This window comes from Trifolium pratense, linkage group LG1 (genome assembly GCF_020283565.1).
Source record: "Trifolium pratense cultivar HEN17-A07 linkage group LG1, ARS_RC_1.1, whole genome shotgun sequence".
Taxonomy (NCBI): Eukaryota; Viridiplantae; Streptophyta; class Magnoliopsida; order Fabales; family Fabaceae; genus Trifolium; species Trifolium pratense.
Window position 1 is genome coordinate 34,644,580 of NC_060059.1, and position 140,590 is coordinate 34,785,169.

The 140,590-nt window shown below is 33.2% G+C and overlaps 11 protein-coding genes, 1 long non-coding RNA gene, 1 other non-coding gene and 1 pseudogene across 16 annotated transcripts; 7 read left to right on the forward strand and 7 right to left on the reverse strand.

Moving 5' to 3' along the window:
- Positions 1-3,789: 3,789 nt before the first annotated feature.
- On the reverse strand, positions 3,790-4,996 carry LOC123896911 (MLP-like protein 28). Its single transcript, XM_045947335.1, has 2 exons — positions 4,726-4,996; positions 3,790-4,282 (listed from the first exon to the last, which is right to left on the reverse strand). Exons 1-2 carry the CDS (start codon positions 4,907-4,909, stop codon positions 4,002-4,004), a joined length of 465 nt encoding a protein of 154 aa, XP_045803291.1. The 5' UTR covers positions 4,910-4,996; the 3' UTR covers positions 3,790-4,001.
- A 2,761-nt stretch (positions 4,997-7,757) lies between these two features.
- LOC123898937 lies at positions 7,758-9,145 on the forward strand. The gene has a single exon (XM_045949984.1). The coding sequence runs from the start codon at positions 7,874-7,876 to the stop codon at positions 8,975-8,977; it is 1,104 nt and encodes a 367-aa protein (XP_045805940.1). The 5' UTR covers positions 7,758-7,873; the 3' UTR covers positions 8,978-9,145.
- A 6,478-nt stretch (positions 9,146-15,623) lies between these two features.
- Positions 15,624-25,458, forward strand: LOC123906411 (nicotinate-nucleotide pyrophosphorylase [carboxylating], chloroplastic). Of its 2 annotated transcripts, none has more exons than XM_045956312.1 (11): positions 15,624-15,998; positions 16,130-16,165; positions 17,445-17,587; positions 17,787-17,920; positions 18,005-18,068; positions 18,176-18,258; positions 19,492-19,575; positions 19,687-19,839; positions 20,576-20,752; positions 20,936-21,003; positions 25,030-25,458. In XM_045956312.1, exons 1-11 carry the CDS (start codon positions 15,913-15,915, stop codon positions 25,124-25,126), a joined length of 1,125 nt encoding a protein of 374 aa, XP_045812268.1. In that variant the 5' UTR covers positions 15,624-15,912; the 3' UTR covers positions 25,127-25,458. The 2 variants fall into 2 exon arrangements, with proteins under 2 accessions (XP_045812268.1, XP_045812275.1); XM_045956319.1 differs by having other exon boundaries at positions 15,629-15,998; positions 17,448-17,587.
- A 506-nt stretch (positions 25,459-25,964) lies between these two features.
- LOC123906422 (uncharacterized protein At1g66480-like) lies at positions 25,965-29,013 on the reverse strand. The gene is made up of 2 exons (XM_045956323.1): positions 28,178-29,013; positions 25,965-26,409 (listed from the first exon to the last, which is right to left on the reverse strand). The coding sequence occupies exons 1-2, from the start codon at positions 28,748-28,750 to the stop codon at positions 26,347-26,349; spliced, it is 636 nt and encodes a 211-aa protein (XP_045812279.1). The 5' UTR covers positions 28,751-29,013; the 3' UTR covers positions 25,965-26,346.
- Positions 27,452-27,536, forward strand: TRNAM-CAU. Its single transcript is given in 2 exon segments — positions 27,452-27,489; positions 27,501-27,536. It is a non-coding gene; the product is annotated as a tRNA-Met (tRNA).
- Positions 29,014-41,017: 12,004 nt separating the features above from the next.
- On the reverse strand, positions 41,018-44,279 carry LOC123887491 (cationic amino acid transporter 1-like). 2 transcript variants are annotated; one of them, XM_045936821.1, is made up of 3 exons: positions 43,966-44,279; positions 42,862-43,262; positions 41,018-42,543 (listed from the first exon to the last, which is right to left on the reverse strand). In XM_045936821.1, the coding sequence occupies exons 2-3, from the start codon at positions 43,259-43,261 to the stop codon at positions 41,135-41,137; spliced, it is 1,809 nt and encodes a 602-aa protein (XP_045792777.1). In that variant the 5' UTR covers position 43,262; positions 43,966-44,279; the 3' UTR covers positions 41,018-41,134. The 2 variants fall into 2 exon arrangements, with proteins under 2 accessions (XP_045792777.1, XP_045792784.1); XM_045936828.1 differs by having other exon boundaries at positions 42,862-43,281; positions 43,966-44,222.
- A 1,893-nt stretch (positions 44,280-46,172) lies between these two features.
- On the reverse strand, positions 46,173-55,036 carry LOC123896491 (T-complex protein 1 subunit theta-like). The gene is made up of 13 exons (XM_045946893.1): positions 54,665-55,036; positions 53,510-53,772; positions 52,586-52,732; positions 52,331-52,492; positions 51,472-51,549; positions 50,889-51,022; positions 50,670-50,742; positions 50,511-50,588; positions 50,246-50,368; positions 49,955-50,049; positions 48,306-48,515; positions 47,995-48,052; positions 46,173-46,626 (listed from the first exon to the last, which is right to left on the reverse strand). The coding sequence occupies exons 1-13, from the start codon at positions 54,813-54,815 to the stop codon at positions 46,558-46,560; spliced, it is 1,641 nt and encodes a 546-aa protein (XP_045802849.1). The 5' UTR covers positions 54,816-55,036; the 3' UTR covers positions 46,173-46,557.
- Positions 55,037-55,911: 875 nt separating this feature from the next.
- LOC123902942 (uncharacterized lipoprotein syc1174_c-like) lies at positions 55,912-60,345 on the reverse strand. Its single transcript, XM_045952784.1, has 9 exons — positions 59,950-60,345; positions 59,731-59,865; positions 59,117-59,233; positions 58,911-59,039; positions 58,042-58,218; positions 57,582-57,722; positions 56,766-56,951; positions 56,577-56,648; positions 55,912-56,422 (listed from the first exon to the last, which is right to left on the reverse strand). The coding sequence occupies exons 1-9, from the start codon at positions 60,061-60,063 to the stop codon at positions 56,273-56,275; spliced, it is 1,221 nt and encodes a 406-aa protein (XP_045808740.1). The 5' UTR covers positions 60,064-60,345; the 3' UTR covers positions 55,912-56,272.
- A 966-nt stretch (positions 60,346-61,311) lies between these two features.
- LOC123893023 lies at positions 61,312-63,848 on the forward strand (annotated as a pseudogene).
- Positions 63,849-76,607: 12,759 nt separating this feature from the next.
- Positions 76,608-78,737, forward strand: LOC123896751. 2 transcript variants are annotated; one of them, XR_006804561.1, is made up of 4 exons: positions 76,608-76,641; positions 76,921-77,630; positions 78,172-78,238; positions 78,377-78,737. It is a non-coding gene; the product is annotated as an uncharacterized LOC123896751 (long non-coding RNA). The 2 variants fall into 2 exon arrangements; XR_006804560.1 differs by lacking the exon at positions 76,608-76,641 and having other exon boundaries at positions 76,652-77,630.
- A 6,940-nt stretch (positions 78,738-85,677) lies between these two features.
- LOC123903007 (heavy metal-associated isoprenylated plant protein 22-like) lies at positions 85,678-88,827 on the reverse strand. The gene is made up of 3 exons (XM_045952855.1): positions 88,635-88,827; positions 88,405-88,480; positions 85,678-86,407 (listed from the first exon to the last, which is right to left on the reverse strand). The coding sequence occupies exons 1-3, from the start codon at positions 88,707-88,709 to the stop codon at positions 86,115-86,117; spliced, it is 444 nt and encodes a 147-aa protein (XP_045808811.1). The 5' UTR covers positions 88,710-88,827; the 3' UTR covers positions 85,678-86,114.
- A 13,044-nt stretch (positions 88,828-101,871) lies between these two features.
- LOC123893033 lies at positions 101,872-106,117 on the reverse strand. The gene is made up of 2 exons (XM_045942953.1): positions 106,113-106,117; positions 101,872-102,904 (listed from the first exon to the last, which is right to left on the reverse strand). The coding sequence occupies exons 1-2, from the start codon at positions 106,115-106,117 to the stop codon at positions 101,872-101,874; spliced, it is 1,038 nt and encodes a 345-aa protein (XP_045798909.1).
- A 5,506-nt stretch (positions 106,118-111,623) lies between these two features.
- Positions 111,624-115,131, forward strand: LOC123902677 (WAT1-related protein At4g08290-like). The gene is made up of 7 exons (XM_045952460.1): positions 111,624-111,941; positions 112,545-112,607; positions 112,711-112,827; positions 113,365-113,611; positions 113,887-114,048; positions 114,195-114,346; positions 114,726-115,131. Exons 1-7 carry the CDS (start codon positions 111,730-111,732, stop codon positions 114,934-114,936), a joined length of 1,164 nt encoding a protein of 387 aa, XP_045808416.1. The 5' UTR covers positions 111,624-111,729; the 3' UTR covers positions 114,937-115,131.
- Positions 115,132-128,199: 13,068 nt separating this feature from the next.
- On the forward strand, positions 128,200-132,025 carry LOC123893041 (WAT1-related protein At4g08290-like). Its single transcript, XM_045942964.1, has 7 exons — positions 128,200-128,422; positions 129,533-129,595; positions 129,699-129,815; positions 129,911-130,157; positions 130,501-130,662; positions 131,301-131,452; positions 131,815-132,025. Exons 1-7 carry the CDS (start codon positions 128,211-128,213, stop codon positions 132,023-132,025), a joined length of 1,164 nt encoding a protein of 387 aa, XP_045798920.1. The 5' UTR covers positions 128,200-128,210.
- The last annotated feature ends 8,565 nt before the right edge of the window (positions 132,026-140,590 follow it).

Consider the following 140,590-nt stretch of genomic DNA (forward strand, 5'->3'; position numbering starts at 1 on the left):
GTGCAGACATTCTATTTGCAATAGCTAGGGTTCTTGAAAAATAATCTTCCACAGATTCTCCCTCCTTCATTTCAAGAACCTCAAACTCTCTCTTCAGAGCTTGCAGCTGAGCTCTCTTAACCTTTGTAGAACCTTGATACTTTCTTCTCATCGCATCCCAAATACTTTTGGAGGAACTACGATCAAGAATTGTATCAAGAATGGAACGATCGATCGATTGAAACAAGTAATTCTTCACCTTCAAATCCTTTAACTTGCTAGCATTAGCAGCTTGAATTTCTTCAGCTGTGGCGTTTGCAGGTGCCACCGTGACTCCTTCTTCAATGGAGGACCAAAGTTCTTTGGAACGAATGAGATTCTCCATGAGCATTGACCAATGGTCATAATGTCCATCAAACTTTGGTACACGAGACTGAGAGTGCTTGGATTCATCCATTAATGGATCAAGAACGAAGCTTGAAGAAGAAGCTTGAAGATGAAGAAGAAGCTAGCGCAAAAAAAAACGGTTATAACGGTTTTGTTCTTGAGAAAACTGCAGTTTTCTCTTTCCTCAAGTTTAGATCTTTGGGCTCTAGATACCACTTGTTAATTGCAAAGTGGAATCTCTGATTTATTCATCATAGGCAATGCCTTATATAGGCTTAGTTACAATACAATGAGTTTAGACTAGTTACAAGGCCAAGCCAAGCCAAGCCCAACAGCAGGCCAGGCCAGCCAACGCGCGCGCCTGCATATGCTGCTTGCTGCACAAGCCAAGCCACACACTACTAAGCCTAAGCAAACATAAGCCTATTCCTAACATTCACAATCAACCGCAAGTTACTTATAAAATTAAGAGTGTGTCTATTAATTTTTTTTTAGTACTAAAATATTTTTAGTAGTAATAAAGTCATTATTTTTTTTTACATATATAAATTTTTTAATAGACCGATATAAACAATTTGAGGCCCCTAAATGTTTGAGACCATGTGCGGTGGCTCACCTTGCACACCTACAGGGCCGGCCTGGGTATATTCCCAGTGTTTGACAGAACCAACATTTTCCCAATCACCTTCATGCACTCTAGCTCCATGTATGTGTGTTGATACATTAGGAAAATGTTCAAGTTGCTTTCTATAAAAATTATAGAACTTAGCAGCTGGTGTTTGAATCTCTACTTCAGTACTCTCCACTTTTCCACTTAAAGCCATGTCTTTGCTCTCTAATATTGTTTGTTTCTACTCATAAGATGGAAATGCAATCCCTTGTATAGAAGATTTATTGTGACTATAAAATTAATAGTTAAATCTGTTGGGGATTATGAATTGAATTTTGTATGAACCAGAGAGAATAGAGTAAGGAAGAAAGTAAAATTTTTATTGATATGAACAAATGAGTATTTACAATGTATATATTTATATGATTACTTGGATATCAAGCCACCATGATTAACCATAACTAACTTTTGGTTAACCCTTAGTAACTAACTAACCCAGTTGAATAACAAACTAGCAAACTCTATCTTAATCAAACAAACTAAACAAACTTATCATTTGAATTACTAGTTCAACAAAATCCACAAGCAAATTTTCAGATTACGATACTTTTGAAGAAATCAAACAAATAATTGATTAAATATATTCAAATTTAGTAGGTTGTTGTAATTATAATATGAAAATAATGATTTACCAAATATTTGCTTGCATAATATTGATTGGAATGTTTTGTCGTGATTCACGAGATATATAGTTGCTATTAGCACGTATGTTTGTCTAATATACCCCCGTAATAAATTTGATGCCCCGTATTTACTTGATCAATTTACATAATTTTATTACGGCATGCATCAAATCTGGACTTATTAAAATTATTCAGCTCGACAGTATGCCGGTACATATCTCACTAAAATGTGTACCGAAATGTTTATGTAATCAATTTGAAACTTATTTCATTTCACACTTACAAAACAACAAATTTAGAAAAGACGACAATAAACCAAAATTGATGGACCCATAATGGACAACCAATTAACATTGTTTTAGGCAATGTTTTAAAAACTGTATTGGCCCGATCTAACAAAAAACCAGACCCTTGATTAGGGTTGGAAATAGGCTAGGCTGGCCTCTTGGGGCCTGCGGCCTGACCTCTTTAAGTCTGATCAGTTTATTAAAAAGGCATGGCCAATGCTTTAAAAAGAGCCTATTTGTGTAAATAGGCCAGGCCTAGGCTTTAAGAAAAGCCTACTAAACCTAATAGGACGGTATGGCCTGTTTATATATATTTAATAATAATTATTTATATTTATTTATATAATTATTATTTATATCTTGTCAAAAAAAATTATTATTTATAAAAATACAAAATATTTTCATCACAATTCACAAATAGAAAGAAACCCTAATACCATCTCTCTCGCGCAGCAGGGAGCTCTCTGCCTCCATATCTCCGCCATCTATCACTCTCTCTGCCTCCATCTCTCCCTCGAATCTATCTCTCTCGCACAGCTCTCCATCTCTCATTTTACTTTTTATTTCGGATTGAAGGTTGAAAAGGAGGAGACACAAGTCACATTGAAGATTTGATGTTAGCCATTGTTTCGTGGGGTAATTTGGATGTGTTTTGCTGTTTCAACAATTGAAGAATTTGGATATTGAAGATCTAACATGTTTTCACGCTTTGCTAACTTAAAGTGTATATTTTGGTTGTTGCGGACTACATCGATTAATAGTGCTTACCAAACAATTTGACAATAAATTAATTAGTAGCCTAGCATACTTGATGGATTTGCATCGTCCTAATCGTATTGACTACAAGGTCAGACCAGACTTTTAAAAAGGCTCAGGCTAAGCTAAAAAAGAGATAACTTGACAGGCCGCAGGCCAGGCCTAGGCTTGAAAAAAAATCTAACGTCGGGCTAAGGCTTTTCAAAGCCTAACCTGACCTATTCTCAACCCTACCCTTGATAAAGGTTCAGTCATAGCTTTGAATATGTTACCTTAAACCGGTATAAACCAGTGCAATCCAGTTGCACGAAAATGACCCACACCAATTCTTTTTATTTAGAAGGATGCGAAAAAAAAATACTCTTAAAACAAATAGGAATTTTAGCATGTTGCCATGTTGGTATGGAACCCAGTCCAATTATATTGTCCTTACTCTAACACTACGCTAGTAGTTGCTCCCTGGTTAGTTTTGCTTGGGAAAAAAAAAACATTACTCTCTCCGTTCCTAACTTAATATTTTTTTCCCAAATTTTAGTTTTCTTTAAGAAATCAAAGTACAATTAATGATGTTATTTTCATCATTTGTACCTTTATAAAAACTAAAAACATTTATTAAATGAAATTTTCTCTTTCTTAATAAATTAATAGCAAAAATTACTTGTTTGTACAGTCAAAATTTGTCAACTTTCTTTCTTTTTTTTTTCTTCGTCAATTGGTCTGTGGTTAAAAATTTCACCTTAAGATGATAAATGTGATGACTGGGATTCGAACTCCAACTAGAGCTGTAAAAAGGGCCTTAGGGTCGGCCCTTTAAGGGGCGGACCCACTTATTCCTGATTATTAATTTTATTTAAATTTTAAACAATTTTTCTAGTGTCGTGAACTTATTCTCTTTTTCTTCAATCAGCACTGTCCACGATCGGCACCCTAAAAAAACTGTGTTTAAAATTTAAATAAAATTAATAATCAGGAATAAGTGGGTCCGCCCCTTAAAGGGCCGGCCCCTTAAGGCCCTTTTTACAGCTCTAACTCCAACCTTCTACATATATAATGCAATGCAATGTCTCTACCAACTTTTTATAGTATAAACCAAAAATCATTATAAACAACGCATTAATATTTTTATTTAAATCAAACATTTTACAAGCATTCATTAGCCATTTACTTATACACACGAAACATTTCATTCGGTTGCATTTATCTATTACAACAAAGCGTTTATTAGAAAGCAAAAAAAAAAACGTTTATTTTATAGACAATATATAGCACTCGTCAATCACACTATCTTCATCTTTGTTGCTATTCCTTGACAAGATGAGCATCAATTTCTTTTGCTACCTTTACAGCAAGGTCCAAGTATGATTCTGGAGATACACCTGTAATGTCCTCCTTTAGCTTCTCATACTCAAAAGCCCATTTTACAATCCCACCACCACCATGTTCTTTATCAATCACTTGTATTATTCCCTTTAAACTCTTGTAATCCCCAGTCACTTCCTTATCAATTATGCTATATGTGATTACCTTATTGTCATCATCAATACTCTCAATTATTATGGTAGCACTTATTTTTTTTCCATCTGCAGAGATTAACAAGTTTTTAAAGGATTTGTATATATATAATGCAATTTACTTTTTTATTGCATCAAGAAAATAATTTTAATTCTTTAATTCTTTTAACCAATTGTAATTAGGGTTTTTGTGCAATCGTAGGCGTTTCAAAGAATCCCCACAGTTATAAGACCCTTTTTAGTTTACTATGACTTTATGAGACTAATAATCATTGAATTAACAGCGAGACATCTAGTTTTTTACATGGTAACGAACGTTGCCAGGAATCAAACTCAAATTTTATTTTATGTACAAAGTCATGTTATCAACTTTCCCGAGACAATATCAATAATAATTAGCTAGATTTTGAATTGACTATTTTTATGTACACTAAGTTCTAAGTTATAATGTTTTTTTGTCCACTACTTTGGGCAATAAATAAAATAAAACTATGAAACATATATATAATTACCTATTGTATATTCATAGTGTTTGACAGAACCAACAGTTTCCCAGTCACCTTCATGCACTCTAGCACCATGTATGTGTGTGGATATATTAGGAAGATGTTCAAGTTGCTTTCTATAAAAATTATAGAACTTAGAAGCAGGTGCTTGAATCTCTACTTCAGTCTCCACTTTCCCAATTAAAGCCATGTCTATGGTCTCTAATATTGTTTCTACTCATAATTAAGGTGGTAATACATTCCCTTAAATAGAAGATTAATTTGTGACTATAAAATTAATAGTTCAATTCACAAGCAAGGTTCAGATTATGATACTTGTTAAAGAAACCAAACAAATTAAATAATAGATTGTCAACTAGCAAACAAATTAATAATTGGTTAAATATATTTATTAGATGGCACTTGTAGATTTTCTTTTGGTTACAAGATGGCACTTGTAGATTGTTATGAAAATAATGCTCCACCAAATATTTGCTTGCATAATATTGATTGGACAATGTTTGTCGTGATTAACGAGATAGAGTTTATATTAGCACGTATTTATTAATTTTCTAATATACACCCCTATGCCACTAGGAACTAGAGTTTTCTTATAAAGCTAAAAATTTATTTATGAAAAGGAGAATAAACAATTGAGGGACATAAATCTTAACTTTAGAAAGAAAATTAAAACATTTTTGTAATATAATGAAAATCATAAAATCCCACAATTTTGCGTGGAATCGCCCCTATTAGTCTATGCATAAAAAAAAATTGACCAAAAAAAATTTGCTAAACAAAATGTATAAAATAATTTTTAAACATTGCATACAAATTAACTAAAAACAAAAAAATTAGGTTCTTTAATACCTAACAAAATTTTGCACAAAAATACCTAACAAAACTCTCCCCTAAACTAAACATCATACAAATGATCAATTTATCACAAACAAGTAACATATACCAAGTCTTTCTCTTAGCTTCAAAATGACTCAATCTTATTAGAGGCTTTGTCATGATATCATTTGATCTTGAGAGATACAATGATTCAGTTTAATAACTCGGACTTTAATAAGATCTTAAAGAAAATAGTATTACATATGAATATGCTTACAGCTACTATGTATAATAGGATTTTTAAAGAGTTTAATATATGTGAGTTATTGTCACAAGAAATGACAATACTTTTCACTTGACTTTGTCCAAGTTGATGCTAAATTCTTCTAAGCCATATTTGTCTTGTGACAATCACATCACATGTTGCAGCTACAAAATCTGTTTCTATTGTGGATAGGGTTACAATAGGATTTTTATTGGATGCCATGAAATTGCGGTCGAGTTAAGAATGAAAACATAATTTGAGGTACTTTTCATGTCATAAAAGTCACCGGCATAATTAGAATATGACCAACCTTGCATGTTATCAACTACTGATCCTTTTTTGTACATTAGGTCAAGGCTCATGGTACGTTCTAGATATCAAGCGAACTAAAAATGATAGGTCAAGTTTTGTAGATGTCATATACGTGAGGCACCCCCACTATTTGTTTGTAAATAGTTGCATCGATAGATCTTCCATTTTCATCTTTAGTTAGCTTAATTGCATACTGGAACAAAGAAACAACATGCACTTTGTCGTTCGATCCCTCTATCGTCACATCATCAATCTCAGATTTGGGATGTGGTGAGTTCAAGGTTGTATGGTTATGCCTTCAACAAATCTTTACCAAAAAACGCCACCATTTTAGGTCTAGCAATCAATTCATGCAACAATTGTGTCGGCGTTGCAATCCACACTGTGAGTTCAAGGTTGTATGGTTATGCCTTCCATCCTCTTCCCTCTATCACAAGTCACCACTTCAACGAGCGCAACTCATCCGACAATCTCCTCTGAGGATCTGTCATGTTGGTAATCCATCTCCATGTTTCGAAGAAGATAAAGTAAGGCTTAAAAATGGGTTTCAAAAATTGATTTGGGCCTTTTGTAACCAATTTTTAAAATTTTAATTATGATTTTTTTTTTGAACAGCAATCTTAATTATGTTTTAATTTAAATATTTGGATTAAGGCAAAAGATTTAAATTTTTTGGCAACAATCACCAAAAAGAAAAACGCAAATAAACTCATTTTAATTTTTATTTATTCTCAAAATAGTTTTTGACTAAAATTCAAAATAAAAAATAGAGTTTTTGTTTTTAGTTGTTGATTTCTATTTTTACCTTATCACATCTTCCTTCACCACTCCTTCATCTCCCTTTTCCTTAGCAACACTATCCATGTTCTAACGACCGCCGTCGCCACCGTTCCGAAGACTACATTGCCACTATAGTGTTCTGACGACCATACCATCGTTCTGTTGCTGACGTCTCTAAAACTCATTCGTGTAATTTTTCAATATTCTACTCTTTTATTTCCTTTATGAGACAAATATTTTATTTTCCTTTTTCAATGCTCAATTCAGCCTCACGCATTACATATTCAAATTGGCCATCCATATATATTATTTCATTTTATGATGGAATTAGGTTATTACATAAATTATCAAACGCTGCCATTGTTCCAACGTCCAATACATCCACCTTTTTCATTGCTGTCAATATTCCAACGACGGTTTTACATTCACCAGAATAAACACAAATTTTTCATGTATCGTGCTTTAGAACTCGAACAAATTGATTTTGGCTTTTAAAATTTCAAAACTTAAAATTAAAATTGGTTTTGAGTTTTGAAAATCTACCTCTAAGAAAACATTGATCAAACATGTTTGAGGTTTAAAATTGACAACACCCAAGTATTAAATTTCAATATTTATGAAGTTAGAAAAGCAATAATCCATAAAGGAAATGATGAATTAGAAGTCATTAGGATTGATTCAAATTTCAAATCCTTTAACGTACATCTCTATTTCAAATTTTTCATTATGTTACAAATGAATAAGATAAATAATCAACTTAAAAAAATTCATAAAAATATTATTTTTTTTTTTTTTACAGAAGTTAAAAAGATAAAGATTGAATCTGTTATAAATAAACAAGATATAAAATTATTGTTATAAAATTTTGACGTCTCTGACTGCACATAAACATGCTCTCTACATAGTCTTTGTAACCTCAGTCCCAATATTGAACAAAGTTTCAAATCCAAAAACAAAAACCCAGTTAATCGAAACTTAACCATGTCAATTCACTCATCCAAACACTCCCTTATCATCTTCTTCATCCTAATCCAAATTTCATCCCCAATTATCAAAGTCCTCGCCAGAAACTCCCACGTCATCAATTTCCGATCACCAAATCTCTATCCAGAAAGCCTCGCATGGGACTCCAAAAAACAACACTTCCTCGTCGGATCCCTTCATCACCGCACAATCTCATCAATCTCAGATGCAGGAATCGTCGAAACCCTAATCACTGACACATCCTTACCAGAAAATGTCACCGTTTTAGGTCTAACCGTCGATTCACGCAACAACCGTATCCTCGCTGTAATTCACGCTCTTCAGCCTCTTCCTCCTTTCAACGCACTCGCCGCTTATGATCTCAACTCCGGCAACCGTCTCTTCCTCTCGATTCTTCCATCCGATGAACCCGCTCTTGCTAACGACGTTGCTGTTGATTCCAACGGCAACGCTTATGTAACAAACTCAATCGGAAACTTCATCTGGAAAATCAATGATAAAGGAGAAGCATCGATTTTCTCCAAATCGCGGAGGTTCACGGAACATCCAGTGGACCGCGATACACCGTATAGTTTGTTTGGACTTAACGGAATTGCTTACGTCAGCAGCGGTGGTTATCTTTTAGTGGCGCAATCCAATACGGGCAAGATTTTTAAGGTTGATGTGGATGATGGTACTGTTAGGCACGTGCTTCTTAACAAAGATCTCACGTGTCCTGATGGTGTCGTTTTGAGAAGTGATGGTGTCGTTTTGGTTGTTTCACCAGAAATAAATAAGTTGTGGCTTTTAAAGAGTAATAATGGATGGGGGGAAGGTGTGGTTTATGACGAAATTGACCTTGGTGATGATGAAGGGTGTCCTACTTCTGTTGTTGCTAGGGAGAGGGATAAGATGTATGTTTTGTTTGGGTATATGAGAGAGGGTATTTTGGGAAAAGTAGAAAGGGAGAATTTTAGAATTGAGGAGATTAAGTCACCTAAGGAAAGTGAAGATGAGAATATTTGGATTTATGTTATGATTGGATTTGGGTTGGTTTATTTCTTGTATTGGAGGTTTCAAATGGGTCAGCTTGCGAAGAATATGAATAAGAAGATCAATTGAGTGTTTATATGTTTGAGGTAGTTTGTATTTTTAATCCCAACATGTTTGGTATAGGTGTAGCTTAATTATGTTTGTATTTATGTTAGGTTTCTTAGGAGTGAAAATTGTATCATTTTGATGATTTGTACCATACTCTTAATAAGAGTTTAAGGTGGTTCTTAATTCTAATGCTTTGTTCCATATGAAAAACAAATGAATGATCATTTGTAATGTGGTTTTATAATTTTGGTTTAATTGTAATTTTGACCTTTAAGTTTTACAAACTTATAATTTTGGCCCATAATAAATAACAGTTCTAGCCCTCTATTTAGTGTGACTTCGCCAAACTACCTATTGACAAGATCATATTCATTTAATTATTGCTATTTTCGCACCCCTGTTTAGTTCGGTTTTTTGAGAAAGAAAGTCGAGACATTCAGAAAGATAAGCAATAGGTAAGCAAAGCGTGAGCGGGCACGGAGAAGGATACGCCAAAGACTTCGGCTTAACCCTAACGAGAATGAGCAACAACGAAATGACAAGATGGGGTGCTCCGAGCACCACCATTTAGAAAGAAGGGTCGAAGGGCCTGTAGCTTTCCACGTCCCCCCTTCGTCGGGTGGTGCTTGTGTGGGGGGGGGGGGGCGTGTGCCACCTGAACCTAAAATCTGGCTTGAAGTTCTCGCCTTACCAACGAGTCGGCAACTGATGGTTGTTGGTCGACTACCACCAAAAAGCTCCAATTAAGATGAATATTTCACATTTTGGAGTGTGCATATGTATGTATGTATGTTGGGTGTTCTTTGCAAAAAGTTAATTTTGACCAAGTCAACTCTGGTGTAACAAATCACTTAAATGACTCAGCTGTCAAATTGATTTGGTCAAAATTGGTCTTTTACAAATGAGGTAAAGATAGGAGGCTAAAAGTGTTATTTTAAAAATTATGAGGCCAAAATTGCAAGTTTGTCAAACTTAAGGTGCCAAAAGTGCAATTAAATCTACATTTTTCTATATATAACTGTTAGTTTTAAGATTTTTTTATGTTAATACTTTGTCTCTTCTTTTTGGTTGTGTTTTAAAATTATCTACACGTACTAAATAAATAAAGGAAAATGTTAAACAAAAAAAAATGTTACTTTTGATGAATTTTTTCTTTCTTTTTAATTATTTAAGAGTATTATTGACAAACTAATATTTATTGTTGGATTGAACTTTGGAAATAACAAATAATTTAAAACAAATTTTTCTACCAAAACCGACATAGACGAAAGCTCCTTCAACAATCTAAATGAATATTACTGTACTTGAGATATCATGTGCAACATCAAAGGCAACTCCCTTCTTGGTTTTTAATGGTTTTTATTGGAATTATTTCTAATTTACAAGCCATGTTTCATGCCATTTACAATTGTTTTTGTTTGGCAAATACTCATGTGTTTACTAATATTGTCATTGAATCAAACTCCACAACCACAATTGGTTTGGTGGCAGCTGGCTAATGATTCTCTTCTCCTCAAGAAGATTAGGCAATTTGACGATTTAGAATGGATGAATGTTTTTTCATCATACTCTTAAATAAGACAAGGATATTCTTATTTAATTATAGAGATTTATTTCAATGCACCAACAACATTATTTTTACATTTGCTTCCAATTACATTACACAAAATAGATATTGGTAGACATATGTTATAAATTAGCCTAAAAAGAAATAGTATTATGGTATAGTTTGATGATTTCAAGCGTAAAAAATTACAATGTCAATAATATATAAATTAAATCATATATTATAAGCATAGATATAGCATGAAAAGATGTATCCTATAAAAAAAGCATGAAAAAGGACTAAACTAAAAAAAATGCAGGAAAAAATCAAATAAAAAGTCAAGCAAAAATATTGAACAACAAAAGGTCAATGAACAAAGAAGGTATACGGGCATGAAATATTGACAAGGGAGTCACCAATTTTTTTTTGTTGCATTAATGTAACGAAAACATGATGATATACTAATACAAATATGTTTGTAAATTGGGTCCACTAACAGGCATAACCAATTAGCCATGAGAATTACTTTTGCCCATCCTATTGGTTAATCGTGCGCCCTACAATTTTTCAATTTTACCCTTCCGCTACTTAAATAGCGGACGTTATAAAGATATGATGTTTTGAGGGGTGTCCGCTACCTAAGTAGCGGACAAAAATATTTTGGTAATTTCATAGAGTGCGCCCCAGAATCAGTAGGATGACAAAAGAAAATCTCAATCGTTTAAAGTTCTCAAAATCAAAAGTGTGTACAATATTGAGGACATATTCCTTTCACACCCCCATTATCTTACTCCTAAAATTCAAGCACACATTGCTTCCACCTTTGCAAATACTATTTTGTCTTTTTTTTTTTTTTCTTCTTTTTTTTTCTCTTCAGTTTTTAGAAGATATGGATAATTTAAAATTGGAAAATGTTAACATGTACACCAAAGACACGTGTTAAGGAAGCAAAAGTAGAAATAATATATTGAAATTTGTGCATTTAACTTTTTAAACATTAAATTTTTTTTTTAACATTAAATGCAATTTTCTATATTTAGAATCTTAACATGTGCCCTTGGTGCACATGTTAACATGACCCTTTAAAATTTGATTGAAAAATAAATAAAACTTCATCAAAAATTGTTTCAGTCTGAATTCAAACTCAAGACTTTCCGAATGATTCATCGTTAACTAGTACCTCTCAAGTATCATTAAATACCAAACTTTTTGCACATATTTCAAAGTTCAGGTTTTATTTAATCAATACATATTGCATGATAAACATGAGTTCCATTATTGCTTTGCCAATTATTGTTGCTTCTAAGTTCTAATTGAAATGTTGTACAGTACCATTTAGCAACAATACATTTGCACAATCTTGATCTCACCATTCTTTTCATTTCAATGAGTAGTAATTAATATTCAAATCAATGCTATTACTTTTTCTTAATGTTAAATATTTACTCCTTCATAATAGTTGTACTTTGTTTTGTTTTCTCTTGCAACATATAATTTTTTTTTTTTTATTTACATCACTACATGACTCTCCAAGGCTAGTTGTTTGTTTGTTATTAACACCATAAAAGAAAACATATGATTTCTAATGTTATATGGACACTATTTACTTGTCTTGAATGTTTTAAAACAAGAAATTATAAGAAAAGGTTTAAGCTGAAAAATTAACAAACCAATTATAGTTTGATGATCAATATTGATCATGTATATATATAATCACTAAACAAAGAAAATAAATTATTGAAACTCAAACTAACATTGCTTAAGCTGATTTTGTCCTCATACAATTGTAGGATTCAAGGGCACAAAAAAAAATGACAAAACTACACAAGAGTGCTCGTATGAAATAATACACGTCTCTTTTGGCAACCAGATGTCACCAGTTCAAATTCGACTCTGAAAATAGAAAAGCATTAAAACTCTTGAGAGAGTGTCTATCTGTCCATTGTGGTCATGCTCAAATCGAAGAATTGGTCTTGCCAATTACATGCTGATGATGATACCCGATTTACCAAAAAAAAAAAAAACTACATCCCTACACATGTTGCTCACATCTTCATTATGGACACCTAATATAATAATCATCTGGAAATGAAACTTTGTTATCTTTGAAAGGGTTAAGCTTATTGTGGCATTCAGAAGGTGCAGATGGTGGAACTGGCCCTTTTGGTAATTGATTTTCAAATAAGCTTTTGAAGTCTCTAATACACTCAACTCTTGAAACAATAAGCAATGCTACAACAAAAATAACCAAACCTGAATTTAAACAAAATCTTTGATGATTCAACATGGCTAGCTTTATTTCACTTCTCCTAAATGAGACAAATTACAAACTCTATCAATGCTTTATGATGTAGCTAGCTAGAATATATAATGTAATCTAATTATATATATACACAAGAGTATTAAATATAAATGTTGGATGTTGAAATTTTGTTCCATCATCATGGAGCACGAAAAATGTTATAATATTAATCTCTTTGCAGGTTTTCAACGCCGTATGAATGAAAATTTATAAAACATCATGAAGCTGCTTTTACTAGTGAAAAATTACTAGTTTTTTGGAACAAAGAATGTGTGAAAACAATTATTTAAGTTGAATATAAGAACAGCAGCAGACTTTTTAGAAAACATGACAAAATGGGACTTTTGAAATTCATGTCCACCAATATGTCAGAACTTGAAATACATGTTTGTATATCGAAATAGATTAATTAGGTGCAGTCGATTTTTCTGTGCCGTCGTTTTATAGCCGTCTGATCACGATTTGAACAGTTTAAACAACTGCAGTTGAAAAATACATTTTTTAAATCAAGAGAGAAAGAAGACAATCTAATTTCATTTCATTACTAACATTTTTGAGTACAAAGTAAAAGTTGCAAGGTGCGTGAAATTAAGAAACAAAAAATTAAAAATATAATTATTGATTGCTACCGTGAGAACTCACGGAAATAGATATCCTGCAGTTCATTTTGACACAGTTTCCACGCAGTTTTGCATTACAGCCATCCGATGAAAAACCTGTGGTAGAGATTGTTTCATGTGATTTTTCAACTGTGTTGATCTGAACCGTCTGATCTATCATCAACGGTCCAGATTTAAAACTGTGTGAAAACTTTGTGAAAATCTACTGCAGGAAATCTGCATCCAGAACTCACCACATATGGCGTTTGTCTACTTTCTATGGATCGAAAGTCATTCTATGACAATAGCCCATCATGCATATAGCAATGTACATTTTGGCTACATTTATTACAGGACAATCATTAACAGATTTACATGTGAAAGATGTTGTAATAATTTTTGGAGTAATGGCAGCTTCTTTTGTAGTAAGAAACGGGAATAGAAATAAAAGTATTGTGAAAATTAACTTGAGAGTTTTCACCATTTTTTCTCTCTTCGTATGTAACAAATATCATACGGCTTGATCAATTTATAATGTATATAGCTCATGCAATTTAAAAAACAATTAAATATTTCTAGGTTTTAAGGTGATCAATGGGTTGTATTTGTCCATTTAGAACACTTAAATAGTAAATATCTCTTCGGTAGATCAATGATTTAAGTTTGTCCCTTAAACACACTTAGTGAAGGGGTTACATAAAAAACTTTCTAATAATTTTAATCTACACATATGTATCTTTTAAAAATTTATCAAAGCGAGTTTATAGGTGTTGTGAATTCGATTAATATCACACTAATAGTACTTGATGTGTGGAGCAAATTAATCAAACAACCATAATAAGCGGAATAGAGATATAGTAATAATAATCCAAACAAATATAACCAAGTGAAGGAGAAAGAGAACAAGAAAAACACATAATATTTGTTTACTCGATTCGGTAAAAAATGACCGAATCTAATAGAGTACCTTTACAAAGAGTTTCCCAAGGGGGTTACAAGAATCAGTCTTCAAACCTAACTCTACCCTTATCCCGAATCTCTTCCCATGGCCAAGAGACTCAATTTGATATAGTGCTTTCCGAGATGAATTCAATAACCTTTTGTCAAACCCTAGAATTATACCAAGAGACAACCCCTCTTATTTCTCTCTAAAACCCTAACATTTGTGTTGGTGGCATACTGTATGCCATAATCAAAATAGATTTTCTTCAAATCATGTGTGCATGCACCGGTGCATTCTGGTCATGCACCGATTCAAGTTACTCCCAGATCTCCAGCTTTCGTGTTTTGCATCGGTTCAAACCAATCTTGTATAGGTACAAGATTCTCTCGGATTTTTCACGTTCGGTCCATGCACCGATGCATTCTGGACATGCATTGTTTCACTCTTTTCTGGACTGCTTCCACCGGTTCAACTACAACATGCACCGGTTCATTAGACTTGTTCTTCCTGATTTTAAGTTTGATGAAGAGGATAAAATATGGTGTTGACAATTTATTATAGTCTATGGTAGACCTTTGTGATCAAAAGGTGGAAATTTGTTTCCCACCATGGGAGACCTACATGCCTTTCCCATGCTTAGATTTGGCCATGCTAAGGTATAGAAATAAAAGTACAGCCTTCAATGGATGATGCAAGATAAACACCTTCCACAACACTACAAGAATAATATGTGCATTCCCACGGTTGACAGAGGCTAGAGAGATAAAACCATGCTCATTCAATTAATATACCCATATCAGGTAACACTGTCCGGTGATTAAAACTATCACGTTCCATAAGTGCTAGCTCAACTGATAAAAAATACAAACATCGTGATCCGGGTTCGAATGCGAGAATCTCACAATTATGTGAATTTAATTTTTATTTTTTATTTTTTATTTACAATGAGCTAGGAATCGAACCCAGAACCTCTAGCATACTACCCAAATCTCTCACCACTAGACCAAACCTAGTGACTTTACTTGGAATTTAATTTTAGTGGATTACTACTTCTTCTAAAAAACTCCGTCACATCACCCATAGTTAGTTTGTCTAGTGGTGATTATCGCTTGGACTTAGTGGGGAGAATCACAATTCGACCACCACAATTGTGATTTGGAGGGGACTCAAACCAGCCAAAACTGATCCTAAACCAAATTAAGCGGTTCCATAAACCGAGTACTAGTGGTAAAAAAAATAACTATATCACATCAAAATTGAGATATTTTTTTTGGATTAATTTTAAACATGACTAACAACTAATTTTTATCTAAAATTTGTGGAGGATAGAGTCTCCCATTCCAACCAAATTTTCTTATATGCAAAAAGGGATGAGATTATTTTTGTTTGTTATATGCAAAAAGGAATGGGTAGAGTAGCTGGATCACACAAATTAACGAAGCTTTTGAGTTCAAAAGCAGAATCAGAATCTAGTTCCAACCAATTTTCCAAATTGCTTGCGCATTGCATATTATCATATCATTCATCCCTTAGATAACAGATTTGAAAATTGGTGTTTGATTGATCATGGTTCTTACCTACAAACAAGGTTACTTACCACAACCATTTCACATCAAACACATAACCACTAAGTTTTCATCACTTCCACTCAGGTTTGTTTTTTCACTTTCATATACCTCTTTTAATATATATATATATATATTTTTTTTTTTTTGTGGTCTTTATTTATTCTTATTTCTTATCCTTACTATACTAATTAATTAATAATTTATTAATTTTACAGATTCTCACTTAAACTTCAAGGTCAACCAAAACTCAGGTATAATTCTTCAACTGCTTCTAAATTCTTTAATTTCTAACTTCCATTTCAAAATTAAGGTTAAATATTTTTTTCTGTCGCTCAAAATTTGCTAAATTTCTATTTTAGTGAGTTGCTTTGAGGTTAGAGGTTTGTTTTTTATTTGACAATACAATATTATTTTTTGTGTGCCACTTGTAATTTTTTAGGTTTCATGAATTTAGTGAGAATTGCATGTATAAGGATTTTTTTTTGGTTTTACAACGAGCTGAGGATCGAACCCAAACCTATAGCGTACTACCCAAACCCCTCACCACTAGACCAAACCTAGTGGCTTATAAGGATTTTTTTTTTGTTATTAAGTATTAACCCTCTGGTTCCAAGGGGAAGGGAGCCCTAGTAATCTAGAGTTTGACGGTGAGGTTAAGTCTGACCAAAAATTGTTCCCACCAGGAATCAAACTCAGGTTCTCCCGAATGGTTCGTTCTAGGCGGAACTCATTAACCACTTGAGCCCAATATCTTAGAATTTTAAATATTAAAAGAGGGTTTTGTAACATTTAAATATTGTTTTCTCATTTGAGAGTGTAAAAGTAGAAGAGTAAATATGAGATCTTGAAGAGAGACATGATGTTTGAGAGTTAATCACATTTGAAGTGTTAGCTTAGTGGTAAGAGGTTAACCTTGTTAATCTCAAGATGCCGAGTTCGAATCCCGTCAGAGACCGTTGTAAAATTAGTATCATAAAATTTAGTCAGCATCTATGGTTTTATGGTAAAGTGGGTTCCTTTAATTTTATCACCAGAGATGCTCTTAAATCCTCCTTTGAAAAGGGACTTGTTTTTGTCCTCCTGCTTTTTATGGTAAAGTTGTTATGTTAGTATTTTTCTCCTTCACTCAGATTTAACTCCTTCAACCTTTAGCTCAAAACAACTGAGTTGTTCTCTTGATTTTGAAATACGTCATTCATAGTCCTTCAAATTCAATTATAGTCCCTTTTGATATCCACGTCAAGGACCACGAACGTCGTATTTCCATAGGTACATGGCCACAAACGCATTTCAAAATTAGAGAAACAAAAACACATCACTTGGTAATATTTAACTTTTCAAATTGTTATCATTGTTGTAATGGTCAACTTGTTATTATTGGTAATATGTATAATTGATTAAATTCAATGCATAGAAACTCATTTAACATTCTATATTGTTTATAGATGGCAATATTTCCATATATGTCACTGCACTGGTGTTGTGTGTTTAATTATAGATTAATTTGTTCTAAATTGTGTGAGACTGCAGAAGGGTTGTTAAAATGTCAGCAACTGAAGTCACGAATTCGACGATCTCATACGAGTCCTTTGCAATAAAGCCTCCTTTGCACCCTACTTATGATTTGAAGGGTATTATCAAGTTGGCCCTTGCAGAAGATGCTGGCGATCGAGGTTTGTGTCCAAACTTTCTTCTAATTTCATGCTATAGCTGTCGTGTTTTTCCATGAGTTTTATTTTTATTATTTCCATCTATTTTCTTTATTTTAGAAAATGTAACCTTTTTCTCTTCTGTTAAATACGGATTATTCCCTGTTATTTGACAGTTATATTGTATGCATGAAATTGAATTTACGAAATGTTTTGACTGTAGGTGATATAACATGCTTGGCCACCATTCCATTTGACATGGAAGCGGAAGCTTATTTCTTGGCGAAGGAGGATGGCATTGTTGCTGGAATTGCACTTGCAGAAATGATATTTAATGAGGTCGATCCATCTTTAAAGGTATGAAGCAATGAGCATATACCCTATCATTATATTTGTGGTCAGTTCTTGGCTGAATCATTGAGGAATGCATTCAAATATCAGGTGGAATGGTCTAAAAAGGATGGAGATTTGGTCCATAAAGGGATACAGTTTGGGAAAGTTTACGGTAAGATAATTATCATGAAAACATAATTACAAACCAAATGGAATAAAGTTCATTGTTAGTTTGGTTTTATGAAAGGCTTCTATAAATCTTCAGCTATTCACATGTAGGACGAGCACATAACATTGTTGTAGCTGAAAGGGTAGTTCTAAACTTTATGCAGAGGATGAGTGGCATTGCAACTTTAACCAAGGTATATTTGTTTTCTTCAATATTTTTCTCTAGTATTCTTACAGTTACCTAACTGATTGCCCTACAATCTTATTGAGCTTAGTCCCGTTACAAATCCCTCTTACCTATTTCCCTTTATTTATGCATACCTTCCTTCCGGTCGACCTACTTAACTAACCATAGCCTTATTCCTTCTATAATATACCTTTAACAGTTAACACTCCTGCACCCCTTGTGATCTCTAACAGAAACAAAATTTAGAACAAAACCATTTAGAGCAAGGTTGTTGTAATTGTTTTTCTTCCCACATGACTAGAACATTTTGTTATTTTTATTAAGAGTCCCACATTGGTTGCGAGAGGGCCTGAATATATGTTTATAAGTAGAGACAATTCTCAGCCTACAAGCCGGTTTTGTAGGATTGAGTTAGGCCCAACTCCCAATTCTAAGATGGCATCAGAGCCTCCTCTACGATTAGTTGGACTACCTGCTATTAGGTTTCTGACTGGGCCACCCGCCATTTATATCCGCTCACCAAGTCCAATAGTGTTGTGCGCGAGGGGGTGTGTTAAGAGTTCCACATCTGTTGCGAGACGGCCTGAATATATGTTTATAAGTAGAGGCAATCCTCACCTTAAAATCGGATTTTTAATGCCCATTAGTTAAGAAAGTGTATGTTAGACAAAATAAAAAGACTTAAGGGGAATAAATAATTGTACAGCTGTTAGTAAGGAAGCAACAGAAGTTAGTTAGTAGAAAGGAAGTTAGTTACAGTAGGAGAGGATAATTAGGAGCCGATTAGTAGGGGGAAAAAACAATACTTTTGTAAGTCATAAAGTGTGGGAGAGAAGATGCCTCTCGAATGCCTTAGAGAGTTTGTTCTCATTTTCAGCTTCTTCATCATTTTGTACTATGGCGTAGTTCTTGCCCCATTGGCAGAACTCAGCCATTTGTTGTGAATAATACAAGTAATTCAACTCAGTGAATTACCAGTTCTAACAGTTGTCTAGGGATGTTATCATACGAGACCTAACAATTTGGCAGATTGGTGAAGATAATATGGCTTCATCCATGTTTTCTATAAATGCAATGAACAAATTATGGTTACAAATATGAAAAACAAGTTGATTTATGCAACGAATTCAGATTTGATAAAAGATGGTTGTGTTGCATTCCATCGTGCCTAATGATTTGTGAAATTACCATTGTTATCTTATATTTATCATTTGTTTTCTTGTATCATGTTTTTCCACAGGCAATGGCAAAGGCAGCATCCCCTGCATATATATTGGAGACTAGAAAAACTGCTCCGTGTTTACGTTTATTGGATAAGTGGGCGGTCTGTACTCTGAACCATTCCGTTGCTTTTATTTATGACCATTTATTTGTATTTTTTTTTTTTTTTTGTATAAAATTTACTCAATTAACTATGGTAGATCTCCTTGTATAGGTAATAATTGGCGGAGGTCGAAATCATAGGATGGGTTTGTTTGACATGGTTATGATAAAAGATAATCATATATCAACAGCTGGAGGTGTTACAAATGCTCTCAAAGCTGTCGACCTGTATCTAGAGAAAAATAGCCTCCAATTAGAGGTTGAGGTAGTACTTTTTTTCATTGTTTCACATGTTCTCTTCTGTTTCGATTTTTTTTTTGTCTGATTGGTCTTTTCTTCATTTATGACTTCGTGAAAATTGTGATGCCTTTCATGTTCCAACTGATGAGTTCTTGTCTGTTTGGCAACTTGATGACGATTTGTTTATCAAATGATTTGTTGATGCAGCATTAATATGATAGGAACCAATTTTGTTGATAACTAATAATGTTGTATAATAGCTCTATCTCCTTAAAAATGGGGAAAACCTATCTTGGTTACACTGACAAACAGAAAACAAAGATGGAAATATCTGCAGATTTTTTAGGGTCTGCTTCGTTGCTTCTCTAAGGCTCTAATCCTCAAAGAATAATTGTCTTAATCCCTCTCTCTTCATTGCATCATTTTTTTTCATTTCCTTTAATAGATTTCACAACCACTCCCCTTCGTTCTTCACTCCTACGTGCTATATGTGCAGGGTAGTTACAGCTTAAACTCCCATCTAAACCTTAACTCATCTTTGTTTCCTTAGCTTCCTAGCAATGATCTGTAAAATCGTGATATTCATTTACGTACCTATGCATCCATTGCTGTTAATTGTGGATAATGACATAGTTATAGCTTTCTATCTCGAATTGATTGGTATGAAGTCGAATGTATGTGTAGATTTGTGTTCATTGTATGGCTGTCAACGAATTAGTTCTGGCTGCAGCTATAATATTATAAGGTTGCGTTTTTCCTAGGTTGAGACAAGGACTCTTGAGGAAGTGGAAGAAGTATTACATTATGCATCTCAAACAAAAACTTCTTTAACTCGAATAATGTTGGATAATATGGTTGTACCTTTACCAAATGGAGATGTGGACATATCGATGCTTAAAGAAGCTGTGCAGTTGGTCAATGGGAGATTTGAAACTGAGGTATTCATGATTGAATTTTCTTCATTTAACCTGTATCCGTATTATTGGTGTCATTTGTTGACTAAATGCTTCAGATTATTATGATATTTTTTTCGTGTCAAATTAATCATTTATGTTTAAAAACATAAATTATTTCCTCTTCATGTTCTTACCTAATTTCTATTGTCATATTTTTATTGCCAGGCTTCAGGCAATGTTACCATAGATACAGTACATCAAATCGGGCAAAGTGGAGTAACCTACATTTCTAGGTAAACATTTTCTTTCACCACACTTCATAATATCTAGTATCATAAAAAATAACAATTTTCCTTCAACTTCTACCTGTAATGTTGAATTTATCGCATGGACATTATTTTCATGTGAAAGTAAAACGAGTCTGATTAATCTAAGATATAAATTACCTCATTTAGAGAGATGTTGTTTTTTGGAGTTTTTGTCTTAAGTAGTGGTGTCTGAGATCAAAACATTAACAACTTTTGCGAGGGGACACTTGCAATTCGCTGTTTTTAAGTAACAAAACGGTATAAAACTTAAAACTATGTCTACATGTGCACCACCTAAAAATCTGGTGCACCATGAGTCTCACTCAGTTTTTGTAACTAGAATATGTATAATTGTGATCCCTCTTCTTTACATGCTAACGAACTTTTCAATTTATTTTTGATCAATTGAATTATATTTGAGTTTATGAATCATCAGAAGACATTTTCTTTTTTGCAAAAAACACTGTATATTTTTGTAAATATGAATATACACGTAGTGTGTTCCTTGTTTTACACTTTTTCTTTTAGTGAAATATTCTTTTGAAGATTTGAGTTTTTATGCTTATTTCAAACTTTACAATACTGGATGGGAAAAAAAGGAAAAGAAAACTTCACTAATCTTTACTATCATATACTATTTCTATTTCTTTTCATTTTTTGTTTACAATGGAGTTGAGATCGAACCCAAGACCTCTAGCATACTATCCAAATTCCTCACCACTAAACCAAACCCAGGACCTCTATTTCTGTACAAAGATGTTTAGCCGGTGACAATAAATGAGATGGCAACATGCTCATTTTGATATATTACTGACTAGTCAAATGTTCCCAGGTAGAAGTGTCTAGAGTTTTTCAACTTTTTCAAAAACAAAGCTCAGTCTTCACCAAGTCGACACTCCAAGCAAAAGTTTAGCAACTTCATTCCTCTTTTACCTCTGCAAATCCATTTTTTCTGCCAAAGCATACAATAATCCAAACTCAATTTTATCAATAAAAACGGAACCAAAAATCAGAACAAGAAAGGGAGGGGAACTAAAAACAGAGAGGCAGAAACGAAAAACCATCTCCATCACTCATCATCCCTCACCTTCATCTTTCACTCATGATCCCTTTCAAAATCTCAGCATCTCCATCACCCATTTCAAAAACATAAACAAGAAACAAAACTAAGGTGAGGATGAAGAGATAAAACACAACCACCACCTTCAACTTCTACCAATCTAAATCCATTCCAACACCACCACTTTCACTCATAATCACCACCATATTAATCACCATCACCACCATTTTTAACTACAAACCCACAACCACCTCCATCTTCTATCAACCACTCCTAACCAAAAAGAAAAACAACAAAACAGAAACAAAGAACAGAGGAACAGAATGAGGGAGAAGAAGAAAGGGTTCGCCGCCGTTTCCGCCGGCCTCCGCACACCATTCTCCGGTCAGCTCCGACCGCCACTCTCTCCTCCGCCACTGCAGCCACCACCGTCGACCCATCCCTCTCTCTCGCATCCAACTCCTCTAGCCGCCGATTTCCTTCTCTCTCGCCGCTGCCGTTTGTCTTTCTCTCACTCTCTTGCTATTTCACTTTCACGTTTTACGCTTTTTTTATTGTTACGTTGTTTTTAGTTTTTCTTTGTTCATGCAGATTCCTTTTCTTCACATTTGAAATGACTAGGATAGGATTAGGTGTGCTTATAAAAAAAATAAAAAAAAAAAGATAGGATTAGGTGTTTTTATTTATTTATTGTATTTTTTAATTAATTAATTGGGCTGTTATTTTGTTTTGCTATATGGGTTCTAGGCCCACATCTTATTCACACCCCTTAGTTTGCTTCTAATAACAACTAGGATAATATTTCAATATCCGTATAGAAGGATGATATTTCAATATCCCTTAGTTATCAAACTTAAGCAAAATAGTTTTGTTATGGAATGTTACAAGTGTTTACAACTTGTGCGTACAAGAAACAAGTTTAAATTTCTTGGGACAGAGATATCACATGTAAGGCTTAATCCTCTTTGATTCTAGAAAAACTTTTTGTTTGATTGAAATCTTTCTTGATATTTGATTGAAAAACTGAATTTGTAATTGTATAAGTTGTGTAGTGACGCCAGTTTTGGTTGCACTTGTAATTCAGATAGGTAATATAACATTTAAACAATTTTATAAAACAAAAGAATATGTACATCTGTCTAATGAATTTTATAATTTTATTGTTTAAAATTTGATAATGGGATTTTGGATGTGAAATTCGCACGTGGAGGTAAATTCAATTTAAGGTATCAAGGAGCAGTCTCTAGAGTCTCCACCGATTAACCTTACAAAGGTAAAATAAAGTTAGTCCCCTGGAATGAAGCATCAAATAGGATGCTTCATTCTAGAGGCTAGTTTTATTCCAGCTTTATAAGGTTAATCTGTGGAGAATCTTCAAACTGCTCATTGACCTCAAATGTGAATTTACCTCAAAGTGTGAATTTCACATACAGAATCCCATTATCAAAATGAAGAACTTTGATAATTTCGTGTCAGTGATCAAAACGTTAACAACTTTTGTGGGGGACACATGCAATACGCTGTTTTCAAGTCACACATCGGTATAAAACATAAAACCATGTCTACATGTGCTGCACCTAAAAATCTGGTGCACCATAAGTCTCAATTTTTGTAACTAGATTATATATAACTGTGATCCTCTTCTTTACATGCTAAATGAACTTTTCAATTTATTTTTGATCAATTGAATTATATTTGGGTTTATGAATCATCAGAAGGAGTAATGCTAGGGTCACACCCTCTAACACACTCCTTTAGACACACTCACATTTATTGGACCACATCATCATATATTTTTAATGATGCACCGGTTACCTGTTGTAATTTTCTTTCTTTTTTTTAATTTATTTTTTATCTGAATATTAACCTTTCATCTTCTATCTCACTCACCATCTCAACCAAAACTGTTCCAGATCTATGTTTTCTTGGTCGACCACTGCACTTGTTTTTTCTTGAAAAGGGTTCGCTGCTTTCATCCAATTTACCCACAATGTTTTCTAATATGTTTCTGTTATAACATTTTTATTTTCACATTTGAGTTTTATATCTGTTGTAGTTACCAAATCTCACATTCATTCTTGTTGGTAAGTTTTAGATTTGTCTCCATCAATTATTCACACCTCTACCATATGAATCCCACTACCAACTTCACCGTGATTCATTCTCCCTCTGGTTTTTGTTACAGAACCCAATTTCCCTTTTAAAAGATTCATTACTCCAAAAAAATAAAGCAAATCAAAAAATGAAAAATAAAAAATAAAAAAACTAAATCAACGATTGAAAAGCCAACCGCCGCCGCATTAAGCATCAATGTCGGCCGCACCTCATAACCCATCCACTGTCGGTCGCATCTCGTAGCCCCTTCACCGCCAATTTTCCATTCTTCTTCTCTTTCAACCAAACCAAGTTGCTGAAACATTCGGATAAAGGGTTTATCAAAAATTGAAAACCCTGTGGTTATCCCACTTGTCCCCTGCGAGTCTGTGTTGGCTATGGTTGAGAAATTGATGGGTTACTGGGTATAGACAGTGATTTATTTTTTTACTAATGGAGGAGACAGTGATGAATAATCAATTACTATAAAAAAAAAATTGAAAAAATATAAGAAATCTAGTAACCTGTTTAACCGGTTAACAGGTGATGCATTGAAAAAAATAGATGATGTGGACCAATGAATGTGAGTGTGTCAAAGAGAGTGTGTTTGAGAGTGTGTCCCTAGCATAACTCCAGAAGAAAACATTTTTTTTTAGCAAAAAACACTGTATAAAACTATAAATCATAAATGGTGTGCCAAAAAGAGAGTACTCCCATAATTCCTTAAACAGAAATGCATTGTTGAACAATGTTAGCATACTCATCAATAAATCACTTTTTTTGGGACTAAATCTCTTGTTCTCATAATATTCTACACCAAGCTTCCTTACCATTGCACTGACATGGCTTTTCTGCAGTGGTTCCTTGACTCATTCAGTGAAAGCACTTGATATCTCCCTCAAAATTGATACTGAATTGGCGCTTAAAGTTGGAAGGCGCACCGGAAGAGCTTGATTATGATATATTCATGTATTCTTCCTCACTGTTCTTCACTATGCTGCATGTATATTAATAGCCTTATTTTAGAATCTGATATCTTTAATAACCAAGTGCGGTTCCACCAGTTAGCATGATAGAATAATAAGCAATGCTCTCAGAATTGGAACAGGTCATTGTAAAAATTGAACTTGGAGAGCTGAATAAGAGTAAGATGTAAGTCAAGTTAGATTTTATCCTAACTTATGTAATAAGATGTTGTTTGTTCTAATGTTGTATGCATCTAATAATTCGACGAAGAATATGTCATGTTATCGTGTTTGTAATGGACAACAAAGTTACCCTTTTTATTTGGTGTGTTAATGGTGATCGATAGAGGTAGGTGTCTCATTGTGGTAAGGGATATAGATGGTGTTCGGCGATGGTAACAGTGGAGGAGGGTATTTGATTGTGGTGCAGTTTGTTGGATCATGGCGGTTATGAATAGTTTAGACGGTGGTGGCAGTAGAGGTTGAGGTGAATACAATGATGATAATATATGATATGTATAAGGAGCGGCAACGCGCGACCCTGTGCGTCACACACGGGTGTCATGTTAGTTATCCTTATAGCAAGAAGGAGCATACCTAGGATTGAGATTTTCCAACAAACTAAGTCAACATAAACCTAATTTTGAAAGCTTCTTAGTTGTACATTAAGACCTCAAATTGTCTACTACTTGCAAGTGCATGATAGAGCTTTAGAATGGAATTAATTAAACTTATGATTAAGAACATGTCTCTTGATTAGTTGAAAAGATTAACAACACTATTTTTTTACCAATACACAAATTCAACTTGTACTTTGGAACTCAATAGGAAACAATGCATCAAGTCATTGTTTTGTCAAATATTTTAGTATATTATTTAAAGAGTAATGTTAAATCAGGTATACTAGCATACAACTATAATGGCGTTGTATTAATAATGCACTAAGATTACAAACACCATGTTTTAATTATTGAAATAACCACAGTACATGTGATTCGTCATTCATATGCTCCCTCTGTGACAAAATATAAACAAAATAATTTTTGCTTATATTTTGTTACGGAGAGAGTATTACATAAGTACAAGACTCTTACATTAAACTAAGCATTAAAAAGAAAAGCTTTAGAAATTTCATTCATTTTGCAAGATAGCTAGAAGTCTAGCCTATCACTAGGAGCAAAAGTGAGGGTTCCAAGTTTATCTTCAAGGTTAGGAAACCACTGCTATGGAACTACTACTTCCTTCATTGATTGGCATAAAACTCACCCTTTTCTGCAAAAACAAACAATTTAGTTGGTGCAAACTATATATTCTAATCATGTTGATTTGATTTATTACCTACAAGAGGAGTGCTAGCAACACACTCTTTAATAAACACACTTTAACACACTCTCTTCTATTGGTTAAAATTTATATGGGTCCCATAAAAGATATATGGGTCCACATTTTTTTATGGGACCCATGTGAATTTCAACCAATAAAAGAGAGTGTGTTGGAGTGTGTTTGTTAAAGAGTGTGTTGCTAGCATTATTCTTACCTACAATTGTATATATAATGCATGCATGATTGTGCATGGAATAGTAATACTTTAATTCTGCACCCACTTTTTCAAAAATAATAGCAATCAAGTCTAATAATACCAACAAATTGAAAAGGAAATTGTTTTGTCAAAAATAATTTATAATTGAAAAGGACATTTTTCATAAATTAAATTTTTTTGGTTTGGACATGCAGGGTGATGAAAATGCAGGGTCATCCATTATTTGACAAAAATAAGGAAAACACCCTCATAGTACTCTGTACTTCCATCCACTATTTTGCTTGTCGTTAGTTTATGAAATATAAATAGATAATGGATGATTTTATGATGCTTCAAATATATGTTACTACTAGTATATAAGAAACCTATACAATGCAGACGTAAATATTCTTTTTAAAAATTAAATTATGTCAAATTTTTGTATGATGTCAAATTAAATTAAATTATGATACTATGCTTCAAATATTTATTTATTTTTGACAAATTATATTTATATGTTATGTCACTAGTTAGTTGGCACAATTTTTTTTATGAAATGTGAATGGATATATTTTAATATGCTTCACATAAAGTTAGTTGGCACAATTTTTCATGGATATAGTATCGTTTTAACATCACAGACACATTCTCTCTCTCTCTAAATGATGGTAAAAAATGTAAGATCCTTCGTAGAATAACTATTTCTCGACCATTGTTGATCTAATAAACAAATTATACACATTATATTGTTTTCAAACTATATATTGTAGAAACTATAATACATAACAACTTGAAGGGGTGGTGGCGCAGTTGGCTAGCGCGTAGGTCTCATAGCTACTGAGTTATCCTGAGGTCGAGAGTTCGAGCCTCTCTCACCCCAAAAATGTTTTTATTTTGATTTAAAAACTCTTGATAATAATAAGAAGAAAATCACTTTATACTTGTGATTGAAAACAGACTTGGGGTCTTTGGTAAAAATAAGTTAGTTTTTAAAGTGATTAATAAATATAAAATGACGTAATTGATAGTGGGTACTTTCTTTTTTAGAGTAGGTAGTTATTAACTTAAAGGGTAAAAATGGAATAAAGTGTAAAAAGCTATAAGCTCAAACGCTACTTGAAATAACATTTGGAAAAAAACTATAAGCTAGTAAAAAAGCTTGTTACCAAACACTCTGATTTTTTGAAAAAGCTTATAAGCTCATATAATAAGTTATAAGCTAGCTTATTTGTGTTATCAAACACACCCTTAATAATTCAGAGTTATGAAATATGTAAAATTTGACTAATGGTTATTCATTCCAACCAAAAATCAAGTTCATATGTTATTCAAAATTTCAAATGATTCAGCATTAGCTTAAGTGCCACTATGTGCTTCCAATTACTTCCTTATCCAAAAACTAATATGAAAACATTAACATGTTTAGTCTTTCTCTAGCTAAATGGAAATAACATTTTCAAATTAGATGTTTTCTTTTCACAAAATGAAAAAAAGACAAAACATTGTCTATTTCTAGCATACCTCATAAGCCTTTTTGAATTCACCATCTCCTTTGCTACCCTTCCAAAGCATTTCCTTTTTTTGCTTCTTGTCATTGCTACCATTAGCCATACAAAGATTCATAATCTTCTCAGCAGCTTCAGCCTCATCTTTGCTACTTTGCATCAACTTCTCAACTTCTGCCTTTGGAAGTCTCATTTTCAACCTCACCCCGCCATTCTTCAATTCTTCCCTCCCCTCGAAGTTATTCATTGGTTTAATAATCGTAAGGTCAGAAGCTGACCTTCGTGCTAAAGACAGACTCTCGAGCCTGTCTTTAGCACTCATATTAATCACGGAACGAACCCTTCTCGTAGCTATACTTTCCTTTGGAAGTTGCACAAGAAAATAAAGTCTTTTCGGCTTTAACTCTTTGTGTGCTTCCATTGGCTTCGCTCTCACTCCATAATGCTTCACTTCCTCAGATTCTAACAAGACAAGACCGGGATGATTCTTAAGCACTTCGCCGACTTTCACCGGTGTCTTTAGCTTGAAAGTTTCACCATCGATTTTCATCACCTTTGTGGTCTTTTTTCCACCTAAACTATTTCCCATTATTAGAATTTAGAACTATACACAAAGTGGAAACCAAAATTTGAGTAATTGGTTTCTCACTTCTTTGGAGAACTAACTAAAGAGCTAGCAAAGTTGTTAATGAATAATACCAATGAATTAACAAAGAAATTTATTGTTGTTCCGGGTAATGCTCACAAACAACCAAAGGTGCAACATTTACATGTGAATTGGTTGTTGTGAGACAATGACATGGTTGTGAATATGTATGGGTGGTTGTGGATTTTTGTGGCTCCATGGTCAAATAAATAAGGCAAGGTTTGAAAACCAGACAAAATTTGACAAAGTACGTACCTATAAACTAAATACACTATACTAAGTAGCATTTCGCTTTCCTAATGACAAATAATAAATAGAAGTTAATTGGTAAACATAAAATTGAACAACCAATTTGGTGTGACTTTTTAAGTAGAAGATAGTTATTTTAAGTATTCGATTTTAGTGTGATGAATATAAAAAGATCTATGATAGAAATATTAGTTCTGAGTCTCAATTATTTCATGGAATTAGATTTAACAAATACATGTCACGATATTATTGGATCATGAGAGAAGCCCGATAATCTTTACACTGGAGTTCGAGCATGTTGGAACATGATGAAGGAATAAGAGGAAACTTGGTATTGAAGTAAACACATTTGTTAGAACCTTGTGTAGTGTGAATTGAAAAAAGGCTCTTTGAGTCCCACATTGGAAAAATCACACCACTTGGTAGTGTTTATATACCACAAGGTGGCAATCCAAGGGTGTGCCCTTGGGGTACCCACTTTTGTAAGAAAGGGAGACCACACACAATGTCGAATATCACGCGCGCGCGCCGCCGCCGCCGTCCGTCCGTCCGGCCGGCCGGCTCGGTTCGGTGATATATTAATTTTTTAATACTAAGAAAAAGAAATTTTTTGAAATTTAAATTTCTTTTAGTGTGTCCCTTAATTCGCACATGTTAAATGTGCTAAGACCAAGTCTGAACAGATCTTTATCTGTTAAACGGTCAAAGATGATGTGTCCCGCGTGTCCCTATTTTTGTGCCACGTTTGGAATTTTGACTGAGTTATCTCAGCTCCTAAAAATCCTCTGATTCCAGCTCCCTACTTGCCTATAAATACACTTCACTTTCTTCAGTTTTAAATCACTTTTCTTTTTCTCTGAATCCTGAGAAACTGCTTTCTTTCCTCTCTATTTTTTTTTCTTCTTCGTTAAATTTTTGTTGTTTCAATATTTTGAACGGTTGTTAACCGTAGAATTGATATTCGCATATCAATTAGAGTGGTTCGAAATTTTCGACCATACTTGGTGTTATTCTGGCCGATACTACAGTGCAGTAGTTTATCGGTATTTTCTTTGAAAACGGCTGTTTTATCCTGGGGACTTCGCGGTCGATATACTACAGTGCACTTCTTCGAGTAGTTCCGCGAAACGTCTTAAAGAAAGCGACCTAGTACGCGACTCAGCCAATAATAGTTTCGTTGCCAATTTTATAAAAATCGTTTTTCTGTTTTTATTAAACTCAGTAAATCGTTTTACAACAATTTTAAGACGTTTCGAAAATATCATGGCAAACGAAGAGATTATTGGTAATTCATCTGTCGGTGCTACCGAAAGGCCGTTTAAGTTTGAGGGCAATCATTTCAAACGTTGGCAGCAAAAAAATGTTTTTCTTCCTGACTCTTAAAAAATGTGCCTACGTTTTGAAACAGCCTATTCCTGTGGTTCCTGCTGAAGCTTCAGCTTCTGCTTCTGGAACTAATGAACAGCCCGTTAACACCAACGGTGATGCTGTCTCTGCCGAGAAAGATAAAGGCAAGGCCACGGCAGAACAGCTTAAAGAGAAAGCGCTGCAACTAGAAATAGATAGGCAGCTCTGGATTGATAATGATTATGTTTGCAAAAACTATATCATTAATGGATTGGAGGATGATCTGTATGATTATTACAGAACATATAATACAGCCAGTGATGTGTGGGAGGCTCTGAGTAAGAAGTATGATACTGAGGAAGCTGGTGTGAAGAAGTATGCTGTGAGTAGGTATTTGAAATACCAGATGGTTGATGAGAGGTCGGTGGAAGTGCAGTCACATGAACTGCAAAAGATTGCTCATGAGATAATAACTGAAGGTATGCCTTTACATGAGCAGTTTCAAATTTCTGTTATAATTGATAAGCTGCCCCCTAGTTGGAAGGATTTTAAGAATCAGCTCCGTCATAAGACAAAGGAATTTTCCATTGAGGGTCTGATTACCCGTCTTCGTATAGAAGAAGAATCCCGGAAACAGGATATGAAAGAGGAAGAAAAGATATTGGTTGTTTCTAACACCAATAAAAAGAAATTCGGTGCAGCTCTGAAGCCTACGGGCAAACCTTTGAAAAATCAGAATCAGAGCCGCGTACAAAACCGAGTTAAGAATGGTAACCCGGTTAGGGGCCATATTGCCAAGCAACATCAACAACAACCACCTCCTAGAAATGACGCTGTTGAGCCATTTTACTGCTTCAATTGCTGGAAAACAGGTCATATATCAAAGAAGTGCAGAAATCCAAAGAGGCCTAAACCGGCTAATCTTGCACATATTAATGTGAATGTGGCTGATGAGCCATATGCTGCTATGATCACCGAAATTAATATGGTCGGTGGTACTGATGGATGGTGGATAGATACTGGCGCTACCCGCCATGTCTGTTATGATCGTGCTATGTTTAAAACATACACGAATGCTGAAAATAAGAAGGTGCAGATGGGTAATGCTCATACATCTGATGTTGCTGGTGTTGGAGATGTGGTTCTGAAGTTCACATCTGGAAAGACTCTTATCTTGAAGGAAGTCCTTCATGTTCCTGAGATGAAGAAGAATCTTGTTTCTGGTTTCCTCTTGAATAAGGCTGGGTTTAATCAAACTATAGGGGCTGATATGTACACCATCACTAAGAATGGTATTTTTATTGGGAAAGGGTACGCCTCTGATGGCATGTTTAAGCTTAATGTTGATGAAATGATTATTAATAAAATTTCTCCTTTTGTTTACTCTTTGTGTGATTTTAATATTTGGCATTCTAGACTTTGTCATGTTAATAAACGATCTATTTTGAATATTAGTAACTTAGGATTAATTCCTAAACTTAGTTTTAATGACATAGAAAAATGTGAATTTTGTAGTCAAGCTAAAATAACAAAGAGCAAACATAAATCAGTAATACGAGAATCTGAACCAATGGACCTTATACATTCTGATATATGTGAACTAGATGGAACCTTGACTAGGAATAACAAACGTTATTTTATCACTTTTATTGATGATTGTTCAGATTATACTTTTGTTTATTTAATGAAAAATAAAAGTGATGCTTTTGATATGTTCAAAATTTTTGTGAAAGAAATAGAAAATCAATTTAATACGAAAATCAAGAGACTTCGTAGTGATAGGGGAACCGAATATAATTCTAGTTTATTTAATGATTTTTATAAACAACACGGAATTATACATGAAACGACTGCACCATATTCCCCTGAAATGAATGGTAAAGCAGAAAGAAAGAATAGAACTCTTACTGAATTAGTAGTTGCTATTATGTTAAATTCTGGTGCCGCTAAACATTGGTGGGGGGAAATAATTTTGACTGTCTGCTTTGTTTTGAATAGAATTCCCAAATCTAAAAGAAGCGAATCTGCTTATGAAATATTAAAGAAAAGACAACCAAACTTGTCTTATTTAAGAACTTGGGGATGTCTAGCCTATGTCCGTAAACCGGACCCGAAGCGAGTTAAACTCGCTAGTAGAGCCTATGAATGTGTATTCATTGGTTACGCAGCAAACAGTAAAGCATATAGGTTTTACGACCTAAATGAAAAAGTGATCATAGAATCTAATGATGCAGACTTCTATGAAAATAAATTTCCCTTTAAATCAAGAAATAGTGGGGGCACTGAACAGGATAATATTCCTGAGTCGAGTCACTTACCAGTGATACCAAATGCGGATAGCAATGACGAAGTAGAAAATGAACTTCGTAGAAGCAAACGTGCAAGAGTTGCTAAAGACTATGGTCCAGACTATGCGACCTTTACATTGAATGAAGATCCGACAAATCTTCAAGAAGCCTTGTCATCGATGGATGCAGATCTTTGGCAAGAAGCTATTAATGATGAGATGGATTCTCTAGAATCTAACAAAACATGGCACTTAGTAGACTTACCTCCCGGTTGCAAACCAATTGGTTGCAAATGGATTTTGAAAAAGAAACTAAAACCCGACGGCACGGTTGAAAAATACAAGGCTCGCCTTGTAGCCAAAGGTTTTAGACAAAGAGAAAATATAGATTTCTTCGACACATTTTCACCGGTCACTAGAATAACGTCCATTCGAGTACTTATTTCAATAGCAGCTATTTATAACTTAATTGTACACCAAATGGACGTTAAAACTGCTTTTTTAAATGGTGACTTAGAAGAAGAAATCTATATGGAACAACCCGAAGGGTTTGTTATACATGGACAAGAAACTAAGGTCTGCAAGTTAGATAAATCTCTGTATGGTCTTAAACAAGCTCCGAAACAATGGCATGAAAAGTTTGATAACTTAATGATATTGAATGGGTTCAGACTCAATGAGAGTGACAAATGCATTTACTATAAATGTGATGGCAACATTTGCACTATAATATGTCTCTATGTAGATGACATGTTGATATTTGGCTCAAACCTTTCTGCCATAAATAAAGTGAAATCACTGTTGAGTAACAACTTTGATATGAAAGACCTCGGAGAAGCTAGTGTGATTCTTGGAATAAAAATCACTAGGTCTGAGAAGGGGATATCCCTAGATCAATCACATTATGTGGAAAAGATCCTAAAGAAATACGGTTACTTTAACTGTAAACCTGCCTGCACACCTTATGATCCCAGTGTAAAACTGTTTAAGAACACTGGTGATAGCGTAAGACAAACAGAATACGCGAGCATCATTGGTAGTCTTAGGTATGCCACTGATTGTACTAGACCCGACATCGCCTATGTCGTGGGACTCTTGTGTAGGTTTACCAGCAGACCCAGTAATGAGCATTGGCACGCTATTGAGAGAGTCATGAGATACCTGAAAAGGACAATGAATCTCGGATTACACTATCAGAGATTTCCAGCTGTACTTGAAGGGTACAGTGATGCTGATTGGAACACCTTGTCAGATGATTCCAAAGCTACTAGTGGCTTTATATTTAGTATAGCCGGTGGAGCTGTATCATGGAAGTCTAAGAAACAGACCATTTTGGCACAGTCCACTATGGAATCTGAAATGATAGCACTAGCAACTGCTAGTGAAGAAGCAAGCTGGTTGAGATGCTTGTTATCTGAGATTCCCTTATGGGAAAAACCTATGCCTGCTGTCTTGATCCATTGTGATAGTACTGCAGCTATCGCTAAAATTGAGAATCGTTTTTATAACGGTAAAAGACGTCAAATTAGAAGAAAGCACAGCACAGTGAGAGAGCTCATCACTACAGGTGCTGTGAGAGTGGATCATGTACGCACTAATGATAACCTAGCAGATCCTTTGACGAAAGGACTGGCTAGAGAGAAAGTCCAAAATACATCTGTCAAGATGGGACTAATGCCTATGAAGTGAATTACTTATGATGGTAACCCAACCTAAAAGACTGGAGATCCCATGAATTAGGTTCCAATGGGTAAACAACAAGTTGTGAGTAATATGAGATGAACATGCAAATTAAGAAGCATGAATCCTGTAATGATAAAGGTTGAGTTAGCAAAACTCTTAATGAAATCTATACTCTATAGGAGTGGAGTACATCAGGAGTACTCTTGATAGAATCACCTATATGAATGTGGAACTGAGGCCGGTTCCTCTGGAGTTTCGAGGCGAATTCCTAGAGCATTCATGAAACTGGGATAGACGTGCAGGGCCATTAATGCACGGGCCTTAGAAAACACCTTAAGAAAGGTTGTGTGCTGGTTTGAGGAAAATCTGAGATAGAGTTCCAAGACTAAACGTCACTCTTGTTTAATCAGGCTCTTACTGGCTACGTGAAGGTTCCAAGACTTAGCTCACCTTCGCTTATGCACAATCTTACTGAAACGTTTAACGTTATGACTGAAACAACTTTTTTTAAATTCAAGTGGGGGATTGTTGGAACATGATGAAGGAATAAGAGGAAACTTGGTATTGAAGTAAACACATTTGTTAGAACCTTGTGTAGTGTGAATTGAAAAAAGGCTCTTTGAGTCCCACATTGGAAAAATCACACCACTTGGTAGTGTTTATATACCACAAGGTGGCAATCCAAGGGTGTGCCCTTGGGGTACCCACTTTTGTAAGAAAGGGAGACCACACACAATGTCGAATATCACACGCGCGCGCGCGCGCCGCCGCCGCCGTCCGTCCGACCGGCCGGCTCGGCTCGGTTCGGTTCGGGCCGGGCTTGGGCTTGGGTGATATATTAATTTTTTAATACTAAGAAAAAGAAATTTTTTGAAATTTAAATTTCTTTTAGTGTGTCCCTTAATTCGCACATGTTAAATGTGCTAAGACCAAGTCTGAACAGATCTTTATCTGTTAAACGGTCAAAGATGATGTGTCCCGCGTGTCCCTATTTTTGTGCCACGTTTGGAATTTTGACTGAGTTATCTCAGCTCCTAAAAATCCTCTGATTCCAGCTCCCTACTTGCCTATAAATACACTTCACTTTCTTCAGTTTTAAATCACTTTTCTTTTTCTCTGAATCCTGAGAAACTGCTTTCTTTCCTCTCTATTTTTTTTTCTTCTTCGTTAAATTTTTGTTGTTTCAATATTTTGAACGGTTGTTAACCGTAGAATTGATATTCGCATATCAATTAGAGTGGTTCGAAATTTTCGACCATACTTGGTGTTATTCTGGCCGATACTACAGTGCAGTAGTTTATCGGTATTTTCTTTGAAAACGGCTGTTTTATCCTGGGGACTTCGCGGTCGATATACTACAGTGCACTTCTTCGAGTAGTTCCGCGAAACGTCTTAAAGAAAGCGACCTAGTACGCGACTCAGCCAATAATAGTTTCGTTGCCAATTTTATAAAAATCGTTTTTCTGTTTTTATTAAACTCAGTAAATCGTTTTACAACAGAGCAACCATACAAATTGATTATATATCATATCTTCACCAAAACTTTAAGCATTATGTATATGAATTTTCTGGTTTGCTATATATCTTACTCGGCATTCAGGTTTTTGTGGATTGTGAAACTTTCAACTCACGCTTGACACGACATCTGATGCCTAATATCCACATTAGTCGTCCGACAAAACACAATAGTAAAACAATACCCAAATATGTAATTTTCAAGGGCTAAGTTGAGATTTAAATTTTATCACAAAATATATTTTCATACGTACCGGTCATGGATATTCAAACTCTAAACCAAATGGTTAAAATATTTATCACTTATGTCACATATTTAAATATTAGTTATAGAGTAAATTGATCAGTTGCATTCAAATTGTTAAGTACCAATTTAGATATATAGTCTTCTTATAAAAATAAAAAATTAGAACAACCATGGTTTGCTACTCTAGCTAGTGCTACTTGTTATAGGCCATGTCTTTCTTTTAAGTATTGTTTTTCAACAACCATAATATAAACTTCAAATTGAGGTCCCAATTGACATTTTTTTAAATGTTAAGAGTTTGGTTTGGTTTTCTTATATTTTCAACGATGCTACAAACGGTAATCAAGGTCGAGATTAATTCAATTATTCAAATAATTTTTTAGGTATAAGCCATTTTGTAGCACGTGAAGTGACATCTATTTTGACTTAAGTTTAATGTGAAACGCACTAAAATTTCACCACCAAGTAGGATTATTCCTAATTGGAAGTAGTTGAAAAGTGATTTAAGTTCAAATTAAAATCAAACTTGCATTATTAGGTAATAATCAATATATCCAAGTTAGTTAAAGTACATATTGTATGGACCATAGCATTTGACAAAATATAAGTGAATAAAGTTGAGACCAATAACGAAGAAATATTGTAAATAATGTTTAAAGTTTGATTGAAAAAACGAACTCCTAAAGTTTAGTCCAAATTGATGGGTATACCTCGTGACCTTTCTATGAAGTGATATTCAGAAACTGTAAATTTTAGTTACCGTTTATTTTTACTAGTGGATTACCGTCCTATCCTTAATATTGTTTAATGATTCTTTTATTTTTCCTGATGAGATTTGTCATGTTTGTTATGAGGTGTGTTTTGATAAATTTGAAGACCGCGCAGAATATTGTAGAGAGTTTTCAGACTTCAAATATATAAACGACTTTATTTGAGATGTTATTTTTTATATTTTATAAATTGAGCACAGAAAATATGAAAAGTAATCGGGCCTTTAAAAATGATGGAGTTTGAAGATTTCAAAAAGACCAAAAAGACCCCCTTTCTTTATCTTAGGCTGCTAGGCATAATTGTAGTTTGAATGATAAAGTATATAGAATGCATTTAGGTAAAGCAATTGTTTATTGAATAATACAGCCACTTATGTAGCTATTTTTTTGGGTACAAATGTGTAGCTATTTCTATAATTAGCTTAAAATTAAATAAGGGTGAACTATTTTTATTTATTTTTTCACCACAAGTTGAATTTGGTTCAAGGTCAGTTCTGACATCAAGTGATTCAAGTACCCTCCCGATCGCAGTTGCGGGGGATCTGAACTATTTCATTTAAGTTATATTGTGTTTCTAAAATTATCGCATAATTTATTGATTTTTTTACGACAGTTTATTTACATTATAAGTTCAAAAGAACTTATGAATATGTCATAAACTATCTTTATAAGTTCATCAAACGCATACATGAATGTTTTATGTTATAAGAAAATTTCTGATTTTATTATCGATCTTTAGTTGATCCGGTGATGATTAACGTTGAATTTGATATGGAGGACTACTGTTCGATCATCCGCAATTGCAATCGAAAGGGGGCTTAAACTACTTGGGCCCCGTTTGAATTAGCTTATTTTTGAGTTTATGCAATATAAATTAAGTTTTATGTTATTTTATAAGTTCACACTAGTGAAAATTGTATTTTTATAAGCTATTTTATCATAAACTACTTTGACAAACTTATAATAATACATAAAAATTGCATAAGATGTTTGCATAAACTCAAAAATAAGTTAATCCAAACAGAGCCTTGATACTAAAACTGACCGCCTAACCAGATTAGGTGGTCCAGTTGGCCGAATATTGGTTGTAAAAAAAACTAATTTTATTTATGTTTTTTTTAAAGAATAATTTTATTTATGTTAAATATAATTATAATTTTTACGATAAATAAAATCATAAATTTACGCATTTCTTCATCTTGGGAAATTCAGTATATAATATGAGTCAGGATCCGTTGACATCAACTAGTTTGACACTAAATATTACACTTCTCAATAACGTTTTAACCGATATAAATTTTATAAAATTCACCGTTTGATTGAAAGTTTATATATTACAGATCATTTATGTAAAATTTCAAATAAATCCAAAATCATTTGATATCTTATTGAGATAAATCAAAATTAACGGTTTTTGTTTTTCTAAATGTCGTTAATCTTTATGTGTTTCAATAGCATATCAAATGATTTTGGATTTGCCTGAAATTTTACACAGATGTTCTATATGATGTAAACTTTCAATCCAACGGTGAATTTTATAAAATTTATATCGGTTAAAACGTTATTAAGCGGTGTAACGTTTTGTGTCAAACTAGTTTGTGTCAACGAATTCTGACTCATATAATATAGAATCAAAATCCATCTTACCTCTTGTAAAAAAAAAAAAAAAAACATCTTACCTGCTTCATTTGTTGGGTTCCTAGTTTTCAATTGCATCAACATACATCAAAGACAACGATGGCACTAATTTAATGTGAATGAAGAATCTAGTTTAATTATTGCTTGCGTAAGAAATTGTCAAATTAGAAGATTAAATTAAATTAAGAGTACTTTCAAATTTCAATTATAATTTTTGTAATGACCATTAATGTAAACTAGATTATGACCCGCAGATGCTGCACGGGCGTTGATTTTGTTTTATTTTTTTTAATTATAATTAGTATAGATTTTTTTTTAATAAAAGATATAATTTTTTTTTATTGATAATGAAAAGATATAATTTTTTATTGTTGACTTAAAAAATTTATAATTATAGAGATGCGATGTAAGCATCACTAATTAATCTTTTTTGCAACAGAAAAACTAAGTAAATTAAAATTTGCGCTAACATTAATTTTGCTTTTGTAAGTTCTATAACAAAATATTTCATATAATATTAATATAGTTATTCAATAATGTTGATTTGTTATGGATTCTTCACGAAACAATAATCACAAATGAGTGGAGTTAAGATTCCAATAGTAATCAATAACCAAGCAAGTGAAGCATAAAGGCTCAAGTAAAGAAAGAACAAATAAAAGCCAGTAGGTTTGATCTAGTGGTGAGGGGTTTGGGTAATACGCTATAGGTTATGAGTTCGATTCTCAACTCACTGTAAACCAATAAAGAACACTAAGATTCTTTTACCCAATTCAGTCCAATAATAACATATATCTGGAGAGAGAACAACTATCCATTCACTATAATCAATGTTTATAAAAAAATTTCAAATGAATGCCTCAACAATGAATTCCTAATTTCAATCCATTTTTACCCAACATCACAAGAACAAAGATGAACAAAATGAATCTCACTACTCCCAAGATGTTTGAAATGTGTATCCCAACTTTAGCATTAACCCAAAAAGATCTCAATCACTAGTTTCATGAACCACTAATGATTTATTTTTTTCCACGTCTAAGTGTTTCCTAAGAACCTTAATTTCAGAAGAAAAAAAACGCAATCTTTTTATAAGATGGTAGTGACGACTTGCACCTTGCGTAGAACTAGAAAAACATTCTAGATCGTTCTATGTTGCGCCTCGCCTAGCACGGAAAGTAGGGGCGAGAATATGTCTAAGAGTCCAGAACATGTGCCTATAGAACGCAGCAGATCCTACGCCTTGCGCAGCCAAAAGAAGTGGGAACACAAAATTTTGACTTCAATACTTAAGATTTTAACCACAGGTAATATGATTTTTATTTTTTAAAAGTAAAATTTAGTTTATTGATTTAAAATAATTGAATATGATTAAGGGGAAATTAAAATGAGGGAAAATACATTTTATTCATCTATCTGTAAATGTTTTATTAAATTTGTGCAAATCCTTTTTGGGTGGATTTTTTCTTTTTACCTGGACAGTTTTCTCTTTAACAAATAATGTTACTTGTATTCGGGAAGAGACTGAAACCACTTTATGTCAGGACTAACTCTCGAACTAGATTAAACTAGTGGTAAAAATCAAAATAATGTTACTTGTATTTATTTGATGAAATAAAATGCAAGCTCGTAAATCCAAATGTATAAATTGGTTGAATAAATAATTTTTTTTTTATTTTAGAAAGATACAATTATATCATTAGACAGATCCCACTATACAATCGGATGGGGCGCAGATAAAAATTGGGAAATTATCAAACCCATATAGTGTTGGGTTTACTAATTGACAACCTAACAAATGATATTTTCTCTTTAAGCTCCCATGGTTCTTTTTTCCCCTCTGGATTTTACTCTTTTATCCTTCAATAAAAACTTCGGTTTCTATGAATCGAAAAAAAAATTCGGTTTATGTTAACCGAATTTTTCCTGAATTTGAACTACAAAAAACTTCGATTTCTGTGAACCGAAGTTTTTATCAAGGGCAAAATTGGAATATTTGAGGGTATAAAAGATACATGAGAGACCTAAAGAGAAAGCATCTTAACAAGCTGATTAGCAGCTCAATTACATTTTCTACTAACATATACTAATGTATGTATACTATTGAAAACTAATTCTAGTAAGATTCATTTCATAAGAAAAATAAGTTTGAGAGCTTGATAAAGAGAAAAGCTCCTTCTCTAAGGAATTTGGCTATTAGTTCACCTGCGGTAATGCTTCTCTAACCCAATCTCTAACTAAAACAACAAATTAAGGAAATCATTTTACATATATATAGGAACAACAAAGACTAATGAGACCTTTCTATAGACATTTCTAATGCACTAACAATATATTAATTAATTTTTCCTTCATGTTATAGTACTTGGCAAATAAGAGAACCATATGAAACTATGAAAAACTCAAAGTTAATTTGTGTCACATTTTTTCCTATTGAGGAAAGGTAAATAATTTTTTTCTTATTGGCAAATAAATTTTGGATCAATATAGCTTCTTATATATAGAGAAACACCACTTTTACAAACACAATTTGATTGTCCAAGTTATTCTCACATAAACACTAATAAAAAAAACTATCAACAATACATAAATTAAAAATCCTCCTTTGTATGATTTTCATCTTTGGTATTAGACTTCAATGGAACACCATTTTCTTCATCTATCTTTGATTTTGTCTTATCCTCTAGTTTCTTCCTCTCCTTTTCTAGCTTTGCTATATCATAAGATGCATGTACTCCAACAAGCAAGTAATACACAACCAAAAATCCAGTCCAATAACCAAATCTCTTGAATGAAGCCTTATCTAAAGTTCCAAGAAGGAAAATATTGATACCGATTGACGCGGACGGCAAAAATGGAACAAGCGGTACGCCCCAAATCTTCGGCTTCTTTGCAAGAGGAACAAAAAACCAAATGCCGAATGTCCCCACAAACCAAATAGGTACTAATATAGTGTAACCAAGCCACCTGGTAGTTTGCGACCAATAAATCGAACATCCAACCGAAGAACCTAATATGAGAAATAGGAATCCAACAAATTTCATAACATCAAACCTAGATGTCACACCTCTAACACAATATCTCCTAACCAATAGAGCAATTGCCACTAGTGAAAAAAGGAACAAAGTTGAAATTGAAAGTAAATTAGCAAGAACATCAAGGCTAGTAAAAAGTGCAACAATTGCAGTTGCAACAAACATAACAAGAGTTGCATTAATTGGAGTCTTTGTTTTTTCATTCACTCTTGCAAGCCATGAAGGTAACAAATGTGTTCTTGCAATATGTGTTAGATATCTTGCTTGACCAACAGCACCAACAAGTAAAACACTAGTCATTCCTTTCAATGCACCAAATGCAACAATATACTTAGCCCATTTCATTCCAACGGCTTCAAATGCAACCGAAAAAGCCGCGTTTTCATCAACATCTGAATATTTTTGCATTAAACAAATTGTCACACCCATCATGCAATAAATAAATGTTGTAAGTGTCATCGAACCAATTAGACCAATCGGTATATCTTTTCCGGGATTCTTCGTCTCCTCGGCCATTGTACTAACCGCATCGAATCCAACATAAGCGAAAAACAAAACCGCAGCGGATTGAAAGATTCCTCTAGCTCCAAAAGGTGTAAAATCAGAGTAATTTTCAGCTTCGGCTTTAGTTAAACCCGCAATTATGATGAACATTAGGACAATGACATGAATTATTGAGGCAATGTAGTTTAAACGGGAGGAACCCTTTGTGCTGAAAACTGCAAAAGTGCAAATAATTGCTAGAACAAAAACAGCAATAGGATCAAGTTTGTTGTAATCTTTTGCAAATGAATGTACTATGATGACAAATTTGTCTGATGGTTGATTGCAAAGTGTTGCAAAATAGGATGTCCATGAACGTGAGACTGCAGCACCACCAATTACATATTCAAGAATAATGTTTCCTGATGCTATGAATGCTACAAATTCACCAAGCTCAACTCTTAGATAAGCAAAGGAACCACCTATAATAAAGGCATGAAATTATCATTCAATTAGTCAAAGTAGAGATGACACAAAAGTCTTCCATTCAAAAAAAAAAAAAAGAGATGACACAAAAATTATGTATTTATTTTCGCAATAGACTTAAGTAGAGATGACACAAAGTTTCGTAAGTAGAGCTCATACGGTAAAATATTATAGAGATATTTGATCTGTTGAGATGCAAATTCAAATTCACAAGTCTCCTCTTCTTTGCACTTAGTATGTGTGTGAGTTTTATCGCTAAACTATTTGAAATAAATAAAAGATAGATGACTAAATTAAACAAAAAATATACGTACCAGCGACAGGAATTTCCACAGCAAATTCAGTGTAACAAAAAACAGACAACATGGCTGAAATACCGGAGACAACATAAGATAGCACCACAGCGGGTCCCACAGTATTCCTAACCTCAAGTCCGGTCAATACAAAAATTCCCGAGCCAATGACACTACCCATGCCGAACCATATCAAATCCCACCAAGATAGTGTTTTCTTCATTTCGTGTTGACTTCGATTCTTCACATCAACCAACTCTGTCTCATCATTGGACCGGGCCGTAACCCGATCCAATAGTCGGCTCGGTGTATACAAGAGCGCCCTACCGTAGTTTGATAAGCTCCCAAATGACTCCAATTTTATTTTTGGAGGGGCGACATTTTCTTCTCCTAAGCTTGAATTGTCATTCCCTTCTCCCATTCTATAAAATGAATTTTGATCTAACAACGTAAGTAGATTTGAATTATACACATGTATGTATAAATTAATAACACATCCACACACTCATCACATGGTCCTCACATAAATCCATATAAATAAAGAAGCTATGTAATCCATTATGGTTTATTAATAACACATTGTTATGACTCGCATATGGTTCATTATGCTATGAAATTAGAAATCTGAAATTTCCTTATAAAATGTTACGGAGGGAGTACATTATTATTCTTTTCATCAAGTATTATGTACGAATCAGAATCATCTTTGGTTAAAATATTTTTTGTTCTAGTCAACCAAAATTAAATGCTAAGTATCCTCATACACAGGGTGTAACCAAATTAACTAGAACTTCTTCAAATTTCAAACAAAATTATATAACGGTCTAGCACAAGTGATAGATGTCTAGATGTATGTATATATATATATATGCAAGTGTTATAAATCTCACATACCGAGTTTGATTCATACACATAATAATAAGTATTGCTATAAACTTTCATGTAAAACCATTTTCAAATATATTTATATTTATTTTAGACAAACACTAAATTTTGTTTATGTATGAGTAATAAAATCAACCATTAAGTTTTCACTTTCCTTGCTAACTATTCATTTTTTAGAGGAACCAAATATAGCATGCACTATGGCCAAAATTTATAAACACATAACATTAAAGACTTTACCTCTTCTTTCCTAAGAGTTTGCACCCAAAGTGAAAATGGCTTCGAAGTCACGTTTATTTTCAAGCTTTGAAATAATGGATGGAGAAAACAGCATTCAAAACCTTTGTTTCTTTTTTGGCCATATATAAAGGAAATATCTTATAGTAATAAATAATTGGAAAATGAAATGGCTCTTTTCGTATGTGACCGGCCGGCAATACAAGGCCACCAATTATAACGACAAAAATAAATACTACCTTCTTATCGAAAAATAAAATAAAATGCTACTACCTCTTCACATAGCTCTATTTTAAAGATTTAATTACTTATTTTATATTTTAATACTACCTTCTGCTTTTATATATAAATTATGAATTCAAGTATTTTATCATTGGAAACTTAGAAGAATATTACCAACAACTTAAGACATATGTTGCCCGTTTGGATTAGCTTATTTTTGAGCTTATGCAAACAGCTTATGCAATTTTTATGTATTATTTTTTTTTTGAAGAATTTTTTTTTATGTATTATTATAAGTTTGTCAAGGTAGTTTATGATAAAATAGATTATAAAAATACAATTTTCACTAGTGTGAACTTATAAAATAGCATAAAACCTAATTTATATTGCATAAGCTGTTTGTTTAAGCTAAAAAATAAGCTAATACAAACGGGACCATAGTCGCTCAACCATGGTATCTGAAGACAAAGAAAACCAAAAAGAGAAAAAATATAAAGAAATAAAACATGAAAGTCAAGAAAAACAAAATTGACAAAATTGAGAGTCGAGAAATGAAAATAGAAAGTCTCCACAACTGGTGGCCCAAATATGGGAGGTCTCCACAACAAACAACAAATAAATTTAGGATAGGCTCTGATACCATATTAGAATTTGGGAGGCCTATACTCGACCACAAAAGCTAGCTTGAAAGTTGAGGTTTGCGCTACACTTATAAAGACTATCTTTACCATATCTCTAGCCAATGTGGGACTTCTAACACATAACAAGAATAATATCATTTACGATTGAAAGAAACTCTGAGTTTCCTTGCTTATTAGTACGAATTGCCTCAACCAACACTTGAGAGTCACTTTCAAATTGGACTCGTTCAAAGTCTCTATGGTTAGCTTCATCGGCTTACAATACGCGTGTAAATTATAAAAGGTAAAATGTTAAAAAGAGATTGAGATAATTTAAGGTACCATATTTCGTATTGGACCAAATTAGCTCATAATTGAATACCAAAAAAAAAAAAAAAAAAGCTCATAATTATTACACATTGTTTTACAATGTTTTTTATTTTAACCGTCAATTTGAAATAAATAAAAAATGTGTTTTTTCAGTTAAAATGCTCTCAACTATTAGTTTATAATCAAACGGCTGACAACGATTACAACTTCCTACTTTAACAGTAAGAAATCATATTCTGTTGGATTTTGATGTTCAAACTTTAAATAAGCATGAGTTTTTAAAGAGGGTGTATTTTTCAATGAAATGTAACAATTTTGCTGATGTGTATGTACATTAGAACTCCGTGAACGTCAAAATGAAGTGATTTTCTATTAAGAAAACAACATATTGAATTGATGGCTTGGAATCTTTTGTGGACGACTAATCACCATTAAGCCAAATGAATACGTCTTAATTTAACTAGTTTTCAAAATACTCAATCCAGTTGTATTGCCAAGTATTTAAGTATACGAAACTATCAAGGCCAGAGGAAACAAAACAAATAATACAATACCAAAATTCTTAGGAAAGAGACATGGACAAAGTTTAATTCCAAAACAGACAAAACAATCTTTGTTTAACTGAGAAAAACTAGCTTCTTCCTTAACATATCTATATGTCTGTATACCTCCTAGACCAGATCGTTCGAGAGAACCCGAGTACGATTCCTGATAGGAACAATTCTTGGTCACACTTTCCTAACCTCACGGTCAAACTCTAGATTACCGAGACCCCTTCCCCCCGGGAACAAGAGGGTTAATAAAAAAAAAATCTATTTGTCTGTACTAATAGAAGCATCACAGTTGAAATGTTTTGAAACCCACCTAAGAGAATAAACTAATCACATGTATAAAAAAAATACATTATTGGTACATAATTATTTAACTTGTGTTAATGTTAACACCATACATACTACACATACTCAGATCATATACTACAAAGTTTATACTTAAATCACTAACAATATATAAAATATCCTTTTCTTTGCTAATTCAACAAAACTCAAATAGGGTGATTTCATTTAATTATAAAGAGCAGTTGATAAAAATTACAATACCACTATGTTTGATACAGAGTTTTGACACTATAGTACATGCATGGCATGGCATACAAGAAAAATTAATCGTAACACTAAAATAATAAGCCCAAAAAAGTTAAGGGTAAAAAAGCTCACATCAAAAGAACACAAGCATTCTAAAAAGAGGACTAACATTAAATTTACATATCACATCCCTTATATTCCATGTAATAAAATCAAAATTCAAAATTTGTTAAAATCTCATATTACTTGATGAAAAACTAGACGCCAAAACCAAGTTACCAAGTGTAAGTAGGACATCATGTTGAGATACAAACATGACCATATCAAGACTCCGTTCTAGTTTAGTCTTCGTCCATGCCAGCAGGTTGCTCTCTCCTGCCAGGCCCCCCAGCCGGTTTCGCCATAATAATCTGAAAACATCAAAATACCATAACAATAAATTTATGCACAAAGGAAAATGGATGAAAATCATGCATCCAATTTCAATCAACATGAATACTCAACATCAACGTCAAAAAAACAATGCATAAGAGGGTTCGTTCCCCGCAAGTCATGTCGTCAAAGTAACTACAATATGGATACTTAATTTCCATTTAATATTTTTTAACAAGGACTACAATGTTTTCGGTATTAAAAGTAAGAATGGAAATAAAAATCATGCATCCAATTTCAATCAACATGAATACTCAACATCAACGTCAAAAAAAAAAAATACATAAGAGGGGGTTCGTCCCCCCCAAGTCAATGTGGATACTTAATTTCCATTTAATATTTTTTAACAAGGACCACAAATGTTTTCAGTATTAAAAGTTAGAATGGAAATAAAAAGTCACATAGCTTTAACCATTCAAGCACCCAAGAATTTCTTGCAAGATTGAATAGGGAAGCAATCACCACTCACCAGTCTATTTTATTGATACTAATGACAGGTTCAAATAACACAATAGAGTAGAATTGTATTTAAGATTGGTAATGTGTACAAGTAAACAGAAAACAAAGAAAGAAATTATGAGAGAATGAATCTAGTGGCCCAACCCTTAATAACAATCTCTATCAACAAACATCAAAACATACTCTTATCAACAAGCCCCAATTGCTTCCAAAAAAAAAATCAACAAGCCCCAATTGGGCAAGTACATGTTAGAAGAAGAATGGCTCTAAACGCCAAATGGGGCGGCTTAATTAGTTAGTGAGCTCTCTAAATGCGGTGACAGAAGTAGGATATAAGTAAAGAGAGAAAATGTTGGTGAATTCTGTTATTTGGTTATTGAGTGGATGTGGAATGACCACAGTTTCAAACACCTGAAGAGCTTATTGTGAGTTTTCTGATTCTCTGCATTTTGGATTTTCTTAGCTCTACTTAACAAGGGCCCGACAATAGAACTATTTTTCCTTTCTGTTTAATTGCTACTCTCTGAAGTCTGAACCAGTAGTTATCACCTACCTAGAGCTAAATTGATGAGGAAAAGTCTTGTGTGCTCATTGTGTACAAATAGTGCCATTAGTGCACTCAAAATTAACTGTTTATTTTTGGGAGGGACTAAAAACACTATTCTTGTTAAATATATAGGGACCGGAAACAAATAAAATAAAGACTAAAATGATCAAAAACTTATATTTTCAAAGACCAAAAACTTATTTGATCCTATATTTATTAAACCTTGACTTTTTCTGAGCTTCTTTGCCCAAAGAAAAAATGAGCTTTTGAGATGCTTAATTATTAGACAATCTGGAATTAAAAGGGAACAATGAAATATTAATTACTTCCAGTTCATTACCTGATCCACCCGTAGCACAGTGCATGCAGCATCAGCAGCATATTTAAGAGCAAAGAGCCTGAGCCAGAAAAAACAATAACCAAACTTGTCAGCAAATGGTATGAGCCTATGAGGTAAACAATTATGTCAAACATAAGCAGTTGAAAAAATGCTACACATTTGTCACAAGTACCGTCGGTAATTGTATTTAAACTTATATATGACAGCTAGAAAAAGCCACAATTCAATGGAAAGCAATTCCATCACTAGCCTTAAGTACAGGGTTTTCCATCATAAAGAAATATGCATGCACTAAAAAGAAAGTAGTTTACTTGGTCACGTGGAGATCCCAAACATGTGTGGTTGTGACATCCTTACAAACACCCTCTTCCAAATCAATGCCAACTTTAGTGTTTCCTGATGCATGTTCTGCGTATAGAGAAGAAATTATCTCCATTGCATTTAGCCCAGCATTCTCAGCCAATGTACGCGGAATCATCTCAAAACTTTCAGCAAATTTTGCTATAGCATACTGATCCAATCTGCAGAACCATTTCAAATCTTTAGTACTTCCCATTCATGTCTGAATTATCCAAGAAGCATTGAACAAACAAAATACTGAAACTTTATGGCAGTGCATTTACAAAGGAATAGCAAAACAATCCAAACTCTATGTAAAATTTGTATGAGAGAATCTCAGAATCCTCTAACTTGCAAACAAGTTTGGATTTTATAAGATTTAGGGCAGGGTGCCAGTTAGACCTTATCTCTAGTCAATGTGGGACTTGAGTTTTACCCTATACACCTCTCAAAACCCATTCTAGGTATTATTGAACTTGTTTTGTGGATAATATGGCGAGTGGTCCGATGGATCTTAGATAATACCGGAAAACTCAACCCTAAGAAACTGATCTGTGTGAGGGTTGTTGATAGGTAGCTAAATACAGATAAAACAGTAGAAAAATAGTGGTGAAAATGGATGATTATATTGATAGTGATTGATCTTCCAGATTTAGTGTAAATCTGGGTAAGGTACAATGGTATAAACTGGATAGCTTCTCTTCCCACCCCCAACGTTTCTTTTTTTCCCCCCGGATTTCCATTTTTGCCCTTCAAAAACTTCGGAACGCGTTTTCCGATTTTTTTTTTTGCCTTGAAAACAAACTTCAGAATGTGTTCCGAATTTTTCCTGAATTTGAACTAGAAAGACTTTGGAAAACACGTTCCGAATTTTTTTCCAAGGGCAAAATTGGATTTTCAGGGGAAAAAAAAGAGTCGGGGGGGGGGGGGGGGGGGAGGAGAAGCTATCTATAAACTGTGAAAAGGAATGAATAAGCTGTAAAGATAGAGGGAGCAATTCAAGAAGCTCCAGGTCTCCCAAGTAGAGTGACTACTAAAATTAATGCATAATTCTACTCCCAATAAAATGCTGATCATATATAGTACTCAGATCTCCTTTCTCTCACTTCAACCTGTCCAAGTCATGCTTTCCCCCACTTAGTTGGAACAATAGTGATAATGATTCCTTGCTGCCCCTCCTAACGTACAACTCACCAATTCTATCAGTTGTCAACCACTTATAAACACTATTCAGGCCATATAACTATCGAATGTGGGTATCACACTCATGACTAGAGAATTAGAGTGTGACCTTGGTGGCCTGATAAAAGTATGAAGGTGAGGGTTTTCCTCCACTTATAACCATTATTCAGGTCAAATCACTATTCAATGTGGGGTTTAAATTTAAAAACATGTCCTCATGCCCAGGATTGTCCATTTCATGCGTGAACCATGTGGTAATAATGGGTGGAACAACAAATAAATATAGAATAGAAATCAACTCTAATACTATTGTAGGTTTTGGGTCTAACTCAGCTTCTAAGGTGAAGGTTGCCCCCCACTTATAACCACTATTCAGACAATACCATTACCCAATGTGAGACTCTCAACAAAAATTAAAGGAAAATATAATGTAATATACCCTGTCTCCTTGTAAGAAAATTCTTTCACCCTCTTGGCTAGCTCAATTTCAGTTGCCGCAGCTCCAGGCACAATACGGCTATCCCTGCACATGGCCTGATAAATAGTTGCATAAAATAAGACAAATCAGTATTATTTCTAAAAATGAAATCCCTTCAAAAGAGTAACCCTAAAAGATGCTGTACAACCCGCATGTTTGCAGAGGCCACACATTTAATTATAAAAATTATTTTCGTGGGTAAGGTATAATTGACTTGGTTAAGCAATAAAACCATGCAACATCAGCAATTACCTTGTAAGTGTTCACTCCATCATCAACTGCTCTTTCAATATCATCAAGTATACTATCAGTACTTCCTCTTAAGACAACAGTTGCTACAGAATTGCCACCTTCTTCATTTCTAACAATGGTCACCTGCATCATTATACAAAGAAACAAATAAAGAGGGAAAATCATATGCTACGCTTAAAGATGGGAAAAAACTGATGCAGTAAAGGACACACACAAGTAATGAACCATGAATATAGCAGAAACCCAAACAATTCTTTTAACATACCCTTGCACCACCAATTTCCTCTACTGAAATAGAATCGACATATCCAAGGTCGTCTGGGTTTGGTTGACTAAGCTTCAGCTGTTGCAGGGAAACAAAATAAATTAGAAGGAAGGTATGGTAAAACAATATTATCTACAAAGTAAAACATAAAAAACATACCATAGCAACAGCACCGGTTGTACGGCAAAATCGACGCAGTTCAAACTTTGAACTGATTTTCAGAACCATAAGCCTACAAGAATGAATTTTGAGTAAGAAACCGCATACATAGACTCATAGCATGACTTCAAAATACGGTGACAATTTTACAATTAATTCCTTGATGAACGATAGCATGAAGCAATTAAAAAGCCCCAAATGAGGTAAGAATTCACTCACTTATAACGCTCACAAAAATGCAAAGCCATCTCTCCTACTGCCCCTCCACTTACAATCACTTTGGCACCAGAATCAACTACTGCCTTGATGAGCTCCTCTACTTTAGCCTCTTCAGTTTTTGAATAATTTTCTAGCTATAAAAAAAATAATTCAAAAACAAGAGCATTAAGCACAAAAGATGTTGTACTAGTTAAAAAAAATATAAGTAAATAATCCATGAACTGCACAAGGAAAATCTCGGTCCATCAGATCATAACAATAATATCAGTATCAATAAAATAGTTGTATTACAAATTTACAAGCATGCAACAGTTGAAAATTGAACTAGAAGTTGTTGCCATGAGTTTTGAAAGTTTAAATGAAATACTAAAAACAATTTCCAAACAACTACCAGTACTGGATTTCAGGAGCCTACTACCCTAAATTTTATCATCAATCTCTTGTCCTTATATGGGGAGAGAGGAATGAACCTCTAGATCATTTAAATACAATTGAATAGACCACGCTTAGATAGTGAGTAAATATTACAATCTAATAAAACAGAATATAAAAATAGTAATCAAAATTAGTCAGTTTGATATACCTGCTCAGCTGAATGTATGAGAACGGTTCCTTTAGTTTCAGTTGCAGATGTATCAACACCACCAGCAAACACAGCAACCTAAAAGAGCATTGTCAAAAGAACTCAGAACAGGAAACATTATGAAGATCTGTAATAGCATATCATGGTGAGGCAAAATTCTTGCCCTAATTAAATAAAATAGCAACAGATCAGGGTCCTTGATAATGATATTCTGCCCAAAAATTTCTTAGGAAGGAAAGTATATGGAATTCGACCAAAAACACAATAGAACAAATAACTTTAATTTAAAATCATTTCAGGATCACAACTGAATTACAAAATGTCCAGATGGAATACATACAAAGTGGTTTGGTATAAAAAGTAAGCAAAAATAAGCTAAATATATATGTCAAAACCAAGCATCCCTTGCACAGATGGTATGTGCCCCTTGGAAATATTGAACCAAGACAAAATCATAAACAAACTGAAGTATTTAGTGCACCAAGTGGTGGCAAATGACACTTATACTAATTAATATTATTATTATTAGTGTATAGCGATAGCAATTGCTTCTTTAGGATCTAAAACACATTTAAAAGACAAATGCCAGTAGAAATTCAGGTAAGATAATACTAACCTAACAGCTACTAACATTTTCCTATCCCAAAAAAAAAAATGACCGCTTAATTCAGGTAAGTATACCCTTGATACAAATCAAAATTTTGAAATAAGAACCGCTGAAATGCACGCTAAGGCTTATCATGTAGCCTGTAATCGTCTAGCATACAAGAAAAATGACAAAGTTGCAAAGAATCTCAACCAATAAACAATATAGTAGACAGTAGACACCCCAACAGTCCCAAATATATAGAAAGCTAACCTTTGCGTTTTCCATTCTCTTTATACTGCCAACAGCATCACTTTTCAGAACCATTCCCCGAACAACTGTACTATTACGTAAGCCTCCTCCCAAGAGCTTTGCAACACGAATATTGTCCACATTAAAGTTTACAGGGTTTTTTGGGCACACTTGGATGCATGCCTACATTTTCCAAACAAAGGTCAGAATGTCAAGTGCTGCACCTAGAGAATAAGTTGTAATCATAGTAAAACCGGGTAATGAGGATATACTCACGTCAGCAACAAGGGAGCATATAGTATCTTCTTGACCAAATTGCTTGCTAGCAACAGCAGCTTTCATTCGAGAAATAACTTGCTCCTTATTACGGACATCCATATTGTCTGAACCTTCCTCGACAAGTGTGTCCAATACTTCAATAGTCTGAAATAGAATAAGGACTTAGCGAGAGAAAAAGTATGGCATTAAAGAAATATTAATCACTAAACTATCTTGGATAGAGGAGTTTGTGAGGGACAGAGAAATGAGGCTCAAGTTTTTGTTCTGCATAAACCTTCTCCTTATTTGAGACTTTTTGTTCAAAATTAAAGGATTTAAGAACAAAATTTACATGTAATTTTTCAATAAACCCCTTATTTATTCTTATTAACATTTTATAACTCTCTAAATTTAAATATAAAAAAAAGGCTGACAATGCCCTTTTATTTATCTCCAAATTCATCCATAAAAAATATTTTGATATCTATGCACCTAAGGAAAGTGTAATAAAATTAAATAACGCTATCATTCCATTGTTTGAATAATTTTATAATAGAACAGACAAAAAACAAGTTTCATGCCATATCCCCAGGGAAAATTAAGGGGATCCATTATAGTATTGAATGGGATTGTATGCGTTAACATATTTTTTCATCTTATCCCTTTTGTAAACAATAGAAATGACGTGAAACTGTCAGTTTTATTAAATAGCAGATATAGCGGCGCTATAGCATAGCAGAATTTTAACAAACCACTATTGTTCCACAATATGCAATTTAGGACAAAGTATTAACAAGTAGCAGTTATAGAAGCAGAATTTGAACAAACCCCTATTTTCCACGATCTGTGACATACAACATTGCTAATAATATCATTCATTCTATTTCATTCCATTCCATTAATTTTGGTTCAATTCAAACATAATCTAACAAACTAACATACCTTAGCAGTGGCTTTGGTATACCCACTAATAATCTCACTAGGATGCAAACCCATCCTAATAAGCTCCTCGGCACCATGAAGCAACTCGCCGGCAAAAGAAATAGTTAAATTAGCACCATCACCAATTTCCTCTTGTTGAGCTTTCCCAGCCAAAACCAAAATCTTAGCAGCAGGATGTTGAACTTCAAGTTCATTTACAATTGTAGCAGCATCATTTGTGATAAAAAGCTTGTCCAGATGATTTATAACCATCTTATTCATCCCTAATAACAAAACAATAACAATTAAAGATAAACAAAAACAAACTAGGAGCCTGTTTGGATACTAACATTGTTCATAAGTTGTTTTCAACTTATTTTCAGAAGTTCTCCGATATAACTATATTTTATCTTTCGCTATAGAAATAGCTTATAACAAGTGTTTATGATGATAAGCATGAAATAAGCAGCAAATAAATTGTTTATCCAAACAGAGCCCTAGATCACAATTACAAACTAAACTTCACTATTTAGATCGAATTATTTGATCTTATCTACTGACATAAGCTATGTGAGACTGCATGAGAGAACTTGTTCATAAGCTGTTTTCAATTTATTTTCATAAGTTCTCCAATATAGTTTATGAAAACAACCTACAGCTTATACAAAATCAATTTAACTTTATTTTATCTTTTTCTATAGAAATAGCTTATAATAAGCACTTATTATACTAAGCTATTGTGCTATAACCTGTAAATAAGTTAAACAAAAACAAACTAGGAATCTGTTTAGATCGACTTATTTGAACTTATCTAATGACATAACATAAGTTTTGTCAGACCATTCGAGAGAACTTATGAAAACAACTTATGACATTGTTCGTAAACTTTTTTCAACTTATTTTCATAAGTTCTCCAAGATAGCTGACGAAAATAGCTTTTACAAAATCAATTTAACTTCATTTTGTCTTTCACTATAGAAATAGCTTATAATAACCGCTTATCATGATAAGTGTTTGTGCTATACGCTACAATTAACTATTTATCGAAACAGGAACTAGATCAGAAACTAAACTTCACTAAATCTAAATAAAACACTTAATTTCAGATTTAACAAGAACGCGAAATGAGATTATAATGAGAAAATGAGAATGCATTTAATGTTAGGGTTAAGTTACCATTGGGACCGAGGGAAGTGCGAGTGATGGTGGAGAGTTGGTTACAGGCGTCAATGTTTTTGAGAACGGCTTCATCGAGACCGGAGAGATGTTTGTGACCTTCTTTGAGCATGGATTGCATTCCGTAGGGTTGAGTGTTGAAACCTACCATTTTTCTGTGTTCTTCGATTTACGGTGGCTGCGATGAACTGTGATGTGTGAGAGAGAGAGAGAGTGGGAAGAGAAAGTTCAAAACCCTGCAGTTATGTTATGTTGTGTTGCGAAATGAAGTGTGTAGGTCTAGAGAAATTCGAGAGCCCTAGAAGAAAGAAAGCTCGGGTTTATGTTTGGAGGAAATGTTTATTAAATACAAATTTTTACAAAGTAATTTCTAATTTTATTTTTTTTTTAGGCAATTTCTAATTTTTTATAAGGCTATCATACTTTGAAACATTTTTATTATGATGTCATTTTTTATCTTAATTTCTAAAATATTTATATAAATATCTATTTTTTTATAGAAAAAATCTTTACAAATATCTATATATTCGAGATATCGTGATTGTCTCAAAATTGTCTGCAGCCAAAAAAAAAAACACACACACACAGTTTTATATTTCGATGGGAGAGGATCCTCTCCATTGTAAAGTGGATCCAGTGAAATCCTGGCTTTTTTTTTTGTTGCAAGTTGACCATGGTATAAAAAAATGGATGGAAGACCAAGATCTATACATTATTCCCTCCGGTGAAAATCACACGGGAGAGGATTCATTCCCTATTTCGATCATTAATTAGAGATTAAGTCTCGAGTGATTGTGTGATGGAGTTACAACGTTAAATCTAAATCATAATTATAGATAGGTATGTATAAACAGACCCTGAGATCCATAAGCAGCTCGCTCGTACAAGACGCGTAAAGTTAGAGTACGGGGTAGCTCACGTCACTCGTTCGTGCAAATCACGTGGAGGTGGAACATGTAGAGGTGGAGCTCGTGGTGTAGTTGAGCCGAGTCTGCAGGAGTGGAGATCGTGATTGGGTTGAGCTAGGCTAAAGATGGAGCTCATGGTGGAGTGGAGCTGGGCTGAAGATGGACTTCATGGTTGAGTTGAACTGAGTTGAGTTGAAGATGAAGATGGAGCTCGTGGTGACTTGTATCGTCAAAGTGTGATATATCAAAAACTTGGTAGGAAATTCAATATATCAAATCTCAATCATCATATTAAATAAAAATGATGTGGAAGGTTGAATCCACCCACCATATCAAGACTATTGCACTACACAGTTTTTATTGGCAAGACAATATGCAGCACCATCACTTGTTACAGGTTGGATAATAGCTCAATAACTAAAGCTTAAACAATTAAAATGCCTAAATAAGGTGTCAAACCAAATTGTGTTAACTGTTAATCTTTGCTTTGAAACCAATTCCGTGTATGCTGTAAACTTGATCCTACGATGTGTTACAAAGATAGTAGAACTTAAAAGTAGAAAAAATACTACCATCTGAGAAATACATATTGCTGCAATACATAAAATCTAAAATACAATATACCAACTATTTCTCCCCCCCAATGGTTAATTATATGACAAAAAAATTATATACTATCATTGAGCTCTCAAAAATATAATCAGTAAGTAACTCTGGAGTGACCATTGACAGGCATGACAGAAGTGCGACAGATGTTATGAATTTTATTTCTTCGAAGTGAAAATGGATCTATCCCTGCTTTGTGAGCAGCAATTACTCCAATAGCCTCCCAATAATTTGAGACATGCAGCTGCAGAAGAGGTAATTACTTTAATGTTTGTTGCGACATTTCAGAAAATAATATAACAAAGATGCATTATGGTGAGACATCTTATTGTATGATTGTGTAAAACGGTTTTAGACTGTCGGTGCATAATCCTTAAACTCAATTAAAAATTGCTTACTGCTTCAAAACCAAGTTTATCTGCAGTATCATCCAGTACAGTTTCGTTTTCTTCCACAGTAATGATAAGTGGCTGCAAGGAAATTTTGTATTGTCATACATGAAAAGATGGCATCATAGAAATTCTAACATTTCATCATGAGGCAATAGTTGTTGCTTTTTCTGATTAAATTAAAAAATAAATTTATACCTTATTTTTTGCATTTCTTGCAAAAGCAAGAGTCCCTTCTCCTCCACAAGCATCTTTAGGAAGGACTACAGAATCCACATCACTTGCCAATATGCAACTGTTTTCCATTGAGTTGGAGCGTATGACCGAGTATTGTGGAGCTTTACTGAGGCCAGCTAGGACACATGGAAGGAAAGTGTACCCAATCTATTTGACAAGAAAAAGTTATCCACAAGTACTACTATTACAAATTCAAATGCAGAGAATGACATATATCTAGCTGATGATGAGAACATAATCTTTTTAATAAAATTAAATACATGAAATGTTCCAATAGCATCTAAAGGTGTTAAATTTTCATTCATTTAATTGAGGCATTGATTTTTGCATAAGAATCAAATGGAAGATACTCCAGTAAAATGTATAGAGAAATAATGAGGAAAACTTTAGCATAAACAATCCAAAACAATCTTATATGGATTTATTGAAAGATTGGTCTATGATAAAGCCTTGATATGTTTAGCCAACTTCACATAGTACTGATAGTAGGACAAGACTCAGTTACCTATGGGTGCAAGTTGCAATTAGTTCAGATGTGGCAGCTACCCTATTCCTATGAAGCACCGACACATACACGATTCCGACACTGATAATAACTTAAAAAATTAGAAGTGATTGAATGTATCTACATGTGACGGTGTCGTACAGTGTCAGATACCGATACATGTATGTGTTAGGTACTGGGCATGCTTCAATCTGAAGTGTTTGTGCTTCATGGCCCTATTTTGAAATAGTCGAACCAACAATCAAATTAGTTGTTGTCTAGAGTTTACTAACCTCCTCGGCTGCTGATTTGGGACTTAGTGATAGGCTTAGGGGAATTGGAGCCATTGCGGGAGCATGTGCACAAGGAATTTGGAACTCCTTCACTACTAGATGGCTTATAATCGCCTCAACTCCCGCCAGTAGGTCTACTCCCTGTGTAAGGCGGAAAATGGGGAAGCAAATGTCAGTAACAAAATGATTCAAAAAGACTAATTCTAGAATCTCTGACCATGAAAAGGTATGATTGAGAAAACTTCAAGATAAAAATTTGATTAAAAACAAAGTTATGTACTTATGTTCATATGCAAATTGAATCTTTTAAAATGAAGTTAAAATTTGAAGACATAGATAGAGAAAAACCATAACCATCCATGATTCTCTTAATCAAATATAAACTTGCACAATTAATCAAATTATATTCTGTTGTATTTAGATCATGGTCATGTAATTTCAAGAGTTGCCATTGTCATACCAATCCCTGCCGATATTCATCAACATCATCAATATCATCATCTGGGAAACGTCCAACGACAGCAACAGCATTCACTTTTGACCGATTCACTAAGGTCTGCACGGCTCTAAGTAACGAATCAGGGTGCTTAATCCTCCCTGTTGATTTGCCAGTTTTGGGATCAATCCACTTCTCTACCTGTAAAATGTTTTGCAAGTCAATTGGCATCATGTATGATGTTAGGTTTATTCTGACTTTGGCTTAGCATTTTAAATAGCTATAGATCATGAATTAGATGCTACACCCGAAGTCCATCAGCACACGCACATCACACCTCCTAGTATAATTATTGTCTGATGAAAATCATAGGGTGATCCTCCAATCATGGCAGAAATCACCGAACGACCTCAACATTGTTTTCTTCCAAAACTCCTAAAAGGCTCCACTATATAAAGACCTTTGCATTCACGCCAAAGGTGGGCATCAGTCTAACTACCTCATTCTCCCAATGACTTGAGCGTCTGAGCATTTGCAGGTACAACACCCGACCATGCTCAAGCAACGCCGCCTGTCGTTCGAGATCCAACTCGGATCAATTTTAGACATACAACAGCAAGATAACCTCACACGGTTTCATCTGGTTGAAACTCTTTTATTTTGTTCTTTCTAGTACTCAAATAGCATATCTTGTTAAGTGTTTGCAATTACAAAACATACAACTTTGATATGTATATGATTTTATTTTATTTATCTTATTCTTTAAATATGTATGCATTTGCATTGCATAAATGCCAAAAACTTTCACAAGTTTGATGTAAAATATTTTTTATGCAGTCCAAACTGGATGACTATATCACAAAAATTATGTCTAACAAGATGAAACTTGATACCTCAAGTGGAGTGTCTGTGACAATATATTCCACTATAGGCAATCCAAGGGAAGCCCTTGCTGCATCGGCTACATGTAACTGGCGAATCCGAAGCTCTTCCTCTATACCAGCATCAAGAACTATTCCAACCTGCTTTACATAATAATAGCTCGGTCCATTATTTCAATCGGAAAGAATAACCTTCAAATAGTATAGTTGAGTCTTACCCTATTTTGGTGAACAGGTTGTAAGGCCCATGACCCTTCTGCAAATCTGTCAAGAGCATAACCTTCAACATATAATGCATTAGGCATTGGCCAGTATAGCATTGCTGCGTTAAGTACCTGCAAAATTTGACAAACCAAGTAACCAACAAAATTAAATGCATATTTTTTCCACATTATCATTTTTCTTGTCAAGTAAACTAATGTTTAGAATTCCACACTTAAGAGTCCCCGTAAGCATGGCTCAATGGGCAGGGACATTGCATGTAAAATGCAGGGATCACGATTCGAACTCTAGTACTCCACTATTTCACCTTAAAAAAGTTGAATATTAGCCACTAGGCTTGACAAAAAAAAAATTCACAATTAAGATGAATAAATGAAATGTCCGACATTCAAACTCCGACTTTGCATATAAAATGTGATGTTCTTGACACCGAGTTAAGCTCGCGCGTGACTTTCCATATTATCATTTAAGACCATGTTATCCTTACATAACTCAAAATAAAATCATAAAAATTAAAAAGACCAGATTATCCTTACATAAGACAAGAAAAGACAGCATTACAACAAGTAGTAAATTAGGGATAAGAAAGTAATTGTGATAGGACTATTACATTAGGGTGAGTGATAAGGCAATCAACAACAGAAGAAAGAGCACGAGCAACAGGCAAAGAGTCACCAGCAAATCCACCAATAGCGGCACCAATTCCAGTCGGAACTATCATCACACTTGTGTACTCTCTCTTACACTGCACCCACAAAAACAACTAAGAAATTACTACTGCTAGTATTTTTACATGAAGTGATAAAAGGAGAAAGGAGAAGATTGTGACCTTGAGAGATTGTGAAGAGAAGGAACATGAAACTGTTGGTTTGTTGTTGTTGAAGGATGGAGTGAAGTAGCGGGTAGGGAAAGATGGAGTTGGAAGGTTGAGAGTGAGTGACATTTCTGACAGGAATTAGGAATGTAATTAGAGGACCATATGTTCAAATTTCAATCAAAAATAGGAAACAAACTGCGTTGTATTTGTACTCTAATTTGTTCTACTTAGTACTTCCCCATCGGAAGTAGATTTCAGTGCATATGTAATATAAACTGTCTTGAGATCAATTACAGTGTATAACTGCGTGATTTTGCTACAGCAGCAAATCTGGGTCCCTTACCCATCCTGGTTCCCGGTCTTGTCCAGTTTGTAATTTTTGTTGTTTAAAATGTGGGGACTAGATCCTCTCCCGTGAGTTATTCACATGAGGTCTAATAATCATCCACACCCTTTATTTATTCTTTTATTATTAATGCTACAATAATTAAAATGAATAAATGGTCAGGATTTCACCGTACAAAAATGTGATGGGAGAGGATATGTTCCTGTATTTATTTGTCAATTTTGATTTTAGTTCTTTTTTTATTTGCATAAAAAAAAAATTTGGTTGATGAACATTGCACGTAATATGTAAAAATTGGGGTTCAAAATATAATTTTGGTTGTTGTCAATGCGGGTCATTTTGATTTTAGTTCGTTGTAAAATCAAAAAATTTGATTTAAACTCTTGTAATTTCCAAAGACTATTAAAAAAAGTCCTTTTATGTATTATTTTAATTAAAAAAATCATCATGCACTACTTTGATCTACTATGCAAAAAGACTAAAGTTAGAGGCTAAAATCGTAAGTTTGTGAAAGTTAAAGGATCAAAAGTGTTATTTTAAAAGTTAAGGGGCCAAAATCATAAGTTATTAAAAATTAGGAGGCAAAAAATGCAATTTTGTCTAAAATCTATATAGTGTGTATCAATGGTTGTCGTCTATAACAAATTATGCATGTGTTGGTGTCTTTCAATGATTCAAAAATATGCTAATAAAAGGTTATTTTTATTCAACAAAATCCATAGAATATCTATTTCATACATGTCACCTCCACTCTTGATATTCCATTTTCACTATCAAATAAGGATATGACTCGTAACCGACGCTTATGTGCTAATATAATATGAAAATTAGTTATTAGTTTTCATATTTTATCCTTTCAAATCTATTTTGGGAGTGTTTTTTTTTTTTGTTAAAACATGAATGTAGATAGATAATTCCATGTAATCATTTTTATTGTTTTAATTGAGTCTATATAAAGTCTTGCAAAGGAGGTTCATTTGAAAACTTATATTCTTTTTTGTCTCTCATTTTAAACAAAACATAAAATTATGGCCGGTGGAGGATTTACTGATGTAGGGACTCTCAAAAGGGCTCATCTTTATGAATATAAGATTACATGGTACTTCATCTTTTCGTGCATTGTTGGTGCACTTGGTGGGTCTCTCTTTGGATATGATCTTGGTGTTTCAGGTAAGAATGTTTTATGAGTTAGACCTTGAGGCTACAAGTTCTAAGAGTTTAATGATTGTGCATTGTTGCATTATAAACACATGTTAGAATATTAACTAATAATCCTTTCAGGTGGAGTTACTTCCATGGATGATTTCTTGATAGAATTCTTCCCCCAAGTGTATGAGAGGAAGCATGCACATATGCAAGAAACTGATTATTGTAAATACGATGATCAAATGTTGACACTTTTTACCTCATCTCTTTATTTTGCGGCATTGGTGTCCACATTTGGTGCTTCCTCTCTAACAAAAAAGAAAGGCAGAAGAGCTAGTATTGTTGTTGGTTCTATTAGCTTCTTCATATGAGCTGTCATGAATGCTTCTGCTGTCAACATTTCAATGTTGATCGTTGGTCGTGTCCTTCTTGGTGTTGGCATTGGATTTGGTAATCAGGTAATTTGACTGCTAAAAAATAATAAATTATGTTTTTGTGTCAGAAAATATATTATTTATAGTTATTCTATTTTGACACACAAATTCGACATAAATTTGGATGACAAAGTGGTTTAAGTATGCTGTTAATTAGATTATGTTGATGATTCATAATATAACAAGGTGCCCAACTCATCAATTATTAAGTGAACAAAACTAAGATGATTTGTCAAACTAACCATGCTTTTGAATGTTATTAATCACAAATTTTTCAAGTATATTTGAACACAAATCATGGTAAATGAATATCATGTATATTTTAAGTTGTGACACATGATTTTATTCATTAATTTACTAACACGTTGTTGTGTTGTTGTTATTGTTTAGGCCGTTCCTTTATATCTATCAGAAATGGCTCCTGCAAAAGTGAGAGGGGCGGTGAACCAACTTTTTCAACTTACAACTTGTTTGGGAATTTTAGTTGCTAACTTCGTAAATTATGCTACTGAGAAAATTCATCCTTGGGGATGGAGATTATCTCTTGGATTAGCAACAGTTCCAGCAACTGTTATGTTTATTGGTGGTTTGTTGTGTCCTGAGACACCAAACAGTCTTGTGGAACAAGGCAAAATGGATGAAGGAAGAAAGGTATTGGAGAGAGTTAGAGGTACTTCCAATGTTGATGCTGAATTTGAAGATCTTGTTGATGCTAGTAGAGAAGCACAAACCATCAAGAACCCATTTCAGAACCTTCTTTTGAAAAAAAATAGACCACAATTCATAATTGGTGCTTTGGCTATTCCTGCATTTCAACAACTGACAGGAAACAACTCCATCCTCTTTTATGCACCTGTCATTTTCCAAACTCTTGGATTTGGCTCAGGGGCATCTCTTTATGCTTCTGTCATTACTAGTGTTGCACTTGTTCTTGCCACTTTGATCTCAATGTTTTATGTTGACAAGTTTGGTAGGAGAGCTTTCTTTTTGGAAGCTGGTGCTGAAATGTTTTTGTGCATGGTAAGTATACGTACTCTATCAAACACACCATTTGTTTTGTTCTTAATTAATTGTTGACGTACTTCGAGAGTTTGCTTGGATTGACTATTTTGAACTTATCATCTGGCATATAAGCGATTGAGATCATTTATGACATGTTCATAAGTTATTTTTAGCTTATTTCCATAAACTCTCCATAATAGCTTATAGAAATAACTTATAGCTTATTTAAAAACAATTTTGACTTTATTTTATCTTTGACTATTGAAAGAAAATAAATAAATACTATAAGCATTTAATTAACTTGTTCATACAATTAGGGCCTGAGTATATATATTTAGAGGATCGTAGACTAGTTATCTTCATTTATTACCATAAATTCTCTGACTTATGAAAATAACTTGCAACTTATAAATATAGTTTTTCTTACAACAGCTTAAAAATATTTTAGCTAGTATTTCTTTGATTATAGATATATCTTAAGCCAATCATAACTATTTGTTGTTCTAATTGCTACTATATTGAACCAATTTGATGTGTAGGTTGCTACAGCAGTTGTTTTGGCTCTTGAGTTTGGTAAAGACAAAGAATTATCATTTGGTGTTAGCATCTTTTTGGTTATTATAATTTTCATGTTTGTGTTGGCATATGGAAGATCTTGGGGACCCTTAGGATGGTTGGTTCCAAGTGAGCTTTTTCCATTAGAGATTAGATCAGCTGCACAAAGTGTTGTTGTATGTGTTAACATGATTTTCACTGCAATTGTTGCACAATTCTTCCTCGCATCACTCTGCCACCTAAAATATGGAATCTTTTTACTTTTTGGAGGCTTGATTGTTGTCATGAGTTGCTTTGTGTTCTTTTTGTTGCCAGAAACAAAGCAAGTTCCAATTGAAGAGATTTATCTTCTCTTTGGGAAACATTGGTTTTGGAAGAAAATAGTGGGAGATGGAAAAGAAGAAAAAATATTAAATGGTCATGCATAAGATATCAAAAAATTCAAACAACAAAAACTTGTAGAATTTAATATATTTATTTGTATGTCAAGATATTCAATTAACAAAAATTGTTGGATTTAGTATATTTTTGTGTGTGTCAGTTAAAAAAACATATTTAAGTGCCTTATTTTTTTGTCTCATCTGATCGGTAAAGCACTTGATTTATTCGGGTCTAAGGACAAATTAAGTATCCAAAAATTATTGTGGACAATATGAACGGGTTAGGTTAAAGATGATATTCTAACTCATAATTTATTCCTTACCTTAAATGTTAGTTGTATTATGTTTGATATGGTGACTAAAATAAGGCTTAATTAATAAAATGGTCCCTTAAAGATATTTTTTGTTTTAGATTGGTCCCTTAAAGAAAACAAGTTCCGAATAGATCCCTTAAAAAAAAAAAAAAGGTCCGAATAGGTCCTTAAAGACATCTTCGTTAACCAGTTTAAATCACACAATAAGGATGGAGGTGTGAACGAAACTACAATGATTTATGGTCGACGGTGAGGTTCTGGGTGAAACGAAGCTTGATAAGGATGAAGATGGAGGTTTTAACTTTGATGAGATGGAGAGAAGAAACAGAGGAAAGTAATGGAATTATGAATTAGGACCGATCTATTTTTTCTTTTAATCACGGTCTTTCTTTATTTTTTATTTATTAATTAATCAGCAACTTTGCGGTCAAGGGTTCGAACCCCAGCAACTTAGAAATTTATTTTATTAATTTTTCCTACTATAGCGCTTATGTCAAAAGCGCTATTATACAATATATGTTTTAATAGCGCTCTTCGTAGAAGTGTTATTATAGTTATCCACGTTCGCGAATTTAATAGCGTTTTCACCAAAAGCGCTATCAAATTGTCCCTGTGTTTGAAGTTTTAAAAGCGCTTTTTTTAAAACCGCTATTAAAGGAGCTCCGTGTCATGTTTTAATAGCGCCTTTTAATTAAGCGCTATTAAATGTGCGCTATTAAATCTAATTTTTGTAGTAGTGGATAAATGTTGAAAGAGAATCCAACCATGTTCATCTTCATTGTCACTAAGAAATGTTATAATAATGTAGAAAAATGTAACATCACAACATCAATTTTTGGATAATTGTAGAGGTATAATTCAATAATAATGTAGAAAATTGTAACATCTTGTGACATCAATTTTTGGATAATTGGAGAAGCATAATTCTTTATTATTTATTATAAGACTGATATAATATAAATAAAAAAATAGAGATGAGAATGATATAATATTGATTATATTGTGATCTTAACTGTTGATCAGAACAGGTAGAAGGCCAGTTGGAAGTCCGTTGAGCAGGTGGTAGGCAGCAGGTCCGAGCAGATGATCCACGGAGGGGGGGTTGTACCTGCAGGTGCTCCGATGCCTAAGTCAGTAAGGGTTGAGAGCAAAAGAGATACTAGAGAGAGGTTAGAGAGAGAGAGTAATTGCAATAATGAATAGTGTCTACCTTGCTCTCGCAAGAGGGAGAGTATTTATAGCCCCCAGCTCTGGGCCAAAGGTCCTCTTAGTGGGCTGGACTAGCCAAGGCCCATTAAGAGGGACTGCCAAGATATCACCCTTAGATGGTGGGTAGAGTAGTAATTTTACCCTATCTTGGTGGAGAGGTTGTGCCATGCTGACATGGAGGTGATTGGGCAAGCCATGTGGACTTTGTGAGGGTCTAGGTGGACTAGCATTAGTCTAGTCCAGAACAGGAGCCCCCCAAGTCGTTGCTCCTAGGCATAGGAGTGATGACTTTAGATGTATGCCCAAGTGTAGAAGGAAATCTCCTTGCAACCTCTCTTGAACAAAAGTGGACGAGGAAGTTGCTCGTCAAAGCCTTGCTCGTAGCAAGTATCTGCAATGTTTTGCTCGAATCGATTTTTCGAGGGTGTTTAATACCCTGCTCGTGATTATGGTTACGAGGAAGTATGTGTTGCTCGTATCTCCTGCGAGGAGATATTGCACAAGATGGAACAGTTGCTCGTTGCTATCGCGAGGAGATACCAACGAGAAGTTTTGTTGCTCGCAATGATGACGAGGAGATGTTTTTTCAAGAAAGCATTGTTGCTCGTTGCTATGACGAGGAAGTTATCAACGAGGGGTTTTAATGCTCGTTACTATGACGAGGAGGTTAGTAACGAGGAGGTTTTGTTACTGGGAATGCGAAAGGGCGCATTTACTGCTTTGATTTTTACGAGGGAGTGTAAGGACCATTGGATCAAAGCGTCTCTTCACTCCCCTGGCTTGATCTATATAATAGAGGAGAGTGAACTTCATTCTTACTTTTCACTCTCTCTCTTCAATTGTGAATTCTCTGAAGTTTCAACTTACTAGTCAAATCGTTCTCCAGATCTCATTCATATTCAAGGTAATTCTTTCAAATTTTCCTCTTTAGATCCGTTTTTTGTCATTTCTGCCCAGTTTTGGGCGTTTTTTCATGAAGATTGTATGAATTTATGAACATTAGGATGAATGTGCCGGGCACCATATGAACTTGGTACCGGGGAGATTTCCTCCCCTTTGAAACTCTAGGTTAGATAACTAGTGACGGGGAGCCTATCTCCCCGTTTGAAACTTTAGATAGTTTATTTTAAGATCCGGGGAGCCTATCTCCCCGTTTGAAACTTTAGATAGTTTGTTTAGGTGACGGGGAGCCTATCTCCCCGTTTTAAACTTTAGATAGTTTTACTTCGTGACGGGGAGCCTAGCTCCCCCCTTTTTAACTTAGAAAAATTTGCATGAAATTTGTTGTTTAAATTTCATGCCGGGGAGCTTATCTCCCCGTCTTTCACTTGGGCTACCCTCCTCGGTTTGATTTTAATTGCCATTTGAAAAGGGCTTTGGTCGGGGACAGCGTCCTCGTCCTATCCTGCGCCCTTTCACTTGAATTGCGGTGAAAGGGTGGATTTGATCATCGAATTCACTTTGTTTTTGCTGCATTTCAGGTTGTAAAATGTCAGAGTCCGAGGAGGTTGTGGAAAGCCAGGGTGCGGAGAAGTATACATTGGTCGACTGCATAACCGATCCTGCGCTGGATTGGGTTGCTCCAGAGCCCCGGGGAATAGCCTCGTCGCTTACTTCCCAGGATCCAAGATTATATATGACCGTCGAGCAGCAGAGAGCAGACGGGCTTCAGAATTGGTCGACCCGTATACCCGGGGAGGGTGAACGGGTGTGCTCGTCCTTTGCCGGGCACGACTTTGCTATGTACGAGTTTGTTTTTAAGGAGATGGGGCTCAGGCTGCCGTTCAGCCCCTTTGCGGCCAGCGTGCTTAAAGCCTTGCAGGTGGCTCCGTCGCAGCTGCATCCGAATTCATGGTCTTTTATCATGGGGTTCGAGCACCTCTGCACGTATAGGAGTGTTCGTCCCACTCTTCCTCTTTTCTTTAGAATTTTCAAGATTCAACGTAAGCCGACGAGGGAAGTTGGGCGTGCCCCTCGTCAGAATTGGGTTTCCTTAAAGCATCACGAGGATGTCAAATTGTTTAAAATGTTTGTGGATTCTATCAAGGACTTCAAGGAGAGGTATTTCATCATCCGGCCAGAGTCTCCAGCTGCCCGGGAGAGTTTGTTGGAACTGGATGAAGATAGGGACGGACAGGGTGTTGCTCGTAAAGATGACAACGGGCAAGTTATATTCCGAGCAGTTCCTAAGTTCCCCCTTAGTTGGTCGTATGATCACTTCCGGAAGGAACCTAAGGAGTATACTACCGGGGACGCAGACTTGTCTCCCGAGGAGATGGCTGCCTTTGAAAATTTGAAGGCCTTTGTGGCCGGTTTTACTCCAGGCATCTGGACGACTCGTAAGGGAGTCACACTAAGGGACGAGCATGGGAAGGCGAAGGTCTCTCCCCGCTTTATAAATACTAGGAACCTCCTCAAGTGTAAGAATGCCGGGGAGGTTAGGTTGTGCTTGGGTATTGCTTCTTTTCTATTTTTAACTTAGAAAAATTTCTGTTATTATTGTGTGTATTCCTCGTCTTTTACTAACTTGCTCGTCATTTGTTTGCAGACGAAATGGAAACTATTGCCGAGCGCATGCTGAAGGCCAAGCAGGATGAGAAGGCGAGCAGGTCTGCTCGAGGAAAAAAGAAGGCTGTTGCTAGAACTTCCCAGGAAGTGAGACCGGGGACCCCCTCCGTGCAGGTTATTGGGACCTCGACGGGCACCCCCTCCTCAGCTCCCCGGCCTCCTCCAGCGAAGAGGACAAGAGAGGAAGATCCCCCGGTTGAAGATGCGGGCATGGGAGGGTGCAGCAAGTTTCCAGTTCCTCGGTGCTTTACCGTGGACAAATTTTTTGAGAAGTATCCTCCGGAGGTTTTTGAAGCTGAAAGGGCTGCTATTCTCAACCAAGAGCCTGAGGTCCGTAAGGAGCAGCATGCTCGTGACATGGCTGCTGTGGTGCGAATGATTTCGAGCTCCCTTGTTCTTGGTGACGAGCGGGAGTCCTTAGTCGAGCAGCTGAACACTGCCCAGGCCAGGCACGAGCGGGCCAAAGGTCGGATCAACCAGCTCAAAATTGTTGTGGATGACCTCAAGGAGAAGCAGCAACACTGGGGTGACCAGCTTGACGAGCACCGTAAGAGGGGAGAGGAGTTGGAAGCTGCCCGGGCAGAGATTGAAAGGCTCACTGCTGCTATGGCTCCGGGCGAGAACGAGCATAAGGCTGCCGAGGGGTTGACCACCCGAGCAGACTTGGTCGGGGTAATTGCTCAGCTGTCCCATGATTTTGTAGAGGGCACTGAGTACGCCTTTGAAAATGCCGTGCAGCAAATCAAATGTCTTAATCCTGACGTGGAGCTGGTGACCCGAGGACTACATGTGAACGGGCAGGTCAAGGATGGGCAGATTGTTATCCCGGCCGGCCTGGCCGACTCTGATGAGGAGGAAGAAGATGCTGAGGAGGGTGACGAGCAGGAAGATAGATGCGAGGAGTAGACGTCCCCATCCTTTCTATTGTAATTTATTTTTGTCTTTTTGGATTTTTGGGGCCTTTGAGCCATGATTTGTAACATTGGAACAAGTGGGCTTTTGTCCCCGTCTTTTTATTTTATGACAATTCCGGGCAGGTGCCCGTTTATCTATTTATGCTTGTTTATAACTGCTCGTCTATATCTGCTCGCATGTATGTTTATATTTTTCTGCTCGCATGTATGTTTCCTCCTTTTTTAACTTAGAAAGTTTTTCATGAAATTTTGTTGTTAAAAATTTCAACCGGGGAGCCTCCCCGTCTCATAACTTAGAAAATTTTTCATGAAATTTGTTGTTAAAAATTTCAACCGGGGAGCCTCCCCGTCTTTTTAACTTGGATAAAATTTCGCCTGAGATTTGAGCCGGGGAGTTTCATTCCCCATTTTTAACTTAGCGAAATTTTATGCTAATTTGTCTGCCAACGTTGGGCCGGGGAGGTTTTCTTCCCCGTTATTGGCATGATTGAAATTTCGTTGTTCGAACTGGAACCGGGGAGTATCCCCTCCCTGTTTTGATCGTTCGAGCACGTCATGTGTTCGTTTGAGCTGGTTGATGTGTTCGTATGAGCACGTCGGTGTGCTCGTCCGAGCAAGTTAGTGTGTTCGTCCGGGCACGTTAGTGTCCCCGTCCGAGCAAGTTGGTGTGCTAAGTTTTGCCTGTTTATTTTTATGCCAATTTTGTATACTTGTCATATTTTTGCATGTATGAATGCTGCGCTCGTTGTTGTTTCGCCGGGGAGGTCTCCCCTGCTTGATACTGAGCATGTTTTATTGAGGGTAGTCTCCTCTGTTTTGACTTAAACAGTTTAGGGAACTGTATAAGCACTTAGAGTTGTTTCTAAGTTACGCGAATACAAGCACGCTAGTGTACCCTTCTTCGCAACCTGAACCTCCCATCGCGAGCTGGGTGCTAGGTCGTGGCACGGGGACGATGGGCTCGTTTCAAGAGTTATCCTCGTCTAGCAAGAGTTCCATTTCCCTTATGGTGAATTAGTTCCCCTGCTATGGTTTTAGATGAGCACGTGTGCCATGGTGCCCTCCGTTGTTTAAGGTGCTCGATTCGTTGTGTTCTGAAGTGCGAGCAGCCTTTTTTGGTGTGGCAATAACTTAGCTGTAATATTGTTTCAATTTCTGGGCATTCCAGGGTCGAGGAAGTTTCTTCCCTCGAAGGTCCTCGAGATAGTATGCACCATTTTCTGTTTTGTCAATGACGCGGTATGGTCCTTCCCAATTGGGTGCAAGTTTGCCATCCTGGGAGTCTGCATTGCGTCTTAGGACGAGGCTGCCCACCTCGAATTCTCTTTTGATGACTTTGGTGTCATGACGGGCAGCTATTTTCTGCTTCAGGGTGGCTTCCTTTAAAGAAGCTCCTGTTCGAATTTCTTCGACGAGGTCAAGCTCCTCTCGAAGTGCTTCGTCATTTTGCTCCTCGTCAAGAGGCTGCTCAGTCCGACGAGATGGTTCCCCAATCTCTACGGGGATAACTGCCTCCGTTCCGTATACCATTCGGAAGGGGGTTTCTCCAGTTGTGGAGTGTGGGGTTGTTCGATAGGCCCAGAGTACATTGTCAAGCTCTTCGACCCATTTCTTTTTGTTCTGGTCAAGTCTTCTTCGTAACCCTCTCAGGATTACTTTGTTGGCTGCTTCAGCCTGCCCGTTGGTTTGGGGGTGCTCGACCGATGTGAAGTGCTGCTTGGTGCCCAGGGCAACAAGGAATGCTTGAAAATCTTTGTCTGTAAACTGTGTTCCATTGTCTGTGACTACCACTTGTGGTATTCCGAATCTAGCTAGCACATTTCTTTTGAAGAAGCGCAGGACTCTGAGTGATGTGATGTCGGAGAGGGGTTCGGCTTCCACCCACTTTGTGAAGTAGTCCACTGCTACTATTAGGTAGCGATTTTGATAAAGTCCTTTGGTAAAAGGTCCAAGTAAGTCCATGCCCCACCAGGCGAAGGGCCAGGGGGAAGACAAAGATTTTAGTTCTCGAGGGGGAGCTAAGTGCATATCCCCATGCCTTTGGCATTTGTCACATTTTTTAACGTGGTCTTTGGCGTCCTGTTGCATAGTAGGCCAGTAGTACCCTGCTCGTAGAGCTTTCCTGGCAAGTGACCTTCCTCCCAGGTGTTGGGCGTTAATGCCTTCATGGACTTCGCGCAGAATGTAATCTGCTGTGTCCTCGTCCACACATTTTAGGAGAGGAATGGAGAATCCTCTCCTGTATAATTTTCCATCAAGGATGACATAGGAGCAGGCTCTTCGTCTGACTATAGCTGCTTGTTTCTGGTCGTCAGGGAGAGTTCCGTGCTCGAGGAAGTTGTATACTGGAGTCATCCAGCAGTCTTTATCGCCAATGATGTTTATGTCCACAACCTTGCTTGGTTTTTCTATGCTTGGACGAGGGAGTATCTCTTGGATGACAGATTTGTTTCCGCCCTTCCTTTTTGTGCTTGCCAGCTTGGACAGGATATCTGCCCTTTTGTTATGCTCGCGGGGAACATGCAATATTTCAACAGAGTTGAACTTGGTGATTTTTTCCTTTACTAGCGCTAGGTATTCAGAGAGGTTATCATTTTTGGTCGGATACTCTCCTAGCACCTGCGAGGCGACTAGTTGTGAATCTGTGTAGATTTTTATCTCCTTGGCCTGCAGGTCCTCGGCTAAACGTAGTCCAGCGAGGAATGCTTCATACTCTGCTTGGTTGTTTGAAGTTGGGAAGGATAGTGCTAGGGACACCTCGATTAGTAAGCCATTCTCGTTTTCAAGAATGATGCCTGCACCTGCTCCTGTAGCGCTTGATGCTCCATCCACAAAGATTGTCCATTTATCTGCTCCGTCCACTGTAGGGGAGGAGCTCGTCATCTCTGCGACGAAGTCAGCTAGGACTTGGGCTTTTAGAGCTTTTCTGCTCTCGTAACGAATGTCGAATTCTGAGAGTTCGAGTGACCATTTGAGCATCCTGCCCGCCATATCTGGTCGGCCAAGCAAAGACTTGATTGGTTGGTCTGTTCGGACCACAATTGTATGGGCCAAGAAATAATGTCTTAGTCTCCTTGCAGCATAAACTAGTGCAAGGGCTATTTTTTCAATTTGTTGGTACCTTAGTTCAGGACCCTGCAAGGCTTTGCTTGTAAAGTATACTGGTTTCTGCCCTTCGTTTGTCTCACGAATAAAAGCTGCACTTACGGCCTCTGAGGCGACTGAAAGGTACAGGTATAACACCTCCTCGTCACTTGGTCGTGAGAGGACAGGTGGCTCTGATAAGGCCTTTTTCAGATGTTGGAGAGCTTGCTCGCATTCGTCTGTCCATTCGAAGACTGCTTCTTTCTTTAGTAGTTTGAAAAAGGGGAGTGCATGTTGTGCTGATTTGGATACAAATCTGGAAAGCGATGTTAGCATTCCATTAAGAGTTTGTATGGACTTCTTATCGCTCGGAGTGGGGAGCTCGGCAAAAGCTCTGCACTTGTCAGGGTTGGCTTCAATTCCTCGCTCGGTTAGGTAAAATCCCAGGAATTTACCTGCTCGGACCCCGAAGGTGCACTTTTCTGGGTTGAATCTCATGTTGTGCTTCCTGGCCTGCTCGAACACCTTTCGAAGGTGCAGGACATGGTCGAGTTCCTCGGGGGATTTTACGATCATGTCGTCCATGTATACCTCGAGCATGTCTCCTATTTGTCCTCGGAAGACTTTGTTCATCATTCGCTGGTATGTAGCTCCTGCATTTTTGAGACCGAAGGGCATTACGTTGTAGTAATAGTTGCCCGATTCGGTCATGAAGGCTGTTTTTTCTCTATCTGCTACTGCCATTGGAATTTGGTTATAACCTGAATAAGCATCCATAAAAGACAATAATTTAAAGCCAGAAGAATTATCAACAAGTCTATCAATGCAAGGTAAGGGATAAGAGTCTTTAGGGCAAGCCCTGTTAAGATCGGTATAGTCGCAACACATCCTCCACTTTCCATTAGATTTTTTGACGAGTACAACGTTGGACAGCCAGGTTGTATACCTGGCCTCCGAAATAAAATTTGCCTCTAGGAGGTCTTTTATACATTTTTCTGCAGCCTCCGATTTCTCAGGAGACTGCCTACGCCTACGTTGTACAACGGGAAGTGCAGTGGGATCAATAGTCAGCTGGTGACATGCTATGTTGGGGTCCAAGCCGGGCATCTCGGAGGCGTGCCAGGCGAACAGATCAGCGTTTTCTTTCAAGCAGGCCTCAAGTTGCTTCCTTGCAAGCTCGGGGAGCCCAGTCCCAATTTTCACTGCCCTGTTCGGGTCTTCTCCGAAGGGCATCAGCTCAAACTCTCCATCCGGCACTGGACGACGGTGCTCTTGGCTCGCCTCGTCGTCCTCCTTCATCTCCTTGCGGAGCTTCTTTTCATCCTTGCTTTCCTGCTTGGAAAAGCGGCTGTCGAGGTCAATAGAGCTGATTTCTGGCAAGGGCAGTGAAGCTGCTGCCTTGGACTTCTTTGGTTCGGGGAGCTGCCCGATGTACTCGTTTCCCTTGGAGGAGGCATTGAAGACTCTCCTTGCTGCTTCAATGTCTCCATGTAAGGTTGCAACTTGGCCTTTATGCGTGTAGTACTTCATTTTGAGATGGGCGGTTGATGGGACAGCCATTAAGTCAGCAATGGCTGTCCGGCCCAGGATGCATTGGTAGAGAGACGGGCAGTCCACTACCAGGAATTTCACCTTGATTGTTTTTGCAGTTTCTTCGGAGCCAACGGTGACTAGCAAGTCTACGTAGCCCCATGGCTTGGTTGTTGCCCCATTGAATCCAGAAAGATCGGATCCAAAATAGGGAGTGAGGTAGGTTTCATCCAATTGCAGAGTTTTAAAGAGTTGGGAGTACATGATGTCGCAGGAGCTTCCCTGGTCGACCAGTACCCTGCGGACGTCCATGTTTGCCATGTCCGCTCTGATGAGCAGGGGTATCTGGGAGTTTGCAGCTCCTCCGGGCAGCTCTTCCATATAGAAAGATATGGGTCTTGACTGCCCTTTTGGTTTGTCTAAGGTTGCACTCATGTTAGAGGAGCCATCCAGTAATTCTTCAAATTTCCTTTTGATTGATCCCACAGACTGTTTATCAAAACCTCCACCAGAGATAACCATAGCGTGGGCAAGTGCGTCCCATTTGCTCAGCGTGGGGGCAACATAGGTATCGTCCAAGTAGTCAGGGACGAAGAAGTCTTCAGTTCTGGAGATGGCAAGGGCAACTGGCTTGTGCCCGGATCGTTCTGGTGCAGCCTCTTCAGTGTTGCTGGTCTCAGCAGCTTCTGCCCGGGGAGCATTGCTCCTCTTCACGTATTGTTTCATTTGCCCATTTCTAATCAATATCTCAATGGCGTCTTTAAGTTGTATGCAATCGTCAGTCAGATGGCCGTAACCTTTGTGATACTTGCAGTACCTGCTCTTGTCTTGGCCAGGCTTTGTGGGTTGTTGTCTTGGAAATTTAATTCCTGCTTTAGTGAACTCAGCTGAGTTGCACTCTTTCCAAATTTCTTCCCGATTTTTATTAAGGGGAGTGTAGTTGCTGAATGTGCTGGGAGGTCCACGGGGCTCTCTAGGCCTTTCGCCTCTTCGTCTTCCTCCTCCCCGGCTGGACTGTTCAGCATTTGAATGAGGAGCAGGTTGACTGTTTCCTGCTCGCCCATAGCGGGCAGCATCTGCAGCTTGTTGCTCTTCATATTGGATGTATGGTTGAGATTTGAGGAGGAGGTCGCTAAAGGTGCGTGGTTTTTCGATTCCCACGGCTTTTGCAAAGTCAGTATTCGGTCTGAGGCCCCTTTGGAGCAGGTATTTCTTCATATCATCAGTTGTTTCTACCTGGACGGCCTCTTTGTTGAACCTCTCTATAAAACTACGGAGAGATTCATTATCACCTTGGAAGATGGCGTCCAGGACTGCCTCGGTCTTTGGCTGCTTGCGGGAAGCAGTGAAGTGTCTGCGAAACTGGTCGGAGAGGTCCATCCATGAGACAATGGAACGAGGAGGTAGGCTGTGATACCAGGCCATAGCTCCCTTCCTGAGGGTAGTTGGGAAAATTCTGCATCTTATAGCTCCGCTGACCCTTAAGAAGTTCAGGGTAGCGTTGATTGAAGCAATGTGTTCATCTGGGTCTGTGAGTCCATCGTAGGCTGGGAGAGCAGGTGGTCGCTCGAATCCCTTTGGCACAGGTGCTTGGAGAATGTCATGAGACAAGGGGCAGCGAGGATCCTCCTCGTCACTCTCATGTGAGTTTAGGGGAGGTGAGTCCTCACGATCAGGAGTTGGGCTCCTGGAGAATTGGCTGCGAGGAGGTGTTCGGTCCACCGTTTTTCCTTTCTTCACAATAGGAGAAGATATACCCTCGCGGGGAGGGGAGACATGGTCTCTTTTCTTGCTAGGCTGCTCAATCCTCTCAAGTGCAGGTCGTCGTTGTCTGACAACCTCTTGACGAGGAGGGGATTGAGAAGCAGGAGTTCTCCTCGGAGGAGAGTTGTTCCTTGAAAATCGCTGCTTCCTCTCCAAGCGATCAAGTCTTGCGTTCTGCTCGTCCATGCGGCGATTCTGGCCTTGGAGAGCTTCAGTGGTTTGCTTCAGGGCAGCTATGAGCGAAGCAAGCTCAGCGTTGGTAACTGAGGCAGCGGACAAATCGGTCTCTGCTGATTTGCCCTGCTCGGACTGGGGGCGCTTCCCAGCCTGTTTCTCAGTCAGGACGACCAGGTCGCCGTCCTCAGAAGTCCAGGAAATTTCCTGCCCGTCTCTTGGGTCAGACTCGGGGAGGGCCTGGTGGTCAGGGATGAGAGCAGGAGACAGGCGGGGAGAAGCGGGAGGAGCAGCGTCCTCAATGTCATTGTTGAAATGAGATGAACTGGCCATGATGGAAATGCGAATGATTGGTTTTGTTCTTTGGTTTACTTGCTCGAAACAAAGAAGGGGAGAACTCAGATTCCCACAGACGGCGCCACTGATCTTAACTGTTGATCAGAACAGGTAGAAGGCCAGTTGGAAGTCCGTTGAGCAGGTGGTAGGCAGCAGGTCCGAGCAGATGATCCACGGAGGGGGGGTTGTACCTGCAGGTGCTCCGATGCCTAAGTCAGTAAGGGTTGAGAGCAAAAGAGATACTAGAGAGAGGTTAGAGAGAGAGAGTAATTGCAATAATGAATAGTGTCTACCTTGCTCTCCCAAGAGGGAGAGTATTTATAGCCCCCAGCTCTGGGCCAAAGGTCCTCTTAGTGGGCTGGACTAGCCAAGGCCCATTAAGAGGGACTGCCAAGATATCACCCTTAGATGGTGGGTAGAGTAGTAATTTTACCCTATCTTGGTGGAGAGGTTGTGCCATGCTGACATGGAGGTGATTGGGCAAGCCATGTGGACTTTGTGAGGGTCTAGGTGGACTAGCATTAGTCTAGTCCAGAACATATTGAAAAAAAATATAAGGAAGTGATGTGGAAACAAAAAAAATAGAGATGAAACTGATATAATATAAGGAAGTAATGTGGCATTATTGTGTGATTTAATTGGATGTAAATGAGTGATGTGGATTAGGGTTAAGATGGATAGTAGGAGAACTATCTAGGAATTATATATATAGATGTAAATGATATAATATAAGGAAGTAATGTGGCATTATTGTGTGATTTAATTGGATGTAAATGAGTGATGTGGATTAGGGTTAAGATGGAAATTCTGGTTGCTTTACAGGAGCTCAAGGTAGTTTCAATTTTGCTCTGTAATTTAATTTTTAAGATTCAACTTATTGGTTTTTTTATTTTCTTTTCCTAATGGGTTTGTAGGAAGAGGGATTATGGAAGGACCTCAATTCACAAGGTGGCAATGAAGATGTAATGGGGAATCCTTTTTTTACGATTTCTTAATTTCTTTTTTTACAAATATAATTGGTTTTATTAGGTTTGGTATTAGTTAATCTTGTAATAGTTTCATGATTCAATCCCTAGTCTGTTATTATGATATATTATTATTGCTGCATAGCCTACCAATTGTTGTGTGCAAATATTTGAAATCAAAGGACTTATTTACACTACTTTTGGTGTTGTTTTTTCTACTGTGTAACTGTGGTTTTGGAACAATTTACCTTCTTGGCTGCAGACTTAGGTGACAGAAGAATGATTTTCTTTTGTTGATTAAACAAAAAGGTATTGAGCATTTTGAAGCAACATCACCAAACTTTTGTCATGATGGGTATCTCTTGTTAGTGCATTAAAGTTCACCAATATGTGATAATGCTATGAGTAAGAGCATTAAATCTGATTTCTATACTGAGGTATAAATTCATGATTTGTATATTGATTTGATCTTGGTATTTTTTTACTTGAATCTGGCCTGATAGTTAATAAAGTTAACATGTACTAAGGCTTGATGCATGATGTATCCAACAATCTATTATAATAATTGCTAAAAGAGGAAAATAATTTGCTTTTGTTAGTATAAAAACTCAGACCAGGTACATGAGTGCCTATGGAGATTTTGCACAAAATTTGTGCTTGGACTAGTGTGTCATGAACTCAGGTATTAACAATCATGAAATCAGTGGTTTAGTGATCGAGAATTCTTAAATTTGAATTTTCTTGTTATATGCTCGCAAAAGTTTGAAGGAAGATTAGTTTGAGAATATGATTGACATTCTATTTTGGTTGTGTGTGTGTGTGTGTGTGTGTATCCTTGATAACAAGTAAACTAAGGGGAAGGAAGGAAGGTAAAACTGTTATGGTGGAGGAGACGATGACTGGTCCGTGTTTATGAAGTTTCAGCCATTAAGGTTTGAACACTTAGGTTTACCACTTACCAAGTTGGGAAAGGTATCATCTCAATCTTGATTTCTTTTTATGGATTATTTACCACTTACCAAAACATTTCTTTTCTTTGGGTCTCTGTTGTTTTTTTTTTTTAATTCACACATACAAATTCTAAGGGAAGCAATTTAGAACATTTGTTGCCTTGTCGGGTTGTCTGCTTTATGCAATGGTTCTTATGCTGTTTGTTTTTACAATTTGACTATAACTTATAAGTAGCATTAGTTTATGATCTATTCAAGGCTGGTATCGTTAAAGAAACAACATTTGGAACAACTAAACACTGAATATTATACATTGAGCATACTCAAGGGTTGTAACAATTGTCATTTGTTTTACTGGTTTACACTAAATATTTGAAGTTCACAATCACTAAGCTCTAGCTTCAGAATTTTTTTGTCTTATTTCTTACACATTGCTTGATGAACCATAGTTTTAATGATCATTTCTATGTTTTAATGCATTTATGAAATAGAAATATCAATGTTTGTACTTCTGCACCCTTTCAAATTTTTATTTATTTACTTCATCTTACTTTTGGTTTCAGGTATATGATCAAAAGTCTCAAAGGCATGTCGAATAACTAATTGGAAAAAGTTTGTTGTCAATGAGAGGTATTTTGTCATTCAAAAATAGCTCTTAGTCTAATAGGTATAGGCATGTGGGTTATTTATTTCATTCTCTTAATATTCTTAAGAAGTTGTAGGCGCCGGTGATTATTTCATTCTCTTAATATTTGATTATATATGCAGACATATGAAAACAAATGAGTATATGCCAACAATGGTGGTTGTTGGCAAGACAAAAACTGCCAACATTATGCACGCAAGGTTATCAATGGTGTCTTTCATTGGTGCTTCTACTCTTCAATTGAAAAATCAAGGATGTGATTTTGGCTTATCAATGGTGTCTTTTTTATCTTTAGTTAGTTTTGTGATTTTTCCATCTCATTGCTTATCAATGCTAAGGAATGCACTTATATGCTTTGTAATTCTTATATTGATTAGTTTAAATGCATATAAATTGTATTTGGATTTGAAGATATATGTTGTATACTTGTATTCTAGTAAATTGTAATTAGATTTGAGTTGTTTATATTCTGTTTATGATCAATAAAATGATACACTGTTTAAATGTCTTATGTGGTGTTTGCTTATGATAAAAAAAAAAAAAAAAAAAACTGGATAATTATTTTTTTTTTTACAAAAAAGAAACTTTTAATAGCGCTTATTCAATGCGGGCGCTATTAAATATAAGACCTATAATAACGCTTTTAAAATAAAACGCTATTAAAACCTGTTCCCAGAGCTCTCCCAGACAGCGAAAAACAACCTACGACAGCGCTTTTTCCCAAAACCGCTATTAAATATTGATAATTGATAGCGTTTTTAAAGCGCTATTATAGGCACCAAACCTATAATAGCGCTAGCAGTTATAGCGCTTTTAAATGCTATTAAAAACTAAAAAGAACGCTATTAAATGCCTATATTTGTTGTAGTGATCCCATTTAAATGTCAACCGTTTTCATAGAAACAACAAAGAGTTTATAATTTAGTCACACAAAAAAAATACGAAGATATACATTATTGACTTAATTACATTATAATTTTAGAGAAGAGTGAAGGTTATGCAAAAAGTTAGGTTATGAGATTGAAATATATAATAACCATTATCATTATCATATTTCATTCAATTTTAGTGTGTCGCCTATGCGTTGCACTATTGCATTGGCTGGCACACCCCACCAAAAAAATAAATATATTTCATTCAATTTTGATGGTCCGTACTCATTCTCTATACATATAGGTATATATATTGGTTGGAGGAAGTGATAAGTACATCACTTTTATATTATTATTACTATTATTATTATAATTTTCATTTTATAATACTTATTGTTACAATTTATACAAATAATTTTTCAACATTATAATATAAAATATCACATAACACCTGTGCATCGCACGGGTGTGGGACTAGTAACCCTATATTTGAGGAGAGTTTTCTCCCTAAATTTATATCTCACCAAATTCCGCAATACAAAAACACAAAAAACCATATCAGTGGCATCAGAGCCTGGTTCAGATCTGTGACGATGGAAGAAGATGATGAAGACGAAGAAAAAGGAGAAACCATGAAATCAATAACTCATAACCTTCATTGCATCTTTATTATGAAGATGTGAAAAAGAAGAGAAAAACAATCCATAGCCAAAAACCATAACCATAACCTACACCTTTCATACGTTATATGCGAGATGGTTTCATGTATTATATAACCCATAATCATAACAAATACATGAAAAAAGCTCAAGTCTCATATGAAGTTGTAGAAAAACCATAATCATAACCTGCATCTTTCATATGTTATATGCGAGATAGTTTCATGTATTATATAACCCATAACCATAACAAATACATGAAAAAAGCTCAAGTCTCATATGAAGATGTAAAAAATAACAACATCCATGGGTAACATCCTATTGTTACAAGAAACATACTCATTCGTAAAGAATGTAGATGAATAAAAGAAGACAACAACAACAAAAACAAAAATCAACATGAATCTCACGCTGGATACAAGACAAAGATATTCAGTTGAGGATGAGTGTTCAAAAAAAAAAAAAGTTTTTCAGCGCAAATCTCAGATCGGATACAACAAAAAGATATTCAGTCAAGGAGGAGTGTTGGGAATAATGCCTAAATATCTTTTTTGGAAGATTTTATATTTAAATATAGTTTTATATTTATATTTGAAATAAAATAATATTAGGGTTTATGATTTATATTTCTGTTAGAATATTTAAGATTTGTTTAGAATTTATTATAGGATTAGTTTCTTTTTTTTTTCAATATTTGATTTGTTTTTATGTAGCTCTATATATAGAGCCATAAGCATGATGTCTAAGTGGTAAGGAATTTAGTCTCTTTTATATATTATAATATACACAATTAATATTTTATTTATTTTATCTCTTTTAGTAAAAATAACAATTAGCTAATTTGGAGTTCTTTTAGCTAACGTTTGTCTTTTAAGTTTATCATTATATTAAGATAGAAAATTTATTTAGAATAAAGTATTTAAAAATTTATTATATAATATTGTTAAAATATAAGTGAAACTATTGTGCTATTTTTTGTAAAATTTATTAAATGAATAAATTTGATTATGACTTTGAATCATAAATTATCCAATTTTTTATGTATTCGTCACAAATAATAGTCCCGTGTATATTTTTTAATAAAAAATTAGAAATTTGATTATGAATATTTATGATAATTTAGTAAATTTGATAGTAATTAAATTTATTGTATTATTATTATTATATTATTATTATTATTAATAGTTAACAATATATTGTTTATTTTTTTTATGAAAAATATTGTTTATGTTTCTATTTCTATATTACTAATTTTATGCATATTCATTTTATTTTTTCTATAATTTTTTTTATTCACTATTTTATTCTCTTTTTTCTTTTAATAAATTATTGAGTTGATCGTATTAATTTTTTTTGTTGCTATTTTTACGAGTATATAGATTGTTCTATTTTGTTCCAATCTATAACCAGTTGTGTTTCTATTTTTAAGCATATCATTTTTTTTGTATTTATCTTATATTCTTTCTATATATTTTGTTTTTAGTGAAATTACAATGAAGGATATAAAACTTGCAACATGGTTAAAAGTAATAAGGATAAATTAGTAACTTTAGTGGTAATCGATTTTAATATATTAATAATAGATAATCACAATATTTATCGCATTTGCAACACATAATTTTCCTGAAAAAGGTGTTTAAACTTCTATCTTTATTCCTGTAATTTTTGTAAGATATTGTAATTAAGGATAGTATTACAATTTCGTTTGAATAATTTTAATTTTAAAAAAAGTATATTGCAAGTTGTGGTATCATGCTCCAACTCCACTTTTTCTTAACCACAAGCAACCCAGAGAGAGGACCACACTCTTTATGTTCTTCCATGTCTTCAAGACATTCTCTTTCTCTACTACTACATACTATATTAGATAACATAAGAATATGTCATGAGTATTAAAAATATAAATTTCTTCTTTTCGCGCCATCTGGATGGTGCAAAGTCTAAAAGCATCGTATCGAAAGTTGAGGTTGAAATGTTAATTCCATAATGGGCTTATGACATTTGACATTTTCACCTTTAGAAATTTAAAAGGCAATGATAAAATTCATTTTAGGTTTCTTCTATTATTTTAGATTCTACATAAATTTTAATCAAGTCCATATAGTGTGATCTATACATGAATGAGTAAAGTGTGATATGATTTCATCTTAATTTGTTACAAGTTTATCTTTCATGATGAATGGTGAAATATTACATTCTACTCTTTCATACAAAAATTATACATGAGATGTGTTAGTTTAAGAATGGTACATAAAGGTTGTATGCCCTTCTACTAGTTCAATTGATATTGATGTACACGATTTCGTTTTCCCTACTATATATGCCCATAATCATCCAAAAAAAAGTATACACATACCCATAATTATCCAATTTTCTTCTTTGCTAAGAAAAACAAAGTCAGTGAATGTCATACTTGTTCTTTTTGTTCCATGCCAAATGTATCCGAATTTCTTTATGTATTTTGAAGATTAGGGGTGTTTGTTTCATGGTTAAAAAAATTATTGTCAGGAATGAAGAAGTTATAAATATAGATTTACATGTTTGTTAAAAGATTAAAAAATTAACTTTTAGGAATAAAACATTTTCAGGAAAAAAGTAACTTCCACTTTCCTATGATTTTAAATTTTAATCTCAAGGAAGTAGCTAAAAATAAAAGGTTCCAAGGGAATAATAACAATAAGTCAAATAACTACCTAAAATAATACCCACTCTTACAGATAATTTCCGGGAACATGGTTATCATTAACCAAATACATTTTTCTCAAAATACCTGAGAATGAAATGAACACCATTATTTCTTGGGAAGTGTTTTCCTGGGAGTGAAATTCTCAACCGTGAAACAAAAGTGTTATGGTAAGTGTGAGCTGAGTTAACTCTCACATTGACTTATAATAAGTTGACCATTTTATAAGTAAGGGGACTCGTGCTTTTCTTTTGTCATCCTACCCATTTTCTTGCGCACCCTACAAATTTACCAAAATACCCCATCCATTACTTAGGTAGTGGACACCCCCCAAAAACATCATACCTTCAGAATGTTCGCTACTTAAGTAGCGAATGATATTTACAAAAATTTATCATTTTTATAATGTCTGCTACTTAAGTAGCGGAAACGTAAAATGAGAAAGACATAGGGCGCGCGAGAAACTTGTAGGGTGGTAAAAGAAAATCTCTAAACCTAATGCCTTAAAGTTTTGGGTTAAAGTGTGATATTCAACTCGCTTGTATAGTTATTGTTAAAAACCAGTGTGGATGAACCCCTGGCTGTCCCCGTAACCTAACATAAAGGAGTTATGAATTTATAATATTATATTTTGGTGAACTTTTTTTATAATAAACTAAATATGTGTAGAAAAAATAATTTAAAATTAACTTATAGAAGTAATATTTTGAGCTTATCAATCTTAAAATCCTTCAAAAGAAAGGTGATTCAATTTTGAAATCGAATATTTCAATCAAGGTTGTATGGCGTCATGCAAAATATATCTTGATTCTTAGATAACAAGAATGAGTATATATACTTTTAGTTGGGGTGCTCTCCCCCTCTTTGAACTTTATTAGATATGATGAGTGCAGATGCATTGTTAGGGATCTATATATAGAATGTTCTCTTTTATATTTTGTCTTCTACACTTGCTGATAATGATTGTTGAAGTGGCGTGGAATGGAGGTGATTAGGACAAGTTGATGATCTTTCTTGATAGAAATCTTTCTTGACAAAAAAAATTAGAAAGTGAAACTAACAAGTAGAGTACTACTTGAAAAATTAAAATATTAAAATAATAAATATTTCAATTTAAGTTGATAATAATTTGAAAAAGAAAAAAAATTAAAGTAATAAGTACTAGTACTACTTTATGTAACCTAATGTATTTTTATGAAATTTATATAATTGTCATTTTATATTTATTAATAAATTCAATAATAAACATTACATGGTCACGCAATTCAATTAGGTTAAGTAAGATTTCAAATTTTTAAGCCTAATAGAAAGAAAGAAAGTAAAAAAAGTGATTGGAAAATTATGATTGGGCGGGAATCTCACCAAGTTATAGTGAGTCACTATTTTTAAGGTTAAATTACATTTTTTTATAAGAATTAAATTATTACATATTTAGTCCTTAACTTATTTATTGGTTTCGTTTTAATCATTTAATTAATTAACGTTATCAATTGGTTTTTTTTAACTTTACTTATGTTTGTCAAATTGATCTTTTCCATTAGTTTTTATTAAAAAACATTAAGTTTTAGACTGGTGTCTTGTGATGTGGCAAATTCTCTCTGTCAATATCTGTTGAATTTGCCTTTGAATTGGATGATGGTTTGAAGCAGGAAAATGTTGTTGCTGGAGTTGGCGCATGAGGCGCCATTTTCTTGAGCATGAGGCGCAGGTTCAACCCTGGCCACTGCCTTCTCCGCATGGTGCGCCGTTTTCTTGCGCATGGTGCGCAAAAAACAGTACAAATACTGTGTGTTGTTTTGTTCAGCCGTCAGGAAGAGAGAGAAAGTGGGTTTTGCAAGGTTTCTTCACCAACATCAATCTAGGGTCAAAAGGGAATCTTTTGGGGTATACGATCTAGGGTTGGGATAATCATTGTAACACCGGGAAACACTTATTGATTGAATCTCTTGGTCACTGGGAGAGATTTGAGAAAATAGTAGAATTTAGGAAAACTCTAAATTCTTGCAACTCTTTATGGTTGAATCTTTGTAATCAAGTTGAATCATTCATAGTGGAACGAAGAGCTCTCTCCCCCAGACTAGGTCATTATTGGACCGAACTGGGTAAACAATTATTCGTGTTCTTTATTGTTTTCATTGTTTTAGCCTTTTTTGATTTATTGCTTATTCCATAAGTTTAGATTTGGTTGCTTAATCGTTTGCTCCACACACTTGAGTTTTATATTGGTGTGGTTTTCGGATCGAATTCACAACAATATCTTCTCTCCCTGCCTCTCCTCCAAAATTAGGGTTCTTGATTTGGCTTATCTCATTCATCTTTGTGTGAATTTCTTTTTTCTTCTTCATCTCATCCGAATAGAATAACTATATTGTGTTTATCTGATTTGGGGGTTTTGAAGAAAGGAGATGTTGTGTTTTCTCTGATTTGAATTTTGTAAAAAAGTGATGTTCAAATTGCAATTTTTTTTTTTTTTTTTAAGTTTTCAGAAGATGAAGAAGATAAAAGAAAAGGAATTCAAGAGGATTTCCACATCACAACCCAAATTGACACATGTTCAAAACTTAATGTTTTTTTTTTACAAAAATTAACTGATAGGAAGAATTTGACAAACAGAAATAAAGTTAAGAGACAAACTTGTAATATTAATTAAGGGATTTAAAGACGAAACTATAAATTAAGAGATTAGATTTTTTTTAAACCGTAATTAGCCATTAATGTAGCTCATAGATACCTCACTTGTCGGTAAGGATCTTGGTCCTCTTAAACATGTGATTAGAGATTCGATTTCTGGCTCATGTATATGGAGAAAATTCGAATTTCAACATCCACATATAATGCGATATCTATTCCAAGTGAGCTAAACTCACAAATACACTTATGATGCTACTTATATAATGCATTTATATAAAGAAGTTCCAAACATATTCATTGAAAAAAGAAGTTCAAAACATTGAAATTAAAAAAAATGAGTTTGATGATAGGTAAAGAGTAAGAAATAATTTATGTGATTATTCAATTCTATTTTACAATGGTAGTTAAACTTAATTTTTATATTACTTCCTTCATAAAAAAAATAATTTGTATTACTTCCTAAAAATCTTGAACAAATATCTATGAAGTGAAAAAATTAGATAACTAAATAACTCTTTTTTAAATTCATTAAACTCACAAAACAGTAAAATTATACTTTGTAAAAAACAACAATAAAATTATACAACATGGACATTAAATATAATAGTGGTGATTAAACATAATTATATATATCCTCAACAAAACATCATTTCTAGATCTAGTCTTCTAAAATCTAAACACACCTTACAAAAGCATATAAAATTTCCTCTAATTAAGTCTAGTAACTGAAGAAGTCCCAAAAATTGATGATCCATGTGAACATCAAGAAGCCGATAACGATAGACATAAATATAATATACATCATGTATGCTTGAATTTCCGGTGAGTTCAATAAAATCATGATGATACTGACACTGCGATTTTCTAAAACTCGAAAGCGTATAATTTTTATCTAAATCACAGTGAGTCATTATGATTCTGTTAATTTCACCGTTAATTCAAACATATATGATTATCAACGGGTAACTAGTAACTAAGCCCTTTTACATTAACTACCATAATTATTGCATTATTATTACATGATGGAACATGCATTAGGGTTTTCATCACTAAACATGTTAGTGAGTTTCTCATCCATTGCATTTGGACTAGAGAATGCTTGCATTGAGTTTTTCACATAACCAGCTGGTGCCTTTTTATCATATGCTTGTGATATGTAAGGATAAGCCACCAAATTGTAGGGAATATAAGGCCAAAATTCTGCTCTTTTTCCAGTGTTCTGTATTTTCTTTAACACCCGGTTTCTGTCAACATTACCACTAACTGTTACCTTGCTTTGCTTTCTATTTATCTCCACTTGCTTCACACCTGCATGGTTCAAAAATGATTTAGACTTGGATTTACTTTTGAGTGAAAAATAATTCAATATACATAGAATTTATTTTTTTTCAAAATTTTCTAAGAAAATTAGTTTAATTTTCAAAAAAAAATAAAGGGGCCTTGAACCTTTTACTTAGATCTACAAAAAATAATAATATAATGCGTAAAAGTTAAGAAAGTTCTTTCAACAAGAGCTTCTTAACGTGTGTTATTAGAATACATGTTAACAAAACTCTATTCTTATATTGGGCTTTGAAGTTAGAGGTTAATTTTTATAGGTGTAGATCGGATATTTTCTGTGTGCAACTGCAGAGCGTTCGAGTCCTGCAGGTTTTAAATGGACGACAAATTCTTCCTAAGAGTTTTAACGTTATTACATGCTTAAGCTAGAGATTGAATCTAAAACTTTGATTAAACTAAAAGAGACTCGTGTCATCTAAACTAATCGTCGTTGGGTCGTTGGAGGTTTATTTGACAACACTATGATTGATACATTACTCAGAACATCACTGCTATAGTTAGGCTGACCGGTATATATGTTACATATACTTCCATTTATTAAGTTTCTTTGTGTCCTTAAATGATTGGTAAGACATGAAAAAGAGTTGAAAAATTTATTGCTCGACTCAATTTCTCATGAGACACATCTTAACTTTTGTACAACAATTACAGTAGCCTATAATATTTTTTGGGCAAGTTAGTCCTATAAAAAAATGAATATATTCGTTCCATGCTATATTAGGTGTACTTTGCTTTATGAAAAACATAAATGTAGTTCACTTTCCACCTCTCACAAATAATTTCATGAACCTCTATTAACTCTTACCTCACCAAATTATGTCATTTTGATAATTCAAGAATGTAACACCAAATGTAATGGAATTAGCCCATTTAACTGATTTAAGAATACATGTTTTTTTTTTTGACAATAAGAATACATGTCGAGATTAAGAGGAAGAATCAAGATTCATTCTTCATATATAATAATTTAGATTATAGAAGACACACTTCATACAAGGTCAGTAAAAACCACCAACCTTATTGAATATTTACAATAAAATTTACGTATCACCATTTTTTTACGAAATTTTGGGTTCAAATTCAAGCTACAACCGATGTAAGCTGAAAGTTCAATCATTTGAGCCAATCGCAATTGGTAGGCCTGAAGAATTTTATTAAGATAGAATTTTGAATTAAAAAATTAATCTCATAGTTGATCCAAAATATCAAAGTTGTATTGAGAGCCAAATATCTTAATTACAAGATTACCAAAAAAGAATGTAAATATTGAAGTAAGAGAAAACATAAAATCAAATGAGAGGAAATTCAAATAAATGAAGTATAGTTAATAGTTTATGATTTGTCTACTAAAACTAAAAGATAAAATTTCTACCAAAAAAACACTAAAAGATAAAAATTATCAAGAAAAAAAACTAAAAGATAAAAATAGTATAGTTTATTTCATTTCTGTTAAAAAAAAAAACCAACCATGAAGTGTGATTTTTTTTTTGTCTTTCATATAATTTCTTGGTATTTTTAGAAGATAGTAATGTTATAGACTAATTCGGTTTTTTTTTTATGATTCTTAAATATTAAAATAAAATACAACTTCATTAAAGTTTTAATATAAAATGAATAATACAAACAAAAAAAAAAAGATTTTATTTTGTCTACAAAATTTATTTTTCTGTTGACATACATACTTCTTAATAATATTCACTTAATATACCAAAAAAATATTCTCACTTATTGTGTGTTTAATAATTTAGAATAAATTTTAAATAAAATAATAGTTTTTCTATAAATATTTCATCACAGTCAAATAATTGTTTTAAAAGTAACTTTTATGTTAATTTTTTTTTTGAAATTCAAACGGCTTTAACTTTATCTTTAAAGTTATGTTTTTTAACTTTAAACTAAAAGTAACTTATAGGTTGAAAATAAGTCGGGCCAAACGCAACATAAGAAAGAGACAAAATATGAACCTTTCATATGAGCAACAGAATTCCTAACTCTTCTTTCACAACCATCACAGTCCATTTTCACCTTGATTTCAACTGTCTGCAACAGAAAATAAGAACAAACATAAATGCACTATACTATTAAATTAAAATAATGCTTAGAACAAAAAATATACTAAAATGATGTTAATTACACTACACATATAGAAGCATGCACAAAAAATTGATAGATAAGACTGAAAAGTGATGAAAACCTGCATTGGTTTGCGTCTCTTTCCAGTTGTTGTGGAAACAGAGAAATAATCTGATAGTTTATCAAGAACACCCATGTTTTTTCTTTGGTTGTTCTGTTCTTGCAAAGAAAAAAACAGAGTAACTCTGTTTTTGAGTTTGTGAGAAATAGAGAAAGAGGAAAAAGGGATTTATAATATATGTGGTTTGTTTAGGACAAATTATTTTGGGGTACAAAACTTTGTTGTACGTTTAAAGGGAAGTTTTCCCTTTATATAGGGGTCTATATACAACAAAGTTGTGTGCTTATATTATGTTAATATTATATTGGCTTAATTAATAAAATGGTACCTTAAAGATATTTTTGGTTTCATATTGGTCCCTTAAAGAAAAAAAGGTCTAAATATATCCCTTAAAGAAAAAAAAGTCCGAATAGGTTCCTTAAAGACATATCCGTTAATCAGTTTGGTCCTATTTAGACCTCTTTTTAGGGACCAAACTGATTAACGGAGATGTCTTTAAGGGACCTATTCGGACTTTTTTTTCTTTAAAGGACCTATTTGGACCTTTTTTTCTTTAAGGGACCAATCTGAAACCAAAAATATCTTTAAGAGACCATTTTATTAATTAAGCCTATTATATTTGATGATATAAATAATGGTTAGCTTATATTTTATGTTGTCCCCACAGACACAGATCATGCATGTATGTGTTTTCTTAATATTCCAATGAACTAAAAACATATATATCTCTCTCTCTCCTGATGATACCAACTCTCTCAAGCCGTGTGATTTTGGGTTATAGCTGGATGTGAGCTCAACCAATATGGCAAATACAGATCATAATCATATATATATATATATATATATATATATATATATATATATATATATATATATATATATATATATATTGTTCATTCTATATCTATCTATTTTCTAGAAAATATCTCATGATTTGCTCTCATTCTTCATCGAATCACATGAAGAGATTTAGCAAGAATGGAATTTCTGTTCTTTATTACTTTAACAAAATAAGATGAAATTTTACCTAACTACGTCTATGAAATAGCCATATGGCTATTTCATAGACTATGAACAAAGACCGAGAATTCTGTTTTATCTATATACACAATATCCTAATATAAATAGAATATATAGAAACAGAAGAATAATGAATAGCTTGAGACGATCCGGGTAAATCTATAGGACAGACACGAACACATACTTCACAAGCAATACATTTATCAAATTCAAAATGGATTCGACCGCGGAAACGTTCTGATGTGATTAATTTTTCATACGGATATTGAATAGTTACAGGTAAACGATTTGCGTGAGATAAGATAATCATGAAACTTTGACCAATGTACCTTGCAGCTCGGACTGTTTGTTGACCATAATTCATGAACCCAGTTACCATAAGGAACATATCGTAAATATCTATGAATATTTTTGTTTTATTTCTTTCTCTTATTTGAGACAAGTAATGAATATAGAAGATCAATCTTTTACAGTGAAAACAATTGAGACGAAGTTGTTAATAATAGATTGCCAAGAGAAAGAGGACCGAAACATGCCATTGAAAGACTCTACTAAGACAAAGATGGGCTGTCAAAAACGTAGAGGAGGTAGGATGGGCAGTTGGTCAGATCTAGTATGGATCGTACATGGACGGTAGTTGGAGTCGGTGGCTCTCCTGGGGTTTCCTCATCTGAGATCCTGGGGAAGAGGATCAAGCTGGCCCTTGCGAACAGCTTGATGCACTATCTCCCTTCAACCCTTTGAGCGAAATGCGGGAAAACAAAAGGAAAGAAAATCCATGGACCGACCCCATCGTCTCCACCCCGTATATATATATATATATATATATAATGTGAATTGCTGAATTATTAACCAAGTTAGTTCTGGTAAACTAGATGTCATTGAATGTAACTATGAATATGTATCTTTGATCTGCTAAAAAAATTAGACTCATATAATAATTTTTATTGTATTGTGTTTGATTTTAAAACTGTTTTTGAGACTAGACAAGCCGCGGTTCAAGGAACTAAACAAAAACTAATTAATTATTCCTCATTGAACAACGTGATAACTTTTTGTTCTCTGTACAAGTTGTCTAAAATATCAAAATAACTTTCAAAATACATTCTAATCCAAATAAACATCGACGTTGAAAAAAATATCTCGCAAAGGTCGGGGTCCGATTCCCCAACGGAATAAAAGAGTCTCCGAGGACGGACAAGACCAAACAAGACCAAGTTTGCTGGTTTCATAGAAGGCATGGCCACAAAACTTATGATTGCATACAACTTAAGGATGCAATTGAAGAATCTATCAAAAGAGGCAAGCTGAATAGGTATACTAAGGACGAAAGTTATCGTGGATTAAACAAAGAAGAAATAGGACTCGCCTAGAAGGCAATCACACATGAGCAAATCATCTAAGAGAAAGAAGTCACCACGCTAGGAGTCCCCTCCAAAGAAAAAGATAGACTCCATTAAGAGCAAAGAGAAAAAATAGTGAGAGCATCGTTCAGGGCCGGCCCAAGCCCAAAGCTATTGAAACTAGGGCTTTGGATCCAAGTTTTTTAAAAAAATTATAAAGCCCATTAGGCCCCATAATGCAACACTTGTATGTTATTAATACAAAAAAAAGTCCTGAGATGCATAAACCCGTGTCCATTTCAACTGACTTCATGTGCTCTAATCTTAGCCTAAGGTCACAGGTTCAAAATTCTGTGAGTAGGATTTTGCATTTCTTTCAAGCCAGTTTCTATATTGGATACGTTCTTACATGCATGGCTTCACTCCAGCTTCAATTAGGTCTCTGTTAGTGGACGACGAAATTAGTTCTCCGAATTAGTCTATCTTTAAATTGGATATTGAATTTCAAAAAAAAATTCTTTACTAATAAAAGGCAAACTTTTTATTTTTACATAATAGGCCTCATTTTAATATTCACTTTAGGCCTCACAATATGTTGGTTGGCCCTATCGTTCAATTCCAACTTCATAATCCAAATAGACATCAATGGAGAATTGATTGATCCCCAATGTGGAATGACTACGGGAGTTTGTAAGCAAATGCGCAAAACTCTATTGCAACAATTAGGTTTTTAGATTGACATTTTTACAAATTAATTTGTGAGATGAGGTGTTGTATAAATTTGTACTCGATCTTTTTAACTTATAACATTTTCGTTGTTAACTTATTTATTTCATACGCCATTTCAAGTAATATCATTATTATTATTATTATTATTATTATTATTATTATTATTATTATTATTACAGTGGATCACTCTTTATTAAGGGTTGTTATTTAATTTGATAGATAAAAATATCAATTAAAATATAATTTAAGGGAATTCTCGGTTGTGCGAGTCTAGTCACTTCCACTATTAACTAGTATTAAATAGTTCATGTATCAAATATATGAGTTAAGTTCCATATCGGTTGGAAGGGTTGAAATTGGACAAGATATAATTAAATTGACCCATTTGATTTGAATAAAATGCGATGTAAAAGTCATTTATATAGTTGTTCAGTGTCAAATGCATCAATCCAATTCAATGAAGCTCCTTCCTCAAGTCCCCAACAGTTCAATTGTTAATTAATTACAAACACTTTAAATTAAATATTATAGCCGATATTTTTTTTTGCTAAGAAATACCTAAATTGCAGCCGCAACTCACCTGTTTTCATTTGTCCCTACAAAGGGTTAACGTTTTGAATTCACACAAGTGTTTCCTATCATTTGATTATTGATTTAATTTGTCAACAAACAAAAATCATTGATAAAAGAAAGCTTTGTTGTTTGTTTGTTATTTGAGAAGTGCAAAATCTTCAATCTCAAGCCGCGGATTAGCTGTTTACTTCTGCCCCCAAGTAATGCAAACTGTTGTAAAGTTTCCTTAACTTTGGTTTTTTTTTTCTTTCTTTCATTTTTAGATTATTATAGATACGAAGTTTTCACCGTCATATAACTATTAGTGCTAATTTTTGTCGAATTGTATCTGGCTAACGTACTGGACCGTCTAATCTAGTTCGAGAGTCGGTTCTAGTATCAAGTGATTCCGGTCCCCTCCTAATCGCGTTACGGGGGATCAAACCGTGATCATATTTACCAAGTCCAGCGTCAATCACCCTTAAACCAACGATTAATTGTCGAGAAACTTTTAAAACACACCCTTTCAACTAATTTTTTTTTTATACCATGACTTCTAACCACTTACTTAAAAATCAAAACTTAACTCTTATCACTGAGATCAATTTATTATTTTTTCTTTAACTTTTGGTTTTATACTATACAATACACAATAGAAAATTAGAAATAGAATTACTTACATGCATCATGTTATGCACATCTGTATCACAGAGGGATTTGACTTCAAACATTAAATCCCGCGGTTTCATGAACTACATTGAATTTAATAGTCATTTCAATCTTGTAACATTGATTAAAATATGTACTATAGAATAGAATATAACAGCACTATGTATATAGTATTTTATCATGATCATACGAAATATCATGTCTAATAACGACAAGGAAATGAAAATGATGTGTCGATCAAATAAAGAAATAAAAAACTTAACACATGCTTGTCCTAATTAAGTGATACTAACTCGACAAAAATCTCAAGAGAAACGAATGTTCAACATATAAATTAAGAAACAAGTCATCGTGGCAAATGTAAGATGAGTTACGTTATACTATTAGTTAAGAAAGTGGAGGTTGATCATTTAAATGTGAGAAAATCTAAAATGGATTTTTAATTATTTTTTTTTTAACTTTTTTTGTGTTTTGGAACCTAGGATTCCAATGCAGTGTTTATTTTGAACGCATGATCTAAACCCCCCAAAAGTTTGGAACACAGGATCCAAAATGAGTTTTTAATTTTTTTTTCATCAATTTTTTTTTTTTTTTTTTTGTGTTTTGGAACCCAAAACGGCCAAAGGTTTAGAACGCAAGAACCAAAATGAGTTTTTAATATCAGGTTGTGAAAGAGGCAGTGTGTACAAAGAATGAAAACAAACTTAAAAACAGAAGACACATCAATGAGAAAATATGAATGTCCGTTTAGATTGCACGATTACTTTTTGGCATCACATAAATGGAGTCTAAGTGTTGTGTGTGGTAAACATAACCAAACTTTGTTCTTGAAATTAAACCCTATAACAACAAATCTCCAAAACATGCACTAAAAATGATAGGATGTTGTTGATTGATGATTTTGGAATGAGCAAACCCTTTTTCATCAAAACCCTTAGGATCAAACATGTTTCTGCCGATTGAGCGTTTTTGGAATGAGCATTTCCTTTGTAAAACACAATTTCGAAAATTATTGATTGATGATTTTGAAATGAGCAAACCCTTAGGACCAAACACGTTATGCTGAATGAGCATTTTTGGAATGAGCATTTTCTTCGTAAAACACAATTTTGGAAGTTGTTGATTGACGATTTTGGAAGGGGCAAACCCCTTTGTTGTTTGTGTTCCTTCGTTTACGGTGAGAGTTGTTTGTGTTCCTTCGTTTTGTTCACAAAAGAGTGTTTCAGAAGCTGTGTTCCAAATTTATAATTGTTTGGATCTTAGGTTCCAAATAACATTTGTGCTTTTGGATCATAGGATACAATACATCCTAGATCCAAATTGAGGGTATTTTGGAGTTTTTTTGTTAGGGGGTGGGAGGGCTGAAAGCAACTCAGAGGACTAGAGGAACAATTTTCTCTATATAAACTCATGGGCTCACCAGCCCACTCAACAACAAGCCTTAAAGGCCCAATCCATTCCTCTTCTACTCATGGGCTCACCAGCCACCCAAAACAAGCCTTAAAGGCCCAACCCATTCCTCTTCTTTAACCTAGATAGAGACAGTGATGTTGTAATATCAAAATTCCTTCGCGGTAAACTTGTTTTGTTTCTATAAGATATTATTTGAGCTTATGCAATATAAATAAGGTTTTATGTTATTTTATAAGTTTTCACTAGTGAAAATTGTATTTTTATAAACTATTTTATCATAAACTACCTTGACAAACTTATAATAATACATAAAAATTTATTTATTTGCATAAGTAGTTTTGCATAAGCTAAAAAATAAGGTAATCCAAACATATTTAATTTGTTATCAAACTTTTTGTTTTGTTGATATCACCCGTTTATGTTTATTTCTCTTCGTGTGACATTGTTAATCCTGGTCCATAAGCATTTTTTACTTTTTTTGAATTGCATCTCGCATGCACAACTTGTTACATTTTTTTTTGGATTTCTTTATAATAATCTTATTTTTTCTGGATTATAAGAGAGTCAAAGTCCAAAAGCAAAAAAAAAAGTGCAGAGTTGATTGACCAACAAAGTATATATGTTAAATAAAATAAGCTAATTTAAGTAGGACAATGTTCATATAAAATTGAAGTAGAACTCATCACAAGTCGTTTTATTTATCACATCAACACAAAAATTAACTTCTCTATAAGAGTTAAAATTTTAACGACTAAATCTTGCCTAAAAGACCGAGAATCCTCTACACTAGGCATCATGCCGCCTTCCCACCATGATTTGCTTGCATATTGGAAACACCCCAAAGTGTCCAAAAGAGCACAAAATTCAAAGAAATGGGGAGGCTCAGGCTAGCGTGAGCAAATCTAACATATGGCTCAATGTGTGGGCGAGAGTGTTTTTCGCCGTCAAATTTTTTTAGTTGTATCCTGATCAACTCTTCTCCATCCCAATTTCTACACCAACCCACTGCACGACCACGGAACCTCACCTTCCACACTCACCACCCATATTCGGACAACCTTACTCAACCGCTTTCTCAATTGACCCACTTCAGTCATCCTTCTGCCCTCTCTATTTCAATCTAACATTTTGCGAGACACAAATTTAATACGAATTTTGATTCTACGCTAGATCCATTCAGTGTTTTTTCCAACCGAACCATGAAATTAACTTTTCCTCCTAAAAACCCTTATCTCCCCACTCACGCACTCATAAACAGCCGTGTTGAAAAAGTTCATGGTAATGTAGATTAAATTAATTATTTTAAATAAAAAGTTTAAATCCTCCCAATAGTAGATAGTAAATTGTAAAAGCAGTAACCATTAAGCACCAAGAAATTAAGATGATGAAGGAAAATAAAGGATGATACAGTACATAGTATTGACAACTTGATTATGATAAGTGAAAACGTTTGGCTGAAAATGAATTAAACCGCATTAAGCATATTGTTGAGGAAAAAATGTTGTACCATTTTTGTACCCATCGTGTACTTCCACTCTCAAACTTAAAAAGTAAACTTTATTTTTAAACGTCAAAACCCACTATTAATATTTAAAATTTCAAACTTTTTTTCTTTGCTGGAATATTTTGAGTCAGCTATAGCCTCAATCAATTAATCATGCCAAACAGTGTTTATCATGTCTGCCATGACAAAACCTTCACTGTTAAACAACACTACTACTACTAATAGTAATTTATATTTTATTATTCTTTTTGTATGAAAAGTAATTTATTTGGTGCATAAGCATCTAGGTTTTACTCGTTATAATTATTTTAAGCATGTTTTTACTTATCAAAACTTATATTTGATAATCACAAGTAGTGTTCATACAATATGTCAATGTTTTGGTATTGAGATTTCATATGTGTGAGTTATGTTTACATGTTATAATAAATAATTGGTTATAATGATTCAAATCGTAAGATACTTTTATAAAAACAATAAGATTTCAAGAATAATGGATTTAAATATATTTTAAAAATGGTGGGGGATTGTTGAGAAATTTCAAAAATATATCTGGTTGCAATAGTTAGTTTGAAACCTTATGTCTTTTGATTTTTTCAAGAGTTATGTCATTTCATCAATTAACATAAGTTTCTCAATAAATAAAGACACTTTATAGATAGAACTAATTTCATACTTGTACGAGTAAAAATTCTACGTGAAATAGTCTCTTATGTATAAACTGATGGGATAAATTAAACCTAAAATTTAATATATTCACACACGCTTTAAAGTTTAGTAGTGCAATGACCACCACCATCACTATCAATCATCATCTTCTTATTCAAGTATTTTGCAGCAGTCCCCCACTACACAATATCTAACATAAAAATGTTATTCAAACACATTTATTTAACAAATATACCTTTTTTTATTAATATTTTTTTGAGAATGTTAACATGTGCACATATGACACATGTTAAAGAATTAAAAATAGAAATTATGCTTTATAATTTGTGTATTTTTACTTTTCAAACATTAAATTTTTTGTATCATTAAATGTTGAATTTCTATATTAAGATACCATAACATGTGTCCTATATGCACATCTTAACACGACCCATATTTTTTTACATACCTTAGATTTCCATACTTGTGCGTGGAAAGACGATAAATGTCTATTTTATGTCCCGAATTGATGTTCAAATAGCAAACCTTCATATCTAACATGTTTGTAAAAATAATTAATACATTTGAAAAATTGAAAGATATTCTATAGAATCAGATAAAGAATTCAAGCTTTATATTTGAAAATAGAGGTTGTAGTAAATTCCACTTCTGCTTTGGATTGATGCTAGAAATCCATATCTCCCCAAAGTTTACATGAACTTAACAAAACTCCAAAATTAGCACTATACTATACGACATGGGTTGGCATGATTTGACGCGTTTTGAAATAGATTAAAAAGCTAAGCCTATCGATAAGTAGTAAAAAGTGAGATATATAAGATCAATGAATTAACCATTAAGTCAAATTAAAGGACAAATTAACCACTACTCATAAAAAAGTGATAACTTAATGACCACTAAGCAAACCATTGTTTCCGCATATCATATTTACTTTTACTAGTTCTCAATGTGGTGTTTTATCCAATATTTCGATAATGAAAGCTTATGGTTTTGTAACATTTGAGATAGAATTCTTGATTAACTAATACATTATATAATTTTACATTATATATTTGCTTTTAATCCTTTCTTTAATTTAATAACAAAAAAATTAGATTAGGAGAGGCACAATCTATGCATAGGGTTAGAGAGAATGATCAATTTCATTGATAATTCATAATTTATACTCTCTCTGTCTCTTATATTATTATTAGGGTCGTTTCAAATTGGGATTGAAATTATCTATCGTATTGTTTTCACGCAATAGATATAATCTCAATCGTAGAAACATAATTCAACAGTTCTAATTAGGCTAGCTTTCATAATTTCAATCTCAACTATTTATTTTTTTATTTAACGGTCGTTAGCGGTTATTGCGTTAAATTGTAAGAACCATAGTTGTAGTGATTAATTTGCGAAGAAATTAGATTACTTTTACATGTTTATAATCCTTATAATACTTACTAATATCTTATCTTAATTCTTAAAAGATAAAAAGCATTTACAATCCTTTTAATTAAATATTTAGAGTCTGTTTGATCTGCAAAACGTAAATACTGAACATAACAATATAAGACAGTACATGGCATAATAGTACATGACAAACATTCAAGGTACTTGAACAAATTGTGTCTTGTACTATATTTGATAGACAAAATATTATATTGATATTTTAGATAATTTATGCAGAAGATAAAACAACGGTCCCTTGATTCGGCAGGGAACAAGGATCTTTGTTTTTGTCAAGTCTTGTGACCCCGGTTTGTCTATCCCAAAAACAGTTTTAAAATTAAACACAATACACCTGAAATTATCATGTACGGTTCTTTATTTTTTAGCACGTCAAACTATCCCCTATATAGTACTTCTTTCAAGCACATGATTTTGGTGGAGCTTCTATAACCTTTATAGAAGGTGTGGATACTTGTTTTCCTATGATGCTGAAATAGGATTTTCTTGTTGCAAGGATTAGAGTTTCCTCATACAGCTGTTTCAAATCACAGCTAATGTGAGCAGAATATCATACCACTGTGAAACCTAAAATTTTGTCATATTTGCTTTTGTCAATGATGTTGTGTTTTATCCAATGTTTGGATAGTGAAAGTTTTGTTACGCACAGCAAGTTATAGAAGATTCTTCTTATATACATTTACCAACGGAATTTCTATTGGAGGAATCTTGTAATGTCTACTGAATGAGAAAGCATTAACGAAATCATGATAGTGATATATACATATAATACTCACATAAAATAGTAACAATGCATTAATACCTAGATAGAGTGCTAGATTAATATTATACTATGTAAAATTTATAGATATATTGGTATTGCTGCTGATGCTAGTTGTTTTTAGTTCTTATATAGAATATCATCTTCGAGCAATTGTAAATACTATTTAAGTTGAATAAGAATACAAAGGATGTCAAAATTCTCTCTCAAGAAAATTTAACATTGTTATATTCTTAAGGCTAAATTCGTACCCAAAATCTATAATTAAACTGAAAGAAATCCATTAATTATCATCTTAAAATGGATCTTTGTATGAGTTTTTTTCGTAAGATGTTAAATCACTTGATGCCAAAACTTACCCCAACTCTGGACTACTAGACCCCATTCCCCTAGAAACCAGAGGGTAAAAACAAAAAAAACAAAAAAAAATACTCCCTCTGTTCCAAATTTTTGGTCCTTTTAGTTTTTTAGTTTTGTTCCAAAACTTTTGTTCGTTGAAAAAATCAAGGTACAATACTAATGATGTTATACCATTTGTACACTTATAAAAGTTAAAACATTCATTAAATAATTTTTTTTTAATAAAGTAAGGGTAAAAAAGACCTAACTTATATCATCATATTTTATGATTTCTTAATCCATGTGCAATACTCTAAAAGGATCAAAGTTTTGGGACGGAGGAAGTATAAAATCATTCATGATCAATTCTTTATATACTTTTTGTAAGTCTATCTCTTTTCTTTGTGAGCTTTGGATTTTTCCATGCATTTTTTTTTTGTTACAATGTTATATGTAAGATTTTTTCACTTCCATCTAAATGTGACTAATATTTATAAGAAATATATGAGAATGTGAATTCCTTTTTACTTGGATGAATACATTGTTGGCACTTTCACTTAACACTTCTATAAAGTCTTCTTATTCATGAATTAAGTTTAAATTATTTTAGCTATATAAAGTTAACTATGATTAAAAGGGAATTGAGAGGTGAACATATGTTTAGTGATGATAACACCACTCCTTTTATTTTTTGCAATATTTTCCATACACAAAATAGATATTTTTCAAGTGTTGTTTGTGCTGACATGTGAAGTATTTATTCACATGATTATAAATCAAATTAATAAACAATACCAAAAGGAACTATCTATTTTCATATGTCATACTCTTATAATTGAATACAACACTATAAGAAGTGTTGCTAAATTTTGTCCTATATATTTTCATTCCCTTTCGTGGGAATATATATTCATTCTTCCTATTCCCTACACCATTAAAATAAAATAAAATTGATGACACACTTATTTCCATTTCTTTAAAAGTCACCAAACACCATCATTACATGTTTGCTCAAGTTTTCACCAAGTGAAGTTGGACGATGTATGTCCAAGAAAATTGTTTTTATTTCGTCATCAAAAAGTTAGTAAAAGCCACGTATCGATCCAAATTATTCCACAAAATTCACCAATATGTCACCACCACCATTCCACTCTTTCAAGTGGACACAATAATGTTGAAGGTTTTCACACCATTGCCCCTCAATCACGTCACACTAATTTAGTACCACATCCTTAAACAAGAAAGATAAATTCTTCATTTGAGCCCTAAAGTCTTTCTTATCTTGATTGGACATCATCTTCTCACCTTAGTTTTTTTTTTTTTAAATGGCAAAATTTTATAAATATTGCAACTGAACACCAGACGAGTACAGTCCGAAAAACCAACTCATACAAAAAATAACCACTCTTCACAAAGGAAGAATCTCAATAACACCAATGGCAACCCCTAAAACCCTTAAAACCATCCATTGAGAACAACTAAAACAACAACCTAAAACAATAACAAAAAACAACCCCCAAAGTCAAATAGAAGCAAATGCATCAAAATATCATCCCCCGCCCATCCTACTCTAACTCCATCTAAACAAAAATGGCAGGCCCAAAGCCAAGAAGCATCCATTCATATTCGGATATTAAACCAAACCTGCTCAAAAGAAACCACCATTCAATGTCGACACAAGAAGCAATCACGACAGAGCACAAAACAACCAAGCAAAAATGAATAGACATAGTTTAAACAAGACGCAGAAACAGCCAACAACCTTATAGGACAAACAAATCAAAAACTAACAATTGCGACGTAAAAGGCTAAAAACGTATTATATTCTTGAATTTATTTTAGCAAAAATCCTCTCCTTAAATTTATTTGTAGCAAAAACTGAAATATTATATACGAATATATTCTTGAATTTTGCCGAGTATTGATTTTTGGGAGAAAAATATTAACTTACAATTTATTTATATTAGTAAAAATGATATGATGTTAAATGATTGAATGATAAAAATGTATCCAACAATATTTGAAGATATTAGAGTAGTATTTACCTATAAGAAAATGAGATTACATTTCTGATCGTGTCTGATCAGGAGATGCAATCATGTCGGCGTTGTGCTCTTGATTGCTCTTGTTGAAGCGGAGGGGGGTTGTGTACCTGCAGGCACTCCGACGCTCAAGTCAGTTTTGGTGTGGAGTGTAGGTTTTCTGTGCTAAATGATACGTACCTTGTGAATGGAATGAGATCACGTATATATAGCCCCCAACGCAGGGCCAAGGCCCTTGATGGCATTAAAGGCCATCAAGTGGCTGCCGGAAAACGGCTGGAAAGCCTTGATGAGCAGTTAATGCTTATCATTACGGTGGACTTTGACGTTACGAGAGTGCCAGGAATATGACCGTTGGAATGTCGACCATCCATACTATGCTCGCGTATTATAGACCACCCCGGCTTATCCAAGCTCGCAGGCTTAGGTCTCCGAGATGGAAGCTCGGCCCAGAACAATTTCTATCCTCTATTTATCCTCCCACACTTTTTCTCTTCTCATTTTTTAAAAATAATTTTATAGGATATAGGATGTTGTATGATCCATTTCCTTTTTGTACTGAAAAATTCAACTATATTTAGTTTGTTGCCAAATAAATTATTTGGAGAATCTTGTACCAATTTTTTTTTATTCGTAGAATCTCACGTAACGTATAATTGAATTTTTTTTTTTTTTTTTTTTTGATAAGCAAACAATATATTATAAAGGAGTACAAAGAGGTACTCAAACCCTCACAATATAAAGCAAATTATAGTATGCTTTGAAGACATACAATAGGATCTAAACACCATTCAGAAAAAGAGAAAGAGGACTTACGACCAAAACGACCCTTAAACCAAAACCAAGAAAAAGTTTTAATATCATCTACAAGTTTGAAAGCATCCGGTAAGTCTCTATTAAAAACAACATTATTTCTAAGCTTCCATAAGCACCATGTAGTAGCCAACCAAATCAAATGACGAATCCGATTACCTTTTCTTGATTTAACCAAAGAACCAAAGGATAAAAAGTGATTCCAACCTTCCAAACCTGTCGGTAAACTCTGTCCTAACCATCTATATATAGTTTCCCACACACCTTTAACAAAAGAGCAATTGAAGAATAGATGGGAACAGTCTTCCATTTGCATATAACAAAAAATACAAGAAATATCATGCGGATTATTCAAAATACCTCTATGATGAAGGGCTGCCCGCGTAGGAAGCTTCTCTAGAAGCAATCTCCAACCAAAAATATTAACTTTAGATGGAACATCGTTTTTCCAAAGCTTTTGGATAGCATCCAAAACATTTGACTCCAAAACAACCGTGTTAGAATATTGAAGCAACAAACTATAACACGATTTAACCGTAAAGAGGCCAACCGAATCCGGCACCCACCGCCATCTATCCGACCTCGCTTGATCAAAAGGACAATCAAGTAAAAGTTGCTTAAGAGCTCGAAGATGATGTACGTCATTGTCAGAAAGTTCTTCACACCACTGCCAATGCCACTCGGTATCCATTCCATTTCGACTCAACCTATCTGAGATCAAAACATCCTTAAAAGCTTCTTTTGCATACAGATTAGGATATAATTCACCAAAACTGTTATTTCCAAACCACTTGAATTTCCAAAATCCGATATCATTACCATCACCAACGCAACAACCCACATTCGATTTGAAGCAATCCTCATCAGCGGTTCTGCCTATGCTCAAAATATCCCTCCACCAAATAGAGTCCTTAGCCCCAACCTGAGGTGTTGTTCCAGTCAAAATTTTAGTAGGTAGATGCCCATATCTATACCGCAATAAATCAGCCCCAACGTATAATTGAATTTGATTTGTGGGTCATTCTAACGGATTCAAAAAGGGTTTAGATTAAAAATAGGAAATTTTGGGTTGAATTTTTCTATACATGTTGGGGTAGATAATTATATATAATGTCTATTAAATTTTAGACCTATAAAAATTATCCACCTCAATAGTATATATATATATATATTTAAATAAAATGTGTATTGAAATGTTCACCCCGAAGATAAAGATTGGTGGATATACCTAAGCCAAATCATATATATACTAGACCAACTAAATTATTAAAGGGATATAATCCCAAAAAAAATTATTAAAGGAATGATAAATAAATATTAACTTTTTTTAATGAGTATAAATAAATATTTGTGGATATAATATTCACTTAATTATGACCCATTTGTTACTAATTATGAAAATAATATTTTTAATATTCAATAATTTAAATATTTAATAAAATAGAATTTATTTTATGTTTGTTTACAGTACGTATTGAATTTCTTTTAAAATTTTAGGCTTAAATGCATTGATGCGATGGTCCCTCTATTTTAATATTTTTGAATTTTTAATCTCACTATTTTAAAATTCAGCTTTTTGATTTTTCTATTTTAAAAAAAAATTATATTCTTTTACGAATTTCTATATGAATTAATTATAAGATTATTGTGTCATCACATATACTCCCTCCGTCCCAAAATGAGTGAGTCATTTTGACTATATATATATATATATATATATATATATATATATATATATATATATATATATATATATATATATATATATATATATATATATATATATTATTCACATATCTTACTTTGACCCTATTTGTCTATTAATAAATAAAAACAAATATGCAAAATTACACCGTAGGTCCTTTATCTTATTTTTTTGTAACACTTTGATCCTTTATTTTTTTTTGTAACATTTTGGTCTTTATATTTTTTCTCCGTAACACTTTGATCATTTATCTTGTATTTGTAACACTTTAGTCCATTTTTTTTGTAACACTTTGGTCATTTATCTTATATATCCATTATATATATACACATAAGATAATTACACTTGAATGAAAGGTAAACGCGCAACACTTTAGTCTTTTATCTTATTTATTTATAAAAAATAAAGGACATATATGGTACAAATAAAAAAGATAAAGGACCAAAGTGTTGCAAAAGAAAGATAAAAGATCAAAGTGTTACAACAAAAAAAAAGACCAAAATGTTACAAAAAATAAGATAAAGGACCTATGGTGTAATTTTGTCAAACAAATATTAACATATAAAATATTGTCTGATTCATCTCGATGAGTATTTTCTAAACATCATCTTTTTATAAATTTTACTATTATATAATTAAAAATAATATGATATTATGATACCATGCATTTTCATCAATAATGAGATTGATTCTTATCTGAACTGAATTCCACTTCCCGTTGGGCAGGGATATTAAATTAAACAACAAAGAACGCACTTAAGCCATTGCAGAAACATGTGTGCGCAATTTGGCAAAGCACGAATACGACCGCATTTCTACTAAGTACTCCAATTTCATTTTATTTTTATAGGTACAAAATTTCTTTTATGTTTAATTAATTAATTTTTGTTGAAAAAAATTGTTAATTGTTTAACAGTAATTAGCCTTTGATCTCACCTAATCAGAGAGGACGATCGCGCCGCGGCATTTGCTCCGTGTAAGCCACTGTTGAAATGGAGGGGGTTGTGTACCTGCAGACACTCCGACGCTCAAGTCAGTAAGGTGGAGTGAAGGTTTTCTTGTGCTAAATGATATTGGCAATGAGTTGCGTATATATAGCCCTCAGCGCTGGGTCAAGACCCTTGATGACATTTATGGCCATCAAGTGGCTGTCAAAAAACGACTAGAAAAGCCACGATTAGTAGTTAATGCTCATCATTCCGGAAACGGCCGTTACAATACGCATTGGTATATTGACCGTTGGCTCGTCGAACACAACTTGCGAGCAACCTCTTATTGGGCCTTGCTCAACAGCTTTTACTCGCAATTCCTGAGTACTTGAGCTTCTAGGCCCAGTCCAGAACAACCTTCAACCAGGAAATTTGTTAGTGTTGTTAAACAATAATTAGTTTTTGATTAGATACATATATTCCTTGAGTATAATATTTAAAAGATTAGATACATAAATAAACTATTCACAAGTAAAAATCTACAATTGCTTCAAAAAAATAAAAAGTAAACTATGACAAAATGAACATTATTCTATGCGAGTACAGAGACGAGGGTAGGTATTTATTTCGAGTTTCTCAATAGGAGAGGGGGGTCTGCCAAATAATTTATGTAATTTAATTTTGTATAATAGAATAAAAACTTTTAATAATTCATATTTTTTATTTAATATTAACCCGAACGATACTACGGGTAAGTTATACTAGTTAGTCTTTGTTGTAGAATCTGTTGAACACAAAAAATAAATTCTCTTTTTTAACCGACTTTTCTATGTACGGATGAGTCGGAAATCAAACTTTTATCACTTGTTTACGAGGTCTAACATTCTTCCCACATGAAACAATTCATATTCGATCTATTTTCTCATTGGTGCAAACAAATATTTTAAGTGGGTTTCATGTTAACGGGAGAATTGTGACAGGGAGCAACAACTCTTTAGTTGTCCTGATTTCCAAAAAGGATAATTCACAAATTAGGAAATTGCCGACCTATATATCCTTAATTAGATGTATATATGTACAAAATTTTGGCCAACATGTTGAGGTTGGTGATATAAGGTTATACATGAGCAACAATCAACTTTTTTTTTTTTTTTTTGAAAGGGAGCAACAAACAACTTTCATAAAAGGTAGAGAAATATTTGACAAAATCTTGATAGCGAACGAAATGATTGGCGAATCAAAAAGAAGAAAAAAAAAACAGAAGAGTGCCATTTTCAAGCTATAGCTAGTAAATTTTGAAAAAAAATATCTGGCTTTGTGGACTACTAGATTTTTTTGCAAAAATTATAAAGTTTTAGGCTTTTTGTGAGCAATGGAGAAGGCGGATCAACAAATGTCAATATTGGTCAAAAGTAGTCCCACTAATGAGTTCGAGTAGGGAAGACGTTGAGATAGAGTGATCCACGAATAATGCAGAAGACTTGACGTCCTTGATGAAAAGTTTTATTGAGTATGGCATGTTGAATGACTTAGAAGACCAACCTCATGAACCTAAAAATAACGATCTATAATAGATTTTATATAGATCAAATTCAACTAATTTTTTTTATCAAATCAAACTCAAACTTATAAAATCAAATTCGGTCCAACTTATTTATATCCCTAATCCATTCTTTAGTTAGCCTATCAAATGATTTGGACAAAAATGCATGTATTTAAAATCTCTCACTCTATCCTCTCTCATTTTTTCCATTAAAATAGCTCTCTCATTTTTCCCATTTGTTAAAACAAACAAACCTAAAAGCTCCTTATATCTTAGTTTTCTTTTCAAACATATATTGGAACAAAGGTATATACATAATGCTGTGTCTAGGTGTGTCCAACGTGGACAAATTTTGTCCATGAGTTTGCTAGCATTAGCAAGGTGTAGTTTGTTGTGGATTAAATCGAGATTTAATAGTGAAAACGATAATGCATGTATGCAACATTAATTAGAATATAATGACATGGCCTAATGTTTGAAAAAGACGCTTTAAAATCATTTCGACTTTTGTGGCAAAAAATTAGAGCTCAGAACCTTGGAAGATTAAGGAAATTAAATATAGTGGACAAGCCTTTGGTAAATGATCAGAGGGGATTGTCTTCGGTTATTTTTCTCATATGTGATCCTGGGCTCCATGCCCTAATTTTTTTTTGGTTACAATGAAACCAAAGAGCGAATCTAGGACCTCCTGCATACTATTCAAATCCCTCACCACCAGACCAAATTCAGTGGCTTAGCCCTAATTTATTGAAAGAGTAAGAAAATGTGTTTTATTACTAAAAAGGGAGAGACTGGAGTTAAAATTTGGGATCCAATAACTATAAAAAAACATGAGAGTTTTTCACTCCCATGGTAAATTGCAGCTTAGGACATAAACGCTTATTATAATAAGCATTTATGTATCAATTTATATAAGTTATTTTTATTGCAAAAGATAAAATAAAGACAATTTTTTTTATATATACTATGAATTATATTTATATGTTATATTGAAGAACTTATAAAAATAAATTGAAAAAAACTTACATAAATTATCATAAACTGTTTTCATTAATTCTTCCAAATAATCTCATAACATTTATATCATCAATTGATATAAATTCAAATAAATAAATTCAAACATACTTGAAGTCTTAATAATTTTTTTTTTTTTTATGTTATCAAATTTTTTTTTTCCTTTTTTGGTACATAAGTCTTAATTAATTCGTATGTAAGGATATTTTTTTGGTACTGTTACAAAGTAACATATAAAAAGAAAAAAGAAGAAGAAATAAATGTAAGCTAATTTCCAATCTTGTCTCTTAAAATTAAGGCGGCAAAAAAATATAGTTGAAAATAAGCGTAAGCTAATGTGATATTTTTTTTGCCATAAAATTCGCGCATATATTTTGTTTTCTAAGAACTTGCACACCAGTGTAATAGTCTCATACATAGCATCTATAATGTGAATGATGTCTATAACATAGACGTGCAAGATATTATATTGTCCAACATTGAACAGTTCAACCACTTCCAAACAATAACTCTCACAAACAATGTTATTATAATATTTGTTGCGACACAATTCAAGTCCAATCTAAATAGCATGAAACTCAGCTAGCAGCGCACCACCTCCTACTTCGTAGTGCAAAAATCCAACCACCAAATTAAATCCCCTTTGTGGTTGTGAACAACTCCACCAACACCCAAGCACAAAAAGTCTTCTAGAAAACTATCATCCACATTTAGTTTCAGGCTCGGTTTTGGGCCATGGAAAGTAGGGCCCGAGCCCAGAGCCTTCAAAAAATTGAAGTCTCAAATTTTAGTTTTTGCACCCATCACGTTAAAATTGGTTAAGTATTTGTGCTGAGATATTTTGTTTACATGAGATGATAATAGCTTGTTTGATTAGTGGGTGTCTTTGTTTTATTGTCTGAATTAGGAGTGAGTGGGATCAACACCCAGCATTGGCATTTTTTTGTTGTTTTATTTAAATAGATTAGGTTTCAACAAAATGACAATCAACACCACCATAAAAATTAATTTATAAAATTAAATTGTAATTTTATTAAAAAAACACTATAATTTTTTTTAGATTATCAAAACACTATCAATTTTGTTATTTATTTTATTTTATTTGTTGTGTAATGTTAATTTTATTTATTAATTATCTCTTAATTTTTATTTATCGTTTCAATTTCAATGTTGCGGAATTTAACATTCTTTTTTATATTAGTTACACATATAAATAACTATTTTTGATGTTATTAATATTATTTACAATTTAAATAAATGATGTTCTTTTAATATTTTTTTTATTAAGGATCCATTTTTATTATTTATCCTGGACGTATCTCGGAACCGGCCCTGTTTACCTTCCGCATGAAATGAGGACTCCAATGGGCCAAAAGACATAATGTATGTAAACTCGTCCCTAGACTTGGATAGTAAGTCACACATTCATCATGCAATGCAAAAGTCTTTCGCACCACCTCATGGATACGCCAATGTTGGTGCTCAAAAATAAAATTATTCCTCCAACACCAAGCATGCCATAGTCCTGTAACAAACAAATTTGAGGAGCCACCACATGTCATGTCAGAAAGCTAATGCTTAACATGAGTTTGTGAGAAAAAATGATGATAGCTCCCCATATTCAAACGAAGACAAAGCTCTCTAGAGTAGAATGAGAACAATCACGTAAGCAGTGAATAATATCCTCCATGCATGAAGAGGAACGGATCCGGCTTAGAGAAGATATATCATGTTGCATTGATGCTGACGAGTATTAATAGAAAGAACATTGTGAAAATAAAGCCAAAGAAAATGTTGAAGTTTTGAATATGCTTTGTACTCTCTCGTTCGTTGTTCGTTGTTAATTAATACGCTTTAATGTTCACAAAATTTTTTTAATCACTCTTTTTAAGATTATTTTTAATAAATCACGCTTTTTTCTTTTAGACTATAACAATCTTAATTCATTTCATTCATCAACATAACTTGAATACACGATGGTATGTAATCAAATTATTAATGACTAGTAAATGATAATGCCGCTCTAACTAGCGAATGAGCCACATTGTTGGTTTGTTTCCTAATAAAACTTATTCTAAAGTTTGATAAAGCAAATAATGAAGTTTTACATGCATATAATAGAGTGCCAAATTTGGTACGAAAATTAAGTTTACCGGTGATGTCATCAACAACTAGCTTGCAATGTAGTTCTATGACAACATTAGAATAGCCTAAGTTCCTTAACCAAAAAAATAGCATAAATCACACTTTTAAGATCGATAAATCAATTAAAAATAAATTATTTGGAAACAAATTAAATGACACAATTTTTCTCCATTTTAAAAAAGTCTCTCCGGTCCTATATATAAGAAACATGTCACTTTTTAAATTTATTGTGAAATTGATGTATCTAGACAATACATAAATTTTCCAATGAATCTAAAAAATAAAATGTTTTTTTATATATAAGACCGGAGAGAGTAATAATTTAGATGAAAAATTGTTTATTAATATTAATTGTAACGAGCCTTGTTCACGTGATTAGTTAAATATTAAGAGTTCAGCAGCTGGAGCTTTTTGCTATTGCTTGGCTATCCATTAATTAATTGCATGATTAGATAAAACAGGTAAAGCAATTAGGTATAGAAACAAAGTACATATCTCTAATAGAAATATTAAGGATATGTCCGGATAAGGATTAGGGATATGTAGACACATAATTGAGAATGTTAGATAAATAATATTTCGTACGGGTTTGAGTTGGAAGTTATACCCATTATCAACATTGCTAAGTAATTTCCAATAGGGGTTTGAGTTGGAAGGTTGGGGAAACAATATAATCCTCATTTTATATACGCAACAACAAAACTTTTGTTATCTCAATGGTGCAATCAAAATAAATATATGGTGGTGAGAACACATGGTCTTTACTTGTGATAGGAATGGTTAACTAACTATAAAAAAATATGGTTAACTTACTAGCCACATAAAACATTTCCTAATTACTTCATTAATGTTTAATAAATTAAAAGTAATTAGATATAATTTGTACTTGTTACATGAAACAAAGAATACATTTAATTTGCTAAAAAATAAGAGACTGTACATGGCAATTATAGTTGTATAATGTTTGATTTTAAAATTGTTCTGGAATTGAACCAACTAAAATCAAGGGACTGAACAAAAACTGAATTTTTTATATAATATTCCCACTAAATTATGGAACAACCATTTCTATACATCCCTAATTCAGCTTAACACTTAAGAAAATTTTGTCCAAGTTTTATTTTATCAAAAATCATTTTCAATATCCACTACAATGTCAAAATTTTGTTAGTTCACACGAATTCCATCTCCACTAATGTCAAAACTGGTCACGTACGAATAATTTATATAATATAAACTTTCAATCTAACGGTGATTTTTGTAAAATTCGTATTCGTTATAATAAAATCGGCAATTTACGCACCATACATCATATCATGCACTTGTGCATGTTAACCAAAGCCTCCCATTTATATATGCATTTAAAAACTTGATAGTTTTTTTTTCGACTTTTACTACATAGATAAAAAAACCAAAAATGGCATCCTATGCCTATGCTATATTACCAATTTTGATCCTTTTCTTTTTCAAAAGAAATGAGGAGTTCATTTAAAAAGAGATATAAACAAAATATGGGTAGTGAATTTTGAGTTAGGATCTTTCAAGAAATAGAGAGTTTTATTTAGAGAGATAATAGACACAAACAAGTTTGAATTATTTTAAAAAATATTTAATGATAATGAGACCCATTACTTACTTCTTGTGTCTATGTCTTTTTGCAAATAAAGAGTATCATAACTCGTAAATTCTACCATTAGATGAATTTCACCGTCATTAAATATTTTTAAAAATAACTCAAACTTATTTTTATTTATCTTTCTTCAAATGAAACTCTTTATTTCTTTAAGAAATAGAGAGAATCCTAACACCTATACTACATTTTGACTATAATACTACATTTTATTTTACATTTAAATATATGGTTATGGTAGTAGTTTGTTTTTGGTTTACAATGTTGTCAATAAAGATTGAACCTAGGACCTCATGCATTTGACTCAAATATCTCATCACTAGCCCAAACCTAGTGGCTTAAATATATGGTAGTAGTCTAGTAGAACATACATCAACAACTAGTTGAACTCTGATCTTGTATATTACATGCAATATCCATACCAATTGAGCTATGTTCACGGCACGTAGAAATCACATTTTTTTAATCTGTTTTAAAAAACTTTAATCTACCATTAATTTGAACCCATGGTTATTTTTACTTTTGACAACATAAGATTATAGATAGATGCGCCGCCCCCAACCCCGTTTTCTTTTTGCTACTACATGTAATAATGCGCATCTTATGTCATTAGTGGATTTTCGATTAAGTAATTCTTTCATATAATATAATATAATATAATAACTTGACATTATGTTAAATTTTGGGTATAAATATAGAGATGGATAACCTTACTCTTTCATTCATCCCATCCCATTCAAACATAATATTCAAGTATACAAAGTTTCTCTTCCTCACAAAACATAGAAATCAAGAGAGGGAGAGAGATTAATATACACATATATAAGATGGGTGAATTAACATATTGTGAGAAAGCTAATGCATGGTTAAGAAATTCAAAGTCATATTTGCTAATAATTAGTTTGCAATTTGGCTCTGCTGGCATGTATGTTCTTACCATGGATGCTCTTAATAAGGGCATGAGTCACTATATTTTTGTGGTATATCGTAATGTCATCGCCACCGTAGCTCTTGCTCCCTTCGCATTTTTTCTTGAAAGGTATTTTCTTCATGATAAAAATATTATTAGTCCTTCATGCATATATGCATGTTACCTATGGCTATACATATACTATTAAAACTAAATTTTCATTTTTTTTTTTAACAAAAGATTTTCAATATCAACTATTTGCTAGCTCTTTTAATTCAATATTATACATGTTTTCCATTTGTTTTATTAAAAATAGTAAGATTTACTTCTATATCATTTTTAATGGTTTACACTAAATTTACCGTAACTTTAATAATAATTTTCCGACGTCTAATTTTCATAATAATTCATTATGTTAATATTATTTTCTGACTGTAGTACTAAAAAAAATATAGAAAGATACTGAATTTAAAGACCGAAAATATAAAATTAGTGAATAATTTTATTTTTTTTTTATAATAAGGATTTTAGAGATCAATTTATTTTTTTCTCGTTTATTCATTGCTACCTAGTTTAGTTTTTTCAACATATTAAAATACATGATAATATATAAATAAATAGTAATTAAATTGTTCTACTAGTTTGATTAAGAACTAACAAATGAATTTGGTTACTCGGGAACTCTTGTTAATTAACTATTTCTATTTGTGTATTTTTTTCACTTCTGTTCAGGAAAATTAGGCCCAAGATGACAGTTCGGATATTCTCAGAAATTTTTGCACTGGCTTTTGTTGAGTACGTAATATCATCTTAATAATGAATTAATGGTTATTTAATTTTGGAATATTATTAATTTTTTAATTTTGTATAATAATTATGTTATTTATTTATATTATAGGATAATACTTGATCAGTGTTTCACGTTCTTGGGGATGAAGCTAACATCAGCATCTTTTGCATCTGCCGTGATGAATTCCGTACCATCTATTACCTTTGTACTTGCAATCATTTTTAGGTAATAATATTAATTCAAACTGTATATAATACTAAGAGTATTATTAAAATTATTTTAAATTTTAATAATAATAACTAACTAGCTATGCATTGCTGACGAACTTATATGTTGTGTGTGTGTGAGATCCCACTTCCAAGAGCATAGGCACTTCTAAGTTTTAAGTGCCTCTACAACATATAAACAATACCATGAATTGGTATATGTCATCACTCCACTCACGCATGCCATTAATGGAGTTTGTTCATTTTTTTTCAATCACTCTTAGTAGTGTATCTTCAATAAATTATAAGAGTTAAATGTATATTTAGTATTTATAAAATTATGAGTTTAGTATATCTTGTCTCAAAAAAAAAATAGTATATATACAAAATTCATTAAATTTTAGCTTCTATTTTGCTTGCATATAGTGACTATAAATGTTTAGTTTACTTTAAGTGATAGAGAGTATAAAATAATTAAAAAAAAAATGTATTTATGTACTTATTAATTAGAGAGACTCGTACATATAAGATATATTTTATTGTTATGTTTGAGCAGATTGGAGCGCATGAAAATTAAGGAAATAGGATGTCAAGCTAAAGTGATTGGCACAGTAGTGAGTTTGGGAGGTGCATTTCTAATGGCCCTATACAAAGGTCCAGTTCTTCAAATTGCTGGGTCATCAGCAGCTACTCAAATGCACCACCCAGAAAATGTCAATGATCCTAGTGGTTCACATTGGCTCCTTGGTGCATTGTTCCTTCTCATTGGTTGCGCCGGCTTTTCTGCTTTCTATATTTTACAAGTAAGTTCATATAGTTGAGATAGCCACAATAATTAGTCAAAAGTATAAATTTACAATCTCCTTATCCTTATAGTTGAAATAGCGACATAGTTGGTGTCGATTTGACAAAAATATTGCGCAATAATATATATATATATATATATATATATTTTGTAAAATTTACACCTGTCAAGTCGTTGTTTCAACCGTGATAATAAGAAGGGTTGCAAACATCTATTGATGTTAGTTGCCGTTAAACATGAAATTACCTAACTAACATACAATGTTAATTGCAGGCCATAACATTAAGAAAGTATCCAGCTGAAATGTCACTAGCCACGTGGGTTTGTTTTATTGGTGCACTTCAAAGCAGTGCTGTGACAATTTTCATGGAGCGCAAAAGCCCTGATGCTTGGGCTTTGGGCCTGGATTCAAGACTTTTTGCTTCAGTCTATGCGGTTAGTAGAATATTTTAATAATGGGCCAATTAGCCCATTTAAACTCAAAAGCCCAACCCAATTTACAACATTAAACAAATATTCAAAAAATTGTTTTTGCCATATTTTTATACTGTTTTTAACTTTTTTTTTAATGTTTTACCCAGGGAATAGTAACTTCAGCAATTCAATTTTATGTACAAGGCTCGGTAATTAAAACTATGGGCCCTGTTTTTGTGACTGCTTTTAATCCCCTACGTATGATTATAGTAACAGCCTTGGCTTGTATCGTCCTCTCAGAAAAACTTCATCTCGGAAGGTATATTATAGTGATGGAAAGTGTATTCCTAGCAAGACGAAATATATTGTCAATTTAGTCTTTGAAATTGAAGACGCCAAACAATTTGATAGACAAAATTTCAGCATAATCTCATTTAAAATCCTCGATTTCTTTAATGATATTCCTACATTTTGTTCTCCAAATAATTAAAAAAAAAAAAAGATTAATGTGATCAACGATTTTCAATTAAGGAATTTGTAAAATTAAATATGTCAATCATGCATTTATAATTTTAAAGACTAAATTGATGATTTATTTTATTTTTTCTCTAGTTTCATTTACTAAAATCAAACTTTTTTCATTATGAATGTCAAACTCATTTTTTCCACTTTGTTTGATTTTGTTTTATGTACATCAGCATTGTTGGAGGAGTGGTGGTGGTTACAGGGTTATATCTTGTTGTATGGGGAAAATCCAAAGAACAAAAAAGAATAATGTTAGAAGAGGAGGCTCCACAAAAAATCTCCCAACAAGGACAACAACAACTACCAATTACTGTCCCCAAAATTGGTGTCAATGATAATAATAAATCTCAATTGGTCATAATTGGAGACCAAACAAGCACATAGAGGCAGTGATCATTATCAAATTAAGTGGTCACATTATGTAGTGTGACACTGGCCTAGGATTAATGTGTGCTGAATTGTCACTTTGTATGTTGAAGAAAAAATCCAATTCTAAATTTGGATAATTTTGTTTTAATTTTGAGTTTTACTTCTGTATTTAACAAAATATGAAATGTATAATCTACGTTTTGTATTGCATTGCTGACTTTAACAAAAATAAATAAAAAACAGTCGTAACAGTTATGTTCAAGAATGTGTCTATATTACTTCATTACTATATGCCATTAATCTTCTATAGAATAGTTTGTAACTTTTAGTTTCTACTTGGTGTCTAAAGAATGTGAACCAGAACGTCAGAAACTAACCTTTTCAAGTTGTTAATTTGGAAACAAATTAATACATCAAGTTACGTTAAGAAATGTACATGAGTTTAAATATATGCTCAGGCTTTTTTTTTTTAGACTTGAAACTTTTAAAAGATAAAAGACAAATTTAAAACCTAAAATAAAAATAAAAGACCAAAAGTATAATTAAATCAAAGCGTACAAATTTTTTGGCAGCTCAATTGCTAAACTAACAGATCACTTATTGGCGGCTCAAATGCTAAATTGCCAAAGTTAATAAGCATGGGTTGAACAAAGTTAAAGCATAATCCATCTTCTTTTTTTTTTTCAAATGGACTTAAGGGTCTCCAATTAAAAAACATTTTTTAGATATTTGCTTTTTAGACCCCCATGTTACTTCTAGGTCCCCATCGTCACAATTTTGCCCACGTAAAGGATTTTGGAATTTACAATCCGAAATAGCAAACCTTCTTAATGTAAATTATGAAACCATGTTACAAATCGCCCACTTCTGTCACCACACAACAACAAGATACTCCTTCAAAATCGTCATCATTGTCAGTGTCAATTTCTCCTCCTCCCAATTTCAAACCACCTGAAGCTAAACGCTTTGCAATTACATCAGACAAGACTTTTGAGATCCTTGCTGCTTCTCTTCCTCTTCTTATTTTGAATCTGTGTTTGTTTTGCGGGGACAGCAGTGATGTTCGGGGGTTTAGATAGTGATGGCAGGGGATTTCGAATCTGGGGTTGTTTCTTCAATTCCGTTCTTCTGTTTTTGTTTTGTTCTACTTTCTGTTTGTTTTTCTTTTTGGTCATTAGTTGTTGTTTGAATTATTGTGGTGATGAAGTTTTGTTTCATTTGTTTGATTTTCTGTAGTTGTTTTTCTGTTTTCATCAACACAAAACAACACAAAAAAATAACAAGTTAGGAAGATGAAGATGGAAGCATTAGACAAAGGTGTACTTTTTTTTTTGCAAAGTAAAATGGCAAAAGTAAAACCATTTGGAATTTCAACCTCATCACGTATAACCAAAAGAGTTTCACATTCCAAGTGGTTTCATCTAATATGACTAAATTTCACTCAACAATAAATCATCTATTACTCAGCCATCTGAGCATCATAGTTCACATTATGTGGCAGTGCTTGCAGTGCTGTACTTTTCTTCTCAACTTCATGCATTTGAACATCACCATTATTAGCCATGTTTGATTTTCCATCTAACTTCTACTTCAGCATCTTTTTGAGACCTCGCATACTCATATTATGAACATAATGCATTTTCGGTTCCTACAATATAAAAAAAGAACACACACACACAATTCGGATTGTAGAATCCAAACTGAAAGCAAGGGCATTTTGAGATTTTTTGGGGGTCTGAAGTAAATAAGGGGGCCTAAAAAACAATTTTCCAATTTTTATGTGAGAAATCTTCGCTCTATCCCCTCAAATAGACCTCATACCCCTACAAAACTTATGAAATCTCTTTTTTATCATTTTTTTTTGTCAAGTAACCCAATGGCTAGAAAATTCACCAGGTGAATAAGTGAAGTTCCAGGGTTTGAACCCCGAATCCTACACATGTAGTGTGACATCCCTACCAACTGGGATAAGTTCACGGGGACTTATCCTTCAATACGTATTACATATATACTTTTTGAAAAAACTGAGCTATTCAAAAAGAAAAAGTGAGTATTTCAAAACATATTAAATTTCGTATTTTAACAAGCACAAAGTTTATTTCTATTTTATATATATATTGGTCCTTTAGGGAATTTTTTAGTTTCACATTGATCCCTTAATTAAGCGATCAACATATTAATTAACCATATATATAGTTGTGTGTAATTCTTTTTTCCGTCAATTAGCATCGTGGGCATATAGTGGCTATAATAATAATTCAGTTTTTAATGTGAAATAGTAGAAATACTAGAATTCAAACTTCAGTCACTACATTTTACATGCAATATCTCTATAACTAAGCAATAATCACATGAACAGTTGTGTGTAATTTTAGATTGTACGTTGGTGTTTTTTAACTTACTTACTAGTATGTATATCCGTGCGATGCACAGGTTTATACCATCCGATAATATTTTAATGAATGTAAATTTTAAAAATTTGTACAAATAAATTTAAAGTTTTTATTCATGAAAAGTTCCAAACAAATATAAAATTGTATTTGTTTTTTTTTTTTTGACCAAAAGAGAAGTAGGAAAGTGCTACTACCTCAAAATAAATAGATAGATAAAAATGAGAAAGATACAAAAAAAAGGAGGGGGACCAAACCAAAACCTCCTTACATATTAGAAACTCTATACTTAGGTCTGCCAAGTCTATCAGAAGAGTAACTTTCCAATATAGCTTGGGGTAATTCATTCAAGAACGAAAGGTGCACTAGTGTTAGATCAATTTTTGCAAGAGCATCAGCGCAATTGTTACCTTCCGGTAGTACAACTCAAATGTTACACAACTCAAATGTTACATTGGTAGTACATTAGTAGTACATTAGTCAAACATTGGTGTCTCTTATTTATGCACTACAAGAAAACACTTATTTACCGGCGGAAATTACTGCGGTTTTGGCCCTCTGTAGCTTACTGGCGGCCTAAGCCCCCAATAAGTATAAAAAACCGCCACAAACTAAACAAATATTATTTAAACAACAAAATTTAAACTTACTGACGGACCTGACCGCCAGAAACTGGGTTTTCTATTAGTGGTGGTCCAGGCCGCCATAAAATTGTACGAACGAAAGAGTTACTGGCGGTCCTGACCGTCTGTAATTGTCTTTTCAATTACCGGCGGTCCTGGCCGCCACTACATATGCAAGAATTCAAAAAAAAAAAAAAAACAGTTGTACACACCTTGAAATTCGCCCAGTAATTACTGTCGGCCTTGGCCGCCGCAAACGTCTTGGAAATTTAAAAAAATAATTGTTGGCTGTCGTCCTTGGGCTTTGTGGCGGCTTTTACCGCCAATAAGCTTCTTGAAATTTGCCCAGCAATTACTGTCGACTTGGGCCGCCGCAAACTTGTTGGGAATTTAAAAAAAAAAGATCGTTGGCTGTGTCCTTGGGCTTTGTGGCGGCTTTGACAACCAATAAGCTTCAAGACCAGTTTTGAGCGGTTTTCTTCCCCATTTCCTTCACTTCACAACTTTCATTTCCCACAATCCATTCTCTATCTAAAATTTCTCCAACATCTCTCAAAAAATTCTCCAACTCTTTATCATTTCACTCTTGTTCTTCTTCACTTTGGTAAGTATTTCTCTAATATTTTTGGGTCAACAAATTAATTTATGTTTAATTATTTATATTTTAAATAATTCTGTCTTATTTTTAAATTAAATAAAAAAACATTTTTTAAAATAACTATAAACAAAATAATTAAAACTATTAAATTTTATATTTAAATAAAATAAAATATTTTTTTAAAGCAATTAATATTTATTTATTTTGAACCAAAAGCAATTAATATTTTAAAACAACAAAATAATTAATTAAAAACGTTTTTTTTAAAAAATTCTAATAAGCATTAATGGCGGCTTAGGCCGTCTCTAACTGGTCAAAACCTGGGAATTTGTAGTGGCGGTCCAGGCCGCCAGTAGGTCTGTTGCAACCTGCAGAGAACTGTGGTTCTAACACTATCAGTTTGCGGCGGTCTAAGCCGCTAGTAATGGCTTTGGTCCTTGAATTGACCGTTGCTGGCTTGTGGCGGTCTGGGCTGCCAGTATATTTCGTCAGGCTGGTTTGTGACGGCTATGGCCGCCAAGAACGTTACCGACGCCTTATTTACTGGCGTAACGTGGCCGCCAGTTGGCCGCCACTAAATCCTCACTTTTTGGTGGTTTTTGCCTCTTCCTGAGGGCTTTTGGCCGCCAATAAATGGTTGTTTTCTTGTAGTGATGGAAAGGGATTATCTCCGATAGATTTTTCAACGGATGTCTAATGTTGGTCATAGTCAACTAATTTTTTTAGACCATTTAAAAAATTGTGAATTTGTGGTTAAAAGTTCACTGCACCATTGTGTTAATAAAGAGAATCAACTGCTTAAAGGGAATATTTGTTAGCATTTAACAAATAAGCTATGATAATTAATAAAAAAATTGACAATGTAAAAGAATAATAATATATTTTAAGTCAATAATTATTTTGTAAAAATTTTAATATGATTTTAATCTTTGTAATTAACAAGTCTAACATGAACAAGTTGTAACAACCTTAATTTACCCCTTTATTTTATTTGTGAAAAAGTTAATTTCATTTATTTAATAAGGATGTCACACTTACTCCAATTAACTAATTCTTCAAATGATTAAAAATCATGCAGCGAAAAATAGAAAAATAATATAAGTTTCAAAGTCCGAATTAAAAATACTGAATCAAATGACATAGTCCAGTTGTTATAAAAATTTAGCAGCATAATTAAATAAAGTTTCTCCCCAACAACATTCTAACAGAGCGACTCCAAATAAATAGCAAAGCAACAACTATCCGAACACATCAGCTATGATTCATCTCCTACCTGAAAATCTACGGTTGCACACCGTAGGGCTGATAAGTGCTAAATATTGGTTAAAATACATGTTTAAAAAGCACTTATTGAATGAATTGTGATAACAAATCCTTGGAATATAAATCACTTTTAATGTAAATATAGTATGTACTAAGAAATTGTGCAAGAATTATCAAATCCAACCATTTTGTTAGGTTCATGCTGATTCTAAGAAAAGAAACAAATTTCTGAAGAATTCGCTGCAGCGAGCATGCAGCGAACAAAGGCCGGGAGCTCAGGGTACTTGGCGAACACCCAGCGAACCTGCAGCGAACAAACTCGCTACAGCGAGCACGCAGCGAACAAAGGCAGTGAGTCCAGGGTACTTAGCGAAGCACCAGCGAGCATGCAGCGAATAAGCTCGCTGCAGCGAACACTTAGCGAGCAAAAGATGAGTCACAGCTAAATACACGTGTCAGCAAACCTCTTCAACTAAGCAACTTCTTCGCGTAGCGAACACGGATTCGCGTAGCGAATAGGCCTATTTCAGAAGTCTATAAATAGCATTTCAGATCATTTTGTAAAACATGAAGTTAGTTAATATCAGATAGAAAAACTCTATTTTCATAGATATATCCTGTTAGTGAGGTTTTGAAGGTGGATTCCACACAACTTGAGAAATCAAGCCCAATGGTTTTTCAATCCTTCTCATCTTCACTCTTTTGTAAGTTTATTATGGCTATTCATAGCTAAATCTCTTTTGTTGGGATTGGATGTAATTGAATTATGATCATGAATCTAGTTTAACTTTGATATATGTGTTTTATTTATCAATCAATATTAGTGATATCCTTGTTTTCATGCTTTTATTAAAAGATTTAAATGATATAGACATATGTTATTTGAATCAAAGGTAGGATAATCACTTGTTAAACTTCAAAGTTTAGACATAGATCTTGAGCTTTAATAGTCACTTAAAGTATTAGAGCTTAATGCTATTTTATCGATTAATGATTCGAGACATCGGAAAGTTGATAGATACAATAGATTTCAAGACATATTCCGGACACGGATATGATTTACGAGTAATACGTGACGATATTGATTGGTAAATGAAATATATATATCAATAGTTAACTGATACATGTGAATGATTTGATGGAATCCAATTCCAACAAGTTTTTATCTCAAAAGTTTATCACGCACTTTTATTGCAGTTTTATGTTACGAAACCAAATCAAAACAAACCCATACTTAGAATCATGGAATTTGTGCATTTACAATTGATATCACACTAGTCCCTGTGGATACGATATAACAAAAATACTTGCTTTTGTAATTCATCAAGGGCCAAGCCAGAAGGGGGAATGTAAAGGTGAGCGACAATACATCAAGAAAGTAACTGAATTAAAACAACGTAATAACTAGCAACATCATAAACAACAACAAGACCACCTAAGCGGATGGTCGCGCGCATTCATCAGTCAACCACAATCATCAATTAACAATTAAATAAAGAAAAATAAACAACATCATTTCCAGTTTTACATCATGGAGGATCAACATCATTATAAACAACATCATTTTCAACTTCATTAAACAACGTCATTTTCAACATCATTTATACAACTTCAATAAGCAACGTCATTGAACACATGAATGAATGCATGTCATGTTATAATAAACAACGTCAATAGTAAACATCATTTAACAACTTCGATAGACAACTTCATCATCATTATAACAACATCAATAAACAATGTCCATAAGCAATTACAACAACAACAATTACAACATCATAATTTCGGCACAACTTCAACATCATTAAAATAGATAGTTCAACATCGTTATAACCACGTAGCTCAACATCATTATTCAACAAAACAACAATTCAAACAACATAATTACTATAAACGAACTACGACTTAAAACAACATCGATACACAACAATTATTAACAACTTCGATTACAACGTCAACTAAAATTTAATAACTCAATCAGTCATTCACTACTCTCAGGATAACAACTTATTACTCGTCTTTAACAGAACCCTTAACCCAATTTAACTCGGTTTAGTTTATCAAAGAAACGTATGAATTTTAAATCAATTTAACTAATAAAAATTGTGAAATAAATTCAAATCCTTAAGATTATATAAAACAAGAGAGAGTGAGGTATTCCAAATTGTTCCAAATTATTAAAAATACCTTAAATAAAATTATGGGAAACTTTTAATAAATTCTAATATTTTTAATAGCATATTTACCTCATTTAATTAACTAAAAATAGTTCCAGGTCTCAGAAAATTCCCAAACCGGTGCCAAAATTTCAAGAAAATTATTTACTATTTGTTTTTAAAAACAATTTTAAAAACGGATCCTCCTTGACCTCTCACGCGCCCTAACGCGCCGGTGCTGCGAGTGGGCGAGGCCACTCACGCACTGTTCATCACCTCCTTCACCCGGTTGCAGGAAAACGGGTCGCGGCGACCCGCGATTTGACCCGGTCGGTTCTCCCTCATTTCTCAACGGAATTCGACGTATTTTATATCGTTTTGATCGTCATTCAATTATAGAATGATACCCGGTATTTATTTTTAGAAACGACAATCGAATCAAATGTTTTAATATCAAAAAGCTTCACACGAATTTTAACAAAAAAAACTCCATTGATAGTTGTTCAAAAGCTTCGGTTTTACATTCTCTCAACCCATAAAAATCCCAGAATTGCTTTACAACTGCATTCGATGCTCAACACGTTATGAAACTTTTTATTTTGAATTATCATCAAAATCCCAAAAAAATCATTATACCCCTTATGTTAATTCTCAAGCACAACGTCAATCCACAATTTTATTTACTCAACATCATAACACGAATTTGCACCAACAATAGAAGCATAGAAACATTATCATATCAGATGATAAAATCGAAATTAAGAACAAGTATAGAAACAACAACAACATCACATAATGGGGAAAAGAAGCATAAGAGCAACAACTTAAATCACACACATAATGAATACACAAGTATGCCTATTGAATTCAGAATTTCAAGAGTATATAAAGATCCCTTACTTGGATTGCAGTGAATTCACTAAATTGAGGTTAAGCTTTTCCTTCCTTTGCTTCTCTTCGCTCTCCTATGAGCTCTTTCTCTTCTCTCACTCACTGGCACTATTTTTCTGTGTGTTTGTTTTTGTTATGGATCATCATACTGATATTTTCCTTCTCCTATCAACTAATGTCAATAGACAACTACATTATTGTTATTGAAATATGACATTATTATTATTATAAAAATATTTTAATGAGAATTAAAATTATGTTTCTTCTTCTTTATCATTTTCTCTACCATATTCCTATCTACACCCCCTCTATGCTTCCAACACCTTTTTTATTATTTTCTAATTAGCAACGTCATTATTTTTATCTATTAATTATTTAATTATTCGTCACAAAATAATTACATAAACATCGTCAATCAACTCCACATAAACATTGTCAATCAACACCACAACAAGTCAAACACCACAACAACTAAAATAATTAAATAAAATGAATTCTAATTTTTGGGGCGTTACACAAGTCCTTCAAGTTGTGCATGGTGCAAAAGTAGTGATTTATATTATAACGAATACGAATTTTATAAAATCAACTGCTGGATGGAAAATTTATATCATATAGATCATCTATAAAAAATTTGAATTTTTTTGAAAATCATTTGATATGTTATTGAGGCCCATCAAAATTAACGGTATTCAATAAAAACCCATAAACCGTTCATTTTGATAAGTCTCAATAACATAGCAAATGGTTTTAAAAAAATTTCAAAATTTTTATGGATGATCTATATGATAAAAAATTTAAATCCAACGGTGAATTTTATAAAATTCGCATTTGTTATAATATAAATCACTACTTGTGTGCATGCACAATTTGAAGTACTTGTTGATATTAAACAAACTCTATTATTATTATTATTATTATTATTATTATTCTATTAAGATATTTTTTATGTCAATTGACCAACTTCGACGACCAACGACCCCATGAAATTTAACACGTGTGGGAGAACGTGTATCTTATTAGTCTATCCAAAACAAAGAGGCATTAATTCTTCCATCAGCACGCATCAGCTATTTCATAGTCAGATCCCACTAATAAACAATAAATACAGAACTTCAATTTAACCTGTCTATTAAAAAACAAAACTTCAATTTAAAAATCTAACCTGTCAATAAAAAAACAAAACTTCTATTTAAAAAACAATAAATACAAATCAAACAACAACAAGAGATGGTGAAAATACTCTATTACACATCTTATTTAGATATTTACTATGATCCATTTTTATTATGTTCCGGGCCTCCAAAATCTCGAGATCGACCCGATTCAACTCCCACCTATGACATTTTTCAGTTTTATTTTATTTTAATCAATGTATAATTAACATTACATAAACTATTTGAAAAATTGTTTCCTTTAACAAGATGGTTGACTTTTTTTATAAATAAAATTATTATATAACTTCACTACTTCAGCCACCGCTTCTTTTGTTCATCCATCAAAGAGGGGTGGTTTTAGGGTCAATTTTTGACCCAAAATCACCCCTCTAATTAAATTGTTTTTGCTTTTCTTTTCATTTAATAAATGATTATTCACATACTCCCTCCGTCCCAAGATATAAGGAAAAGTAGATAAAAAAAACTTGATGTATTTGGTTAAAGATTTAGACCAAATACATCCACTTTTGTTGATCAACTTTTGCTTATATTTTGGCACGGAGAGAGTAGATTTGTTTCTTCGTTTTTTGTTTTTTAAGTTTGTCTTTGTCTTGTGCGGCGTTGTGTTTGTGGTCGTCTTGTGAGGCGTTTGTTGGTTTTTCATTTTAGTACGGTGTTTCATTGATTCAAATTGACATATCTACCTCAACTCATTAGAGGTCTGTTGAAGACTTGGACGTCAACGTTGTAGATCTGGGAGTATGAATATTCCGGTTACTTTTATTTTGTCATATTTGTAGACACTTTCATGATGTCGTTGTATGCTATTAACCTAGGTGCTGCAAAATTGTTTGTAGATTCACCTTTTTCAGTTTTTAGCAATCTTGAATTTGTAATGAACGATACATTTTCAATTTGAATGAATGAATATTTTTAGTAAAAAAAACTTCACTACTTCAATTAAATCTTTTAACATTTATCTTATAAATAATTATCAATATTATTTTTAGATCTTTCAGCATTATTTTGCTACGTTCCTCACACAATGCCCGCCATCATACTCATTTAAAGCTTTGTGTCTTTGTCGACCTTTGCATCAAATAATCATTTAAAGCTTTGTGGACCGTTGTGGACCTTTGTCAAGTTATTTACATTGATTTTGGAGATAAATTGAAATTTATGTTTCAACCTTTTTTCGAGACAAACTTTGTAAATTGTTTGTCATACTTATTAATTTTCTACATGCATTTATTTTAAGGAAAATTTGTATCATAGGTCTTTTATCTTATTTTTTATAATATTTTAGTTATTTATCTTTTTTTTTTGTAATATTTTGGTTCTTTATCTTATTTATTTGTAACACTCTGGTCTTTTATCTTATTATAAGTACCAAAGTGTTACAAAAAAAGACTAAAATGTTACAAATAAATAGATAAAAGACCAAAGTGTTACAAATAAAACGACCAAAGTGTTACAAATAAATAAGATAAATGACCAAAGTGTTAAAAAAAAAAGATAAAGGACCAAAATGTTACAAGAAAAAAATAAAGAATTAAAGTGTTACAAAATAATAAGATAAATGATCTGCAGTGTAATTTTGCCTTATTTTAATTATGTCATTTCTTTGTCTTTTTAATTATTTTGAATTTATAATTATTCATCATGTTGTATTAATTTATTTTCAATTTCTATATATTTAATCACTTAGTTCTACCTATGTGACGGGGAAACTAATTTCTATATCTGAAAAATCCATTGCCTTTATGCAATTTTGGATATATTCAATTTTATCCCACTTTTTAACCAATTTGGGTCATTTTTCTACTAACAATAATATTTACCTTTAACAATGTGGTTCTTTTTTACCGTTGGTTTGTATAACTCTTGGCAGTTTTTTTTGGCACATTTTGTGCTAAAGAGATTATTTGATTTATATATATGATTCATTTTTGCTTGTTAGAAATTTTTTTTACCTTTAACATATGTTTTATGTTGCACGAGTATCTTACTAGTAGTCAAATTCAAAGTAAATAGGCATTAATTCCTCCATCAAGCATGCATCAGCTATTTCATAGTCAACTCCCACTAATAAACAATAAGTACAAAACTTCAATTTAACATGTCAGTTAAAAAACAAAACTTCAATTTAAAAATCAAACTTGTCAATAAAGAAACAAAACTTCGATTTTTTTTTTTTGGGATACAAAACAAAACTTGTATTTAAAAAACAACAATAAGAGGTGGTGAAAATACTCTGTCACACATCTATTTGGATATTTATTATGGTCCATTTTTATTATTTGTTCCGGACCTTCAAAATTTCAGGACCGGCCCTGTATTAAAACTTCAAACGAAACTCTTCATTTTTTAAAAAAATAGAGAGATTTCTAACTCATATACTATTTTATTTTGGCTTAACTACACATTTGGTCCCTTACGTTTATTTTAGGTTTTAATTTGGTCTCTTACGTTTAAAAAGTATCAATTTGATCCCATACATTTATTTTAGGTTTCAAGTTAGTCCTTTCCGTCAATTTTGTCACATGTGACAGTCAATTTACATATGTGGACAGACACTTGGCACTTGTACACGCTGACACGTGTACTGTTCAAACGGTGTTAGTGACAAAGCTAACGGAAATGACTAACTTGAAACCTAAAATAAACGTAAGAGACCAAATTGATACTTTTTAAACGTAAGAGACCAAATTGAAACCTAAAATAAACGTAAGGGACCAAATGTATAGTTAACCACTTTTTTTATATTAAAATATTACATTTTATTTTACAAGTACACACCCCGGGATACTGGTCTAGAAGAACATACATCAATAACTAATAAAATTAGTTTAATAAAGTGTCATAATTTTTTTGATAATTGTATTATATTTTTGCAATGCAATGTTTTTATCAAATGAGTTTTTTTTTTGTTGACAAAATTATATCAAATGAGTTAAGTTAACGAAATTTGTATTATATTTTTTGAGTCAAGTAATTTAGTGGCTTAAATTATACCTTCTAATATGAAAAGGTGGGAGTACCGTTCAAAATCTGATTGATACATGTTATACATAATATTCATACCAACTGAGTTATACACTCCGGATGTTTTGCATTTTTTAATCCGTGTTAAAAAACTTTAATCCACCATTAATTTGAACCGATGGCTATTTTTCTTTTTCTTTTGGGCACCAATGGCTACTTTTACTTTTGACAAAATTGTTGTTAAAATTATAGAAGATAGATGCGCGGCTCCCAACCCCGTTTTTCTTGCTACATGTAATGCAATCTTATGTCGTTAGTGGATTTTCAATTAAGATAGGTTTGACTTAACTTTTTTTCATCTTCTTTTTCATTGAAAGTAAGAAATTAGGTCAAACAACCCACTTGAGGTTGGTTTAGTGGTGTTGGCTTGATTCCTTGGAGTATGCTCCTCTTAAGGTCTTAGGTTCGATTCCCCCCGGTGTCAATTTCGGTGGGCTAAGTCCATATAGAGCAAAAAACTCTGGCTTTAAATGGGGCCCCCACAAGTGAGCGGTGGGATTGGTCCCCTTGAATTAGTCGGTCATAAGGCCGGATACCAAGTTTTCAAAATTAGGCCAAACAACAATTTTTAAAAGCTCTAGTAAGAAAAAAAATAGCTTCTATATTTTAAGAAAAATTATAATATATTACCAAACATATCTTTCAACCCTAATATAATAATTAAATAAAAACAACTTTTAATTTTTTTTTACCAAACAACTTTAATTAATTTTAGTTTTAAAGCTATTACTTCTAGCTTCATGATTAAAATAACTTCTACACCTAAAAAAGTTGGGCCAAATAGTACCTAAATACTCCCTTTGGTCTCATATATAAGAAAAATTTACTTTTTAGATTCGTTTTAAAATTGATGTATCTAGACAATATTGTAGTCTAGATACATCAATTTCACAATGAATCTAAAAGGTAAGTTTGTTTTTATATAGGACTAGTGAGAGTAATTCATTAATATATTATTATTATTTTTGACTTATTCATTCATATATTATCAATATTATAATATAATAATAACTTGACATATGTTAAATTTTGGTTATAAATATAGAGATGGATAACCTTACACTTGCGTTCATCACAAGCAAACATAATCAAGTATACAAAGTTTCTCTTCCTCACAAAACATAGCTAGAAATCTAGAGAGGGAGAGAAATTAATATACACATAAGATGGGTGAATTAACATATTGTGAGAAAGCTAATGCATGGTTAAGAAATTCAAAGGCATATTTGCTAATAATTAGCTTGCAATTTGGCTCTGCTGGCATGTATGTTCTTACCATGGATGCTCTTAATAAGGGCATGAGTCACTATATTTTTGTGGTTTATCGTAATGTCATCGCCACTGTAGCTCTTGTTCCCTTCGCATTTTTTCTTGAAAGGTATTTTCTTCATGCATGTATACTTACAATAAAACAAGATTTTCATCATTTAAAATTTCAATATATATAAACTATTCCGAGCTCTTTTCCTTTGATCTGATCAATGGTACATAATTTTTTTAATGGTACATAATTTTAAGGGGCATCTACTATTACCCTATTTTTTTATTTTTTTTATTTTCGCCACCAGTTTAATCTGATTCGAGGTCAATTTTGATATTAAGTGGTTCCAATCGTCTTTCGAATGCAGTATGACCCTATTTAAATGCAGACCTTATTAATACTATACTCTTTCCGTCCCAAAATATAAGCAAAAATAGATCAACCAAAGTTGATGTATCTGGTCCAAATTTTACACCAAATACATCAACTTTTATTGACTACTTTTTGCTTATATTATGGGACGGAGGGAGTACATGTTTTTCATTTTTTATTAAAAATTGTAAGATTTACTTTTGTATCATTTTTAATGGTTCATACTAGATTTACCGTAATTTCATAATAATATTTTACTAGTAGTAATGAATATTAGACATTGAAAAAAATTTCATCACTAATGTTAATAACTTAATATTATTTTCTAACAGTAGGACTAAATAAATATTACCTAAATAAAATTTAGATACTGAATTTAGAGACAGAAAATATAAAATTAGTGATTAATTACCTAAATAATAAATTATGATAATGTTATAATTTTTTTATGATAATGATATTAGAGATCAATTTATTTTTTCTCCTTAATTCATTGCTACCTAGTTTAATTTTTTTAACAGATGGACCTAAAAAAATACATGATAATATATGAATGAGTAAATATTTTTACATTATCGATAAATAAAAAATAGTAATTAAATTGTTTTGCTAGTTAGATAAGAACTAACAAATGAATTTGGCTACTTGTGGACTCTGTTAATTAACTAGTATTATTTTTTTTTAGTCAAGTAGCTTAGTGGCTAAAATTTTACCTTTTTAAAATGAATAAATGAAAGTACTGGGGTTCGAACCCTGGTCCCTGCAATAACATGCAATGTCCCCGTCAACTGAGCTATGCTCGGGGGACATTAATTAACAAATTCTATTTGTGTATTTTTTTTCACCTTTATTCAGGAAAACTAGGCCCAAGATGACAGTTCGGATATTCTCAGAAATTTTTGCAGTGGCTTTTGTTGAGTACGTAATATCATCTTAATAATTAGTTAATGGTTATTTAATTTTGAAATATTATTAATTTTTTAATTTTGTATAATAATTATGTTATTTATTTATATTATAGGATAATACTTGATCAGTGTTTCACGTTCTTGGGGATGAAGCTAACATCAGCATCTTTTGCATCTGCCGTGATGAATTCCGTACCATCTATTACCTTTGTACTTGCAATCATTTTTAGGTAATAATATTAATTCAAACTATATACTAAGAGTATTATTAAAATTATTCTTCTTCATATATATAAGATATTTAATGTTATATATGTTTGAGCAGATTGGAGCGCATGAAAATTAAGGAGATAGGATGTCAAGCTAAAGTGATTGGCACAGTGGTGAGTTTGGGAGGTGCATTTCTAATGGCCCTATACAAAGGTCCAGTTCTACAAATTCATGGGTCATCAGCAGCTACCCAAATGCACCAACCTGAAAATGTCAATGACCCTAGTGGTACACATTGGCTCCTTGGTGCATTGTTTGTTCTCATTGGTTGTGTCGGCTTCGCTGCTTTCTACATTTTACAAGTAAGTTCACATAGTTGAGATAGTCACAATCGACTATCTAAAGTATAAATTTACAATCTACTTATCCTTATAGTGACATATATAGCTGGTGTCGATTTGACAAAAACATTGCGCAATAATATGTATTTATTTTTTTATACGTAAGATTGTTTTATCTTTCTTTCTTCTTTTTCTTTTCCTCATAAAATTGACACCCATCAAGTCGTTTCAACCGTGACAATAAGAAGAATTGTGAACATCTATTGATGTCTGTTATCATTAAAGCATGCAAACAATTTTCAAACATCGATTCACTATTTAGAGTTGAAATTACATAACTAACAACATACAACATCAATTGCAGACCATAACATTAAAAAAGTATCCAGCAGAGATGTCCCTAGCCACGTGGGTTTGTTTTATTGGTACACTTCAAAGTAGTGCTGTGACAATTTTCATGGAGCGGAAAAGCCCAGAAGCCTGGGCTTTGGGCCTGGATTCAAGACTTTATGCTTCGGTCTACGCGGTTAGTAGAAATTTTTGATGGTTTCTCTCCCAACCCCCCTCAATTCTTTTCTACCCCTGAATTTCCATTTTTGCCCCTGGGGGGTACTGCGGTTTATATAAACCGAAATAAGCTGACATTTTGATAAATTTCGGTAACCACTTACCGAAATCTGGGACATTTCGGTTCGCAGGTACCGAAACAATTATTTCGGTAAACTTCTACCGAAAATGGCCTAATTCCAACGACCAACGTACCGAAATCTATGACATTTCGGTTCGCAGATACCGAACAAACTGACGTTCGTTTTTTGTGTACCGAAAACGCTAATGTTCGGTTTGCAGTTACCGAAATGGTCTAATATTTGGCTTCGGTGAATACGAACCGAAGTTTTTTGGCAAAAATGTTTCAAACCGCAAGGGGCAAATTTGGATTTTTGGGGGGTAGAAAAGAATTGAGGGGGGTTGGGAGAGAAACCATCGAAATTTTTTAATGATGGGCCAATGATCCCATTTAAACTCAAAAACCCAATCCAATTTACAACATTAAACAAATATTCAAAAAATTGTTTTTGCCATTTTTTTTGTATACTGTTTTTGACATTTTTTTTATATATATGTTTTTGAGAATTTTTTTTTTTGTTCTAATGTTTTACGCAGGGTATAGTAACTTCAGCAATTCAATTTTATGTGCAAGGATTAGTAATTAAAACTATGGGCCCTGTTTTTGTGACTGCTTTTAATCCCCTACGTATGATTATAGTCATAGCCTTGGCTTGTATCTTCCTCTCAGAGAAACTTCACCTCGGAAGGTATATTATAGTTGACGAAAAGTGTATTCCTAACAAGACCAAACATATTATTAATTTAGTCTTTGAAATCAAAGACGTCAAATAATCTGATAGACAAAATTTCAACATAATCTTATTTAAAATCCACAATTTCTTTAATGTTAGTCCTATATTTTGTTCTCAAAATAATTTTTTTAAAAGAAAAATCGGTCGATGATACGCTTATAATTTTAAAGACTAAATTGATGATTGGACATGCTTCTTCTCCTTACCATTTATTTCTTTTCTATAGTTTCATTCATTAAAATCAAACTTTTTTTCATTAAGAATGTCAAACTCATATTTTTTTTCCACTATGTTTGATTTTGTTTTATGTACATCAGCATTCTTGGAGGAGTGGTAGTGGTTACAGGGTTATATCTTGTTGTATGGGGCAAATCCAAAGAACAAAAAAGAATAATGGCAGAAGAGGAGGCTCGACAAAAAATCTCCCAACAAGAACAACAACAACTACCAATTACTGTCCCCAAAGTTGATGTCAATGAAAATAATAAATCTCAATTAGTCATAATTGGAGACCAAACAAGCACATAGAGGTTGATATCAAATTAAGTGGTTACATATAAATATGTGCTGAATTGTCACTTTGTATTTTGAAGAAAATATCCAATTCTAAATTTGGATAATTTTGTTTTAATTTTGAGTTTTACTTTTGTATTTAACAAAACATGAAATGAATAATCTCTGTTTTGTATTGCATCGCTGACTTTAACAAAAATAAATAAAAGACAGCCGTAACAGTTATGTTCAAGAATGTGTCTATATTATTTCATTATTATATGCCATTAATCTTCTGCAGAATATGTCATTTTGTAACTTCTAGCTTGTGCTTGTGGCTAAAGAATGTGAACCAGAAAGTGAAAAACTAACCATTTCAAGTTGTTTGGAAACAAATTAATACATCAAGTTATATAAAGAAATGTACATGAGTGTAAATATATGCCTAGACTTATACTATATTCGACATAAATCAGATGCAAATGTGATAATCGGAAAATCTCATTCAGGATATATTGTAAACATTGACATAGATTGCACACTCATGTCAAGCAAATTGATCGATGATATTTTACAGAATAAAGTTCTTCGATTACTCTCGTGCACTAGAGAAAAGAAGAAATGATATTTTACATCACATTGACTTAGATATTACGTACAGGCAGAATTTTGACCTATGAAAACATAGTTTTCGGATGTTCATCCACCTTTAGAATCACTCTATTTATAGAAAAATGTATACCAATTCAAGAGCAATATAAGAGGCCGTCCAATTCATCAATTCATGTCCTTGCTTCAGACCTTAAATCAAATAGTATTTTTTTCACACCCCCTGAACTTCCAATTTTACCTCCTTGTAGGTTACGTAGCTAGTGTGTAAAATAACAAAAATTAAAAAAAAAAAAATTCGCTACCTACGTATTAAGTTCGCTACCTAATTAGCGAACCATATAAATTTCAAATTTTTTGGTCGCCCCACCCTTCCCTCACCTCTCATAATTTTTTTTGAATAACACAATTCAATAGTTAAAGTGTAAATCCTTCCTTCACCACAAAAAAATATTTTGAGTGAAACTTTATATGCGCGTGTGATTAAAAAAAAAAAAAAGAGGTTTCAATTTTTATAAGCCGCTCTAGTGAGAAAGAGTGAGAAATTATTTTCATTTGAAATGAAAAGAAGGTGTGGGAATTTAGGAATTAGAAAAGTGAAAGTTACTACTATTCATTTTGTGACTGTGTTTGAGTTCGCACTCTTAAGTAACGAATTGTGTTTTTCATAATATTTTCATTCATGGAGGGCATGAAGGGTGCAGACATTAGGGTTGGGTAAAAAAAAAAAATTCTCTCACTAACGTATAGTGCAAACTGAGTCTACTACCTAAATAGCGAGGAAATATTTCGATCATTTTAGGGTGCGCGTGAGAAATTTTGGAGGGTGCAAAAAGATAAACTTATGTTTGGATTGATGGTACATAACGGAATGGAGCGGAATGGAATAAGATGGAATGGAGCGGAGCGGGATGGAATGGAGCATAAAATGTATTCCATTGTTTGGACATTTTGTATTCCATCCCATACACCCCAAATTGGAGGGGAAGAAAAATAAGAGAAAATGATGGAATGGGATGGAATCCATACCATCACATACCACTCCATTCCATTCATTTTTAAAGAATCCAAACAATGGAACTTCACTTCATACCACCACATACCACTCCATTCCATCTCATACCACCAATCCAAACAAAGCAAAATCCACCTTTAATTTTTTTTCTTCTAATGGGCTTAAGGACCTCCAATTAAAAACACATTTTTTTTTATATGATCAGAAATCTTCGCTGTATCCCCTCAAATAGACCTCATACCCCTAAAAAACTTATGAAATCTCTACTTTATCCTTTAATCTTTTATAAGTATATATATATTTTTTTTAAAAATAGCTATACGTTTTTTGACGGATTAAAAATAGCTACAGTGTATTGCAAAACTCATATTTTGATATTTACGGGAATACTTGGAAAAGTTCAAAATTGAGGACATGTTTGAAACAGTTTTACTTTTTATTTTTTAAAATGTATTTTATAAATTAGATTTTAAAAACAGTGTTTTAGGAAACGGAAGAAAAAAAATGGGTTTGATAATGTAACTTTTCAAAACTGTTTTACAAATGAGAAAACTCATTTGGTTATCTAATTTTCAAAAACAGTTTTAGAGACAAGAAAATGAGATTGAAAATTTTTTTACCGAAAAAACTCCGGAATTGTTTTACCTAAAATAAAAAAAAAATTCCTGAAAAAATTGGAATTTTTTTCCCGAAAAAAATCAGAACTTTTTTCCCGAAAAAATATTAGAAACTTTTTTTCGAAAAAATTTCGAAATTGTTTTTATCTGAAATCAAAACTTTTTTCCTAAAAAAAAAAATTGAAAATTTTTCCCAATAAAAGATTGGAAACTTTTTCCCGAAAAAACTCAGAAATTATTTTTATCTGAAATCGAGAAATTTTTTCCCACAAACGTAACGTTTTTCTCGAAAAAAGATTGGAAACTTTTTTCCTGAAAAAATACGGGATTTTTTTCAAAAATAATCGGAAATTTTTTCCCGATAAAAGATTGGAAAGTTTTTCTCATAAAAAACCTCCGAAATTATTTTTATCTAAAATCGAGAACTTTTTTCCCAAAAAACCGGACCGTTTTTCTCAAAAAAAGATTGGAAACTTTTTCCAAAAAAAACTCCGAAATTGAATATTTTTTCCGAAAAATTGGGAACTTTTATTTTAAAAAAAATATCGAAACTTTGTTCACGAAAAAGATTGGAAACTGTTTTTCAGGAAAAAACTCCGCAAATGTTTTCCGAGATTTGAAAGTTTTCAAAATTGAAAATTGAGAAGCAAAACACTTTTAACTAGTTTTGGTTTTTTAGTTTTAATAACAACAAAATTAGAAATAGTTTTTAAAAACAGTTTTTGAAAATAGTACTTCCAAGATCCAAATATGTTTTTTCTTTTTCAGTTTTTAAACACTAAAATAAAGAATTTGGGAAGTGTTTCAAACAAGCCATGAGTATTTCAAAACATTAAATTTCATAAAATATTTTAACAAACTCAAATTTTTAATTTTTTGAAATAAAAAATGATTTTCTGGAAAAAATATGTCTAAACTAAAATTTTGCTTTTGCAAAAAACTCAAAAATAAAGAACAAAAAAAATTATTCCAAAAACAACTATCCGCATCTGTAAGTAGTTGTTATTTGAAAATTTATACTGTTTTTTTTAAGGCAAAAGGAATTAGTTTAACAAGAAAAGTAAAGACATTTCACTATATTGACATTTTTTACTCATCTCAAAAACAAGCTAGCAGACAAATTTATTAAAAAGAGAAAAAAGAGATACAAGAGAACTTGGAAGACTAGACCAATACCCAAGTGGGAACAAACAAATACAACTGTCTCATTAAAAACCTTACTTGTAAAACTGTTAAGTTTTAAGTGTGGGCAGTTAAGTCTCACATCAGTTATGTATGGGAAAAATGTTGGATTTATAATAGAGACGACCCATTAACCTAATGCCTTAAGATTTTGGGTGGAGATGTGCATGATGTCTCCCTCTGTTGTGGTCCTAGAACAATGAACTCATTGTTTCTCTCGAGCTTCTTTCAGACTCCCAAACAAAAACCCGTAGAAAAAATCATATGAGAGGTAAAAAGTGTGCGGTGCTCTAAAAAAGATTAACAAAATCTATATTCATGCAAACCAAATATATTTCTAATGAAAACATGACTTCTACTATTAGGGATCGTGTCCCACCATTGAAATTCTTGAATTTGCAATTCAAGAGTCGCAATACCAATAGCACATTGTCTATAAATATGTGATCGAGATAATGAAAAACATATGTTTTGTGAGCTCAACACAACTTAACCAATAATTAAGATGTATCCAAAGAATCATAGATGAATTCCTAAAAGCAAGAGTATCACGAGTCGAATCCTTCTCAATGCAAAGTAAATTTTAACGCTTTCTATTTGCGATAGCTAACTCATCACCCCCAACAATTTTAGCTTGAAAGCATAGGCATCACCAAGATTCTTAGCAAAACAACTAAGAATAACGGCACAATTGTCTCAAAAAATACAACCGCACACAACCAAGCCTAAATTATACTAAATAATTGATTTTTTTCGGTATTTGTCATTTGAAATAAAATTATTTCAGAAATTCTAAAATTTAAAAAGGTGATTATTTTCCTTAATGTAACGCGAGGTTAGAGACGTAGGTTGGAATATTACGAAGTTTTTTCTTCTTTTTTCTACTAGACCTACTTATCTTTATTTACCAATTATTATTTTATAAAAAACAGAACAAAACAAAAACTCAGAAGAAAAAAGCCATTAGGATACGTGATCCATGATTTTGTATTATTTGGAGACACAATATGAGCACATTCAACTAATAATTAAAAAAATATCATAAAAATCGAGTAATATAATAAATAAAAATTGTATAAAAATATTAATCAAGTACTTTTTATACTATTTGATGCGTCACCAACCCATTTAAATTTAATGACTAATAACTACATGATTAAAGCATTGTTGTGACACTGAGAATGTATTGATCCAAGTCACAACGTTTTAAATCTCTTATTAGGTGATTAGTGGTTCGACCGAGTTCTACGTATAAAAATAATTCAATTAAGAGAAAAGAATTTATCTTATGTGCTTTACAAATTCTCCGACTAAAATAATAAGATTAGTCCTCAATAACTTAGATCAGCGTAAACTTCATATATATTATGGTAGAAAAAAAAGCATTGTTGAAATCACCTTTTATTGTTTTATTGCAAAGAAAACAATACTTAATTTGATTTGCAACCAAATGATTGAAGGAAAGTCTCAATTATTGTTGTCTACTTAGGATTTTAGAAGGATTTGTATAATAGTATTAGCTAGGAAAAAGTACAAACAAAAAGGATGCCATTTTATCTTCTCTTTTGGCATTGTAGAAGATATATTTCCCTTCTAATCAATCAAAAACTGATTTGAGACAGATTGATACATTCCAACAGAATATGAATAAATTCTTATGAATATATAAGATCATATTTTAAAAGGGTGACGCATGTTGTTATTTTTTATGTCCGTTGTACTATACTAAAGGGCACCATTTAAAGTTTGTTTGTTACGTGAAGTGAGTTAGTCATGGAAAAGTGTGGATATTGTAAAGATATAAAAATAATTTGGTTGAATATATATACGTGATTTTTTTTATAAAATTATATCTTTAATCTATTAATTTAGTTTCACATAACAATTTAGTCATTTTATTTTTAGGTCAGTTTTGTCCTTTAGAAAATTAGCATCATGGAAAAAGTATAAAAGACACTTAATCCACCCCGTAGGTTTACATGAGCCAAAATTAAAAAACAAAAAAAAAAAAAAGGCAAATTCTATGGTACATTTGAACAATTTTAATGTACCGGTACATTAGATCATTAAATTGCTAGATAAATGAATATTTTTTCGAAAGAAATCATTTTTCTATCATTTAAAATATTATAATAACTAACTACTATTTATCAAAATTGAGAAAAAATAAAATTTTATATTTTTTTGAACTTTTTAACATTCATAATAGTTATTATTGAATTTTTTAATGAAAAATGTAAAAAAGTTTGTATGATGCTTATAAAACATTGAACTTGTGTTTTTTCTTATGGAACTATCATCTCTAAAATACAATGATCGACAAATAGTTTTTTAATTTATAAAATAATCGTTAATTTATTAATTAATCGATCTAATGTACCGATATATTGAAATTTTCATATGTACCGTAGAAACTCCCAAAAACAAAATAATCTAATTGCACAATCTAAGTGCTCAAATCAAACAAAATAAAAAAATAAAATTCCAAAATTAGGTTTACATGAGCCTAAGCTATCTCCCGAAATCCATAATCTAATTGCACTTGTATGTGACTGCGTAGAGTATATTGTGATGATCCCATTATTTTGGAGGTCTCCTTACGATCCAACAATGATTCAGAGTCAATGTTTAGATAAAAGTGATAGTTCGGCTCCTTGTATTAAAAATATTTTGATCGTCAATATTGTTAAAGTATCGTGAATTTGAGAAAAGAAAATTTAGATGATATATTATATGGAGGGTAGTTTAGTATTTGTGACTTTAGTGTGTGTATATAGTAATTCTTTTTTTTTACCGGAGTATATAGTAATTCTAAATTACTACTAAAATGAGTTAAAAAAATTGGGGAATCATGCTTTAGAGTAAGAGATTTTTTGAAGCAAGAGATATCTGCATTAGTTTTCATAATATTAATTAATTTTTTAATTATCGTGTAATTACACAATCAAATCTGAGTCACGTACATACAAGACGTTAAAAATTTAGGAAGAATTTACTATTCATTATTGTCCACAAAATTCAAAAAATTAGTCTCAACAGTCATACGTAGAGGATATCCAATTTACAAAAAAATCTGGGTCATATATATGCATCGTACTGTTGCTATTTACCAAAAGAGAACATGATTTGTTTTATTTATACCTACCCACTTACAATAACATAATTTTTTTCACATCTGTTTATAGTGCTTCCCAAATATTATTTATGTATATTATTATGCATTGTGGATTCCACCAAACTCAGCCTAATTGCATGTTGGAATCCAAACACGAAACCACAAACTTTAATTCCTCCATATTTTTATGTTCGATTCGTTATTGTACTTGCATAAATATATACTAATACACTTTTACTATCATATTAGTAATATAATACTCCCTCTAGTCATTTTTATAAGGAACATTTTGAAAGAAAAAAAATTGGTCTTTTCTATAAGGAATTTTGACCAGTTTCTAAATGTTTTAAATGTTTAATTTCACTTATTCTCTTATTTATTATGAGAGAATTAAAAAATAAGTAAGTTAATTGAATTAAGAATAATTAAATAAAGGTATACATGAAATAGATTTAAATTTTTAAAAATATTAATTGAAAATAATCATATATAATGTGTTTATTTGATAGAATCATTAGCATAAATAAATAGTGTGCATTTAATTTTTTAGCAATAGACACTGTACATTTTAAATCATTAATATAGTTTAATTAATACTACAATTACTTTATCTTTCATCAATATTATGATTACAAGAATTTTTGCAAGCCACATTATATATATATATATATATAAAAGGTGAGGTAAGTAGTTCAACTTATTTGAACTAAAAGTAAAAGTTAAAGAGTTAGAGATTTACGTTCAAACTCAAACTAAAAGATAAAAGTACACTATTTAACAATTAATTATTAACACTGATAGTTGATAAAGAATAGTTTAAGGGCATACCACCATTCTGATCCATAAAAGTGCAAATGAAAAAGGAAAATAGACTGCATTGATATATTCCTAGGGACCAAAATGAAAGAATACAAAAAAAAAATCACATCTTCTATTTCATTTTCCAACATGTTATTATTTTCTCTTCATTAAACATAACATCCTTCCAGGTGATAACACAATATGTAGTATGCAAGTTTACAAGTTACAACGTATGCTTCAACCAAGTCAGTTGAAAAATTTAAGCTACTCTCTCATATTTGATTTACTTTTTTTTTAATACTTTATTGGGGGAATTATATAACAATCTGTTATTTGCAAGTTAATTGTCAAAATTAAGCTCACAGCTACAAACTTTTCATAGTCAAACCCTAGTCAAACTCTCCATTCCCATCAACATCAACCTAAATAATTGACAGCAAAAAAAAAAAAAGAAAAGAAGAAGATTAGTATGCATCTACTCATACACTTAGGTAAATCAATTAATATTTATAATCTTCTCCATTTTTCCAATTTATTGGATTTTTTTTGTTTACAATAGAGCCAATGAGAATCGAACTTATAACCTCATGCAAACTATCTAAATCACTCACCACTAGACCAAACCTAGTGGTTTCAATTTATTGGAATTTAGAACAATGTGAATTTACTTGATATCGGAACTATTTTTCCAATATTAGGCCTAGTAGAGGCATTTGTTCCTAGGGAGACATCAACATTCTCATGGAAAGGATCCTCTCCCGTGTGATTTTTTCGGAAGAAATTAATGTTTTCATCTTAGCCTTTCATCCCTTTTTGTTAACATGGTTAGCCTCTCAAGAAAAAACAATGTGTGGTAAGGATTTCACTTGAGAGTTGAGAGTACAATGGAGAGAATTCTCTCCCGCATTCTCATGATACATTAGCATAGTTGCTCTTTTCATTCACCACATCATTTTTTTTTGTTTGTTTGAGTTAACATTTTTGTTAACGTAAAAGACTAAAGTGACTAATAGATTGAAAAATGAAGGATTTAACTAATTTTTTATTTGAAATAGGAATTAAGCGACAGCTATTACATTTTCAGACATGGAAATAATTTGCCCAATAATTTAACATCCTTATTACACCATTTATGATAAATAAAGTAATTAAATAATTTGTTTCTTTGAGCTAGTGGAACGAAGCAAATCTGGGCCGAAATATTATTGTTAATTATAAATACCACTTGTAACACTAAAATTCCGATTCATTTATTTATCTAA

What these genes read in the sequence shown, in the direction of transcription:
- LOC123898937 (XM_045949984.1), top strand. Translation starts at nt 7,874, where the DNA reads ATGTCAATTCACTCATCCAAACACTCCCTTATCATCTTCTTCATCCTA.
- LOC123896911 (XM_045947335.1), bottom strand. Translation starts at nt 4,909, where the DNA reads ATGGCTTTAATTGGGAAAGTGGAGACTGAAGTAGAGATTCAAGCACCT. An exon ending in ACACTATGAATATACAATAG is followed by an intron (nt 4,283 to 4,725) that starts GTAATTATATAT and finishes TAATCTCTGCAG; the next exon opens with ATGGAAAAAAAATAAGTGCT.
- LOC123887491 (XM_045936821.1), bottom strand. Translation starts at nt 43,261, where the DNA reads ATGGGAGAAGGGAATGACAATTCAAGCTTAGGAGAAGAAAATGTCGCC. An exon ending in TGTGGAAATTCCTGTCGCTG is followed by an intron (nt 42,544 to 42,861) that starts GTACGTATATTT and finishes CCTTTATTATAG; the next exon opens with GTGGTTCCTTTGCTTATCTA.
- LOC123902942 (XM_045952784.1), bottom strand. Translation starts at nt 60,063, where the DNA reads ATGTCACTCACTCTCAACCTTCCAACTCCATCTTTCCCTACCCGCTAC. An exon ending in TCTCTTCACAATCTCTCAAG is followed by an intron (nt 59,866 to 59,949) that starts GTCACAATCTTC and finishes TTGTGGGTGCAG; the next exon opens with TGTAAGAGAGAGTACACAAG. An exon ending in AACCTGTTCACCAAAATAGG is followed by an intron (nt 59,040 to 59,116) that starts GTAAGACTCAAC and finishes TATGTAAAGCAG; the next exon opens with GTTGGAATAGTTCTTGATGC.
- LOC123896491 (XM_045946893.1), bottom strand. Translation starts at nt 54,815, where the DNA reads ATGGTAGGTTTCAACACTCAACCCTACGGAATGCAATCCATGCTCAAA. An exon ending in AGAGAATGGAAAACGCAAAG is followed by an intron (nt 51,550 to 52,330) that starts GTTAGCTTTCTA and finishes ATGCTCTTTTAG; the next exon opens with GTTGCTGTGTTTGCTGGTGG. An exon ending in TCATACATTCAGCTGAGCAG is followed by an intron (nt 51,023 to 51,471) that starts GTATATCAAACT and finishes TTTTTTTTATAG; the next exon opens with CTAGAAAATTATTCAAAAAC.
- LOC123893041 (XM_045942964.1), top strand. Translation starts at nt 128,211, where the DNA reads ATGGGTGAATTAACATATTGTGAGAAAGCTAATGCATGGTTAAGAAAT. An exon ending in TTTGCAGTGGCTTTTGTTGA is followed by an intron (nt 129,596 to 129,698) that starts GTACGTAATATC and finishes TTTATATTATAG; the next exon opens with GATAATACTTGATCAGTGTT. An exon ending in CTGCTTTCTACATTTTACAA is followed by an intron (nt 130,158 to 130,500) that starts GTAAGTTCACAT and finishes CATCAATTGCAG; the next exon opens with ACCATAACATTAAAAAAGTA.
- LOC123906422 (XM_045956323.1), bottom strand. Translation starts at nt 28,750, where the DNA reads ATGGGAAATAGTTTAGGTGGAAAAAAGACCACAAAGGTGATGAAAATC. An exon ending in AATTCAAAAAGGCTTATGAG is followed by an intron (nt 26,410 to 28,177) that starts GTATGCTAGAAA and finishes TTGTTTTTGCAG; the next exon opens with AAAAGGGTGAGTTTTATGCC.
- LOC123902677 (XM_045952460.1), top strand. Translation starts at nt 111,730, where the DNA reads ATGGGTGAATTAACATATTGTGAGAAAGCTAATGCATGGTTAAGAAAT. An exon ending in GTACTTGCAATCATTTTTAG is followed by an intron (nt 112,828 to 113,364) that starts GTAATAATATTA and finishes ATGTTTGAGCAG; the next exon opens with ATTGGAGCGCATGAAAATTA. An exon ending in TTTTTGCTTCAGTCTATGCG is followed by an intron (nt 114,049 to 114,194) that starts GTTAGTAGAATA and finishes TGTTTTACCCAG; the next exon opens with GGAATAGTAACTTCAGCAAT.
- LOC123906411 (XM_045956312.1), top strand. Translation starts at nt 15,913, where the DNA reads ATGGTTCTTACCTACAAACAAGGTTACTTACCACAACCATTTCACATC. An exon ending in ATGGGAGATTTGAAACTGAG is followed by an intron (nt 20,753 to 20,935) that starts GTATTCATGATT and finishes TTTTATTGCCAG; the next exon opens with GCTTCAGGCAATGTTACCAT. An exon ending in GGAGTAACCTACATTTCTAG is followed by an intron (nt 21,004 to 25,029) that starts GTAAACATTTTC and finishes GCTTTTCTGCAG; the next exon opens with TGGTTCCTTGACTCATTCAG.
- LOC123903007 (XM_045952855.1), bottom strand. Translation starts at nt 88,709, where the DNA reads ATGGGTGTTCTTGATAAACTATCAGATTATTTCTCTGTTTCCACAACA. An exon ending in AGAGACGCAAACCAATGCAG is followed by an intron (nt 88,481 to 88,634) that starts GTTTTCATCACT and finishes TTTCTGTTGCAG; the next exon opens with ACAGTTGAAATCAAGGTGAA. An exon ending in TTCTGTTGCTCATATGAAAG is followed by an intron (nt 86,408 to 88,404) that starts GTTCATATTTTG and finishes TGAACCATGCAG; the next exon opens with GTGTGAAGCAAGTGGAGATA.